At 43.6% G+C, this 144179-nt stretch overlaps 2 protein-coding genes, 1 non-coding gene and 1 pseudogene across 9 annotated transcripts in view; all 4 read left to right on the top strand.

The window, feature by feature from the left end:
- CD58 (CD58 molecule) overlaps positions 1–54383 on the top strand; it is a 77612-nt gene extending 23229 nt beyond the window's left edge. Inside the window, exons 2-8 of one of the 6 annotated variants that reach the window (XM_063695839.1) lie at positions 3159–3452; positions 11529–11792; positions 25445–25522; positions 42326–42484; positions 43043–43093; positions 50494–50638; positions 52494–54383. In XM_063695839.1, coding sequence (XP_063551909.1) covers positions 3159–3452; positions 11529–11792; positions 25445–25522; positions 42326–42484; positions 43043–43093; positions 50494–50638; positions 52494–52620 — 1118 coding nt within the window. In that variant the 3' untranslated portion in view covers positions 52621–54383. Of the gene's footprint in view, positions 1–3158; positions 3453–11528; positions 11793–25444; positions 25523–28148; positions 28186–32594; positions 32880–42325; positions 42485–42953; positions 43094–48391; positions 48515–50493; positions 50639–52493 lie in introns of those variants that run through there. The other 5 variants (XM_055355939.2, XM_063695841.1, XM_055355945.2 and 2 more) reach the window with 5 other exon arrangements.
- On the top strand, positions 11810–25415 carry LOC101124885 (nucleosome assembly protein 1-like 4; annotated as a pseudogene).
- Positions 54384–68553: 14170 nt separating the features above from the next.
- Positions 68554–125558, top strand: LOC109028589 (uncharacterized). 2 transcript variants are annotated; one of them, XM_019034856.4, is made up of 4 exons: positions 68554–68655; positions 69262–69382; positions 120770–120882; positions 125367–125558. In XM_019034856.4, the coding sequence occupies exons 1-4, from the start codon at positions 68563–68565 to the stop codon at positions 125388–125390; spliced, it is 351 nt and encodes a 116-aa protein (XP_018890401.3). In that variant the 5' UTR covers positions 68554–68562; the 3' UTR covers positions 125391–125558. The 2 variants fall into 2 exon arrangements, with proteins under 2 accessions (XP_018890401.3, XP_063551924.1); XM_063695854.1 differs by lacking the exons at positions 69262–69382; positions 120770–120882; positions 125367–125558 and adding exons at positions 73113–73217; positions 92219–92365; positions 94261–94395.
- A 9826-nt stretch (positions 125559–135384) lies between these two features.
- Positions 135385–135488, top strand: LOC115932213 (U6 spliceosomal RNA). Its single transcript, XR_004068532.1, has one exon. It is a non-coding gene; the product is annotated as a U6 spliceosomal RNA (small nuclear RNA).
- Positions 135489–144179: the final 8691 nt, after the last annotated feature.

The raw sequence follows: 144179 nt of genomic DNA, 5'->3' as shown, positions 1-144179 counted from the left end.
ATTTGATCCAGCAATCCCATTACTGGGTATCTACCCAGAGGAAAACAAGTCATTTTATGAAAAAGACAACACACAACATGTTGCACACAACATTCATATATATATATATATATATATGAATATGCCATAAAAAGAAACATAATAGGCCAGGCGCAGTGGCTCGTGCCTGTAATCCCAGCACTTTGGGAGGCCGAGGCGGGCAGATCACGAGGTCAGGAGATCGAGACCATCCTGGCTAACATGGTGAAACCCCGTCTCTACTAAAAATACAAAAAAAAATTAGCCGGGCATGGTGGTGGGCGCCTATAGTCCCAGCTACTCAGGAGGCTGAGGCAGGAGAATGGCGTGAGCCTGGGAGGTGGAACTTTTAGTGAGCCGAGATCACGCCACTGCACCCCAGCCTGGGGACAGAGCGAGACTGTCTCAAAAGAAAAAAAAAAAAAAAGAACAAAATAATGGCATTCACAGCAACCTGGATGGAACTGGAGACCATTATTCTAAGTGAAGTAACTCAGGAATGGAAAACCAAACATATGTTCTAACTTACAAGTGGAAGCTAAGCTATGTAAGAATGATACAATGAACTTTGGGGACTTGTGGAGAAGGGTGGGATGGGGATGAGGGATAAAATACTACACACTGGGTACAGTGTACACCAGAATCTCAGAAATCACACCCAAATAACTTATCCAAAAAAAAAAAACTTATCCATGTAACCAAACATCACCTGTTCCCCCAAAACTATTGAGATAATAGTAATAAAAAAATTTAAAAAAGAAAAAAAGCATAAGGAAGAAAATATACTTACTAAGTGAAAGTGGATCATCAAAGGTCTTCATCCTCATTATCTTCACGTTAAAGCAGGCTAAGGGGGAGGAGGGGTTGGTCTTGCTATCTCAGGGATGGCAGAGGCGAGAGAAAATCCACATGTAAGTGGACCCACACAGCTCAAACCCATGTTGTTCAAGGGTCAACTGTACTTTGATTTCTTCTGAGCTGCAGTCTCCCCTTTCTCTACCCTCACTTCCCTCCACCACTAGCTCCATTCCTGACTACTTCCTTCTACTGTTCTCAAGCCCAGGATACATCAGCTCTCCCTGGGAAAGACAAAAGACATCTTCATGCCGCCAGGGTATGGCAGTTTATCTCATACCTACTCTTTCACCACCACCCTGCCCTCTATCACTCATTGTTTCATTTACATTTATAAGACATTTTTGAGTTTCCACTATTGTGTGTGGTAGACTCTCACCCCTTGAATTCTGTACTTTTTCTTGTGCCCTCCCACATACTCTGTTGAGTGGAAGAAATAATGCGTAATCGGCAAAGCAATGGAAAGATGCTGGTGTGTTTTTGAGGGCAGTTCCCCTTAATTAAGGGAGATGGGTTCTAAAAAGTCCTTGTAGATAAACAAATGGGTGATATTTGCTTCTTATCTGAAATTACTAACACAGTTGTCTACAACTGGTCATTCAGTGTTCTTGATTTCCCCTGTATTATTTCAATTACCCTAATTGCTACTAGGCAAAAACTTCAGTCAAATTTTAATTGCTCTTTAATGTTAACTTAAAATAGCTGCAGTTTTTTGTTTGTTTGTTGAGACAGGTCTCGCTCTGTCACCCAGGCTGGAGTGCAGTGGCACAATCATGGCTGACTGCAATCTCTGCCTCATGGCTTCAAGTAATCCTCTTCAGCCTCCCAAGTAGCTGGGGACCACAGGTGTGTGCCATGCCCAGCTAATTTTTTGTACTTTATGTAAAGATGGGGTTTCGCCATTTTACTCAGGTTGGTCTTGAACTCCTGAACTCAAGCAATCCAACCACCTTGGCCTCCCAAAATGCTGGAATTACAGGCATGAACCACAGGACCCAGCTGCTGTTCTCTCTTAACAAGGGACAAGTCCTAGAGCAAGATGCATTTAAACCCACTTTGGGGTATCAAAAATATCCCAATCTTGTGGTTCTAATAAATGTTTAACAACTAGATTGGTATGGAGGTTCTGATGTGAAGCATTAGTCAGTTTCTGTGCTGTTACTAGATGTCCCCTAATAGGGCTAGGCAGAGATGCTAACAATTGGCTCATGAGGGCAGGTGGACCTGGCTCCAACCCACCACTGCACCCAATCCCTGAGTTCTTAATCTTCATCACACCCTCGACTTGCTTCCCAGCCATTGTTTCTGATCTCAGTTAATGATGCCTCTCAGTCAGCCAAGGAGACCTGACAGTCCCATCCACTTCCCCCACCCTCATCACTGAATCCTGTTGACTTCTCTCTCCAGCATCTCCTGAGTCTGTCCGCTTGTCCGTCCCCACTACAAACACCCTGCTCTGGTCTGTCCTGTCCATGGACTTCATTGCTACAGCATTGACTTTCATTATAATTTCCCTGCCTCTGTGCTGGCCCCTGTCAGCCGCTCTCTACTCTAAAGACAGTCAGCCTGCTGACACTTAAATTATGTTAGGCCAGTCTTGTTAAAAACCTTTCTGTGGTTTCCTCTCCATTAGGATCAGTCCAAATCCTTAGCGTTCCTTACTTTAGCACACATAGGCTGTGGGCTGGCCTTTGTCTGTCTTGTTCCCCACCAGCCACCCCTTGCCCTCCTCATTCTAGCTGTTAGGAATCACGTGTGTATCCTCCAGCACACCATGCTCTTTCTCCATTCAGGGCCTTCCTTTGGGGGTGCTGCTTCCTATATATCTGTATGATCATCTCTTCTTCCACTCCCCACCCACTCACCTACCCAGCCCTGCGGCCTAACTGCCTTTTATCCTTCAGTGATTTGCACGTTATGTCAGCATGACTTCCTTGGGGAGGCCCTAGACCAGGCAGCTCCCCTCATGCAGCCCCTGATGTAGAGCCTGCTCCCTGTCTTCTCCACACGTGAGGCTCCTGGAGGGCCTGGAACAACCCCATATTCCCAGCACAGCCCGTACTACCTGGCAGATGGTTGGTGCTCCATGAATGTAGGGTCCATTTCTTGGATTTATGCAGGTCCCAGTTTTCTATTAAAGAGTAAGCTCTACATGGTCAAACATGTTCTTACTTCCTGTATTTTGTATCAGCAGTTTGTCAGCTTAGCACAAAAAGTACCTGATGAATAATTTCTGCCACTAAAGTCATGTTGTTTTTTCTAACCAATTTTTTTTTCTCTCCTAGGTTTCATCAGCTGTTTTTCCCAACAGATATATGGCGTTGTGTATGGGAGTGTAACTTTCCATGTACCAAGCAATGTGCCTTTAAAAGAGGTCCTATGGAAAAAACAAAAGGATAAAGTTGCAGAACTGGAAAATTCTGAATTTAGAGCTTTCTCATCTTTTAAAAATAGGGTTTATTTAGACAGTGTGTCAGGTAGCCTCACTATCTACAACTTAACATCATCAGATGAAGATGAGTATGAAATGGAATCGCCAAATATTACTGAAACCGTGAAGTTCTTTCTTTATGTGCTTGGTGAGTATTCCATAAGTTGATTTGTTTAAAATGGCAAATTTCCATTTTTTTTAGTCTGTTTTCAGGGACTAACACAAATTAATGGTCTATGAGAAAAGAATTAGATGTTACCTGTTGTCAGGGTTTTCTCCTTTTCTGGTATAGAGGAGCTAGCTACTTTCAATTCCTTTGTCATTCCTCTGGGTGAGGAGAGAATCTAACCAAGGTGGGGAGAACAGTATCAGTTGTCTTACTAGGGATGTTTTGGAAAGAGATGTAGTGACAGCAGTTAGCTTAGAACTCTTTGGGCTCCACTGATAGATGTTACTCTATAAAGTTCCTGCTTCCCCACACAGCGGGGAGATTGTTTTTCCTCCTGTACCATTTTATTTAATTAATTTATTTATTTTGAGAAGGAGTCTCACTGTGTTACCAAGGCCAGAGTGCAGTGGCACGATCTTGGCTGACTGCAACCTCCGCCTCCCAGGTTCAAAGTGATTTTACTGTCTCAGCCTCCCAAGTAGCTGGGACTACAGGCCCGCATCACCACGCCCAGCTAATTTTTGTATTTTAGTAGAGACGGTGTTTCACTGTGTTGGCCAGGCTGGTCTCAAACTCCTGAGCTCAGGTGATCCACCCGCCTCAGCCTCCCAAAGTGCTGGGATTACAGGCATGAGCCACCACACCCAGCTCCTGCACCATTTTAAACTGAAACTAGAGAGAGGGGACACATTTCTCCCTGCTTCTCACTGACACTCCTCCCTGGTCTCTAAAGCCCCTTTTGTGTTGCAGTCTTGTATAGGCCCCTGCCTCACATGCCAGTGTTTCTTGGTCATTTTAAGGCCTGCCTCATTTTCATTGTTTCTAACATTCCTGGTGTCTTGGTGGTTGCAATATTTAAATTAAAATTCTTTCAATATTGTCCTTGATCGCCTCTCCTGTAAGGATCTTTTCCTCTACGTTACCCACTACCCACGGATGTAACCGAGAACTTATCATTACCTCAATGTCAGGTGTCTCACTCTGACCACCAAGCCCTGTCCTTGATGATGCTGATGCTGACAGTCCTTCACACACCTGATGTCCCTGCTGCCCTCCCTACTCAGCCTGAGTGCTGTTGTCACTCACTAGACTCAGTCCGTTGCAGACACACTTAGCTTCCTTGCTCCTTTGCTGGCTTGTCATACTCGCATGGCCAGATTACAGCTAGATTAAGTCTGCTGCTTTGCCTGTTCTGTGCTCACACCCATGTGGTTGCAGAAAAATACACCACCCTACAAAGTCCTGCACTTTTAATTTCTAATCACTTACCTCAATTAAGTCTGGTATTTCCTAGCCTGTTCACTTACCCACTCTCCTAGCAGTTACTTTCTCTCTCCTCAAATCTTGAATACCTCCTTCTCTAGACTGACTCTTCAGCTGAAGGCTTTGCTTCTTATTTCACTAAGGAGAAGAAGCAATCAGAGGGCAATTTCCACAAGCTCTCACCACCTGCCTACCTTCCTACCCGTACCTGAGCCTGTAGGCCCTGCTCTCTCTCCTGATATGAATGGACTTTCTGAGTTCTCACCTGAAGTTAAACTTTCCACGTGTGCCCTGGATCCCACCTCCTCTCGCCATCCTCGGGAATATCACCCTAGTGCTTCTACCTACTCTCTCCTGATGAGAATTTCCCCCATAAGTTGATGGTTCATTTTAAGTGGCATACATATATACTGTCATTAAAACTTTCTCATGATCCCTGTACCCCTCCAGCCACCACCACCTGCTGTCTTCACTTTATAGAAAATCTCCTTGAAGAAGTTGTCCATATTCACTTATTCTGATCCATTATATTCACTTTTAACCCACTCCAAATAGGCTTTCATCTGCACTGCTATGCCAAAACTCCTCTAGACCTCCTTGTTAATAAATCCAGTGGTTCATTCTCAGTCCATGTCATTCTTGACTTCTCAGCAGCTTTTGACATAGCTGATCACTCCCTCCTCCAAGTACTGTCTTCACTTGATGTCCAGGATACCACCCTATTCATGTTTCTTTCTCTTTTTTTCTTGAGAGGGGGTTTTGCCCTTGTTGCCCAGGCTGGAGTGCAATGGCGCGATCTCAGCTCACTGCAACCTATGCCTCCCGGGTTCAAGCGAATCTTCTGCCTCAGCCTCCTGAACAGTTGAGATTACAGGCATGCACCACCATGCCTGGCTAATTTTGTATTTTTAGTAGAGATGGGGTTTCACCATGTTGGTCAGGCTGGTCTCGAACTCCTGACCTCAGGTGATCCACCTGCCTTGGCCTCCCAAAGTGTTGGGATTACAGGTGTGAGCCACTGTGCCTGGCTTCACATTTCTTTCTAACACACTGACTATTCCTTTTCAGCTTCTTTTGCTAGTTTCCTTGTTTCCCCAACCTCTTAACACTGGAAACATCAAGGCTTAAGCCTTGGGTCTCTTTCCTTTTCTGTCTGCATTCATAGCCAGTGGGTGAGCTCATCCCATGTCAGGGCTTTAAATATCATCTCAATGCTAATAATGTACAGATCTAGAGCTCTAGCCCAGAGTACCCCGCCAAGCTCCTTATGTGTATACCTGACTGCCCAGTGTACCTCTCCAGTCAGATATCTAATTGGCCTTTCAAATATCACAAGTCCAAAAGTAAGCTCATTATCTTCCCCTTAAAACCTGCTGCTCCTCCCCAAATCTTTTCCCTTTTGGTTAATGGCAGCCCCATCCTTTCAGCTGGTCAGTCTGAAACCTGGATGTCATCCTTGATACCTCTCTTTTTCTTGAATACCACATTCACTCTACCAGGAAGTTGTATTGGTTCTACCAGAATGATCTTTTTAAAACAGAAGTCAGATCATGTCACTCATCTGTGTGCAACTTTCTAATGGCCCCATCTAACTCTGTTAAAGCTAAAATGTGTAAAGTGACTTGCAAGGCTATGTGAGGTCTGACCCCTGTGGACTCTATTTAGACAAATACAGCTTGCTAAGATGTCAAAGTATCCTCTTACAAGATTTCCTTGAAAAAGTAGAATCTTTGAAACATGGACATTGGGGATCTGATAATTGATAGATAGGGCCAACAAACAAGAGGATTGAGTCAGAATTTAGATCACACATTTTAAGAGCCCTTTTTATAGAGTTTGTAAAACTAATTCAAAACATTTGAATAAATTTCTCCTCTTAAACTTGATGAACTGTTTTAAAATAATTTAATTTAAAATATTCTAGGCTGGGCATTGTGGCTCAGTCTATAATCTCAGCACTTTGTGAGGCTGAGGAGGGAGGGTTGCTTAAGCCCAGTAGTTCAAGACCAGCCTAGGCAACATAGCAAGACTCCATCTCTACAAAAATAAAATAATTAACCAGGCATGGTGGTGCATGCCTGTAGTCCCAGCTACTCAAGAGGCTGAGGTGGGAGGATCCCTTGAGCCCAGGAGGCTGAGGCTGCAGTGAGCCATGATTGCACCTCTGCACTCCAGTCTGGGTGACAGACCAAGACCCTGCCTCAAAATAACTAGCTAAATAAATTAATTAAATAAAATATTCTATGGCACCTCAGCAAAGGTATGGTTTTGTTAGTCAGACCAACTGGATAGACCTTAGGAAGCCTGCAGAGGAGTAAAGTACAGGGGAGGTGAGTTTTGATCAGAAGGCAGTGATATTGATAGTATTGAGTGTGGGACTTAAAGTCCTGGTTTGAGAGTCTGGACATCAGCTTGTAGCAGTGGGGAGCCATTGTGTCCTATACTGGAGCAAGGAAGTGACTTGATAAAATACATTTTTGGAAGATTAATGTGATGGTGCACAGTTATGATGGATTAAAGAGAGGAGATGTCAAGTTAGAAGCTACTACCATCCAGGTAGATAGAGGGTCCAAGAAAGAGTCTGCAAGATGTAGGTGTTGGTTGTAAAAAGACATAAGATGACTCTAGGTTTCACATCTGCATGATAAAATGATTGGTCATACTATTTTTTTTTTTTTAAGAAATGAGGAAGTCATACTTCCTTGAGGTAATGTTAACACTTGTTTTAGTAACCTGGTAATCTTCTAGAGACACCAGACCTAATAGGAGACTTCCAGCGAGCATATTTTGGACAGGGGGATTTCCTGGCACTTCCTAAATTCAGGGCATCCACTTCCTTGTGTGTGTACATTGAGATCTGGCTTTCCTCTATACCCAAAAGTCTCCTTAAAATTTCTACTTCTGAGGTTTATTAGTCCTTTCCCATCTTTTTATGGACCTTCATCACATCTCAGATGATGATTTTTATGTAAGTAGAATTAACTGCCCTGTCCTTAACTGGGCTGGATTGATCCTTGACCTTTACTAAAATTCATGAAAATATACACATATTTCTATAAAATGTCATCAGATATGTGTAAGAAATTCTCATTTTTTACACAGCAGTGAACTCAATTCATTAATTATAAATTGACTAATTGTCTTAGGGAGGAAGTAGGCACATTTCTTGCCAGTTTAATGCTGCTTAAAGTAGAGGTATAACGAATATTTGTTAGATACAGCTGTGGTAAGTCCCACGGGCAGCAAGAAAATATGAAAGATTTATAGAAGGAAAAGATCTGAGGTGTAGAAACTGTGATCTAGGTGCTGCAGAAAGGCTTGCACACTTTTAGATGAGTTGGATAGGCACTTCTACGTTTGCCATCTGGCAACTGTTGTGTAATGAGATAGCCAGAAAGAGCTTCTATATAGTCAAGGGAGTTCTAGCAACTTAGAAGATAATACTAACACTTCTTCATGTTTCCCCTCAAATTACTTTCATATTCTGTTTTTTTTTCTTTTCTTTTCTTTTTTACAAACCCTGCATGTGGCACTCAGTCATATTCTGTTTGACCTTTACAATGACCTGATGCAGCATTCCCTTTCACAGATGAAAATAAGACAGTTTAGGAGTCCGTTTCTCTGTATGTAGAACAAGAGACCTGGATGGATGCTTTCTTAAAACTCTTCCAGCTCCTAAAAGGACTGTGGCCCCAGGTCACACAGCAGGCCAAGGCTAAGGCTTGATCAAACCTCCCAACTCCTACTCAGTGACTCTTCTCATCATATCACATACCCTCTGGGGAGCCTTGGCTTCCTGGAGTTGGAAACTCACAGCCAATGGCCATGTGCTCTATTACAGCTAGCATTTGTTAAGTACTTACTCTGTGCAGGCACTACATGTTAATTCATATATTGATTATTATCTGTGTTAACTCATTTAATCTCATTACAGTCTGATAGAGTAAGTACTATTTGTGTCCTTATTGTAGAGAGGAGGAAACCTAGACACAAGGTGATTTAAGTAACTTGCCCAATGTCAAATGGCTCTTAGTCATGAAGCTGGGATATGCACTCAGGCAGCTGGGCTTCTGAGTCCATGCTAAACACCATACTGTACCTCTTTGGAGATAGCTGGTAGAAGAATTTACATTTTATTTGAAGACTGTCTCTCTGAATCTATCCTTCTATCCATCTGTCTCCCCATCTGTCCAGTACTGCTTGTGAGGAGTCATCTGTGTGCCTTGCATTATGTCATGTGCTGTGGTTGAAAGATGAGTCATACCTAGTCTTTGCCCTCCAAAGATACACAGTCTCTGGGGCTGATGATGCACCTCTGTTCAGTTCAGAAAGTGCTGGATGAAAGACTAGACATTGGCAGAGCTAGATCAATACATTAGAATCTGCAACAGAACAAACAGGCCACACACATCAGAAGCACCTGGGATGGTGGGGCTCAGGAATCTGTATTTTTAACAAGCACCCTTGGTGATTCTTAGGCACCTTAAAATTTGAGAAATGCTTCAAAGGACCATTTCTAAGGAGGTAGAAAGCTTGGTTTTCTGCCCCTGAGAAATGCCCAGCCTAATTACAGAGGCAGGCATAAGTATATGAAATACCGAGAACAGGCATTTTTGAACTATTCTGGGGATGCATGTTCCTTGGAAGTCCCCTGAGGGCTGCTATGGGGTGGGGTGGGCAAAAGGGACCAGAGGAAGTTAGGGGAGCAGGGCTCTAGGCTTTCAATTTTGAGTCAACTAGAGCAACTTCTTATCCATTGGATTGGATTGCCACTGAAGATTTAATTCTGAGAAATTCCACTGCCTAAAAGATGATTAAAAGTATTTTTAATTAAAGAAAATCTTAAGGAAGTATGTAAGGACTTGTGTGAGCTAGATTAAACTTAAAAACTAGGAAGCCCCAAGTAGAAAGGGAAGTCAGTGTGTGACTCTGGTTTCTACCAAGGCAGGCTGGGTACTTTATTTAACTGAGCGAGAAGGAATTCAGGAGGAGGAGAAGATGGGGGAACCATTAAATGCTTTTATTTTTCAGATTATAATTGGAGCATAAGCATTAACTTGTCTTAGAAAACATCATTTTAAATGACAACATAGTATTCCATTATCTTGGTGAACCTAAATTTACTTAAATGCTCTTTTTAGTAGACGTTTATAATGTATCAATACTTTATTATCCCAGTGCTACCATGACCATTGTTGTATATTACATATGTTTTTGCATGTTTCCTCAAGCCTCTTATGATTAATTGCTGGAGGGTAGCTGAGACGCAAGAAGGCATATGAATTAACAAATAAATGACTCATAGGCCAAAGTAATTAGCCTTGAGGCTTTTAAAGGGCAACAATGGCAGAATGTGACATGTTAGTGTCTTAACTCATCCTTGTAGGTCCATGCTGCCTTAGCCAATAGGAGGCACTTCCTAGAAGAAGGGTGGGAGCGAGGCCTCTGGACAGGCAGGTCTGTGACACATGCTGCGCCCTGCACTGCCTATTAACAGGTCCAGCCCAACCAATAGGCAGGGCCCGACAAGGCTCTGTGTAGCTCCACCTTTCACAAAATGTGTTGAGTCAGATGTATTATGGACTTTCCTTTCACAAAATGCTTTGAGTCAGATGTGTTATGGAATTAAAATTTTTTTTTACATTTTGGAAAGGTAATACAAAGTATTTCCTCTGCATATTAAGCACCCCACTTAATTATGGGGAGCACCCTATGGGTCAAGCATAGGAACAAGTATTTACTTCATTCCTATATATTTAAAGACAAGGTCTCAGTCTGATGCAATCATAGCCCACTGTGTGTGGTGAGCTAGAGTGCACTGGCACAATCATAACTCACTGTAGCTTCAGATTCCTTGGTTCAAGCAGTTCCAAGTAGCTGAGACTACAGGCAGGAGCCATCATGGCTGGCTAATCTTTAAACTTTTTATAAAGACAGGGTCTTGCTATGTTGCCCAGGCTGGTCTTGAACTCCTGGCCTCAAGCCATCCTCCTGCCTCAGCCTCCCAAAGTGCTGGGAGTATAGCCATGAGCCACTGTGTCCTGCCAAGCACAGGAATATTTTTGTGGTGAAATGATAATGAATATTTGAAGTGAGTGAGAAAGACTCAAATCCTTGTGTTAATTCAGGTCAGGTCAGGATTTGCAGCTAAACGATTTTGCTACCAACTTGTGAAGACTCTTTTGGCTTCAGAGATTTTTTGATTTAAGAATTGAGGATAAGGGATTTGGGGGCCTGTATTGGTCTGTTTTCACACTGCTATAAAGAACTACCTGAAACTGGGTAATTTATAAAGAAAAGAGGTTTAATGGACTCACAGTTCCACATGGCTGGGGAGGCCTCGGGAAACTTACAATCATGGCAGAAGGCGAACGAGAAGCAAACACTTTTTTCACAAGGCAGCAGGAGAGAGAGAGAACTGCCACACACTTTTAAACCAACAGATGTCATGAGAACTCACTCTCTATCACGAGAATAGCATGGGGAAACCATCCCCCATGGTACAATCACCTCCCACCAGGTCCCTCTCTCAACACATGGGAATTACAATTCAAGATGAGATTTGGGTGAGGACCCAGAACCAAACCATATCAGGGTCTGAATTTATTCTGTTAAATTTGAACAGGTAGATCTGACCTAGCAAAAGAAAGAATTCTCGCTCCTTGATGCTCAAGGAGTTTGTCTGCTCATCCTTTCAAGCTCGTAAGGAGGTTGCGAGCTCTTCATAAATTTGCAGATGATAAGTCTAAATATTACTATTTTCTGTACTAAATATTACACTTTTTTTTCCAGAGTCTCTTCCGTCTCCTACACTAACTTGTGCATTGACTAATGGAAGCATTGAAGTCCAATGCATGATACCGGAGCATTACAACAGCCATCGAGGACTTATAATGTACTCATGGGATTGTCCTATGGAGCAATGTAAACGTAACTCAACCAATATATATTTTAAGATGGAAAATGATCTTTCACAAAAAATACAGTGTACTGTTAGCAATCCATTATTTAATACAACATCATCAATCATTTTGGCAACCTGTATCCCAAGCAGCGGTGAGTAAATAACTAAATGTGTCATGGAGGCTTTCAGACCACAGATGTGGTGACTAACACAAGGTTCACAATTTTGAAATGTAAAACAAGTTACAATTTTTAACAGAAACCCCATTATAGATACAAAGCTAACATTATTTAGCACTTTCTGTGTTGAGCACCATTCTAATACATATGTTAATTAATTCAATCTTCACGTAAATCCTCATACAACCTATACATTGTGTACTAGTACTTATCCCTGTTTCCTGGTGAGAAACCAACAGAGAGAGAGTTTAAGTTGTTTGCTCAAGGTAACAGCTAATAAGTGGCAGAACCTGGCTTTGAGTAGAGGCTATCTGGCTCTAGAGCCCATGGTTTTAACTATTCACAATGCTGCTTTATAATATTGTTATAATATCATTATGTTCTGAAAGGTTACATATCTACTACAGGAACATGCATTTGATATGTTTCCTTAGGCCTAACACTAAGTTAATATCATGACAATCTGTCTTGGCTATGATTTTCTAATGTTGTTTTAGTATTATTTACATTTGTAATTTTTATTATCTGTTTTTTACATTATATCCCCAGTTTAACAAACAAAAAGGTCAGTGACTTGAAAGTGGTTTATTAAAATATAAAAGAAGAGACGAAAATAGTAAATACTATTATTCAGAATAATATAATTGTAAATAGTGAACAGGATTCCAGGGCAAATAGAGAATATGAGTCTCTAGGGCTGGGATAAGGTGAGTCTATGAATGAAATTTTTCTGAACAAGCAGCTGAAACAGATAAGGGAAATTAGCAAATACAAGAAATATAAGAAACTTGGATTTTAACTGGTGAGTTATTCTAAGTCTCCCATTTATTGTCTTTTCTGAACCCTTTCAAACAATAACTTAAAGCCATTAAAGTTATATTATTTTCAGACAAAGCAGTCACTTTTGGGAAAGGAAAGACATTTTTCAAGAAAAAGTAGACGTCCTCGTCAGGGTGGGCAGCGCCGCCGCGGCGGGCCTGGGGCTTGGGGCCTGGAGCGGCCCCTCCCAGCACCCGGTGCGCCCCTGCCCTGCCGCCCACTGCCCTGAAGGTCAAGTCGCTTTGTTCTGTGCTGCGGGCGGCTTCCTCGGCGGCGGCCCAGCGGAGGAGGCGTAGAGGGCGGCGAGTGGGGGCCGGCAGCTCAAATCTCCCGCTAGCCCAGCCAGCCCCGCGTACCCGGAGGGCCGCGGCGCACCCGGAGGAGCGTTCAGGCTTCCCGTTTTTAAGGTGGAGACGTCCAGGACCTCTTTATTAGATGTTTAGGAATTTGAGTTTTTCCGTAGGGCGATGGTCATCGTGAGCATCTGTGGGGTCAGGCTGGGCTAACTGGGGTTTTGATTGTAAGTTTCGTGTGGACGAGGGCATGTCTGATGGGGAAGAAAGTCCTTGGCATTGCATCTTAGCTGTTGGGAGCTGTGCGGTGCGAGCCAGATGGGCGGCGTGTGCTCCCCGAGGACTGGCCTGAGTGCCTTAGCCTAGTTACTCACGGGACTTGGTTTACCAGACAAGGGGATAAAAACATTCAGATGGCAGATAACAGTTTTTCAGATGGGGTTCCTTCAGATTTCGTGGAAGCTGCTAAAAGTGCAAGTAAGACGGAAAAGCTCACGGATCAGGTGATGCAGAATCCTGGAGTTTTGGCAGCTTTACAGGAGCGACTTGACAATGCTCCTCACACCCCTTCCAGCTACATTGAAACTTTACCTAAAGCAGTAAAAAGAAGAATTAATGCATTGAAACAAATTCAGGTGAGATGCGCTCATATAGAAGCCAAGTTCCATGAAGAAGTTCATGACTTGGAAAGAAAATATGCAGCATTGTACCAGCCTCTCTTTGACGAGAGAAGAGAATTTATCACCGGTAATGTTGAACCAACATCTGATATGGAATCAGAATGGCACAGTGAAAATGAAGAGGAGGAGAAATTGGCTGCAGACAGGAAAAATAAAGTAGTCATAACAGAAAAAGCAGCAGCAACAGCTGAAGAGCCAAATCCCAAAGGAATTCCAGAGTTCTGGTTTACCATCTTTAGAAATGTAGATATGCTAAGTGAATTAGTCCAGGAATATGATGAGCCAATCTTGAAACACCTGCAGGATATTAAAGTGAAGTTTTCTGACCCTGGACAGCCTATGTCTTTCATATTAAGAGTTCCACTTTCAACCCAACGACTGCTTTGCCAACTCAGTCCTGACAAAAACCTGCAAGATGAAATCAGAACCAGGTAAGGCTGATCCCTTTTCATTTGCAGGTCCTGAGATCATGGACTGCGACGGGTGTACTATTGACTGGAAGAAAGGAAAGAATGTTACTGTCAAAACCATCAAGAAAAAGCAGAAGCGTAAGGGTCCAGGCACTGCTAGAACAATTACCAAACAAGTATCCAATGAGTCATTTTTCAACTTCTTCAATCCACTGAAAGCATCTGGGGACAGAGAATCACTGGATAAAGATTCTGAATTCGTATTAGCCTCTGATTTTGAAATTGGACACTTTTTCCGTGAGCGGATAGTCCCACAGGCTGTGCTGTACTTCGCTGGGGAGGCCTTAGAGGATGATGACAATTTTGACGAAGGTGAAGAAGAAGAGGACGAATTAGAAGGTGACAAGGAGGGAGAAGATGAGGATGAGGTGGAAATTAATCCCAACAAGGAACCCAGCCAGCCGGCGGAATGCAAGCAGCAGTAGGAAGTGGAGATGGGCGCCTGGCAGACCGGCTGTCGCGACTCCGGGCCTGTAGGGAGAGGCCTCAGTCTTTGCCGCATGCGGCACAATCCCGTCGACAGCGCTTACTCCATCTAATCGTTTTCAAGTGCATGATTTTCACTTTCACTTTTCCTTTTTCCTTATTATTTTGCTTAATGTGTACAGTGGCAACTGAAATGCATTTCAGAAATAGGAGGTTTTGTCCAATACCCTCTGCAGCCTTGGTGCCTGTAGCTCTGGACTTGCCTGGGCCCTTCCCTGTGGGAAGGCCCCATAGACCCCATTGGGGTGGGGTGGGATGGGGTGGGGATCACTTGGCTAAAAGGGCCGAGGTCTGGTGGTAGGTCCTACCACTCCTGCAGTTGGACTGAATTCTTTCCTTTCATTTGAAGAAACCCACTCGCTGTTTTCAGCTGCTTAATCTGCTGAGTGTGCAGCCTGCATCACCTGCTGTATGCTAATCATCTCAGAAGGGCTGTGTAGAGTAGGGCCGTATTCTCCTTAGGATGTTGCTTTTTGATCTTCCTTTTTAAGGGTTGGGTCAGGGTTGTGGCACACCAGCTCAGGCGAGAGCTGCCACGGGTCACCTCATATTTATTTATCCCTTCTTGCCTGTGAGGACTGCGGCCTTTTGCTGTCGCTCGTCCTTGCCATTTCTGAACCACCCTGGTGACCTGAGCAGGAAGATGTGCCACTTCCTAGCAGGAGCAAGGGCTGTGCGGAAGAAACACTGCTTCCTGCCACCAGGGCTGAAGACGCGAGCCTGTCCTCGTGACACAGGCACCGCCCTGCTGCCGGAGTTGGGATTCGGCAGTGTTCTCCAGTGAGGGGCTGGGCTGGGAAGTCCTGCGTTTCATTTGAGCATATGAGCGTCAAGTCCTGCTTTCTCAGTAGTCCCATTGCTGGGCCCCACCATTCATACTGTCTGAAGGTCCTGGTTGGTGTGACCGGTTGGTGGCTGGTGAGTGGGGTTTCCAAGTGGGTGACAGCGCTCTGTGGCAGCCGGGGTTGGCCTTGTCCGCGCTGACCAGGCCTGTAGAGAGTGCTCAGCCTAACCTTAGAACACATTTATAACTGAATACAGTGTTTTCAATTTGTACATAATAGTTAGAATATTCTATTAAAGTTATGAAACACGGAGAAAAAAAAAGAAAAAGTGCAAATGAGTCCCAATTTATAACTGATAGATTTGATTTTTGAAGACAGAGAAAAGATCAAGCCCACAGAGGTGTCACTCAAAGGAGCACTGTTTGTACAAGTCACACAATTGCAAGAAGTTTTTAAAACGAGCTGCAAAGTTAAAATAGTTAAGCTTGGAGCAAACATTCCTTTATTAATTCCACCTTTTGAGTGTTACATAATACCCAAGGCATACGATATGGAAATGCAATTTGTTGTAAAAGCAGATAGCTGCTTTATAATGGGAACAACAAAAAATAAAACCAGTGTGCTTTTGCCTTTTGGTATATGTGTGCTGCATCTAACTGACAAGGAGGAAGAAGATGACCACATATAGACAGAGCAAGCAAGTTGAAATCTTGAAAAGTTTTAAGTGTTCCAGGAGACAAAATACTTGAAGGAAATAATTTCTGAGTAAGATCCCTCTATAGAATTACATGGAATATTTTAGGGGATTTTTAAAGGTTTTGCCCTTGCAAAACTTTATGTTTAACTTTATGTTTGCCATTAGAATTTGAAGACACAAAGTAAAATTACTCTTACTGAAAGTAAGATTACTTTCCCTGTAGATAGTCTGGTAAAAGATCATAAGAGGAATGATATTCCTCTTATTGATTTGAAATAAGTACTATTAATTTGAAAAAATTCTTTTAATTATTAAATAATGGTGATTTATCCTTCTTTTACATTTTCTTCCAAATTGATAGTTCACATATATACAATAGATTTTGAAAGTTTGAGGAATGTTGCTTGATAGGTCTTAGGTTTAAATCCTGGAGTAGTGTTGACATCTGAGACATATGTCTGGGCTTCTGACCATGGTTTCTGTTAACCAAATATTGGAGGACCTTCTCCTTTTAAAATGCAAACCAGGAGCTGAACTTAATGATCTTAATGGTTCTTTTGAACAGTAACAGTCTAGGATCTTTTTTTTTTTTTCTGAGATGATTTTTGAATGCTTTTGTGTGGAACCACATGCATCATAATAGATACAAATCCATGAAAGTATAACAGTTAAATACTAGATCTTACTTTTTCAGGTTTTGATTTCTTATCTAAACTTTCCAATGCTTTATCAGTGAAGCAAACTAACTCACATTGACTAGCCTGCTCTCCCTTAGCAAACCCTTCAAATAAATGCCTCATTTGCTCCTCACCACTATCATTTTAGATTTGCCAGACAGTTGTTACTTACCTTTTAAGAATGAGGAGACAGGTAGCTGAGTGCGGTGGCTCACACCTGTAATCCCAACACTTTGGGAGGCTGAGGCGGGCGGATCACGAGGTCAGGAGATCAAGACCATCCTGGCTAACACGGTGAAACCCCGTCTGTACTAAAAATACAAAAAATTAGTCAGGCGTGTTGGTGGGCACCTGTAGTCCCAGCTACTCGGGAGGCTGAGGCAGGAGAATGGCGTGAACCTGGGAGGCGGAGCTGGCAGTGAGCTCAGACCGCGCCACTGCACTCCAGCCTGGGTGACAGAGTGAGATTCCGTCTCAAAAAAAAAAAAAAAAGAATGAGGAGACAGGGTCAACGAGGTGGGGTGACTTGCCCAGGGTCACTTAAGTATTGGAGATAGAATTAAAATTTAGGTCTTTGAATTCCAGAGTGTTTTTGTATGATACCATCCTGACTCTCTATACGTTTCAAAATAAATCAAATTTTAAAGTTTTCTTTGATTTGTTCATACGAATGAGCTAGAGAAACCCATACCATATAGATATACATAGTAGATATTGGTCAAATGTAACTTAATTTTTTACCTCATTATCTCATGTTTCTTGTAACATTTTGTCTAGTAGGACCTTTTTGTGGTTTGTCGTCATTTTAGTCATGACATCTACTGTCATACCGTCACTGCAACCCAGAAATGGGGCGATGGGGTTACTAACTAGTTAAACACAATCTAAAGGAGAATTTTAGAGACAGTTAAGATTGAGGACAGAGTTCTTGTCCACCTCGTATTGTACTGGGGGAATGAACTAATACTGAAGGCCTGCTCCACAACAAACTCCTGTAAATGATTTACATAAATGTGTCACATTTAATCCACACAACAACCCAGTGGTGTGGGTATTTATAAAGGAGGAATCTGAGGCACAGTGAGGTTAAATAACTTGACCAAATATACACATTTATTAAGAGCAAAGCCAGGATTTGACATCCAATTCCATCTGAACTCAAAGCACTGTGTCTTCCCCACTGTACTGGGAAGTAAAAGTAAGAAGATGACTCAGAGATGGAGAATTATAACCTGGAATTTGGAATTTAATTCCATTGGTTAACCATTTGAAAATTGCAGCTCCAAGGCATTGGGAGATGGAAAGAAAGCTAGTGAGCAATTATTTCTTGCCTTTGTGTCATGCTCCTACATTTTGCTCCTCCTTATCTCCTTATCTGTGGTCAGAGTAGATAGCATGGAGGTTTTATGCTCATGCTACAGATGTTCAGAGACCTCAAGGTCAGAAAGCTGGTTTATGGCAGCACATGAATATAGACAGACTTATACAGATTAGAAAATTGAGAAGTTGAGGGCAGGAGAAAATTCTGGATAGAAGAGAACATGGGATTGGGAGCGAGAAAACCTAGGTCCTAGACCTGATTTCATTGCTTACTGGCAGTGTGAATGTGGGGGATAATAATACTTACTTTACAAGGGCTGAGGAAATTAAGTAAAATAGCATGTGGGAAAGAGTATTGATGGTTAGTCAGTCACTATAAAACTGCTAGTTGTTATTCAGGATACAGGAAGAGTTTCAAGAGAGGACATTTGGTATAACATTATATACAACCAATGGTTTAAGGAGGACAATGTAGAAGAGGTTGTGGATTTGGCACTTAGGAGGTCATTGTTGACAGACCTTGTGAATAGATGAGGGTAGGAACCAGATTCCTGGGCTTTAAGTAAGAAGAGGGGTAGTCCAATAGGCCAGTTATATATTTGGCTATGAAAGAGGAAAATAAAATCTGAGTACCTTTGAGAGTCAAAGGCTATTTCCAGGTAAAGAAACCCAGTGGACTTCATCATTCTCTTTTAGATAACTGCTGGGAAGAAGTAGGATGATTGTAACACCCTCCACATTGACACAGAACTCTAAATGGGAGCCTAGGGAAAGAGCACAATTTTTGAAGGGGTAGGCAAGAGGATATTCTCTAGAGTACCAGTTTCCAACTGTTGTCCACATTTATAGACCAAGAACGTAAAAGAAACATTGTTCAGTTCCGACCTGAAGTTATGTAGAACAAACATTGTTCTGAGTTCAACTAGATGATCTTTCTTTCATAGCTGTGTGGACATTATGTTACCTGCAGGGAGTAAGTCACTGAAGGTAGAGCCTCAAAAAAACACCCTTTGATCTTACTCCTAAGAAAAAAGGGAGAAATTGGAAAAATTCATCATAGAAACACAAAAATATGCGGAAGTAGGAAAAAGGAGAAGAAGGAAAGAAATGCAACATAGGAAATAATATTATGTAGACTGAGATAAAGAATGTTAAGAATATTTGAACAAAGTTTGAACCAGATGAAATGTAACAGGCAGAAACAGAAGTAGGAGGATTTTTGGACTGATTTAAGTTGGTCTCTTATGACTTTTATGACTTTCCACTGGGAAGAATAGTGATTAAGAATGTGCACTCTGCTTTTAAAAATTGAGAAAGAACGCTGCGTGCAGTGGCTTATGCCTATAGTCCCAACACTTTGTGAGGCCAAGACAGGAGGATTGCTTGAGGCTGAGAGTTCGAGACCAGCCTGGGCAACATAGGGAGACCCTATCTCTACTAAAAATTAAAAAGTTACTGAGGTGTTGTGGCATGTGTCTGTAGTCCTAACTACTTGGGAGACTGAGGTGGGAGGATCACTTCAGCCTGGCAGTTTAAATAAATCAGATCAGTAATGAATAATCTTCCAAAACAGAAAGCACCAGGTTCAGATGGGTTCATTGGTGAATTCTACCAGATATTTAAGGAAGAAATACTAATTCTCTATAATCTCTTTTAGAAGATAGAAGCGGAGGGCATACTTTCCAATTCATTTTATGAGGCCAGCATTATTCTTGTGCTAAAACCAAAGAACAATACAAGAAAAGAAAATTAAGACAAATATTTCTCATGAACATACATGTAGAAACCTTAAACAAAATATTAGCAAATTGGATCCAACAGCATATAGAAAGAATTATACATCATGACTAAGTGGTATTTATCTCAGGTGTGCAAGGCAGGTTCAACATATGAAAATCAATTAATGTAATCCATCACATTGACAGACTATGAAAGAAAAATCACATGATCATACCAATAGATACAGAAAAAGCATTTGACAAAATCCAGCATCAATTTATGATAAAAACTCTCAGTAAACTAGGAATAGAGGGGAAACTTTTTCAACTTGTTAACAAATGCCTACAAAAAACCCTGCAGCTAACATCATCTGTAATGGTGAGAAACTTGAAGCTTTCCAACTAAGACCAAGAACAAGGAAATAATGTTCTTCTCACCACTCCTTTTCAATATTGTACTATAAGCACTAACTAATGTCATAAGACAAGAAAAGGAAATAAAAGTTATACAGATGAGAAGAAAGAAAGAAAATTGTTTTAGTTCTCAGATGACATGAATATCTATGTATACAATCCAAACGAATTGACCAAAAACCTCCTGGAACTAATAAAAAACTATAGCACATTTGTAGGATACAAAGTTAATATACAAAAGTCAATCACTTTTCTATAACAGCAATGAACAAGTGGAATTTGAAGTTTAAAACACAACACCATTTATCTTAGCACCCCAAAAATGCAATACTTAGGTACAATAACAAAATATGTACCAGATTTATATGAGAAAATCAACAAAACTGATGAACAAAATCAAAGAAGAACTAAATAAATGGAGAGATATTCTATGTTCATAGATAGGAAGATTCCTTATTGTGAAGATGTCAGTTATTTCCAATTTACTCTATAAATTCAGTGCAATCCCAAGCAAAATATCAGAAGTCATTTGTGGATATCAACAAACTGATTTTAAGGTTAAATGGGCAGGCAAAAGACCAGAATAGCCAGCAAAATATTGAAGGAGAGCAAAATTGTAGGACTGATACTACTCAACTTCAAGACTTACTATAAAGCTACAGTAGTCAACATAGTGTGGTACTGGTGGAAAAATAAAAGACAAATAGATAGTGAATCGGAATAGAGAGCCCAGAAATAAACCAACATAAATATGGTCAACTGATCTTTGACAAAGGAGCAAAGGCAATACAATGGAGCAAAGATGATCTTTTCAACAAATAGTGCTGTAACAACTGGACATCCACATGCAAAAAAATGAATCTAAACACAGACCTTATGCCCTTCACAAAATTTTACTCAAAATGGACCATAGATCTAAATGTAAAATGCAAAACCATAAGACTCCTAAAACATAAGAGAAAACCTAGATAACTTTGGATATGATGACTTTTTAGATACAACACCAAAGACATGATTCATGAAAGAAAGAATTGGTAAGCTGTACTTCATTAAAATTAAAAACATTGCTCTATGAAAGACAATTTCAAGAGAATGAGAAGCCAAGCCACAGACTGGGAGAAAATATTTGCAAAAGACACATCTGATAAAAGACTGTTATCCAAAATATACAAAAAACTCTTAAAACTCAACAAGAAAAACACAAACAACCCAATTAAAAAATGAGTCAAAGACCTCATCACACACCTCTCCAAAGAAGGTATACAGATGGCAAATAGGGATATAAAAAGATACTCCTGGGCCGGGTGCGGTGGCTCACACCTGTAATCCCAGCCAGCACTTTGGGAGGCCGAGGCAGGCGGATCACCTGAGGTCAGGAGTTCAAGACCAGCCTGGCCAACATGGGGAAACCCCATTTCTACTATTTTCTAGTTTGTAAAAATACAAAAATTAGCTAGGCATGTCCTATGTCAACAGGCAACAGGGAAATGGAAACTAAGACAACAATGAAATACCACTTCACGCCTATCACACTGGCCAAAATCTAGAACACTGACAGCACCAAATGCCAGTGAGGATGTGGAGCAACTCTCATTCATTGCAGGTGGGAATGCAAAATGGTACAGCCACTTTGGAAGACAGTTTGGCAGTTTCTTACAAAACTATGTTCTGTTACCATTCAACACAACTGTCATGCTTCTTGCTATTTACCCGAAGGCATTAAAAACTTATGTTGACATAAAAACCTTCACATGGATGGTTATAGCATCTTTATTAATAATTGTCAAAACTTGGAAGCAACCAAGATGTCCTTCAGTAAGTGAATGGACAAATAAACTGTGGTACATACAGACAATAGAATATTATTCAGCACTGAAAAGAACTATCAAGCCATGAAAAGACATGGAGGAAACTTAAATGCATATTATAAGTCAAAGAATCCAATCTGAACAGGCTACATGCTATGTAAATTTTACCTATGTGACATTCTGGAAAAGGCAAAACTGTGGAGACTGTAAAAAGATTAGTAGTTGGCAGGGGATATGAATAGGTGGAACACAGAGGAGTTTGGGGGCAGTGAAAATACTCTGTATGATACTGTAACGATGTTATTATACATTTGTCCAAACCCACAGAATGTACAACTGAATGCTAATGTAAAGTGTGGATTTTTTAATGATAATGATGTATCAGAATGGTTTCATTAATTCTAAAAAATGTACCACTCTGGTGAGGGATATTGATAATGGGGAGGCTATGCATGTGTAGGGGCAGGATGTATGTGCAAACTTTCTGTAACTTCTGCTTAGTTTTGTTGTGAACCTGAAACTCAAAATATTTAAAGCCAAGTGAAGCTAACGTACTAAGCCATGAATCAAGTTTGTGGAATAACCCCAAATAGAGGAACCATTCCAAGTGTTTTCAAAACATAGTAATTTGGGTGCATATTTCAAGGGGCTGCATTCTAAGGATAAAAAGAACTACAAAGAAAAAAATTGTAATGTTTTAAGTAATTATGTAGTTAGCAGTAACACTGGTATTTGGTTACTGTTGAGTATGTATTGCAGGAAAATGCAAATGAATATTTATATTGTTGTTATTGAATATTGGGATGTTTGGCATGAAAGAAAGGAGATTCAGCTGTAAATTGATTAGGTTAAGTAGAAATTGTAGCCCTGGATTTATTTAAAGGTATTAATTTGAACCATATGAAATTGCTGTTTCTCTAGTCAAAAACCATTGAATCTTGGCAGCTTAATAGGGTTCAGCATAATGCCAGCATGACCCATTAATGTATTTTGTCTCTTAGAAAATCGTGTATTTCCTGGTTCTGTCCATTGAAATGTTCTAGAAACAAGAGCCAGTCCTGTAGCAATTTGCATGCTTCTTGGTTCTTGGACCCAGATTTGAGTGACCAGTGTTACCTGGTGTGCCCAGACTTCCCAGTTTCAGCACCCGAATTTCACATCCCAGGAAACTCTTCAGTTTCAGGAAAACCAGGATGATTGGCCACCTTCACCCAGATTATGGTACCTAATTATCATTTCCCATGAAAATGAACTAGGGCCTTTGGGACAGTTGGCTGATTCCATACCTGGGGCATGGAATGCATTAAAATAAGCCTTGAGTGTCTTATTTTACCACATAACAAGAAAGCTATCAAAAAGACTTAACATGCTGGTACCAACAGGACTCAGGAACCACTCTGAAGAGGTTCACTCTGGCCAAAAATAAGACAATTGGAATATCAATAAGAATAACAACTTCAGTAGATTGAAACACATCAGTTGTGCTCAGTTCATGAGTTCATAATGTACTAAAAACAAATTTAAAAACTCATTGGTCATCTCTAGAGAATGCTTGGGAGCTAACTCATTATTTTGAAAAACGATAAAGAAAGAGAAGAATCAAATGCTGCTTTTCCTATATAAATTGAACCTCCGAGTAACCACATTGTTGATGAGGGGCAGTTTATCTTTATGTGAAGATTGTAGTTAGTAAAGAAGGAATGATAGACTAAACCACTTTGCAAACCCTTGATGAAATTATGGCTCTAGACAATGATCTTCAGTGGCACTGACATCATGAAAAGAAAAGCAACCAGGCATCGTATGCCACCTGAGGGAAGTATACAAACACTACTTGGGGAGTATTATTGCCAAAGAATATCTGAATTTTGCTACTAAAGAAGGGAAAATGATGTTCGGGGGCACCTAGCAGTTTCTGGCCAGGGTCTTCTCAAATCTGACCAATAGGTGACTGCCTATTTGCTCCAACACACCTGTGTTCCTAATAAAAGGAAAGTGTGATCATATCCTTATTCTCATTTATTCATTCATTTTCTCTCTCTCTTCCTCCTCTCCCTTCCTTTCCCCTCCTTTCCCATATCCATGTCACATTTGTTCTTAGTGACCCCTCCCCATTCCTTTAGCAGTGCATTGTGTACTCTGATTTTGGATTTTCAATAGCTGGATAGAGTTTACCTTGTGAACATACCACAGTTTTTTGTGAAAACAAGGAGCTGCTGTGAAAACAACTTAGGTTGTTTTTGCCTTATGGTATATTAAGTAAGGCTGCAGTAAATATCTTTGTGCCTTTTTGCGGGGAGAAGAAGGGCACATCATTGATAGTTTCCCCAGGATAACATCTTAGAAATGGAATTGCAGAGTCACAAGATATTAATAGAGATACCAATAACATCTACTCAATAGGTTAATGACAGTATATAACAGCTGTTCTTAAATGCAACTACCCTATGAGATAAGTATATTTATTAGTCTCGAGTATAGTTACCCTGTGAGAAAATGGAGGCACTGAGAGGTTAAGGCACTTGCCCAACATTGTAATGACTTAGTGAGACTATAGGCACATGACTTAGTGCAATGTCTAGATGCTTCATGATAAATATTTTTAAGGCTTATTATATACAATTGGCAGAATTGCCCTACCAAACACAATGCCAAGTTGTGCTTCCACTGGCAGTATGAGATGGTCAGAAACAAACCTTCTAGTGGAACATTTGCTTCTTTTATTAAATAACACAGGGTCTGGAATGTATCAAGCTTGTGCATATAAGTTTGTTTAGAAATAGTCGAATCTTGTTATTCATATTAGTTCTACAGAGTCAAGTTAACAGTGAAATAGCAAGTAGTGAAGTAATGTTCCTGGGGGAAATACAGGGGTAGGTTCCTGTGAGCCTCTAGTCATAAAATTTTTGTTAATGATCTGTTTATAACCTTGTTTTATGTGTGTCTCTGTTTAAATAAACCTTAATATATAGTGTTGATTTATTGACCTTGAACTCATAGCCAACAGCACTGTAACTCATGCCTAAGTGAAGCTTATCTAATACACCTATTTTCTCTGCAAGGCACATTGCAGCCTTCTTGCACTTAGGAACTCTTGTCAGCACTTCAACACTATACTTTGGGACCGTTTAAAATAGTGAAATCACCAACAAAAAAGCACAAAAATGCAAAATCATGGCACTAAATAGACTGCAAATAGGACACTTGTTAACAGTGTAAGAACTGAAACAAGAAGGCAGAGCTTTACCTTTTTCCACCTCTGCTGGGAATCTGCTTATTGGGTGACTCAAAGTTTTCATCACTGTTCTTATGTCTGAGAATGACTGCTTTGGGTATTGATTTGTGGATTACAAATAAATTTCAGTAAATAAGCAAACCACAAGGTGGAATCTGCAAATAATGAGGATCCATTTTGATCAGTTCAACTAGTTGAATTTCTTTTCTTTTCTTTTTTATAGGTCATTCAAGACACAGATATGCACTTATACCCGTACCATTAGCAGTAATTACAACATGTATTGTGCTGTATATGAATGGTATGTATGCTTTTTAAAACAAAATAGTTTGAAAACTTGCATTGTTTTCCAAAGGTCAGAAAATAGTTTAAGGATGAAAATAAAGTTTGAAATTTTAGACATTTGAAAAGAAACAAAAACTTTTTTGCTTTACTTGTGTGGGACTGCTGAGCATGCTAGGTTCCTCCAAAGATCCGCATTATCTCAAGGTAGAATGAATCCTTGGGCCACAGAGAGCTTTACAGGCCTGGGAACACAGCCTGGACCTGTTGCATAGCCTCCTTTTACCTGTGATCTGCTTCAAAATATAGTTAAACTTCTGGTCTCCAAGTCAGAGTTTGCTAAAGACCTCTTTAGGCTGCCACCTCTGTAATTTTCATGTCATATACCACGAATGGGGCTCCCAGGTAGGAAGGGAGTTTTGGTTGAGTTAAGTGACTTACGTAATACAAGTAATTGTGCTTGTATTACTTCCTGAGCCTTCTCAGTCCCCTAGCAATCTTGGGCAGTCATACAGCTTGGAGAACTGATGACTTGGAGAATTTGTTCCCAGCCTGTTCATTCCTGGTAATGAGTAATCCCTCTCAAATCCCAAAGGACAGGGAGCAGGCTGTAATTCTGAAGAGTAGATATTCTTGATGCCACAGCAGTTTCCATACCAGCCTTCACCAAAAGGAAATATGCCAGACAGGGAATGCCAAAGAGTAAACTTTCTACAAGTGATAGTATCTAGGATCCATTGTGTCGTGAATCAAGTTTATAAACTGGATTTCAGTTTCCTTAGACCTGCACTGTTTAGTATAGTAGCCAATTAGCCACATATGATTATTTAAATATATAATTTAAAATGAAATACCATTAAATTTAAGATTCATTCCTCAGTTACACTAACCACCTTTCAAGTGCTCAATACCTACATCTGGCTAGTGGCTACCATACTGGATAGCCCAGATAAGGAATAATCCTATCATTGCAGAAAGTTTTCTTGGTCAGTGCAGAACTAGACTATTTTGCGATATCAGTGCTAAATATAATTTCCTGACGATAACATTTTCATATTATAAGTTGTAAATACCATGAAAATCCATCCCTAAGTAATAGATTATCAGTCAGTTGACTCTCCACTAAACAGTATTATAACGATCAGCTGAAGAAAGTTTTCAGCTATTGCCCAATGCATAAAATATTTTGGGAGCTCAAATTTTTTAAAAATCTATTTTAATCCCCAAATAGCAGTATAATAGTTAATCATCTCCTGAACAGGTTGGTTCCCAGAAACCAAAATCATTTTCCACTCAGTGTTGTTGTAGATCTCAATTAAAGAACTAACCCAGGATACCTGAACTAAAGAGAGGTGGCACTGAGTTTCCATAGAACTTCAAAACAATTGGTTGATTTCACTTAAAAAAAAAAAAAAAGGTCATTCAATATACAGAAAATTACTCCCCTGGTCAGTACTGTTAGCCCCAGATAATCTGAAAAAATTTGTTCTTAGAAAAAAACAATCTGGAGGCCAGGCATGGTGCCTCATGCCTGTAATCCCAGCACATTTAGAGGTCGAATTGTGTTGAGCCCAGGAGTTTTGAGACCAGCCTGGACAACATGGTGAAACACTATCTCTACAAAAAAATACAAAAACTAGCCAGGCATGGTGGTGCATGACTGTAGTCCCAGCTACTCAGGAGGCTGAGGCGGGAGGGAGGCAGATGTTGCAGTGAGCTGAGATTGTGCCACTGCACTCCAGCCTGGGTGATGGAGTGAGACCCTGTCTCAAAAAACAAACAAACAAAAAAACTCAGCAAGCATCTCAACCTTTAAGCAACCTTAAAGTCATTAATTGGGAAATAGTGAGATGTTTGGCATGGAATCTTCGGAAGAGGAAAGAGTTGAATGGAAACAGCTCCAGCTGCCTAGTTGTAGTTGACAGACAACTTTATAAGCTCTAGTCAACCCTATTGACTAAGCTTCTGAACCACTAGCATAGTTCTAGGGTCAGGTGGATGCCTACTGTGGGCAGGAAAGTGATGCATGCATGTGTGGGAGCAGTGTCTTAATGTCTGAAATAGTAGCCATGAGCTACATGTGGCTATGGAGCACTTGAAATGTGGGAGTCCAAATTATCATGTGCTGTGAGTGTAAAATAATATGTTTCTAAGACCGTATGTGAAAGAATGTAAAATATCTCATTAAAAAATGTTTATATTGAGTACATGTTGAAATAATTTTATATTTGTGACACATTGTGTTAAATAAAATATTAAAATTTACATTTTTTTTTACTTTGTAATGTGGATACCAAAAATTTTAAATTACTTATGTGGCTTGCATTATATTTCTATTGGACAGCACTGGTCCAAACTATTCTAGCCTTCCCTGCATCTTCAGCCTTATGCACCAGGTAAAATTAGCCATTTTGTCAAGTTTTTGCATTTGGTTTTCTATCATGTTCTGACCAATTTTTGAACAACTCTTTGGACCAGCTCTGTAGCCAATTTGATTTAAAGCATATAGGATAGCAGGAAATCCCAGGGTGATGGGGCTCTGGCTTAGTTTTCCATATTTAGGCCTCTAATAGGCAGTCAGTAACTCCACATTTCAGCTTTTCTTTTCAGTTCTTTAATTGAGAAGACAATTTCTTCATTTTTAGGTATTCTGAAATGTGACAGAAAACCAGACAGAACCAAGTAAGTACACTGCAGGCTGTGCACTCTGTGCCAGAACAACAGCAGCCCTGCTGTAGATGCCCATTACTTGGGAAGCCAGATTGTACTCATCTGTTGGTTGCCTTGTACAGTAATAAGAAGTAACATCAGCAGATATACTAACCATAGTGTATTAAGTACCAACTGTGTGCCATGCACTGCACTAGCCACTCTCTGCATATCGTTTCCTGGAACCCTCTCAATGAGCCTTGCAGGAGGAGTATCATACCCCTTGCTTAGAGACAGCGCATATGAGATTCATAGAAGTCAAGTGAGATATCAAGGTCACATTGCTACTAAGTGATGGGCTGGGATTTAAATCTAGGTCTTTGGACTCCAAGAGTTATACTGTTAACCACTACAATACACTCCCTCCACCTCCCATCCCAGAAAAAGCTGGATCAGGGATAGGGTTCACTTCAGGAGCCAGGGTCAGAGCTGGGCCTGTAGTCACATATAAAAGATAGGACACAAACACAATTAGCAGCAGTGTTGGTTTAATAAACCGCCGTAGGATGCTCCAAGAGGCCCCCTCCTGGCAGATCCCACTGGTGGTCAGGAGGCAGAGGCATGAGCTGGGTGTTGAGGGATGAGGGGAAGAGTTAAGGCCCAGGGTGTGAAGGGCAGGACAAGAAGTAGCAAGCCATCCTCTTTGGAGCAGAGAGTGTTGAGGCATTAGAGAAAGATGGGGCTGGGCTGGCAGGTTGGGCCAGGCTGAGACTTTGAGAGAGGCTTTGGGTCATTCTTTAGGGAGAACCGCAGAGTTTTCTAGCAGAACTATGCTTTAGTAAGCTCACTCTGCTGGCAAAGCATGGGACTAATTAATAGGAGATGAGATGAGGACACTGCTTAGTGGAGTAATGAAATAATCCAGCCAAGCAGAGAAGAGGGCCTGAGTCGAGGTGATGGTGGCAGAACTGAATATGCAGAGCTAGGTTTGAGAGAGACAGCAGAGGTCCTGTTAGCAAAACTTTCATCTGGCAGTGTAGGCTCTGATGCCAAACTCCCTGGTTCAAATGCCAGCTCCATTTCTCACAGGCCTTGGACAAGTCACTTAAACTCTCTGTGCTTTGGTTGTCTTCTGTGGAAAATGGGCATAATGATAATATAGAAATGACAATGATAGCATAGACAATCACATAGAAATAACTGTGTCAAAATATATTAATATAAGTACAATGTTTACAATAGTGGCTGGCTCATAATAGTTTTCAATAAATGTTAGCCATTATGATTATTGTTACTATTATTTTTCAAGAAAAATAAAAGCGACAGGACCAAGTGTCACAGAGGAGTCGCACAGGAATCTTGGTTGGGAAGGAAAATTATGAATTTTTGCTTTGACAGGTTGATTTTGGGGTGCTGGTGTATTACCTGGCTAGTGATGTCCATGCACAGAATTGGAGTGTGGGCTTCAGGCTAGAGTTACGGATTGGGGCGCCTCTTCATCTGGACAGTAATTGATGTCATGAGCACCTGAAGTCACTAAGAAAGAAAAGCTAGATGCCCTAGGGTGATGGGAAGAGGCAGAGGAGGCGGGACTGGGGAAGCAAAGTCCAGGATCAGAGCCAGGGTAGCCCCGGGTTAGAGACTCGAGGGAGGAGGCTACATGTTAAAGCTGCAAAGACAATGAGGTAGGCGAGGGGTTAAGACCTTTGGTTTTGTTGAGTCAGTTGCTGTGGTCAGTGCAGGGATGAAGTGAGCGTGGCTAAGCAGCAGCAAGGGCCTAGGTGAGGTGGGAGCGATGGATGGGCCACAGGTGTCCTTTCTCCTCAGCTGCCAGGTGGAACAGTGCAGGAGAAACAAACTGTGGCAGGAGGCCTGGGGGCAAGGAAGTCCAAGGGGCAGCTCAGCCGGCCACAGACCCAAGCTGGGAGGACCCAAGGCCATGAGGGGTTGATGGGCCAGGAGGCTGGGCAGAGAGGAGCCAAGTAGCTGGAGATGAGATGAGGTGGGAGAGGTAGGGACCTCCAGGCTTGTGGTCAGAGGAAGGCATTTCAGATCTGAGCAATATGCGTGAGCCCCAGGTGAGTGCGAGAGCCAAGTCAGGTCTCTGCTGAGATCTAGGTGGTTACAGTGGAGGGGAACTCTGAGTGGATGGGGGAGGCATAGCCATCACTACCAATGATGGGGGTAGGGGGGCATCATCCAGGGCCACGGGGAAAGGGGATGGGCATTCCGGAACTCATCCCTTCCTCTGTTCCTTTCATCACAACAAACATTATGGAGATTATGCGATACCAGGCACTGTGCTAGCTGATAGGGTGGGGGTCAGAGTACCCAGCGAGGCTAGACATTGTGTGGGATTCAGAGAAAGCATATAATAGGGCTCCTCCCACAAGAAGCTTGTGGCCACACCAGGGAGAGAGAATGGATGCACATGAGCATACGAAACTCTTAGAAGGACTTAGGCAGGAAGCACAGGTGATAGGCAGAATGTGTGATATGATGGTAAGGGCTGAGCAACCAGCGCAGGGGAATTGGAGAGGCCAGAATAATCAGAAAAGCTTTGGAGGGGGTAGGATGTGACCTACATTTTCAGAACAAGAGTGGAGTAGAAAAGGCATTCCAGGTGGGATAAACAGCGGAGGCAAATACATGAGAGGGAATTAAATCTGTTGTGATTTATTTGATAGTAAGATTGACCTGCCTGGCATCGAGTTGAAGTAGAGGCAAAAGACACTGAATATTTGCAAGGAGGTCCTTGGAATGGAGTGATAATAGTAATAGGCAGCCATTATAGGTTCTTGAGCAGGAACATTTTGCATGAAAAGCACTGCTTTGGAATGATGAGTCTAGAAAGGTAACACTGACCTCTCTAAGGTGGCATTCTAGGGAGAGACCTGAGTATTTGGGGCTGAGATTGAGAGAGGAGCTTACTTTTCTTGCTATATTTTTATTTACTATTCAAATTCTGCATCATGTGTGTTTACTGCCTATTTAATAATTATTTTTAAATTTAAAGAACCCATTGTGGCAGCAGGGGGAATTCTCTAAGCTCAGTTACTAAAGGGTTATGAAGCTGGGTATGGTAGCACACACCTGTAGTCTCAGCTACTTGGGAGGCTGAGGTGCGAGGATCGCTTGAGCTTAGGAGTTAGTGGGAGGATTTCTTGAGCCCAGGAGTTAAGAGACCAGCCTGGGCATCAAAAAAATTAAGTTAAATTAAAATGTTAAAAGGTTCTGTATATGGTGGAGATGGAGGAGATCGGGGGAGGAGATGAGAAAGGGGCAAGCATAACCAGGAACAAATGCAATATTTCCCCAGCTGTGCGAGGGCAGGAGCAGGAAGAACTAAACCCAATTAGGAACAACAGAGGACAGATGAGTAGATAGCAGACATCTGACGGGAAATGGCCATGCCACACTTCTCACCCAGGCAGTTCAACGTAGGCAATTTCTGAGTGCCCTGGTATTTTTTGTGTAAGTGTCTAGAAAACAGATCACAAAGTTAGCCAAATTAAAAAGGAAGCAGGGAGTCCTATTTCTCCGAGAAGAAAGATTTACAGGTGGGATCTCAGGCAGGAGCCAAGCTGGAGAAGCAGGCTTGATTCCTTGTAGTGGGTGAGGAGACTGCTGGGAGAGGGCAGGGGAGCAGAGACCGGCAAAAAGCTGCCCCAACAAGAATCGTGTGCCTGCCAACCTGGTTTACAAACATTTCCCACTTTATCCCCCTCAGAAAGTCACAGCACCCATTTCATGTTCTGTGAGGCTCCCAAGGAGGGAAACTTCTAGTTTGCTGTCCTTTACCTCACCCCTGTGACCACAGCACTAATTTCTCATGAATTCTTGTTGCCAATGAGATACAAATGTTTGGGGAGCTCTGGCCTGGTCTGATTTTGAGCTCTGTGGAAATACACAGACCACGGCGGAGGAGGCCAGGAAATGGACTCAGTTTGAGGGCTTGCTCAAGGATGCGGTTTTGTTTTTTGGCTGATTTACTCCAAGACAGCCAGAGATTGTTCTGTCATTGCCACAGAGGTGACTAAACAGGAAGGTAAGTTTGAGGTAGGAAGAAAACCATCCCCAGGAGTTTCATGTAGCAAAGAAGGAAGTAGCTGTTACAAATGGGTGACAGTTTACATATGGGTCTAACAGTCTCAGCTCTGTTGTTCAATCTTTCAGTTATACTCAGAGAGTCAGCGGGAGGAGCCTTGGGGCTGCTATTGAGTGCAGCATCCTGAAGGCTGTTCTTCAAGTGTTACTCAGACTACTATCCCAAGAGCACTCAAGGCAGTTCTTCCTCCATCCCTGCTCCCTAGCTCCCTTGGCTTTGATGAGTTATTACAAAAGGGCTATTCACATTAGAATAGGAGGGTAATTAAGACTCCTGGTCTGCAGCCCAGATTTACTGCATTTTACAAGTTAATAATATGATTTTTTTTTTGTAGCTCCAATTGATTGGTAACAGAAGATGAAGACAACAGCATAACTAAATTATTTTAAAAACTAAAAAGCCATCTGATTTCTCATTTGAGTGTTACAATTTTTGAACAACTGTTGGAAATGTAACTTGAAGCAGCTGCTTTAAGAAGAAATACCCACTAACAAAGAACAAGCATTAGTTTTGACTGTCATCAACTTATTATATGACTAGGTGCTTGCTTTTTTGTCAGTAAATTGTTTTTACTGATGATGTAGAAAGCTTTTGTAAATAAATGTAAATATGTACACAAGTGACTAGGTGGTTTGGCTACTGTTTTCCTAAGATAGAAAAATAAGGGTCACATACCCTTTTAAAATCTATACTCTTTCTCCCTTGCTTTAGGGGAAAAATAATTCATTGTAGGGTCATTCATGGAGTGAGGGAGAAAAGTACTGTCCCTCACTGGGTTCCACTGCTGTCAGTAGGAAGCAAGTGAACACATGGGTCTTTACTTCTAGCTGCTTTTGAAAAGAGCAGATCACCACCATCCAGTGCAGTTGTATAACACAGGTGGGGCAGGGAGACTTCTCTCGCTTCCATTAATTAGCCTACTTAGTTTGTTGCATTGGTTAGCTGTCACATTGGGAGGTCAACAGCAGACAATAGCTGGAAAACCATAGTCATAACAAATACAGAGTGGCAGCCACTCCTGAGGAGGTGGACGGTGCCAGTTGCCTCCAGCAGCCATGTAAACCCAAGTCAATACATAGACGCTTTAGCTTGTGCCTGCATTGTCCCTGGAATTCCTGTCACATGAGAGTCTCCAGCCTGAAGGAAGAAATCAATATTTCTTGACTCCAAGATGGGCCTGTCAAGGGGGGTGGATCACAAGGTCAGGAGATCGAGACCATCCTGGCTAACACAATGAAACCCCATCTCTACTAAAAATACAAAAAGTTAGCCAGGTGTGGTGGTGGGCTCCTGTAGTCCCAGGTACTCGGGAGGCTGAGGCAGGAGAATGGCGTGAACCCAGGAGGCGGCACTTGCAGTGAGCCAAGATCAGGCCACTGCACTCCAGCCTGGGGGACAGAGCGAGACTCCATCTCAAAAAAAAAACAAAAAACAAAAAAACCCTCGGGCTACATGTGTTCTCTCTAGAACAGCCTGCATCTGAGCTCCCACAGGCTTCAGCAAGAGTGGGAAAGGAGCCCAGAGTGCTTCTGGGAAGACCCACATCTCGCCAGCTCCCCCATCTCCATGTGGCATGGCTTCCTATCCTGTCTCAGACTAATCTTGTCAAACCCTTTATCCCAGGCCCTGTAGGAAGCCCATGACTCCCCTGGAGACTTCTGTCCCATGCAGCTCTGTAATGCCCCACTTTCTGCCCCCATCCATCAGCAGCGACATCCCTGATGTCCTCTTCCGTGAATGCCTCCTTTGCTTCGCTGTTCTAATCGAAACCCAGCTCTCCCTGGGGATGCTGCCTCCCACAGCCTCTCAAGGGGTAGCTGTGTTCTTTCCTGCATCCCTTGTATTCAGGGCCTAGGGGAAAGAAGACGTCCTCCTTGCTCTTCTCTGCCTGCAGACCAGTGCTCCTTCCTCGGCTTTGATGCTCATGCCAGCTAATCATCACCACTTGACATCCCTTGTTCTAGTTATCTTTGTTATTCCCTACCCCTTGGAGGTTTTAGCACTATGTCAAAGTCTTCTCTCCGACATCACTTCTTCCAGATTTTGAATTCTTTCAAAATCTACAAATCTAATACCCTCGCATGGTCTTTTCTTCTCGCTTTTTCAGCTAGCCACCCCATAGCCATACTGCTGACCTATATCTGCAGCATCCCCGCATAGTCACTGTAACAAGCATCTCACTTCGCTAGTCCCTACTTCGCATCTTCCGCATCACTCCCTTGAGGGCTCCAGCACCAAACATTCTTCAACCCCACTAGAACCTACAAGCCAGTGACCTTGCTACCTGTTCCCTGGCCCTGAACCACTTCAAGTTCTCACTCTTCCTCTTACCTGGCTTAGATTCCCATTGTTCATCATTACAATTACTCCTTTTTCTTTTCTTCTCTTTTTTTTTTTTTTTTTTTTTGAGATGGAGTTTCACTCTTGTTGCCCAGGCTGGAGTGCAGTGGCACGATCTCGCCTCACTGCAACCTCCACCTCCCGGGTTCAGCCTTCCAAGTAGCTGGGATTGCAGGTGTGCGCCACCACACCTGGCTAATTTTTTTTTTTTTTTTTGAGTTGGAGTCCCGCTCTGTCGCCCAGGCTGGAGTGCAGTGGTGTGATCTCGGCTCACTGCAAGCTCCACCTCCCGCATTCACACCATTCTCCTGCCTCAGCCTCCCAAGTAGCTGGGACTACAGGCAGCCGCCACCATACCCAGCTAATTTTTTGTATTTTTCGGTAGAGACGGGGTTTCACCACGTTAGCCAGGATGGTCTCGATCTCCTGACCTCGTGATTTGCCTGCTTCGGCCTCCCAAAGTGCTGGGATTACAAGCATGAGCCACTGCGCCCGGCCTATGCCTGGCTAATTTTTTTTTTGTATTTTTAGTAGAGATGGGGGTTTCACCATTTTGGCCAGGCTAGTCTTAAACTCCTGACCTCAGGTGATTTGCCCACCTTGGCCTCCCAAAGTGCTGGGATTACAGGCATGAGCCACTGTGCCTGGCCTACAATTACTCCTTTACCATCACTCCTTTCCTCTCTCGCTTTGCCATTCTCATTTTGCCAAGTCCCAACCATGGTTATAGTTACCTCCACCAGTTTCCTCTCTGCATCCAAACCGCTGGACATGCCTGGAGAAAAATATAACACCAAGCTGATTAGTTTCTCTTTAATTACTTCAAATATTTGGCAGATTTGTAGTGTTTCTCAAATGTCCTCATTACATTGCTTTGTCACTGTCTCCTCACTTCTCTTCCTAGATCTTCAATCCTATGTCCTCACTCTCAACTGATCACTTTGCTTCTCAACTCTCTGAAAAAAATAGCATTCAGAAGAGACCTCCCTCACACTTCCATCACACCTACACACCCAGCTCTCTCAGCACCACTACACTTTGCCTCTCCTCCTGTTAATCCAGGGTACACTCTCCTTGCTCCTCCTAAAACCAGTCTCTTCATTTGTATTAGTCTGTTTGGATGGTGCTGGCTGTCTTAAACAGATGTTTACTTCTCATAGTTCTAGAGGCTGGAAAGTCCAAGAACAATGTGCTGGCCAATTCAGTTCCTGGTGAGGGCTTTCTTCTTGGCTTGCAGACAGCCACCTTATCACGCTATTCTCAGTTCTTTGTTTTGCAAATGAAGAAATGGACAGAGACTTGCCTCAGGTCAGTTATAAGTGGCAGAGCCAGGATTCATCCCCAGGCAGTGTAGCCCCAGAAGCCTCTTAACCATCAAGCTATAATGTAAGAAGATAAATGTGTGCAGTCAATCTTCCACATATAGTAGGGAGCCCTCTGAAAGTCTTCTCCAAGTTTTGTTTTGTGTTTGCTCCAAGAAAGAGTCTATCTTTAATTTAGGTATTCTCTAAAGAGGTCATTCGCTTTTAACCACTTACGTTGAGCATGTAGCAAATACATCAAATACTAAGCTGAACTCTGCCTCTAGACTCTTAAAGCTAGATGGGTCCTCAGAGGCCTCGTCAGACAGACAAGAAAACTTGGACTGTGATAGGGAAGGTAATTGGACCAAGGTCTTATAGCTAGTTCGTGGCAGGAGCCCCAGTACCCTGGTCTCCACTCCAGTGCTTTTCCACAACACCAGGGTGCCTCCCAACAACCACTCCTAGTGTGGAGTGGCACCAGCCTGGGGAAGATGGCACTGGCTTCTGGGCTATGCAGCTGGAGCCTAGCTGCAGCCCAGCACCTGGTGAGGGCTTGTGGTGCTGGACGTTTTGGGAGGCACCTGTGGGTCAGAGCGGGAGTGGTGGATAACGGCAGAAGTAAATTCAATGTGAACAAATGTGTGGATTGCCCAAACCACCTGTGTTGACATCTGATACCTAGAAAATGAGGTACAGTCCTTCCTGTCTCCCCAAGCCTTTCCTCTTCTTGATCTCAACAATTCTTTTTCTTTTTCAAGATCCTTCCATGCAAAGGAAAAACTAGTCCTCATTGGAGTAGGCCCACATGGCTTGATTTGGGGATGACTGAGAAGCACCACCAAAGAGGCAGTCTCCCTCAACAGGCTCCTGAAATCCCACACCTCTCACTGCTGTAGATGAAAGCAATTCAGGCTGTGAACATTACAGCGGTCTGCTTGGGAGGGATGGCTCATGATACTGCTTCATCAGCATGCATTTGCTGAGAACCATTGCCCCGGCAACCCACATGTAGCCTGGAGCAAAAGAAAAATGTGGGCCTCTGTGGTACAGGTCTTGATGCATTTCTCTTTTTAAATTTTTTTTTTAACTTTAAAAAAATATAGAAACAGGTTCTTGTTATGTTGCCCAGGCTAGCCTTGAATCCTGGGCTCAAGAGATACTCCCGCCTCGGCCTCCCAAAGTGCCTTGGATTACAGGTGTGAACCATACACCTGGCCTTGATGTATTTTAATCGGTTAATTTTTTCCAGAACATTGAGGTAGCATAAAAAAAGTTGGAAAGTTGAAAAGTAGGTACATTAAAACTTTATATTAAGTTTAAATTATTTTACTTATACCAAACAAACAAACAAAGCCCAAGAATTTATTAGAATGTTACTTTCCTGGCTTTGATGGAAGAACACTCATTAGTAAAACTTTCGAAGTCTACTTCTTATTTTGTTTTCAATTGAGAACATTGTCATGTTTGAGAATTTTTTCTCGAACAAGTGATGATTTTAAATATTTTTAAATTAGCTCACTTGCAACTTCTTTTGGAGTGCCTTTATTTAAAAATTTGATAGTTTATCACAGATTTTTTGCACTGTGACTAAAAAAAATTGCATTAAAATATTATTGATGTTGATTACTGAGGTTTTTGATGTTGCCCTTGCAATTTCTACCTAAGGTGAGTGTCTCATTTCACGATGAAGTCATCCATCCATCCACCCATTCATTCAACACATAGTTCTTGACTGCCTACTTGGGGCTTGCATTCTAGCGGATAGAGATAGACATTAACCAGGGTAAATAAGGAAACCACAGCACTAAGAGCCATAGAGAAGAATAAAACAGGGAAGGGGGTGGGGAGTGTAGGAAGGGACAAGGAAAGACCTCACTGAGGGACCCTCCAGCAGAGCTGTCAAGGGGTCACAGATGGGATCCCAGGATGGGGATTCCCAGCAAAGGCCCTGAAGTGAGAGCAGGCCCTGCACATTCACAGACCAGTGAAGAGGCTCATGTGCCCAGTCAGCCCACAGGCATGTTTTGTTTGCCTCTCACAGTATTAAACTTAAAAAAAAAAATGATATGCCTTTAGATGGGCATCTCTCTCCAGTTCACAAGCTCTACTCCTCCCTATTTTCTTGCACTCATTTGTTTCCTGCCTCTGAACTCAAGCTGTGGGGATAATTGTGTGCTTTGAACATGTCCTGGGAGCAAGAGAGACACAGGACAGGAAGACAGGGCAAAGCACATCTGGCCTTAAGCTGTGTAGATTGAAGATCAAGGGCAAATCCCCACCCTACTTCATAATGTGAAGTCATAGTCCACAGTGCCAGGGCAGCGGGCTCCCCAGAAAGGGGTGGGGTTTAAATTCTTCACCAACCAAGAGAAATGGGAACTTAGAATCAGAAATAAATTGAGTCACAGAAACTAGAGGGCATTATTTTTTTTCAGATCTTAGTTTGTGGACTGAGTCATACCTACAAGGATAAAATCAATTCCGCCTCTCCTGTGTTCCAGACACCTTTGATCCCATAACCTCTATTTAATCCTCACCACAATAGCTCAAGCTAGATGGAATTTTCCTACTATTATTCCTGGGTGACACAACTAAAATTCAGTGAGATTAAGTGAGTTGCCCAAGGATGTGCAATGGGCTGCTGGTGAAAGCAGTATCCAGATCTCCTCTGCCTACCTCCAAAGAGTAGGCTCTTCCCCAGGAACGTTGCTGATTGTCATAGAGATGGAGTCCCTCACTCCATCCCATTGCTACAAGTGTACACAGGGTGTGTAGGTATGAAAGCAACTCTGATGGCCCTGTCATTGTGGCAAGTACTTTAAAAAATGTTTATCTTATTTGAGTCTCAAAACATCTTGGTGAATCAGATAGCATCACCCCATTTTGAAGACAAGAGAACAGATGTACTGAGTTGAGATGACATGCCCACAGTCACCTAGCAGTGACTAGGAGATATGAATCTGGGTCATAGTCCTGTCCCAGCACTGCCTTGCTGCTCCCAAGACAGGATTGTAGTATGCTGTCTTCCCTACCCAAGCCATGCCACTCATCACAAACTTTGCCACATTAGCAAAATGCTACACAATGTATTTGAAAAAGGAGGATGTAATCCTCCATGCCACCCAGCCCATACCCACACACAACCCTAGATATTTTAATCATAGAATAACCGTAAAATCAGAGAGCTGGGTATATCCTGACAGGCTAGTTACCCACTCATCAACTCATGGCACATGAGGATTTTCAGTGCTGCTACTAGGAACTGACTCAGCAGGTTACATGACCCGGGGCTCACTGAATGCTCAGGCCAGAAGGATGCCCATGCCTTCCAGGATGACACAGACAATGGTGGCTACCTGCTGACATGAATGTTGCCTACAATGAGATGTGTTTGTTCCCAAGAATCTGTTATATTAGCTATACTTTAACATTGTCACGTAAGCTGGTGAAGTGTGAATGCAAAAGAAAGTTATTGTTTTTATAAGAAACAAGTTGACAGTTTTACAAAGACTTAATAAAGGAGAGATGCTAAAATTAGATTAGTGGATTGAGTACAAGCAAGACAGCTGAAAAGATAGTGGGAAAAGTACCACATCTATAAGGTTTCTGTACTAAAATTGCTTTGCAAGTATCTAAGCTCTCGCTCCACTCCACAGAAACTGAAATTAGAAATTGTAGGCAATGCATTAAGGGCGTGATTTTTGTATGAAAGAATAAGGAAGAACTCTGAAAAATATACTTAGTTTCAATGAAAAGACTTTGACTATGTCAAAACCTTAGTGAAGCAATGTGTATTTCTGTGTTTTAGGTTAACAAAAATATTTAAGATATATATACATAATTTAAAATTTTTCTTACATCTACTCACAATAATATACTTTTACATTAATACATAACACATAAGTGTAAAAGTATGTGTATGAGTAGATGTAAGTAGAAAATATATATTAATATATAATCATTTTTTTAATATATAATATATAATTACTATGTAATTAGTAATTACATACAACCATGCCCAGCTATTTTTTTTTTTGTATTTTTAGTAGAGATGGGGTCTTGCCATGTTTCCCAGACTGGTTTTAAACTCCTGAGCTCAAATGATCCATCTGCCTCAGCCTCTCCAAAGTGCTGGAATTACAGGCATGTTCCACTGCATCCAGCCTCCAATTTATTTTTTAATGGCTGCAGCATATTTCTTGGCAAGTCTAAATATATTCAACCATTCTTCTTTTGAAGAATGTTTGCTTTGCTTCTAGGTTTTGTTTGTTTTCTACCATAAATGGTAATTTATTACACATCCTCGTTTATATAGCCATACATTTAGGTATTCCTATAGGGTAGATTCCCATGAATAGAAATGCTAAGTCAAAAGGTGTATGTATTTTTAATTTAATTTTCTTTTTTCAGAGACAGGGTCTCACTATGTTGCCCATAGGCTGGAGTGTAGTGGCTATTCATAAACGCAATCATACCTCACTGGAGCCTTGAACTCCTGTGCTCAATGATCCCCTTGCCTCAGTCTCCCCAGTAGCTGGGACTAAAGGCACATGGCCACCACTTCCGGAAACTTCAATTTTAATAGATTGTGTTAGGCTATTCTTGCTTTGCTATAAAGAAATACCTGAGGAATAGATTGTGTTAGGCTATTCTTGCTTTGTTATAAAGAAATACCTGAGGCTGGGTAATTTATAAAGAAAACAGGTTTAATTGGCTCATGGTTCTGCGGGCTGTACAAGCAAGGTGCGGGCATCTGCTTGTCCTCAGGGAGCTTTTACTTTTGACGAGGCCTCAGGGAGTTTCACTCATGGCAGAAGGTGAAGCAGTAGCAGACATGTCACCCAGCAAGCACAGGAGCAAGTCGGGGGAGGGTGCCACACACTTTTAAACAACCAGATTTTGGGAGAACTCTCTCACTATCGTGAAGACAGCACTGAGGGGATGGTGCTAAACCATTTATGAGAAATCCACCCCCATGATCCAATCACCTCCCACGAGGCCCCACCTCTAATGCTGAGGATTACATTTCAACATGAGATTTAGAGAGGACACATATCCAAACTATAATAATAGATATTGCCAGATTGCTTTCCAAAAAGGCTATAATACCTGCTATGGTTTAAATGTGTGTCTCCTATGAAACTCATGTTGAAACTTAATCCCCACTGTAACAGTATTAAGAGGTGGAGCCTTTAAGAGGTGATTGGGTCATGACAGCTTTGCTCTCATGAATGGATTAATGGGCTAATGTGTTATCACAGGAGTGGGTTAGTTATCGCAGGAGTGGCTCTGTTATAAAAGCCTGTTTGGCTCTCTCCTGGGCCCCCTCGCTGTGTGATGCTCTGTGCCACCTCAGGACTCTACAGAGTTCCCACCAGCAGGAAAGCCCTCACCAACTGGCCACTTGACCTTGGACTTCCCAGCCTCCAATATATGAGAAATTAATTTTTTTCTTTATAAATTACCCAGTCTCAGGTATTTAGTTATAGCAACAGAAAATGAACTAAGACAACATCCAAGAACAATTATTAAAGTAACTTTTTCCCTACATTCCCATTAGCAATAGATATTCATCTTTCTAAATCTTGATCATTCTGATAGAAGTAAAGAAATATCTCATTGCTACTTAAATTTAAACATTACTCTGATTACTAATCTAAAATCTTTTCATACGTTTTTGATCATATGAACTTGTTCTATGAATTGCCTGTTTGCACCTTTTGCCCATTTTTGTGTTTAAAAAAATAATTCATTGCTTTAATTAATTTTTGCAGCTAGCCTGTCAGCTTCCATTCCCTGTCCTGTTGGGTAAGACAGAAAAATGTTACAAATATTGACATTTTGCTATCATAAATCACTTAACAGAGTAAATGAAAGTTTCAAAGTACAATTAAAAATTGTCCAGAAGCCAGGCGCAGTGGCTCACACCTGTAATCCCAGCACTTTGGGAGGCCAAGGTGGGCAGATCATGAAGTCAGGAGATGGAGACCATCCTGGCTAACAGTGTGAAACCCTGCCTCTACTAAAAATACAAAAAATTAGCCAGGCGTGGTGGCAGGCTCCTGTAGTCCCAGCTACTCAGGAGGCTGAGGCAGGAGAATTGCTTGAACCCTGGAGGCCGAGGTTGCAGTGAGCTGAGATCACACCACTGCACTCCTGCCTGGGTGACAAAGCGAGACTCTGTCTCAAAAAAACAAAAGTCCAGAAAAAAGAAGCTAGAAAGCCAAAAACAAAAGAAAGGATGAAAAGAAACCAGGATGCTTGAGAAGATAGAAATGATGTGAGCCATGTGGTCTGTAATTGGTATATGGTGGAAAAATACAGCAAAGAAAAGTAAAATGCTCAGGAGGAACACACACACACACACACACACACACACACACACTTTCATTGAGCAATTTCTTTTTTTCTTTTATGACAGAGTCTCGCTATGTTGCTCAGGCTGGTCTTGAACTCCTGGACTCAAGTGATCTGACCGCCTCAGCCTCCCAAAGTGCTGGAATTACCACTGAGCATTTACTATGTTCCAGGCACTGTGCTAAGTGCATGCCTGCTGCGTCTCACCCTTCAGTAGGAGTAGGTAAGTAGTATTAGTCCCACTATATAGATGGAAAAACAGAAGCTCATAGAACTGTAGTAGTAACATGGTTAAGGTTACATTGCTAGTCAGTGGTAGAACCAGGATTTCCATCCAGGTCTGCCTGACTCCAGGCACTGGGTTGGTATATGGCTGGGCCTGAGAACTATCCAGGAGTAAACAGTGTGGACAAAGCTGGCATGGAAAGAGCTCTGGCTGAGATACAGATTCTAAACTGGGCCTCAAAAGGGGTTAAAGGGAAGTAAGGCGATGTCAGTAGAGCTGAAGCTGGGGTTGAGAGGCTTCTTGAGGAACTGGTGTGGTCAGGGGAGCCTTTCAGAAAGTCCCAGCCCTGCTAGACTGTTAGGGCCCTGAGGTGGGGCAGGGGAGGGTGGCGGATGCAACAGAACATCGCCCCGGATGTAAGACCCAGCCAGACAAAGTGACTCATCACCCTGATGTCACCCCACAGCCTCAGCTGCTAATCATGATGAAATAAATGTCACTGCAAGTTTAAGGAAGACTATGCACTATTACCACTGAGCATTTACTATGTTCCAGGCCCTGTGCTAAGTGCATTGCCTGCTGCGTCTCACCCTTCAGTAGGAGTAGGTAAGTAGTATTAGTCCCACTATACAGATGGAAAAACAGAAACTCATAGAAGTGTAGTAGTAACATGGTTAAGGTTACATTGCTAGTCAGTGGTGGAACCAGGATTTCCATCCAGGTCTGCCTGTCACTATTACAACTGTCACTATCAGTTGCTGACAGAGAGAGAATGGGTGACCTTGTTATCACTGAATTCCCAAGAGCTTTCTCACTTCCACCCCACCCCCCTGTTCTTCATCAGCCTTTGGGTGACACAAACCCACTGAGGGGCCTGCCGGAGCCACACTGTTGAGACCCAGTGGCTGGTGAAGGGCGTCTTCTGCAGTGGCAGGCGCCATGAGTGCAGAGTCCTGGGCTGCCCACATGGGCCGTGCTGTGGGGCCTCCATCAAGTGATGGAAGCTCCCTGAGCCTGCTCTGAGCCTGCTCCCAACCTCAACATGAGGAAAATAATGCTGTCTCCACTCACCTAACAGGGGTGAGTGAAATCATTGTGAAACACTGAGGCACAAAATAAGCATGAACGCTTTGATGAATTGGAGTGGTCATGATATAAAAGACTTGACAAACCACAGGAGGAAGTTGAGAGATCCCCTTGCATAGGGAGACAGTGATGCTGGTTCCATTTCAGCTAGAATGAAGGGTGAGAAGGCCCTGGCACCAGGGCTGCCTAAGAACATGGGGGTGGATCATGTCTGATTGCATAAACCAGTAGGGCTTTCTGGAGCAACTCCCAAGCAGAAGCCTCTCCCAGTGGATTCTCCGCCACCGCATCTGCCCCTGATGTGTAGCCTTCAGTCTGTGACAAGAATATTTGGGGTTGGATTCAGTAGACTGGACTGAGTTTCAAATCTCAGTTCTATTTATGAGCTGAAGACAACCCTGACCTTCAGTTTCTTCATCGGTACAACAGAATAGCAATACCTGGTCCATGTGATAGTTGTGAATATTATATATGAAAGAACTGGACAAATCACATTTGAGCACTTACTATATTCTTGAAGAATTTGAACTTGTTTAACTCTATTCTCCAGTTTGGGTGCTCCCCTCCGCAGTAGGAGGAGAAGAGGTTTGAGGGAAGGAGGACAGATGACATTTGCAGGAATTTGGCCAGGCATTGTGCTATGTGTTCTCTGTACAGAGACTCATCTGACCCTTCCACAGCTGCCCTGTGAGCCATGTACTCTTATCCTTACTCTACACTTGCACGCCTGGTGCTCAGAGAGGGGAAGCTATCTACCTCAGTGAACCTAGGCCTGACGCCAAAAATCTATATCTTTTATAGACACCCACAATCTATTTAAAACTACAATTTTTTTTTTCTGGCTGACAATGCAAGAAAATCTCAAGGTGGAAATTCATGCAGATGAGATAAGTTTCAAACACAATCTCCTATTATTCAATTACCCTGTTATCCCCCATTAAACCATCTCTTAGATGACCCCTGGTTACCACTGTCCTTCTTATCTCAGTCTGCCTCCACACCCAGGCTTATGCTGGAGAAGCACAAAAGTACAAGAGACCTTAGAGATCGTCTGATCCAGCTCCTGCTCTAAGAGCAAGGAAACTGAAGCCCAGAATGAGTTCCAAAGCTGCCCAGTAGAGGCCTGCTCCTGAAGGTTGTCCCCTGCCCCCTGCCCCACTCTTGCCCTGGGAAACCCATGCTTCCTCCCCTCTTGCACCTTTCTCAGAAGCAGGCGGCAGAGACACAACACAAAGGACAGAGCGCATCACTACATTTTCCTTTGAACTGTACAGCTGGTTCATTTTACCCACTTTTTTCTTCTAGATCTAGGATATCTGATTTTGAAGAAATGAATGTTTTCATAGAAAGTGGAAATAATAACTCCTTTTGCTAAAAAGAATGCGGAGGGAGGGGATGACCCAAGAATTGATGGTGCATTGCATTTTGTGTAACGTTCTAAACAAGTAAGCGAGGTCCTTTCCTGCCCGGGCCTGAGCTTCTTCTGCACCTGCCTCAGTCAGCTGCGGTGCTGTTCTGGCTGCATCCCTTCTTCCTATGGCTCCAGCCAACCCTTCTTCCTTGGGTCCTGGGCCTTGTTCCCAGGGCCAGCAACCTTCTACTGAACCTCCAGCCACGATCGTTCATTCCAGCTCCCTCTCATTCTTCCTACTTCTTGGGTTATTTCTCACGTTCTATATGAGGTAGTTGAGCATTCTGTTCTATTTTGAGGCTGCGCTCCATCACAGAATAAAAAATTGCTCAAAATCAGACACATCTGCATTTCAAAGCTAATTCCTCCATGACTACTGACAGTTGTGTGACTCTGGGCAACTCGGTCTCCAGACCTCAGTTTCATCATCTGTAAAATGGGGGAAATAGTATCTCTTTAGAAGGTCTTATGTCAGAATCAACCAAATAGTGTCATTAAAGAGTTTTGCATATGCTAAGGGCACAATAGATGGTTGCTTTTCTTCTTCTAGCAGGCTGATTATCCCAAATCTTATACTCCTGCTAAGTCTAGTTGTGGCGCCCCCAGGAATCCACCTGGATAGCGCCAAGTCGAAGTCATCTTTATGTCACCCAGAGATCTGTCAGGGTATGCCTAGCATCATTCTGCCCTACATGTGGCTAAGTGACACCGCTGCAGCTCCATGATATTGCATGCACCACCTTGTCTGGAGCCAGACCGGGCATGCCTCCAACGTCATAATAATCTTCAGGGTGTGATTATCACAGCGCACAGAGGCCTGCCAAGGCCCTAGAAGAAAGTTATGATAGGGTAGAAAAGAAACGTGCCTTGGAAACTTGGGTTCAGTGTCCTGCTGTGTCACTTACTAGCTCTGTGTCCTTGGGAAAGTTCTTTAGATTCTCTCCATTTTAACTGTAGAAAGCAATAGAAATTTCTTCCTCCCTCCTCCTCTACCCTACCCCATTTCCCTTCAACAAATATGAATTAGGCATCTAGGCACTGGGGAAGCAAAAGTGACTAGAAACAGATAAAATCCCTCCACGATGACATCATGGAGCTCATTGTCTGATGAGGTAGAGGTATGTTCATCAAATAAATAAATGCAAGACTGCAGCCCTCAGGACACTTTATCTGATAGGTTCATGGTGCCAGTGCATGTCTCATGGTGCAATTTGAACCTGTCAGTGAGGTCATGGAATGCATTTGGATGAAGTTGTGACTTCACAGCAACCTGAAAGACAAAAAAGCAGTTACCAGCTAAGAGGGGTGAAAGAGCTTTCCAGGCCAAGGACGGGGTTAGTGTAAAGTCTTAGTAGATGGAGACAAGGGATGCTGGAGGAACTAGAAGGCTGGGGGAGTGCTGGGCAGAGACGATGGCTGGAGGGGCCAGCAGACACAGTGTCTCACAAGCCTTTTAAGCCTTATGAAGGATTTTGGTCATTAGTCTCTTAGGAGCAATTGGTAGCCCTCATATGGTTTTAAGAGGAGGGGATAGACATTCAATAAGTAATTTTTAGAAGAATAAATGAGTCTGTTAATCACTTATCTCCCAAATCATTTATCAAATTAAGTAGTTAGTCACTTATCAAGAGCTTGAATGTATGGGACACAGCAAAGGATGTTTTGGTAGAAAAAAGGGATGGGAAAAATCTGGAAGGTGAGGTGCTGTCTTAGAGTTGAGGCCCAGACACTGTGTCACAGTGGGGTCCCTGGGCCCTGCGGGAAGATCTGAGTACTGCGCACCTGGCATGGGTGTGTGGTTCAAGACAGATATGCTGAGGAAGAAAGGGGAGGATATTCCAGTGTCTTTAACATCAAAGATGCTTTGCTTACTTCATGACTGAGATCAGGGTTAGCCATTCTTGAATATGTTGCAGGTGGAAAAAGAGGAAAACCTAGTGATTATTTGAGGCCTTTACTGAGCCAGTCACATCTCCTAAACCAGTTAGAGGAGTTCATTATCTGACATGGTAAAATGCAGATGTCCAAACTGAAATTCAGTTCAACCCTTATAAAGACATTTTCTGATCCTGACATTTACTGACCCTGACTTTCTATGTCTGTAAATTGGGAATAATGATACCTATCTCACTGGGTTAAATGAGAACATGTACATACTGTGCTCAGCATAGTGTCTGGGATCTGTGGCAGCAGCTATTTTCATGGCAATTATTCTGTATGTACGATATAACTTTAAAACTTCTCTAGGGACCAACAAGGCAATGCAATCAAACACCAGCACAGCCAATAAGGGGCAATACGGAGTGGTGGGGACTGTGGCAAACTGGAGAATCCTTGCCTGTCCAAAGAGGGCAACAGCTCCTCTTTAGTTTCAGCTATTAGCTACTGAGCGAGAACTCAAAACAAGTGCTTTCTGACTTTTCCAGAAATGCTGGAAATCCTAATGCATAATTTTGTTATCCAATTCAAATAAAAAACTGTAAACAATAACAACCACCAGAATTAGCAACACTATGGAACACACAAAACAGGTTCTGGAGCAAAGCTAGGCTGAAAGCAGCGAAAACAAAGTTTTACAAAGACCAAGCTGTTCTGGGAAGTCAGATCTGCCTCACAGAAAAGACTCTAAAAGCATGTGAAAGGTCATAATAAAATCAGGTGCAGGCCAAGCGCAGTGGCTCATGCCTGTAATCCCAGCACTTTGGGAGGCCGAGGCGGGCAGATTACCCAAGGTTGGGAGTTCGAGACCAGCCTAAACAACATGGAGAAACCCTGTCTCTAGTGAAAATACAAAATTAGCTGGGCACGGTGGCACATGCCTATAATCCCAGCTACTCAGGAGGCTGAGGCAGGAGAATCGGTTGAACCCGGGAGGCAGAGGTTGTGGTGAGCCGAGATCGTACCATTGCACTCCAGCCTGGGCAACAAGAGCAAAACTCCATCTCACAAAAAAAAAAAAAAGAAAAAGAAAAAGAAAAAGAAAAAAAAATCAGGTTCGAAGGAAGCGTTCCAAATACGTTCTGTGAAATGGCAGCATTGTTAGAACATGCATGCACCAACCTCCCTCGGGAAGGATTTTGAAGAGGACAATGCTCATTGGGTTTTAGGTACTGGGGCAATTACTCAAATGTAATAATCTTGAGCACACCCAGCTTCTGGGAGCCTGGAAGGTGTTTGCCGAGCTGCTTTTAGGGACAGTGATACCAGCAATATCCACTGGGGGTCTCTCTCATACAAATAATGGCATAGCTGTTCCCAGCAGTTAGAGGAAATGGCAGCCCTGGGACCTGGGGGGATCCAAGGGCAGTCCACGTCTCAATGGGAAGATGGCAGCAGCTCAGTGGCTCTTCACAGTGAAGTGACGACCTGTTGTTAAATGTTTAACAGAAGCCAAACTTGGCTTTTAGGGGACAGCTCTCCTGCCAGCCAGCCAGCTTGCCAAAGGAATCTTTCCTGTGCACAGAGAGCACACTGGGCTTGGAGACATTCTCTGCACAGTGGGATTTGGTGAGAATCTTAAGAGTTTCTGTTCAAGGTCAGTTTGTCTCTCTCAGACCGTGGCACCAGGGAACCTGCTGCTACCCTACTTGATGGGGCTGAACGGGAGATATATTCCATGCTTCACAATTGCCACCTTTCGGGAGCGGCTTCACCAACCAGGTGAAGAAGCCCTGGTTTAGAGATGAGATCTGGGTTTGGGTTCTGGTTCTGCCCCTCATTAGCCATGTGACCTTGAGCAAGCCTTATCCTTTCTCGTTCTCAGTTTCTTCATCTGTAAAATTAGGAATACTCATCTCTAATACTAATCTCAAAAATTGTTTTGAGTGTTAAATAGGAACGAATGCATATGAAACTTTAGAGAAGGGCTTGGCAGATGTTTTCTATGAAGGGACAGATAGAAACTATTTTTGGCTTTATTGACCTTACAGGCTCTGTCTCAACTACAGAATTCCACAATTGTAGAAGCGTGGAAGCAGCCATAGGCAATTCATCAAGAGATCAGCAGGGCTGTGTCCACTAAAACTTTATTTTACAAAAACAGGCAGTGGGCTGGGTCTTGCTCATGGGCTGTACTTTGCCTATCCTCACAGCCTGTTTCTGTGAAGCCCGTGAGCTCAGGATGGTTTTGTGTTTCTAAAGGGTTGTAAGGAAAAAACAAAGAAAAGGTGACAGTGCCCAGAGCGAGTATTTACCACCGGCTTCTTGGAGAAGCTGGCTGGCTCCGCTCTAGAGCATTGCAGGAAAGTCAGCCCAGGAGGCAGGCAGCTGTGTCCCTGAGTATCAGGGGGCCTGCCTGGTAAGTCACAATGAAACAGACAGTGGCCAGATGACCCCTGGGCCCTATCCAGCTCGAGGGGCTAGGGTCCACATGCCTCTGATGACCGAGCTCAGGGGCTAGAGGAGGGAAGGGAAATGGCCCCCTAGTTCTCTTTTCAGTTGTCTATTTCAGATGGTCCTTATGAAAGAGGATCAGCAAAGTTTCCATCAGAAAATGAACCAATAATCAAGTGAATGGGGCTTTCGTTTCCTGAATTGTCTCTAGCCTGTGAGGCTGTGCTTCCATATGGAACTTCTGAGTTCTCTACCAACTCGAACAATGAGTCATGGGCGAGCCCAGGACTCCCACCCACTTGGAGTCATGGGGCTCTGACATGGAGACAAGACCACAGGGTTTCTGTCAGGCCAGAGCCCTGACCCCTCAGCTAAGATGTTTCTTCTTTGTTCTAGATTCAGTCATATAAGCAGAGGCAGCAGGTACTAGGCCTCAGAGTAATAGTCCCTGAAGAAAATAAAGAGAAAGTCTATCTGAGAAAAGCCAGTTGTGCCAGTTAAAGAATGACCTATGGCCACAATGCCTTACTGGAGGATGCTTGGGAGCCCATGTCCTCATGTCTGTTGTATCGGGTTAGGGAGATCCTGGTGCATTTCAGTGGGGAGAGGGTTGCTGCTGGTCGTGTTTTCACTCCTTCTCTCTCCTTCCCCAGTGACCCCAAGACAAAATGCTGTTAGGTAATTGGGGTCTGCTTAGCCCCACTAAGTTCCCCCATCCACCATTAGGAATCAGCGGTATTGTTATAGTCTACCAGGACCGACCTGGTGCTGCTCAGAACCAGGGGCTCAAGGCAGGGCCTCCCTTCATCTTCTTAAATTATTCTCTAGCAGCTCTGAGTCTCCCAAAGATTGGTCCTAGAGAAAAGACTATGTCATTTACTGCTTTTTCTGATTGTAAAAACATGCATATTTACTGCAGAAAATTTGAAAAATAGAGAAATGTGTAAAGAAGAAAACGTACAGAATAACTTTAGACTCAAAACCAATCTGATTAAATCAGGAAATGATTATTTATTGAGCACCTACTATGTGCCAGCCACTGTTCTTGGTGCTGGGGACATAGCAGTGAAAAAAAAAAACAAAGTCCTCCCCTTTGTGGAGCCTATATTTCAGTAGGGACAGTCAGTACAGTACAGGAAGGGGCTGGGCTGATGGAACAGGATGCCTTTTTTGATAGGGTGGTCAGGACAAGAGGAAGCAAGGGATGCAGCTATTTGGGGAAGAGTGTTTCCAGCAGAAGGAAGAAGACCTGCCCAGGTGTCGGATAAGAGCCTGCTTGGTGCATTCAGGGATACGAAGGAGGCCAGCGTGGCTGAGATGAGGTAGGGGCAGCCGGGGTGAGAACAGGTGGGACTTGCCGGCCATGAAGAGGACCTTGGATTGCTGTTGAGTGAAATGGAAAGCCAAATGCAGGGTCTTGAACAGAAGAGGGACATGATGAGCCTTATGTTTTGAAATGATCATTCTGGACACCAGATGGAAAATAGACAGGGGCTGGGGGTGGGGTTGGCAAGGGCAGAAGCTGGGAAGCCATTTGGTTATTGCGAAAGTCACACAAAGCTGTGAAAGCAGAGCTGGCCTGGCTGAAGGAAGGGTGGAGGTCGGGGGAGGGCCGGCATTTCCTCCCACTGGGCCTCTGCCCTTCCCTTTTCGTGCTCTCTGAGGTTCCACCATGGGACCCCAGGGTACCTAGGATTACAATTTGAAAGCTATTGGACTAGAGGTTCTCTAAGGGCCCTTCCAGCTTTGCCTCCTGTGCTCTTGTGTTTCAGGACCATGCTGATTCTGTGGGACCAGGCCCGGGCTCTACCAGCCAGGCCTCTGAACATGTCAACTTGAGAACTGAACAGGTTCAGGGTCTAGGAAGGGGAGACATTTCAAAATTTTAATTAAAAAATATTTTTAATTAAAAAATATTTTGGGAGGCCAGGTGATCCTCCCGCCTTGGCCTCCCAAAATATTGGGATTACAGACATGAGCCATGAGATTTGGAAACTTAATTCAGCTCCCACATACTAAACGTGGCCAGCCCTGTGTGGGGATTGTAATGATAAGTAAGAGGAAATGTCTGCTCCAAGAAACTCACTGGCTGGGATGGGAACTAGGGAATCACACAAATGGCCCAGCCCAAAGTCTGAGAGGCCCCCGGCCCCTCCCTGCCTGGCCTTTCTTCCATGTGGCCCCTGAGCCAGTGGTTCCCAAACTGGGCAGGTCATGGGGTCATCGAGGAACTTCAGAATATGCAGATGCCCAGACTGTGCCGTCAAAGATTCAAATTCAGTTAGTCGAGGGTGGGTGGGGCCTGGGAATCCGTTCAGACAAAGGCCTGGCCTGAAGCCTGGGCTGGAGGGTTCAGTCCAGACAGAAGAACAGAGACTGATGAGAGGGCTTCTGCCAGCTTCACCAAGCCCGTGCTGGGCAGGATGTGGAAATCAAGCCTGTCTTCCAGTGGGGCACGGGGGTGGGGGAGCTGGAGGAGGGGGTGGCAGCTCCTTTATCAGCTGTCCCCATCAGAGGCCCTTCTCCCAGGAAGGAATGTTTAAAAAACTCCCAGGAAGGAATTGCTGGGTTTGGAGACTATGAGAATTCCCCATCTCCCTCAATCTCCTCAGCCACCTCAAATCCACCAGCCCGTCTCCCCATGTTTGGGTTAACTCCTTATTGGCTCAGAATGTCTCGCCTGGGTTGACTACTGATCTGTGAGATCACTTAGTGGCCTGAAATATTTCCAGAATACAAGCAACACTGACAAAAATATTCTGGTAGGGCCCCACAAATCTCACTGAGGAAGAACCCCTACAGGTGGAGAGGAGTGTGGGGTATGCAGACTGGAAGGTGGGACCCTGATTCATTCCAGAACTGGAAGGAAATCAGACATTTCCAAACAGGAGAGAGATGGGAAGCCGGAGGAAGGAGCAGGAGGAGGGAAGAGAATGAACCTTATGTGAATGAATGGTAATTTTCTCTCAGTTACTGGGAAGAAAAAAAAAATAACAAAATCAGACCTTGGTCTGGTCCACTAAAAAGAATTCTCTGAGTCAGACTTCTTTCATGGAAGTTGTGAACTTTATCCTCTGGCAGCCATTTATCTAATATTAAACCCCTTAACCTTCCTAATTGTTCTCTTTCAGTATCAGCTGGTTTCATATTAACCTTTCAATCTTTCCCATAATGCAGTTACCTCCAACTCCCGCCAGACCCAATTCAGAGCTGCCATCAGGTCAGACCTTTGCCTGCTCTTGGCAACACGTCCCCGTGTCCTGCTCCTCTGCAACCTGCCCCTCTTTTTCTTCATGTGCTGTGAAGGCATCATGTGGATGGGTGTTCAACTTCTGGATTGGGGATGCACAGAGCCTGAGGGACACACTTTGCAAACCTGCACCTTGCACTTTTGGGTTCTGGCCTGCAAGGTCTCCTTTATGCTTTTGGACCAAGGCTGTCCGTGGGAGAGGGCAGCCGCCGGCCTGTCAGAGCAAATCAGCCTCAGGCGGTTTCTGCGGCTCTGGTATTTGAGCTTTGTTTTCCCTCTCTCCCGGGAAGAACTCATTGAAATAGTTTCTCTGGGAAAGACAAAGCGTCTCGCCCAGATGCTGAAGGATCACTTGGTAACTGCCTGTCTTGGTTTCCCGTTGTGCCCATGAAGGCGCCATCAGCTCTAAAGCTGACCTGTGGTTCCGTCTCCAAACAGCTAACCCAGACGTCACCCCCTTGCAGCCAGCCGCACAGCCTGAGTTGGAGTTCTGGCCTCTCCTAGCAGTGAGTGACAGTGTTGGAGGGGCCTTGGACACCTTGCATAATTGCTAACTAAATATGAGCAGTAGGGGAAGGTCTTCTGGTCCACGGCAGAGCCAACGGGGCACTTCCTCTTCTCTTTTCTAGTCAGGGTAGAAAGCTAGAAAGAATCCTAAAAATCACTATCCAAGTCCCCATTGTGTGGGGACAGAGGCCTGGCCTGAAGCATAGGCTGGAGGGTTCAGTCGGAAGCAGAAGCCGGGAGACTGCATGAGAGGGTTCCTTCCAGCTTCACCAAGCCCGTGCTGCGCGGGATGAAGAAAGTCAAGCCTGTCTTCCAGTGGGGCCCTGAGGTGGGGGAGCTGGAGGATAGGGTGGCAGCTTTTTATCAGCTGTCCCCAAAAGAGGCCCTTCTCCCAGTCGCCACGGACCAAAGCTCCTCCTGGGGGCTCCAGCCTGTCTGTTCAATGTTTGCCTTGCGCCTTTTCCTGGTGAGGCCACCCCCGGCACCATCTCAGGCCTCAGAAGGACCACCTCACTGAAACAGCCCTTAGGTTGGGAAAGAAGCAAGCCCTCGGCACCCCGTCCAAGTCTCTCAACTGGGCACGAGCACACACAGACGCCCAGACCCTGTCCCTGCGCCAGAATGGCCGCTTGCGTTTCCAGGCATGATGCCCCTTTCCGTGAGTGCACAGAGCCCTGGGCTGAGCTGGGGGCCGAGCTCCACGCTCTCTGAGCAGCTCTGAGCGGCACGCCAAAGAAGGTCTTTCAGATGGGCTCTGGGATGTGGAACCATGGCGTCCAGCCCTAGCGTCGACTCCACACTAGAGGCACCCTGACTTCCACCCCCTTCTTACCTGAGTATCAGCTTACTTCCATCTGGGGACTGAATATGGGGCAGATTCCAGAAAAAGGAGGTTGGGGCACCAAAGCCAACACCAACTCTGCCAACGGAGCCAGCACAGCTATTTGTCTTCAACCACAGGCCGCAAGGGAAGTTCACGGGCTCGGCACCCCCAGGCCCCGGATGTAAGGATATTGCCCGTTAGACAAAGGAAAGGCCCCAAGTCCACAACTCATGTTTGTGAGCTTAACCTTGTCCTATAAAGCACTTTGGAACAGGCCCAGGTTCTCCCACCATGTACAGCTGCCATTGACCTGGACAGTCCCGCAAGGTCCTTCAGTGGAAACCCAGAAGGGAGAGTCACTGCATGTGAACCCTAAAGGTTCTGGAGGTCAAAGTTGCTGTGGGTGACAGGCAACCAAGACTAAGGGCAAACTTGAAACATAAATGAGTTAAAACCCACAAAAATAAGACAGTTTTAAATAACTAAACTGTTTTCTCATTCTTCCTTTTTCATCTGAGGACGTTTTAGGCAAATGAAGCTTTAGAGTTTTTCTCCTTTCATTGGGTTGACAGTGTTTAAAATTATATCCAGAGCTGTCTAATTTGCCTATTGCTCTAGGCTTACTGATCCTCAGGAGGTAAGATTCGATGGGTTAAAGTGGACAGGCTCGGGGGCTGAGACTGTCCATCTCTCTGAGAGTCGGGGGCAGCATTTATCAGGGGCCTGTGGTCAGCCAAGCTTGGCTTGGGCTCTGTGGGAAGATAAAACCAACTGGCCCAGATGGACTTCTGTGGGGCCTGGATACTGTTGGGAAGATAAAGCACATAAGCCCGGTAAGAAAAAAAAAAAAAAAAAAAAAGCCCAGGAGAAGGAATGCAAGTGATTCCAATGCAATTGAATTAAGTACAAACCCACTAGGAATGGGGGGGTTTTGATTGGCGAAGGGGTTAGTCAGGGGTGGTTAACCACAGAAGATTGAGGAGGTGAACTCTAAGTTGGACTTGGAGGTAGAAGAGAGAAGTTAGGGGAAGCATTTGTTTTATATTTGGGTGGGGTGCGTGGGAGTGTGGATAAGTGAAGTGTCACACACACACACACACACACACACACACACACAACTTTGAGTAGGAAGAGGGTCAAGATGACCAGGTTGGCCTAGACAAGTCAGTACTAGCTTAAAAAGTCACACTCAGGATTCCTGCAGCACCTCCCCCATACCCACCCCCACCCCAATGGGCACAGCACTCCCTCTTCTCTCCAACGCAGGCCTGCTGTCTGGGGTGCTATGATCATTTCCATAGCAACCAATTGCTCTGTGACAGAGACATAATTCTGACTCCAGGTAGGTTATGAACAGAAGAAACATATGAAACCAGTAAGTGACAGAGATCTAGTTTTCCAGTAAGTGCCCTGCTAATAAAGAAGAGAAAATGCACAAACTAGAAGATAAATGGAACAGGAATGAGCAAATGCTAAATTTTCTATGAGGCATCAGCTGTTTGTTTGCTAAAAACAATAGCAACCTAATAGGTTCAACAAGAATGGTGCTGGCAAGGACAGCTCAGAACAGCCTCTGTCAGTCTGCAGAGTAGGGGCGATGGCAGAGCCCGGGTATGCACAGTGTCAGGGTTGTGAGGCAGAAAGATGCCTTAAACGCATCATCTCAATCCTGCACACATCCCTAGTGCCTTTATTGGAAAAGCTGCACTGCTGCTGCTGTGAATCCAGCATGACCTCGCCTTCATTCATTCATTCACTTACATATACATGCATGCATGCATGCATATATTCAAGAACTCATCAGTGCTAGGTAGGTTACTAATTAGAAATAATTGGGAGAAAAGTCTGAATTACTAGGTATTTTAGAAGCAAAGCTTTCTTACTCTGAAAGCATGGCTGAGATGGTGCCTTCAGCAGGGACTCAGAGAGTCTGATCCAGTCTGGGTCTGCCACTCACACTCTGTATAACCTTGTGCAAGCCACTTACCAGTCTTGGTCTTCATCTTGTAGATGAGGTGATTGGTGATCTATGTGATGCTTCCACATCTGTCTAGTTCAGAGGCCTGCTTTAAGTGTCTAAACGGTTAATGTCAGAGTGAGTTGATGTGTTCGGTATTTTCATAGAGCAGAACCAAGACTGTTTACTCATTTACCATTTATTTCCACCTTCTGTTGATATTGATTGACCACTTACTATGTGACAGTCACAGATCTAGGCATCAGAAATAAAGGTAAGACATGATGGTGGCTTCAGGGCCCTCATGGCCAGGTTGGGGGACAGGCAGGCCCAGGCTCAGACCCATAGGGCACAAGCTGGTCTCCAAGTGTGGACAGAGCTCATCAGGTGTGGGGAAGGGCACCTCCGCCTGTGGTCAAGAGCTCTCTCCACACCCTGGATGGGGCTGGAAGGAAAGGCAGGAGGCAGGCTCAGAGAAGAGGAGCTGCATGGAGAGGGGGTGCTGAGGAAGCCCCACATGACCCAGGAAACTTGCGGGGAGCGGGGAGGAGAGAGATGCAGACAGGCCGTGCCAAGGCCCACGCTCTGACATCATGGTCATCCTTCTCAAAGATCTGGAGATTAACAGACCACATAGAAGAAGGGGCAATAAGTTCAGGAGGAAGAAAATAAGCAGAATCCCAGGAGGGAAGAGCATAAGGTCTGGGCTTTGTGCAGGCATATTTGCCTCCAGGGGAGATACCAGTTGCTGCCTAGTGCTGTCATCACTAAGGCCTGGCGTGAGGCTAAGAGGTGGACACCTGGGGAGGAGCTGGGAGTGAGTGCCCAGACTGGGAAAAGACTAAGGGAACATACTAGGCTGCCAGAAAGCCTGGAGCTTTCTGAACTCACCTGAACCTTCTGAGCTTTGGGCAGGGTGCTTTAGTCTGCCCTAAAACCGGCAGAGGGCTTAACACATGGTTTCAGTGTAGAGCAGTGTCCGTCTTCTCTAAAACACCCAGAAAGATTTGGTGAGTGAATTACAGACTGTGGTGCTAAGGGGAGTCTTAGCCAAAGAGACAACTACTTGCCTTTGAGTTTTCCATGCTTGTCTACTTAACAGAATCATGAGGACTCCCATATCCTCTCCTAAAAATTAACCAGTTAATTATTCAACACGCATTTTGCAGCAGCTAGTTGGTATTATTCGTTATGCTACAAATTCTCAGGGCTCAACAGAGGCATTGTTCTTGTCCTTGAGGAGTTTATAGTACAGCTGGGAGTTTGCGTATGCAAGTGAAAGTTTATATGCACTAAGTTATATCTATTAAGGGCTAAAACAGGAGGGCAAGCAGAGAGGATTACAGAGGTAGAAGAGAGAGAGCGCGTGTGAGACTGTGCATAGTCTCTTGGGACGGGCTGATCAGGAAGTCTTCATGGAGAAGGTGGAATTTGTGTGGGTTTTGAGGACAGCTAGATGGAAAGAGGTCAGAACAAAGATGTGTTTGGGAGAGACAATGCTCTGCAGTAGCATTTAGCAGCTGCTACTTGTCTGAGAGGAAACCTGGGCACTAGCATGGAAAGAGGACATTTTCTGACATTGGAAATACACTTCAGTGTCAACCTCGACCCAAGTTTGAATCCTGGGTCTGCCACTTAGTAGCAGATAGGCCTGGGCAAACTCCTTAACTTGCCTTATCTAAATTGCCCCATTTATACATTGAGAGTGGGGATAATGTTGATCTCAAAAAGCTATTGGGAGGATAGAATTAATGTGACAACAGATAAAACACTTCCAGGAATACTTATCCCTTCTCCCTTTCCTGGCCCATCAGGAAAGCTGCATTTAAGACCAAAAGGAATAATTATTCCAGAAGTCCTCTGAGTGCCCTTGTAGAAGTAGATAAACAGATTGATCAGTGAGAAAAAAAATATGTTCTCATCCAGCCTGTGGGGTGAGTTAACCATGCATGCTTTTCTCCGGATGTTTGACTTCCTGAATCTTTCCTGAACAATGCCATCTCTGTCCTGGCACCCCTGGCAAGCAGTCCCATGTGAGACAGGTTCTTGTCACATGTCCTTTTCCTGAAATGAGTCACTAGAGAGTGGGCTGTAGTCATAACCTTCACCAGTTAAGGGAGGTGAATGTGGATTGGAATGAACACAAACACGGTACAACTTGGTGCTTAACGTTCCTTTCCATCAACACTTTGCCCCAGGCCTTAACCTTGCAACTCAAAAAAGTAGCGTCGCATAATGAATGGGATAAACTGAATGACCGCTTGTAATCCACAAACAAAGGGCCTTTCAACAGCCTATGGTCGGAGGCCTTATCTATTCCAATCAAATCTAGCCAGTTGCAAACTGGAGAAAAAAATGGGTGATCCCAGTGAGAGTTAGTCCCAGAAGAAAATTGAAAAAGACATTTTGTTACCTCCTCAGGAAAAGTGATAATGAGCAGAGAAGGGAAAAATCTAAATAACTGATGCAAAGACAAAGAACTGAAACTGAGAGAATTGGATGCATGTCTTCCCCCTTTAGTTGTATAAGCATAAACTGGTTTTATGACGGCAAGCATAAAATTAAGATCAGCAGTGCACAAATCTCTGTGTAACCTTCAAGACCTTTTATTTCCCCAAATTAGATGTGACCTTAAGAACTGATGATGTCTTCACACTGGGCAGCTACGGTGGTAGAGCAGAAAATAGTAGACTGGGATTGGGACAGGCTAAGTCCCACCCTTCACCCTGGCTGGGTGACCTTGGGCATACTCACCCTTGCTTTTCTGGGACTGAGGGTCTTCATCTGAGAAATGAATCATTTTTCTTGATAATTTACAGTTTTCTTTCGAATCCCTCCACCCCCCCCCCACCCCCACCAAGGTTTTTATTTTTATGGCAACTCAGATCTTGAACCTTAAAAAAAAAAAATAAGGTAGAGAGGACAGCAATCCTTACTGGTGTCACTGTATCACCCTATACAGCTCCTCAAACACAAGTCCAGAAGGGGCTTCATTTTGGTGGAAGTCCTGGGCCTACATTTGTATGTTTAAGTGGAACCCGAATACTTGCTCCCAGAGTGGTGTCAGTGGTCACCCCAACTTTCCAAATTCTGGCAGGCACAGCAGGTCATTCTGTGAGCTGTTCTCATTCACATCCTATTTCCAACTGGTTCTGTTCCATGGAGCCCCAGCTGTACTCTGCAATTCAGTTCTACCAACACTCATTGCATGTTGCTGATATGGCAGGCACTAATGTGAGATGCTGTGAGCAAGCAAGCATAGCCCAGCCCCATGGAAGCTCGCACTCTAGTAGGGAACACAGAAATACTTGTAATGTGAGCCGAATGGAAGCATAATGCCCTGGGACAACACTTAGGAGGGTGACGGTCATTCTAGCTTGGGCAAAGCTTCATGGGGGAGGAGGCCTTTGTCCTGAGCTTTGTGAGATGGGTAGGATTTAGGCAGGCTGAGACAAAGGAAGAGCATGCCAAGCAGAAAGAAGAGCAGGAAGGAAGGCATGGAGGCAGAAGTGTTCAAGTCATATTTAAGGAGTGGCACTTGCTGGATCTCCAAGTGTCTTCAGAGTGATGAGCTTAGGAATTCAGGGAAAGGCCTTGTCATAGAAAGCCTTCAGGATTCTAAGGAATTTAGACTTTAGGGCAGAAAATGGGAAACCATGGACATTCTTGAGCAGGGATGTATCATGGTGGGACTTGTGCCTCAGGAAGAGCAATCCATCCGTAGAAAGGCTTGGAGAGTGAGTAGAGGCAGAAAGAACAATGAGGGCATTATTACAAAAGTCCAGACCAGTGGTCATGGAGGTCTGAAGTTTAGTGATGAGACCAAAATTGGAAAGGAGGGAAACTTTGGACAGGTGCTGTAGCAGCAACAGAATGGAGGCTCTGGGGCTGATGGGGTGTGGGGATTAAATTCACACTGAGGCAGGAGAGTGCTGACAGGGAATCCAGCCATCTTCTCTTCCTGGGCTCACAGGGTGGTTTATCCTGGGGGTTGTTGTACAGCAGTTCTCTGATGTCAAAAATGAGCAGGCTTAGGGAAATTGATCTACTTTGGTAGAGATTGTGGGCTATCCACCAATATCTAGCTGCCTTACTTTATTAAAAATAGAACCCTTAATTTTTAGCTAGGCAAATGCCTCCTACCCCTAGTTGGAATAAAGACATTTTTCAGTTTTCTTGCATCAGAATGGGTTTGCATGAGTACACCTGGGCAGTGATTTGTCAGACTTTGGGAAAATATAATTTTTTTGTTGGCAAGAAAGCAGCCTGGATGGAGCTCCAGTGACCATCTTAAACCACTAGACAAAAACTCATGTTGAAGATAATGGAGCTATAAGATAGTGACTGATGATGACTGTAGAGTTGCCATACCTGTCCCAGGCTGCCAACATCTGGATTTCATTGACATGGGAGAGAAATAAGTTACATTTTATTTATGCTACTGTTTTGTCTGTTTTATGCAACCAAATCTAACCTAATCTTAGTCCATATAACAAAAGTCAAAAGAGTATAAAGCAAACTCATTTATAACTTTTTAACAATGGAAATATGTGTATCTCATCTAAGGACACATCTTCCAAGGATTTTAGCACCCAAGAAGCCAAATTATTCATTCAAAGATTGAGGGGTGAGCAGAGTCTTGGATGGGGCAAGTCCATCGGGTCAGTTCTGGGCTTTAGTCCATCAGACTGTATAGAAACTTCACCAACTCTCTTTACTGCACAACCAAGCCCTCCACTCTCATGAGAGGGGAGCTCATGTCCTCTAAGCCCCATGTCTCTTTCCACTGAAAGAGCACTGCTCTCAGATTCCCATTTTCCCCAATTCTATACAATTTGTGTCTTGTTAACATAATCTTCCTTTAAATCAGATGCAATACAACTGAGGATGACTCAGGTCTTGGAGTTGGAATCAGATCTGAGTCCTGCCCTTTCTATACTTGACATCTTAACTGGCCAGTGACTCATTTACACAAAATATTTTGGGTTGGGTTGGCAAGTGTTCACTGCTTAGATACTTTACATTCAGGATGTACTTTATCATATTAAGAGTATAGGAGATACATTGTCTTACGTACTAACTGTAGGGAACAAGTACAAATGAATAGCCAAAACTGAGGCTGATGTTAAAGGTTAGCTGCCGGGGAGGATCGAAGAACCGGTCTTCATTCCCCAACCCTGTAAAAGACATCTAGAGGTGAAACTGGTTTTACCGGGAAGATGTCAAGATCAGTTTAAGCCTGCTGAAGTGGAGGTTCTAATCAATATCTGGTAATATCTAAGATGTATTGAGCACTTGCTTTCTGCCTGGCAATGTTCTAAGCACTTAGATTCATCAAACGCATCACCTCGCAACTACATGAGGCAACTACTCCCAATACCCCCACTTGCAGACAGGGAAACTGGAAGCTAGAGATGAAGCAATTTGACCAGCATCATTCAGTTAGCAAGTAGAAGAGCTGCTCCTTGAATCGGTGTGTTTCTCATCGCAGAGCCCTTAACTATTACCTTAGTTGTTCTTAGGGAGCTTAACAAAATTTCCTTCCTCACAATCTCCCTCTTATCAGAATGTATTTCTTCTCTATGACGCCAATTCCATACTTGATGCTTTATCTGAGAAACCTTTACAAACCCGCTGGTACTTGCCCCTTCTCAGATGACAATATTTTAAGTTTGATAGAGGTTTCGCAAAGGTGTACTGATAAATCCACTGGAGGAAGAGTTACAGGTGGAGAAAACTCTTAATCTGTAGCCTTTGCCAATTTCCATGGTGTAAATACTCCCACCATGACCAGTGCAGCTGGTAAATTTCCTGAATATTTGATGATTGCCTCCTGCCCAGCAGCTCCAGCACACCACTGGGCCGAGGGTTCTATTATAGCTAAGAGTGCCCACGCTGGCTGGGAATTCTGGGAATCCATGGCCAGCCTGAGAGAGTTCTGGCATGAGAGAGCCTTGCAGTCCCCTTCAAGGCATACCTGTTAGGGGGGTCCCCAGCTTCTTTTCCTCAGCTGTCTGGCCCAGGGCATGCTGGGAGGTGGTGCTGTGGCCCACAGAGAGGCTACAGACCTGGGCTCATGGCCCAGTCTCCCTCCTGAGGCTCCAGCTCCCCTTCTGGAAGCAGCGCTGTGACCAGCAGGTGGCAGCACTCTCACGTTCAAGAGTCTGTGCCTCGGCAAAATGAGGGGCCTTTGTTCTGAGCCAGAGGCTGTGTCACCAAGAGAAAGGCCCTGAGGGGCCAGCTAATCAGCCTGTCCTTAGCTGACCTCCATCAATGTGAGCCAAGTGAACAGTCTCTGGCAGCATGATACCATGAGAACAACCTTAGCAAACAGCAGAGACAGCACAGTCTCAACCCACCCCTGCCCATCCTGAGGGCTTGGCCTGGGGAGGCCTCATAAAAACAGGAGGGGCTCCATTCAGGAAGGGAGGTAAGTGCCAAGAGTGGCGCTTCCAGTGCTAAGGAGGAAAAGACTCCTGCTTGCTCCCACCACCAGCTATGCTGTGGTGCCGCCTTCCTTCTCTGCTGACTCCATGGGTGCTCAGTTCCCACCAGGTGACCAGCTGTTCCAGCTTCCCCAGGACTGTCCTGGTTTTAGTACTGAAAGTCTCAGGTCCTGGGAAACCCCCTGTCCCCAGACAGCAGGCCAGCTGGCCATCTGAACTCCCAGTCCGTGTCCGTGTGCAACGCCTGCCTAGCACACAGTAAGCACTTTCGAAGGCGTTGCTGTTGCAGGAGAAGGCAAAGCGGAAGTCAGGTGGGACTATAAGAGCTGACTGACCCCGATAGACAGGTTGGTTAGTTAGTTAATTGGTATTGATTGATTGATTTAATTTATTTAGAGGCAGGGTCTCACTCTGTCACCCAGGCTAGAGTGCAGTGTCACGATCATGGCTTGCTGTAGCCTTGACCTCCTGGGCTCAAGAGATCCTCAAACCTCAGCCTCCAAGTAGCTAGTACCACAGGCACATGCCACCATGCCTGCCAATTAAAAAAAAATTTTGTAGAGATGGGGTCTCGCTATCTTGCCCAGGCTGGTTTTGAACTCCTGAGCTCAAGGGATCCTCTTACCCTGGCCTCCCCAAAGTGCTAGGATTATGGGTGTAAGCCAACACACCCTGGCCTCATTCCATTGGTAAAAGCTGCTCCCTTTGCTTTCGGTCAGAGGTAAGAGCCAGAATGTGTGAGGGGGAATCCTCAAAACAGTCCGTTTCTTCTCCAGCTCACCTTGTATCTTTGACCTCCCTCCCTCTTCCTTCCCTCTCATGCTCGCCCGCCTGCCTCAACAATCTCACCCTCCCCAGAGTCCAGAGGCAGAGAACTCCATGTTCCAAGGAAGGGTGGAGCCTCTTAGAGTGGGCAGGTGGCAGGGCTGGTAAACAGGACAGGCCAGAGGAGGGGTTGAGGCCAGGAGGCGCTTCAGCCACCTAGACATGGAGCAGCGGGATTTAGGCAGCCCAAAGAATCTGTGCAAGGTTTCCTGGAGCCCTCCCCCTCCTGCCCCCACATCCAAGCAGGGATGTGCACATTCCTCTCTCCTCCTCTAGCTCAATGTGCTGTGGCTTATCTGCTCACATCACTGTTGACCCCTCCAGATGGTTCACTTGGACTCCCAGTGCCTAGCTTGGGGAGTCAGGCACGGCAAACACCACCCTGCGCTATGGCTTGAAGGAGGCCAGCAAGCTTTGCTTAAGCCAAGGCATGTGTGAGAAACTTGCAAATCCTTCTTCCCTGCTCTGGACACGGGGAGAAAAGGCAGACTTCTTGCCATGGCCCTCAGGTTCTGCACAGACCGGCCCTTGTCAATTCTCCAGGCTTATCTTGTGCTGTGTTTCCCAGCACTCAGGGTGGCCATCATCCTGGCCTTCTGCCAGGCCCTGCTAATGCCATGCTCACTCCTGCCTCAGAGTCTTCACTCAGGCTGTTCTCTCTGTCTGGTCAAGAATAGCAGGCAGGGTCTGGTTTAGACATGGTCGTCCAAGAAGCCACTGTGAGCAGGGGAAAGTGAAGCTTTGATCTGGAGGATGTCAAGGGTCATGGTGTCCACCCGGGGAGGAGGTCTGCTCTGACAAGCACACTCCCTGTGGTGGCACCAGCTCTCTGTCACCCTATTAGGAAGGAGTTAATGGGCATTTACAAAGGCAAACTTCTCATGGGCTTTCTGTTTTAAATTTTCTATATAACTGACCACTCCTCCTATCAAACTGTCATACTCAGCGGGTTTGTATTTTCATTCCACTGGTGACAAATTAATGCAGGCATAGCCCTATTCTGGATAAAAATTGACCATCTCGGTGAAATCCTGCTGACTCCTGTCTCCCAGCCAGCACCTGGATTTGGTGGAGCCTGCATTAACCCCAGGGTCTCAATAGAGATTCTTAGGTCTTGGAGATTTCTACTAAAAGGCCCAGTCTTCCACCTTACAGAATATAGGTCAGAAGTTTGGGCTACTTCAGCTGCCAGATCATAGTAAATAAATATTGAGTATATTGAAGAAATACTGAGTTTATGACATAGAGTTTGCCAAGTAAGCCAAATCCTAGATACAATGCACAGCAACTCTGGTTATTAAGATATAGATGGAAACCAAGGCTGGCAACTATAGTCCCAGCTACTCAGGAGGCTGAGGCAGGAAAATTGCTTGAACCCAGGAGTTCAAGACCAGTCTGAGCAACACAGCAAGACACCATCTCTAAAAAACAAAACAGTTCAAAGCTTTGAGGAGGTGGTGAAAGCCTTTATTGGTGTCAAATACTCCATCTCAAGAGCTATAGAAAGATCTTAACTCTTCCAGAGAGGCCATAGCCTCTGTGTAAAGCACTCTGTGTAAGCTCCATGAAGGACACCCAGGAGGCACGCATGCCCGGAGAGGAGCGGCACCTGCTCCTCCCCTACCCTGGAAAGAGCCAGGCCATGATTCCTGTGGAAAGGGCTGCACCTCACCCAGCTGTGAGCAGCCTCTTCCTGGGTCCTTGGGGGTGGGGGAACCAAATCCCTGGGTTTGAATAGCATTTGATCTTTTCCAAGAGCCTGTGTCTACGTCTGCTTGCTTTTTGGGTTAGCTCCAGCCAATCCCTGTTATGTTTCACAGAGGAAGAAGTATCCAGCTGTTGGGGAAAGTCCCAGGATCTGGGGCCCCGGGCCAGTTACAGGGATGATGGGTTATGGCTGCTCTTTTCTTTCACCTATTTGTCTAGAAATGCAAACTATTCAGGTTGCCCATAGCAAAGAGGCCAAGGTTGGGAAGCTAAGGCATGAATGTGGTGAAGGAGAGTTGGAGGAAAAGGCTCAAAGAACCTCTGTTGGTTTTTGGGGGGTGTGACTTCAATCTTGTTCCTTCATTCCTATGTGGCTGAAGAGTCCCCTTGAGCGACCTCACCTTCACCCAACCCCCACCCAACCTGCTTATTCACCTACACTGACACCTGCCCTTCAGTAAGAAGCCCCACCCTCCCCGGAACACAAAGTTCTCCCCAGAGTCTGGGAGGAAGATCTGGGGTGTGAAGGGATGAGGGGAGGGCAGTCAGGGCTGGAAGTGAGAGGAGGAAAGGAATGGTTTTATTGCTCCTCTCTCATACTCTGGCTCCTGCCAGAGCTAAGGTAGCAGGTTTTAAAAATGAAATGAAAGCAGCTCTCGCTTGTTAGAGTTGGTCATCCTCTGCAGGCCCTTTGACTCGCCTCTCTCCTTCAACAACACCAGCTCCTGTGGCAACATTTATTGTGTGCTCACAGGGGCCAGGCATTTTGTGAGGCTCGGGGCTGGGAGTTGATGCTGTATTGGGGTCAACAGTCAAGGGGACAGCTAAATTCCAGCACAGTGAGGTTTGGGCCACAGTGAGTGGTGGAAATATAAAAGCTCCCCTCTGAGAATTGGAAAGCATCATATTTTTAAACAACTGTTGGTGGAGTTTACCTTCCTTCTTAAAGGAACCCCAGCTGCCTGTTCCCATGATGCCACTGCCGGAGTCTCAGCCCTGAGGTTGGGCGGGGAGGGGGGGGGGGGGGGGGTTGAGACTGTACCTTCTCTGTTTACTGAAGGTGTTCCTGTCTATCTTACTGCCTATGCACTGTGGTCCCCACTCCCCACAGCTGAAAGAAGTCAGTAGGCAGAACAGCTGGCCCGGTAGGACCCATTTCTTCAATGAAACAGCCTATGGGTCAGACAAAAGCCCCTGCATGGGTCGGTGGAGGCTAGGATGCTCTGGTGAGCCCCTTGGACACCATTCCTGTAGTGGTCACATTGGAATCAAGTCCATTCACCGATGGTCTTAATGTGGACAGAAAATTGAATTTATTAATGGTAGATGTAAAAATATAATCAAACATTTCCATCCATATCATTGAGTCCTATCCAACAATAAAAAGGAACAAACTATTGATACATGCAACAACTTGGGTGGATCTCAAGGCAGTTATGTGGTGAACAAAGCCTATCTCAAAAGGTTACATACTGTATGACTTCATGTTGTAACATTTTTTAAGTAAAAAAATTCTAGAGATAAGACACAGGTTAGTTGTCAGGAAGGAGCAAGTGTGGCCACAGAGGACAGCACAAAGAGTGGCTTGTGATGAAACAGCGCCACACAGGTGATAAAATTGCATAGAGCTACACACACACACATACACATGCACACACGCATGCACACACACACGAGTACTTGTGAAGTCTGAATGAGTCTGGGTTGTACCAATGTCAGTTCCCTGGTTTTGATAATGTATTATAGTCATGCAAGCTGTTACATTGGATTGGCCTAGTGAAGTGTCTGTGGGACTTTCTTGTCAATTTTTGATTGTGGTAAAATATACATAACATAAAATGTACCATTGTAACTATTTTTACAGGCACAGTTTGTTGGCTTTAAATATATTCACATTATTATGCAACAAACACCACCATCCATCTCCAGAGGACTTTTTATATCTTCCCAAACTGAAAGTTCATACCAATTAAACAACTCCTCATTCCCCTCACCTCCCAGCCCCTGACAGACACCATTCGAATTTTCATCTCTTTGAATTTGACTACTCGTATAAGTGCCTCATCTAAGTGGAATCACAGAGGTTTTATCTTTGTGTGACTGGCTTATTTCTCTTAGCATAGTGTCTTCAGGGTTCATCCATGTCATAGAAACATATCAGAATTTCCTTCCTTTTTAAGGCTGAATCCTATTCCATTATCTGTATGTATAGTAGCCCATCCCTGCTTATCCACAATTTTACTTTCCTTAGTTTCAATTACCCACAGTCAACAGCAATACAAAAATATTAAATGAAAAATTCCAGAAATAAACAATTCATACCTTTTGAACTGTGAGTAGTTCTGAAAGGTATAATAAAATCTTGCTGAATCCTGCTAAGGGCATGAACCCTCCCTTTGCCCATTGTGTCCACTCTGTCTACACTCTCCACCCAGTAGTGACTTAATAGCCATCTTCGTTGCCAGGTTGTCTGCCCCAGTATCGCAGTGCTTGTGTTCAAGTAACCCTTATTTTACTTAATAATGGCCCCAAAGCACAAGTGTAGTGATGCTGGCAACTCAAATATACCAAAGAGAAACAATAAAGTGCTTCCTTTAAGTGAAAAGGTGAAAATTCTTGGCTTCAGGAAAGAAAAAAAATGATATACTGAGGCTGCTAAGATCTATAGTTAGGAATGAATCTTCTATCTGTGAAATTGTGAAGGGAAAAAAGAAATTCGTGCTAGTTTTGCTGTCACACCTCAAACCGCAAGTTACGACCACAATACTGGTAAGTGTTTAGTTAAGCTGGAAAAGGCGTTAAATTGTAGGTGGAATATGTGAACAGAAATGTGTTCCCACTGACAGCAATTGGGTTCGGTACTATCCACAGTTTCAGGTATCCACTGGGAGATCCTGGAATGTATCCCCCCAGGATAAGGGGGGACCACTGTACCACATTTATCCATTTATCCATTGATGGACATTTGAGTTGTTTCCACCTTTTAGCAACCTTCTGTGGATTTATAATTCTTTGAGAATAAAATGTTAAAAAATACAATCAGAAATGAAATCTATGAATTGGCTCACTCTTTCACCTACTGAGTATGTAAACTAGTGTTTGTTGTTGACCTGTTGACTTTTGTACAGTTCCCACCACAGAGACGATTTAAGCTTGGTAGGCCATATAGAACCTGATTTTTTCTTTTCTGCTTTTAAAGAAGCAACACGTATGATTGGTCAGAGGATAGTATGTGATGTTCAGTGAGCTTTAATTAACCTGGCCCATGACACTATATACATGCTTAGATCAAGAAATAAGAAAGGAAATTCAGAGGCCTCTTGCACTGACAGGTGTTTTCAGGAGAGACAATGACATTAACATTGAGCCAGCTCCTGACTATACAGAATATGAAGCCATTCTCTTTTTTTTGAGATGGAGTCTCACTCTGTCGCCAGGCTGCAGTGCAATGGCGCGATCTTGGCTCACTGCAACCTCTGCCTCCTGGGTTCAAGCGATCCTCCTGCCTCAGCCTCCCGAGTAGCTGGCACTACAGGCATGTGCCACTATGCCTGACTAATTTTTGTACTTTTAGAAGAGACGGGGTTTCACCATGTTGGCCAGGATTTCTAATGCAACCAGGTAAAAGTAATTAGCAGGAGAGGGGAATGCTTGGCTTTGGAGGACTCATTTGCATTGCAAAGTATTTCCCATTGGTGGCTTGGCCAGGCATTCCTTTGTCCAGCCGTGTAATGGTCTCAAGACTGCGGAGCATATTCACGCACAGCATGGACACCACTTCATGTAGGGGCACTGGACTACCTAGAGTTGGAGGAAGGGACCCTGTGAGTAAGCATGACCTCATCCTGGGAGCTGCATGGCGGTGGGCCTGCAGGTGGGGAGGAGAGGGTGGGTGCTCACGGCAAGACAGAGGCTCAGCAAACAGAATGTGTATTGTGGCTGACGCCATTGTCACCTTTCCAAACTTGTTTCTGAAAGGCATCACATGGAGAAGGGCTGCTGACGGGGATGACACAGTCCCAGCTTCAGAAACACCGTCAGCTGAACCCAGAGGTTTTTCATTTTTGTGTTTTTTCATGGAGGTTTAGGGGCTTAGTAAACCCCTTTATGTGTATTTTTTTCCTAGGGATAAACCCCATACCTTTTCTCAAATCTTCAAGGTCCATGACCTCCCGACATGTAGAACCTTAGGCTAATAACTGCTCCTGGGAGACCTCTCCTCAGGAACTGACTTGACCCACCTTCCTACCAATGTGGCAGGAGGAAGTCCCTAAATGTGCTCGAGCCTGTTTGATCCAACCCCTGTGGGAGTCCATGTTCCTCTCTCCCCACTTTGCCCTGTCCTTCCCTTGTTCTTCTCTTCCTTCCCTGTCCTTCTTTGGCTTTGCTACCTCTCTTCCCTTCCCATCGTTTTTCCTCCCCACTCCTAGGTTCTCACATCGCTTTCCTGTTTCCCTCTCCTGCAATATGGATTTGACATATTAATCATTAAAGCAACTGCTAAAATTCCACTGTGCTTCATTAATCCGGAGGAAAATACCATGCCAGTTGGTAAGTGCTGTAGGGTATGCTCATATGTTTTTCCTGGGGTCCATGGTAGTGGAAATTTCTCCGTTTCTATGAGTAACAAAACAGGAGGCCATATGGAAGGCCACAGTGAGCACGGGTGGTGGACGGACACAGGGAGGGTGGGAATGTGGGTGGGCACCAGTCCCTGAAGGCATTAAGTCACCCATCATGGACCCTGACAGACCCTGGGCTGTTCAAGGACTCTAGTCAGAGAGGCTGAGTTGTAAAATCCTATTATGGTTGCCAAGACCAGAACAGTGTGACTTTAATAAGGTTAAAGTTTGGCATTTTTACAGCTTTCATTATGATAAGGTTTTCAGTCACGTGACGAGGAAAGAGCTAGAGAGGGCCCATCCAAACACAGCCGGTCAGACCTCAAGGTGTGGCTGGGCATGGCCTCCTGCCAGCTCCCCAGGGGTTCCTCATGCTGTGGGGCCAGCTTTCTAGCTGCAGTTTCTGCCCTGCTTGTGGAGAAAACCTTCTCCTATCTTTGGCCTCTGGGACTAATTGGGGAAATGAATTCAGGCAGCTATTTTCAGACAGAAAGAGCCCTTGGCTGACTTAGAAGCAAATGCCCCATTCTTTGGCCAAAGGTGTCACCCTGACCTTGCTCAGCAATCAAGCCACCAGCTACAGTGAGAGCAGAAGAGACTGTTCTACTCCCAAAGAACTGAGGGGGTTCGATGCTTTGGTTAATCCCTCCAGCCTAGAATACATACTCTATTGTCCATCTGGATTTGTCCATCCTTCAAACATCTGCTCCTCTGGGAGGCCTTTCCTGATTTCATCCTCCCTTCCTGGCCCCAGGAAGAATTCATCCCTTCTCACTCCCATGGAGCTTAGGCCATACTTCTCAAGCAGCAGCTAGTTCAGTGCCGTGAGTTCCTTGAGAAAGTGTCTTCAGCCCCACTAGACCTGTAGCTCTCCATTTACGATTCACCTGTGCCTAGTTTTTCTTTGAATACTCAGCCCATAGTACAGTGCCTAACACACAGTAGATGCCCATAAATGTTGACTGAGAGAAAAATTTAGCTGGCGGCACATCCCTTCCACTGGGAAGAGGGCTTAAATGTCATGTCCTCCATGCTTGGATCATCTTTGCCCATGAAGAACAGGAGAAAGTATAATTTCGAAATAGGTTACTAGTTTCTCAAAGTTGGAATTTGCGTGGGTTCCTGTATCTATAGCATCTACCATCATGTGTCCACTAGTGTAAATTTCAAATGCATTAAAGGTCTCATCTATATACATTGTGTCATAATGTCGACTCATTTAGAAAATTCTTTATTCGAACTGGACAATTCAAATCAACACTATCAATTATATAACTACCCTGTGTCACAGCCAGCACTAGGCCATTCAGAAATACAGAATTAAGAAGTCCCTGTCCAAAGGAGTAGAGTCTAGTCGCCAAAGAGATATAGTCAAGTGTTAAGTGCATATGAGGTCATGGTTTGCATGCTGGCTGTGTGCTGTCATGCAGGCACACAAAGATAAGGGCACAGCATGTTCCCTTGAGAAGTTTATGGTCCAGCTGAGGAGCTAAGCCATTCACTAATAAAAAAACCCCAAACCGCAGCTGAGTATGTACCAGGTATACAGAGATCCCTTAGACCACGGCTCCCAGGATCATGGCGGGTAGCCCCTCTCTGGACCCACAGGTGTGTGAGAACTACCAATGGGAGAAGGGCTTGGCCCTTCCTAATGCTTGGAGTCTGATGGACTCCAAAGGCCACTGTGTTTTGGTGCAGAACTGGAGTTTTTCTCATGGGCCTGGGACTGACCTGAACCATCAGTGCTGCTATGGAGCAGAACTGACTCTTCAGCTAGGCCCTGAGAGACCCCCCCCATCAGGGCTCCTTGGATGAGGGATGCCCAGGCCTGGGCTTGACCTCCCAAGGTTATTTTGGACCATAATGAGCCCTGCTTCTGGCACACCCTCGGCTCAGAACCAGCCCAGAACTTCACTGGATGCTACAGGAGGCAGGAGCATTGGTGGATGACCTTCAGAAGTGGGCAGTGCTGCTTAAGGGGGAGGAATCGCGCCCACTTCACCTCCACAGCACGTAAGCTTTGCAATTAGAGACCAGGGACCAGTAGAACTTGGAGGACGGCAGCGTGACACTGGAACTGGCCTCCCACGCTGCTCTGACTGGCTTTCCCCGAGTACTCGAGATGTGAGAAGACAGTCAAAGCCACCGGCAAGGGGTTGGGGGCTGAGAATTGTCCCCTTTGCTTGACCAAGGGCCAATGGACTAAGTAGCAGGGTCCAAGGAGGCACCTCTCTCACATGGAGGGGAATCAGGCTCTATCACTACAGAATAAGTGTCCTCAGTTGGAGGCCCTCCCTGCCCGGGGGAGGGAGATATCCTTGGCAGTGCCGCTCCTGGCCCCCACAGTTCTCTCAGCTGAGCCGAGAAGCAATTCTCCTTTGCCCCTGGCCACTCCTCACTCGTGAGTGGGGAGCGTGACTCACATCTGTGGGGAGGGCAGGCACAGTTAGGTGAGCCTCATTCAAATGCCAGGCAGACGCAAATAGCACGCTTTCCTATGAATAGCTTCCCCAGCTGTTCTGCGGGAGGCTGAGCGCGTCCTTATCCAAAGTACATTTGCCCTGTTCTTATTTATGAGCCGAATCGGGAACCATGGGCTGCCTACCTTTGGCCCCTCAAGGCCAGCTTTGTGTTCTTTGTTCTCTAAAGTCTCACCCAAGTGAAATATTAACTGGTGGTGGGACAAAAGGGCCTGGTGCCTCTGAAGGCAGGGCTGGTGGAGAAGGATGCCTGGAGGGTGTGTTGTTCCCTGACCTGGAATTTTCCATTCCTCTTGTGCTCACATGACCAGGGCAGTGCTTTCTTCAAGTCACAAAATGAAGATGGCTGCCAGGGTGGCTGGTGCTAAAAAACCAGATAGTGGTGGCCATGGCTGTTAATGGCACCATCATCACTGATGATAATAATCTCAGTGGTACAGCCTGATGGAAGCTGTTAGGCCTGAGTGCCGGGAGGCCAGGGCTGTGGCCATGGCTCTGCCTCCACAGCAGCCTGGAGAACCTTGGGGAAGCCACTAGATGCCTTGGCCCTCTACTCCTCAGCTGTAACACGGGGAGGCTGGGAGCACAGAGGTCCTTTCCTGCTCTGATGATCTCTGCATTTATGAACTGCATTGATAGCTGGTCGCAGTAGCTGTATTGCTTTATCTGTGAGGAGTTATTAGGGTGCATCCTCCACTACCTTTGTACCTCTCTTTCCCTTCTCTCCATCTGCCTCACTGTTTCTTGGCCTCATTCCCATTATCTCACTTCCTTCATCTTTATCTTCAGGCCGAGGACTTCTAAGCTAGACTACACATTGATTGAGTGTCTTTTGAATCAAGAGGGCCCACCTCTGCCACTTTCTAGTTCTGCCACTTCCTAGCTATGTGACCTAAGCCAAATTATTTTGTTTCTCTGCATATCGATTTCTTCATCTATAAAAAGGGAATCGGGTTAGGGCTTTTGTAAATATCGCATATAGTGCCTTGTATGTGAAGGCTCCACGGATAGAAGGCATGACATGTTTAACATGTGAAAATTGGCATACATAAAGAACTCATCTTTCTTCCTGCAGACCTCCTTCTGTCTCTCTTTCTGTTACCAGAGGTACTCTCCTCCGAATTATTGGGGTTTGGGGTTGATGTCAGCTTGCCTTTTTTGTCCCCTTGTTCCCTCCAGTATGTGTCTACAGAAGCCTTCCTTTCCATTCCTGTGGGGTCTGACAGTTGTGGGAAGAAGGCCTGCAGGTCCAGGGCCGAGCAGGGGCCTCCACCGTCTGCTGAGGTGGGGATACTATCTTTGGGAATCACTGGAAGTTTTACTTACACAGGGACTTTGCCTGGGGGTGGTGAAGGGATTGGTTTAAATCATTGTTGACTGGCCAGGATTTCCTGAAGGTGAATGTGGACCTCATTGACTGGGGCCAAACAGACCTGAGTACACTTTCCTGGACTTGCTGCTGACCTCCTTACTGTCCAGAGTCTACCTGGTGCGTTCATGTTCCCTACACACTGCAGGTTGTGCATGAGGATGTCTTTCAGGGTGACACTGGCTTGAAAAGTTAAGGGAGGCAGCCAGGTGCAGTGGCTCATGCCTGTAATCCCAGCACTTTGAGAGGCCAAGGCAGGCAGATCCCTTGAGGCCAGGAGTTCTAGACCAGCCTGGCCAACATGGTGAAATCCCATTTCTATGGGTGTGGGAGCCTGCACTTATAATCCCAGCTACTTGGGAGGCTGAGGCATGAGAATTGCTTGAACTCAGGAAGTGGAGGTTGCAGTGGGCCGAGATTGCGTGACAGCCCTCCAGCCTGGATGACAGAGCGAGACTCGTCTCAAAAAAAAAAAAAAAAAAAAAAGAAAAGAAAAGAAAAAAGAAAGAAAGAAAAGTTAAGGGAGGCAGGTACTTCCAGAATAGCCCATATTACTCTTTGGGAAAAAATTTTTTTAAATTGCTTCCTCTGGAAGATGTCGCTCTGTGGGCACATAGCTTAGTGGAATATAAGCTGGGTTTCAGTACCCACTTGCCCCCTTAGTGCAGAGCCTTTGTGCAAGGTACAACCTGCCCAGTCTTAAGTGAGACCTTAACTCCCATTCCAGACCCTGGCACTCACTCATTAGATTCCAAGTTCCATGAGGACAGGGTCCATGTCTCCTTCATCAGTGAGGTCCCAGGGCCTAGCAAAGGGCCTGGCACAATGCAGATGCTCAAGAAATATTGCTGGATGTTGAATGAATGGATGAATGAATGAACAATGCCTTGTAGCTAGGAATGCCTGGTGTAATTGGTACCAAAGAGCTCTGAGGGCAATAAAGTGGGGCAGTTAAGAGCATGTGCTTTGGAATCAGAAAAGACTGAGTTTGGATTTTACCCTACCTCTTAATAGATGTATGATCTTAACTGAGTCTGACTTCCTTCATCTTTAAAATAGGGGTGTAATAACACCTAACCCATTAGTGTTATAATGAGGCTTCGATGAGATGATATATGTAAAGCACATATATTAGTGTTTGGCCAGTGGTGAAGTTGTAAATGATGCTTCCTGGAGAGCACTAAGTATAGCATTTCCCCGGGGGCCTCCCCATCCGAACTGCTTTAGGGTTCCCATACCAAGTAGCCTTCCCAGTCATTCTCAGTATGCATCTCGGATATGGAGTGAGGCAGCTTGTGGCTGCAGTGATTTGTTTGCTCTTGGCACCCATCCACATAAACTTACTGGGGCTTCAAAACCCATTAGGCACTCAAGCATTCAGTGCTTCATGCATTTCCCAGAGAATGCTTGATTTTTGTTGCTTAGATTACAAATATGTCCTACGATTTACTGCTTCCCATTACTGTACCCTACTTACTCTTTTTCTTGGTCTTGGATACCTGCCACCATCATTTAGCTGATCTCATGCTATCAGCAAAGGCAAGGAAAACAATAGCTTCTCTACAGGACTTTGCCCTCCCACAGCCTCAGGGGCCACAGATCCTACATGCTGGGCTAGAAAACACATGTCCCCAGCTTCTGAAGATGTTCAGTTGAGAAATATAATACAGGCACACACTCACTGCTGCTGCATCTGTTTTTTTGAAGCCCACAGCAGCAGTCCAGCTGAGAGCACATGAGGATGTCTATCCTTCAGCAGTGCTGCAAGTGGGAATTTGTGAAAGGCTCTGCTGAGGAGCTGAAGAAAAGTTGCTAAGTCAATTCAGACTGGAGGGGGAGAAGTGGGAGAGGATTTTTCTATCACTGGTTGCATATGTCCTTGGGGACTTAAAGATGATCTTGACTTTTTTCAGCCTGAAAATTTGCTATTTTAAAACATCAATGTTGGCTCATGCTAATTCACCAAGAGATCAAGTGACTTTGCAGGGGTGGGCAGGTGAGGGGGAAGTAGGGTGTGGTAGAGGGGAATGTTTATGGAATAATGAAATGGACACAGGATGGGGGGTGGTGGGGGGGTCAAAAATATAGGTTTAATCTCTGTTTTGTCCATGAGTGGTTATGTGATCAGTTGATGCGACTTATCAGCCAGGGCCTTTGTTCCTCTATCTGTCCTACGGGAGCAACACAGGGATGTGCAGAAATTATTACAGGCCATAGATTTGAGTGTGTTTGCAGCACACAGGGAGTGTGAAGCCACTGCCCCCACAGTTGGCCAGTGCAGGCAGTATTGGTTCTACAGCCTCTGCGGTGTCCAGGGGATACTTCTGAGGAAGGGAAACAGAAAAGAGAGCTGTAGAAGATTCAGAGCCTTATTCCAGGCAGGTGCTCTCCTCTTGATGATTCAGCCAGGGAGCTTGCCCTTCCTGCCCAGATGACAGGATTTCATGGCAGGCATTAAAACGCTTCTTCCATTATAAAGCAAGTCAGTTGTGGGTAGAAGGGAAGGGAAGGACGGAGCAGGCTATGGAGAACATGCAGCCCTAGTGTGGATGTTGGGTGAGATGGCATTGAAGCACAGGGAGGGGGAGGTGCAGAATGCTCAGACTGCTAGAGGAAGAAAGGAAGGCAAAACTGGAAAGGGAGGTGAATCAGGCAAGCAGAGTGAGCCCTCAGGATACGCAGCTGAGCCCTGGTGATAGCTGACATCCAGCTCCTGCAGAGGGAGTCTGAGTTTCCCCTGTAATCTGTGTATCAGGAAGGCAGAGCTCACGGGGTGGGGGCCCCCAGGGCCGGGAGCTGTGGGGGCAGAGTGAAAAAACTCAGCAATCAAAATAATTGATATTTTAATAAATAAAAATTAATGCAAGTAATCATGATGCACTAAAAAAGTTAAATAAAGACAAAATGTGATCCTGTAACTTGTATGACTCGGTCTCACTCATCTCACCCTAGTCCGAGCCCTGTTGGCTTTTACCTCAGCAACTGAGCAGCTTTTTGATGAAAACTTTTCTATTCAACTCATATTTCTCAGAGACCCTACCCATGGTGTCTTAGTCCATTTTGTGTTGCTAGAACAGAAGAGCACAGAGTGGGTAATTTATTAAAAAAAAAAAAAAAGAAATTTATTTCTCACAATTCTGGAGGCTGGAAAGTCCACTCTCAAGGTGCTGGCATCTTGTGAGGGCCTTCTTGCTGTATCATCCCACGGCAGACAGTGGAAGAGCAAGAGGGTGTGAGAGAGGGAGAGGAAGGGGGCGGAACTCATCCTTTAATGAGGAACCCATTCCTGCAATAACTCATCCACTTCCCCAATAACAGCATTAGTCCATTCATGAGGGCAGAGCCCTAATGACCTAATCATCTCTCAAAAGTTCTACATCTCAACACTGTTGCATTGGAGATTAAATTTCCAACACATGAATTTTGGAGGACACATTCAAACCATAGCATATAGTAACTTCAAAATGATTTACTCTTTACTGGGGTAGTACCATTAGTGACTCCAAGTAATCCTCTGATTCTTTTCTTGTTAAAGAAATTAAGTATACATAACATTTACACCCATTTTATCCCTGTTGGGGGCAGTCCACGGCCCCCAGGAATATGCATGCTGGGTAAAAAAGGTGCACTGTAAATATTGGAAAAAGAATGCTACCTGATTTGATGCATTGAAATATTGACTTGTAGCTAATTGTTTGCAAATGGTTTTATTTGCATATGTTCAGTTTCCTGCCTCCTCATCAACCAGATATTAAAGGTTAGGGTCATTCATTCATTTGTGCATTCAGCAAACATTTATTAAGCCTCTACTAGGTGCCAAGCATTTGCTTGGTGCAGGGAATACAGAGGTAAATGACACAGGCCCTGATCGTCCTGATCTAGGAGTGCCCAAAGACTGATGGGGGAGATACTTGAAGGAAAGTGAGGTTGATGAGGATGATGTTCAAGGATTTTCACAGGATGTCGCAGTACACAGGGGTTGAATATATAACAATACAGAGAGGGCTCCCTAGCCTGTAGGGATGTGTGGGCACTAGAACTTAGCTAAGGGAGGAGAGGAAGAAAATATTTCAGGCAAAGGCAACTAAATGTGTAGGGCAGTGACTTCTTAGTACCCTCAGGGTGCCAAGGGATAAAGTGGCCAGGGGCCATGCCCTCAGCACACCCCCTACAGGCCACTCCCAATAAATCTACATCCATTTAAAAATACTAGGCCTAATATGCTGGCTGGCTGGATGCCCCTTGTTAGTGTATGTGCAGCACCCTGCCTTTCCCACAGCATTTATCCCACTGCCTGTGGCTGCCAGCATCCTTGTCAGTGTCCCCCATTGGACTATTAGCTCATGATGTAGGGATGATTCTGTCTTGCCCACTATTGTAATACCAGTGCCCAGTACAGTGTGCCGTTCCAGTAAGTGCTCAATAAAACATGTGTTCAATGAATGAATGAATGAATAAATAAATAAATAAATAAATGGAGGTAAAACAACAAGTTCAAGGACTCCCAAGTCACTTAGCACCTAGATTCATTTATATTCCTTTTATGTTCTTTTAATATTATCTAATGTGTAGACTCTGGATATAGCCAGTGTCCAATATACAATTTTAATGAATTATGATCCACTGACTGGGAACACCAGACCCATGGCCTAGGCCTATATCTAAGAGCTGGGAGACCTCTCATCTTCCATCTCCTGCCAACAGGGTCCATATGACAATCATTACTTGTGGGATGAACCTATGAGGTTAATAATTATATTCTTCTCAACATGACAAACTGCCATTGTCTTTTATGTTTAGCTTTCAAAATAAAACTTAGAGGAATTAAGAACAATATTATACAATCATGGATAACATCAATGCAGTAATTAAAGGGTAGGTTAAAAATTCTCTACTTCAATATTTTCTACCCATTCCAAGCAGCTAACTAATAGATATTTTAATGAAGTAAATGTATTATTTATTAGTTTGTAACATTCAGACTATAGGGTTGATAATACCACAGTCTAGAGAAGTGCAACCTTAAGGCAGAGATGATGAAAGATTCCATAATTGTTAAATCCTAGGACTTCCATTTACTTTTTGTAAATCCCTGGGCAAGTTACTTATTCTCTCTGAGCATTTCTTCATTCGTAAAATGGAAACAGTAATACCTCACCTACCTACCTTAACCAGAGCTATTCTGGAGATCAGATGACACAATGAAAGTCAAGACATTTTATGAACCACAAAGTGCTATACTAGTATGAAGAATTATTATTAGTTATTTGCTGGATCATATTCTTACAAAAAAGAAATGTGAATAGTAATCATACAGGATTCAAAATTGCTAGATTTCTAGAGACACGGCGTGGTAGATAAAGTGCCCTTCTGCAACCCTTCTTCCACCAACCCAGACCTAAAGACTAAAGAGATGGGAAAATTGATAGCCTTCTAGAAACTTCACTTAGCCATCTGCAGCAGTAAACCAAGACAGTGTAACTATTTCACTGAAGGCTTGGAAACACTCAAAACTCTGTCAAGGTAATTTTGCTATAATCTTAAGCAAACAGGCCTGAATGTGATGCCCCATTAGAAAGCAGTAACCAATGTCTTCTGTTTTGCTTTCCCAAGTCAACTGTGAGGTGGCACTGTGCCTCAAGTGTGTTCTACAGGGAACTCACACCAAAATTACCTGTAAATTGGGTAGAGGATATTGTATGTGGGGGAGAGGGGAAGGAGGGTGCTGTTAAGATGCACATTCCTGGGCCCCACACCCCAGAACCATGAATCAGAATCACTGGTGATGAGGGCTAGAAGTCTGAACTTCTAATGTATACCCCAGGTTTCACAACAACTACTTTTTAGAGTCTGTCTGATAACAATCCACTTGGGGGCATCTCTTCATCTTAAGGCTAAAACAACTTTGGAAAGATTTCAGAGAGGAAATAAATAATTTAGGGGAAAAGGACTTCTTCATAAAAAAATTAAATATGTATAGGATTGGCTGTATGAAGTCATGATTATGGTTTATAAATATTTGAAAGGCAAAAATTCAAATGATAGAATCTAAATGTTTTAATTCAGGTACCAGACGGCATAAGTAGGAGTAATGATGAAATGACATAAGCAAAGAGAACTAGGGCCAGATATCAAGGAAAACATCCTGACAGCGTAAAAAAAAAAAAGTTATAGAATCATTTTAAATGGTCAAGTTAACCAAAATATTAATCCATTTAGTGGAAAAAACCAGCTGGGCAGCAGTTGAAAAAACAACCAATTGAGTGGTTAAATTCTCTCTCTCTCTTTTAAACTGTTGTTTTGATGTTTGAAGCTTTCTCATCCTAAGTCATAGAAATCTAATTTTTACTTAATAAGTAAATAGGTGACTCATGAAAAATGTCTTGGGTAGGAAGTGCCTGCTAGTCCTAGCTAATATCTAGGTTTAGGAGAAGCAGAAAGTAAGCATAAAACTGCCTGGAGCGTCATTACCTCCCCTTCTGGGAAGAGTGTGACATTCATTGAGAACTATGTGCCATGCTCTGTCTCATTTAATTTGCCCAGCCTTGTCAAGTAGATGTCATTTCCATTTCACGGATGAGGAAAGTCAGGCTTAAAGAGTACAAGTTAGTAGGAAATGAAAAGCCTGAAATTTGAACCCTCATCCGTATAACACCAAAATCCCTGCTTTTTCTCCTCAAGCAAGTACTGGGTAAAAAGCACTGTAGTCACCACTGGTATCTTCTTTCTGTATCTAAAGATTGCCAAGGTGAGCTAACAAGTAATGGCTCATACACATGATCAAACTCTCTCCAAGCAATCTTCATACTGGGAAGCTCTGTGAGAAATTACTGTGTTTTTCTCATTTTTGATCCTGCTATTGTCTACAAAAACCTGATGTTTTTGAATGCTAGCAAGGCCAGAGTTAATGGGGTAGCCTATGGAAGGGAATCCACTTTGGGCAATCTTCCAGGCTAAGAGTCGGTCACAGACCTAGGATCATGATAATGGAAATATGTCCCTCCCCATTACCACTCCTCCCTCCTTTTCTCTTCACCATCATCTTCCTCTTCTTCCTCCACTAACAATCTTATCCCCATCATCTCAACACCACCTCTATCATCACAACCACTGTCAATTGTCACCGTCATCACCATTATCATCAGCACTACTATCATTACTGTCATCACCATCACCACCATCATTACCACCATCTTACCATCATGACTGCTACCACTAGTACCACCATCACCATCATTGATTTATGGAGAAAAATTGAGTTTTCTGTATTTGATATTGCTCATGAATACTACTCACCACGACTTCCATCCCAAAGACCCCCAAATAATACTCTGTGCTAGATAGTCTTTTTTAACACCAGCCACACTTTGTGGAGCAGGAACTAGACCAATTATACTAACATAAAAACAAAACTGAGCCATAATTCCTCACCACAATCTTAGCAAACACAACCATGTACCAAATTATTAAGACTTCAAAACTCCTTTAAAAAGAAAGTAGATAATAAACAGATATAAAGGAAACTCAGCTGTCTTCATACACCCCAGGGGCAGCCCCTGAAGCAACGTAGTCATTAGGTTGAAAGAAAGAAGCATCTGATAAACCCCAGACATCCTGGTGCCAATTTGCATCTCTCCCTTTCTGGCCTGTGCAGAGCTCAGAGACAGCGTCTAAGAGGGCGGCTCACAATCTGCCTCAAACACAAACACATGACAAATATAGTTCTGCAGTGAAGACTTTAGCCCCACGGGGAAAGCTGAGACTCAGGAGCCTGATGGCATAAACAAGGCGAAAGGCTTGGTAGCAAATCAGAAGACTTGTTTTTGGAAGCTGAAAACTTACTTGGGCAACAACAGTCCTCCATGGCTCCCTATTTGTGCTCTTGCTGGCCAGGCCTGGGAAGCCCTACTGGGGCCTCTGGGGCTTGTAACCAGCCCTGCTTAGGTAAGTACACTGTGCAAATAAGCCCTCTGGGGCTTACAGACCTGTAAACAGCTCTCCAGCTGACCTTCAGACACAAACTCGGGATTTAAAACACTAATTTCAGACCCATGAGTCCAGAGAGGGTCTGGGCTGGAGGAATGGGGGCGCCCAGAGAAGGGGTCCCAAAATGATTGGTCAGTGGGCCGAAGGGCAAGCCATAGGAAAGAGGGGAGGCAAATGAGCCAACAGGTGTGAAACCAGCTCCCACAGGACCTGGAAAGAAATGGATAATCAATACAAGGGCAGTGATTGTTCCGGGAAACACAAGTGTTGCTGACAAAGTAAAAGGAGAGCGAAAGGGAAAGGGATGATTGAGAGGGAGGGAGAAGGAAGGAATGAACAGGCAAGGTTCAGAAGGGAGCCACATAAGTTAAGTATTTTTCAAGAAACTTGTTGTTATAAGGGGCAAGGGGTGAAATTTCTCTTTTGCCTGCCCTGTCCAAAATCACAATGCAAAATGAAGTAGCGTTGCACAACGTCATCGATGTTAACACTGCTGAACTGTAAATTTAGAAATGGTGAAGATGGTAAATTTCATGTTATGTGTATTTTATCACAATAAAAAAGTAGGAAAAAAAAAACTAAGTAGGATTAGGTGACAATCCCAAAGTACTGGGATATTCTTATCAATAAAAAAAATGGAAGGTAAAGTCTTACTGAGAACATGCATACTGAAAGCACTTGGCTGTGTCTCCCCATTCTGACATTTTAGACAACTATCCAAGGCATTGGGGAGGAAAGCGTTTTCAGTATGGATTGGCAAAATCTCTCTTTTCTATGGATTGTTTTGGCTTTATGTCTTGACCTCCCCTTCCAGGCATGGTTGGCACGACACTGGCTCCTGCGTCTTCCCCAAAAGTCCCCCATGCATTAAATCCTGCAAGAAATGACACTGAGTCATGTTCTCCCCACAACATGGTTTCCTTCAAAGGAGGAATTCTTCCTTCCTGGGTGATGCCCCAACTAAGAGCCTTTTTATTGCTATAAAAAGAGGCATTGACTTTTCAGGGTTGTCCTTCCTCCGAAAGCTCTCTTTTTCCAGCATGGCAGCCTCCCTGCCCACCATTTTATTTCCTGTTCTAACCAGTGAAGCCCACAGGGGAAAGAGCAGCAGGCTTTTGGGGTTCAGTTTAAACAAATGAGGTGGTGCAGTGAGGATGACTGGGACAAGAAAGAAGCTTGTAAATAATCTGTAGTTACCATCTAACTTCCTGCCAGTTTTCCAAAAGGATTACGTATTTTTATTTTAAAATTTTACAATTATCTGTTATTTTATGCAAAATAGGCATATCAGCCAGGTAGACAATAAAATGAGTTTCTAAAATGCAAAATCAATTTCTTCACTGACTTCATCATGAGACTGCAGATGAGTTCCTACAGGAAAAAAAAAATTCTCCAATTATTGGAGATAAAAATTTATCACAAGAAGAGGTTAAGTTGATGTCAGTTCTGTGGCAAACAGTAATCTGTTATTCTAGCAAGATTCTTACCTGCCTGGAGTCAAATGGTGAGGAATAGTGTGATATGGTTAAAGGATCACAGGATTTGGAGTTAAGCAGGTTTGGATCCTAGCTCTGCCTCTCACAGATATAATATTAGGTCAACTAAACTCTGAGCTTTGGTTTCTATTCCCATGAAAAGATAATAATCATATCTATCTTTGTAGGATCTTCAATGAGGCTTAAATGAGACAGTGTTGCTGGGCACAGTGGCTCACACCTGTAATTCCAGCAGTTTGGGAGGCTGAGGCAGGCAGATTGCTTGAGCCCAAGAGTTCAAGACCAGCCTGGGCAATATGGCGAAACCCCATCTCCACAAAAAATACAAAAAAATTAGCCAGGCATGGTGGCATGTACCTGTAGTCACAGCTACTCAGGAGGCTGAGGCGGGAGGATCTCTTGAGTTGGGGAGGTTGAGGTTGCAATAAGCCACGATCATGCCACTGCACTCCAGCCTGGGCAACAAAGTGAGACTCTATCCAAAAAAAAAAAAGACAATGTGGCAAAGTGCTTGATATATATATGATAGGTGCTCATAAATGATGGCCACTCTTACCTAACAGCTCTCTTTCTTTTAGAGATAAGAACCAACTTATATTAAGGGCTTATTGTTTGCTGCTCGTTGGCTATAGGCCCTCTACATACCAATAGTGACTACTATTTCCTGCATACAGGAAATGTGACAGACATTTATGTGATTTATGAGTTCACAGATAATCCTTACAGCAGCAGCTCTGCACAGTATCATTCTCCCCTGTACAAATAAAGAGACGGCGGCTTGAATTCTCAAACGACACCCTTGCAGCACTTGAACCACTCCAGGATTCTCTTCTGCTGGTCACCCAACTATTCTCCTAGGTCACCAGGGTTACTTACAATCTTGGATTTAGGGTTGCCAGATTTAGCAAATAAAAATACAGCATGCCTGGCTAAATTTGAATTTCAGGTAAACAGATAAAATTTTAGTATAAGTATGTCCCATGCAATATTTGGGACATACATTCAAAAGACAATTCACTCTCCTATATTTCATCTGGCAATCCTACTTGAATTCCATTTGTAGAGTTCTCCCTGTTCCATTAGAAATGATCACACTTGGAAACATTGGATGGTTCTATCCCATTTCCTGACAAATGGTGCTCCCCGCACATTCTCTAAATCAGAGGCATCAAGTATTCTCCAGGGTGTGTTTGAAATAGCCCTATGTGCATTCTCCTTAAAAATGAGAATCTATGCATTTATTTCAGCTTAGATCTGTAAATATTTTATTTGCTGCTGCTACTCAGTTAAAACCCTCAGTTTCATCATGTTCTGACTGACTGGCAAGTGTTTGAAGTGTCTGATTTTAAAACAGCTCTAGTTCTCTTTTAATCAGATATTTAATTTAACTGGCTGCTGATCAATAGTTTCAGGATATTTGTTTTCAGCTTGATGGGAATGGCAAAGGACCATTTGTGCATAAAATAGCCCACTAGTTATCCTTGTTTTCAGTGACGCCGTTGCTCTTACTGTTCTTTCTTAATGTCACAACTGTTGGCTCCCCAGCAAGTTAAATATCAGCCCTGGTAGAAGCCGATCTGATGAGTCCCCTTCTATATTGAAAATGCTGGTAGAAACACTGAAGCCAGGAAAGCAGAGGAATAAAGGAGGGCAGGGCATTGAGGAAATGAGGCCAAGGGTAGAGCGGTCATACTTGAACCTGCCAATCGTGAAGCAGGAATCTGTGCTGCCTTGGGAATGGAGAGGCTGCAGAGGAGTCTCGAGCCAGCCCTTTGGCTGTGGCCAGGGATGGGTCATGGGGAGTCTTAGCCCAGCTCACTCCAACACGATACCCTCATGATCCCAGATGCTCCCATTTGCTTTCTTCCCTGAATAAAAAGAGAAAGGGATTTCTATATCCAATCCCCTACCAAGCTGTGTACTTAGGTAGAGCAAATCCATTGCATTCATGAAGCTTCCATCAGACCTGGGGAAATTCTTAAAATGGTAAAGACTTCTATAGCATATCATTTCGGTCAGGTCTCCTCTTCTCTTTACACGTTCTCATACCTCAAGTTCCCATCCTTTCAGATTTCACACAGTTTTCCAGACAAATATCTGTAGAAATTCACAAACCACTTATTCTGAGGTTTTGCATAGAGCTTATGGTAGATGTGATCACGGCACAGATCTGGGTCACTGCCAATCCCATGTTCCACTCTTCTTCAACTTGTTTAAGACTCCCATTTTGAAGAATTAATGACAATTTTTTTATATCTCTTTGCTTCCATCATCAGCACCAGCAGTTATCATTCTTGTGGCATCCATTTTCCATAAAGAAACATGAGTTTCTGTCATTCACAAATTTCTACATGAAAAGCAGCAAACAGAGGGTAATAAAGCTGTGACATGATGCAGATGTGTCGCAGGTGGCTCGGCCCATTCACTGACAACAAGATCAGTGCTCAGAAACCAGATTCTGAATCCAATACATGACTCAGATTTATGCCTCTGGAAATTTAGAAATCTTGATCAGTTATAGGTCTTTAGACAAACCAACTAATATTAAATGCAGGAGTGCAAAAGATCATGTATGTGGAATCACTTTGTATCATCCTGTATCCCTGACTTGACTAGAACCGGCCATTTACCAAAGAAGCTTGTTCCCAGGCATTTTTCCAGTGTTACACAGTGAAAAGGTAGGTGAGTTGAAGCTGTGGTAAAATAATAATGCTAATCCTACTATCATTGCCCAGTACCTGTTGCATACCAAGTGCTTTACATCAGATTTTGCATCGCGGTTAGGGCTGAGCATCCTGGGTTTGAATCCTGGCTCTGCCACTCCCTAGCTGAATGACCTCGGAAAATTTACTTCATCTCTCTGTGACTCAATGTCCTCATCTGTAAAATAAGGACATGAATATTGTCTACCTCACAGGGTCATTACGAGGATTAAAGGAGCTAGTATTTGTGAAGTGTGTAAATCAGAGCCTGGTATGTAGTAAGCACTAAGTGTCTGGATTTCATATATATATAAATCTCATATATATAATAAATATATATACCCACACTTATACATTCAAATATACACCCATACTTATATTTATTTATATTGCTATGTATGTGTATTTGAATGTATATATGGGTGTATATAGTCACATACATGTATGTGAAAATTTATGTGTTTGGTTTCTGGTTCACAGCCAGTTCAGTTGTCAAGGGTGAGACTCTTTGGGTGGGTTGCCTATAGAGAAAAGGCAGGAGAGACTTAACAAGACATCTCTCTTGCAGGGGCTCTTAGGAACTCTGCATTACTTTCTCCTCTTTCCCCAAGCAGATGGTAATCATAGGGACCCACAAGCCAATTAGATCTTCAGTGGAGTAAGTGATCTTTAGCAACTGTATCAGACTTGGCTAAAGTTTATTATTCACTGAGGGCAATCAGCAGAACCTGGGCCAGGGCAGTCACACGGAAGTTCATAGGTCAGATTCCCTAGGTCTGTTTGAGGCTAGATGTCTCTGAATCTCTGAAATGCAACCAGTTTTAATGTGGAACACAGAGAGAGACACAAGCAGGGTGGGAAGGTGAATGCTGAGGAACTAGGAGGCCAAAGGGAGCCCCTTGCCCTGAAAGTGATCTGGCAGGTGTGATGACAGAGGCAGGGAGCCGCTGCCATCACTGACACCCACGTGTTTCACTGCAGAGATGATTCCAGATTGGCCCCTGATCTTAAAGCCTCTGGGTCTGAAGGTCCAGGACTCTGCTCTGTGCAGAGGTCAGGAAGCCCATCTCTCCAGGCTTGGCTTCTGCAGCGGCCAGTGCTCTCCCTCTACCTTGTAGGGTGGGGACCTAGCATTCAACATCTCAGTGCACGGGTATCTTCTCAAAAAGACCTGGAGGGCAGGCTCTTTCTGCCTCTTCTGGGAGGAGCATAAGGGGGAGTAGCACTGTAGGAGTGGAGATGCTGTCCTTCACCGCTAGAGAATAAAGCAAGGAGTTTTGTGGGTTGAGCTAAGATCATTTAAGAAGCCCCAAAGGCTAGAATTTGGGGATCTTCCAAGTCAAAGGAGCCAGATGATAAAGGATCCTGGGCACAGAAGCAAGAATCTGAGAACCGGGAGAGAAAAGCAAACACCATGTGGATTGACAGTCAAAAGAGGGTTTGCTTTTCTAGACTGGGATGGCTCCCAGGTGGGGCAGCTGAGCTCTCCATGAAGAGCTTAAGGACACAGAAAGCCAGCAATCAATCTCCTGAGATCAACACATCAGCTCCCATGCTTCACTCTTCTATCCACATGGCCAAGTCATTGAAAGGAAATGATGTATCTGAGCTTTAGATCTCAACTGTAGCTACTAGAACCCTCAAGACAGGTCTGGATCCCCTAAAGTCACAATAGTGCCTGAAGGAATGAGGATTTTTTTTTTCACTGACTTCTCCAGGCTACTTCAAATGTGGTCATACCTTAGAGTTAACCCTACTTCCCTCGAGTTTCTCCTTACTGTTAGGCCCTGTCCCGAGGCCCTCATCTGTCCTGGTTTCCTTCACTTTTGTCTTATGATCTCTTTGTAGACTCACCCTCTTTTTTGATAAATCACGCACTTATTTTAAACTCATTGTTGTATTAATCCTTAAAGCAAATGTACCTTTTAAATGACTGTTGGCATAAACCTTTTTTAAAAAATTTATTTTTTTAATTTTATTTTTTGTGGCCGGGTGTGGTGGCTCATGCCTGTAATCTCACCCCTTTGGGAGGCCGAGGAGGGTGGATCACTTGAGGTCAGGAGTTCAAGACCAGCCAGGCCAATATGGTGAAACCCCGTCACCAGTAAAAAAATTCAAAAATTAGCCAGGCATGGTGGTGCATGCCAGTAGTCCCGGCTACTCAGGAGCCTAAGGCAGGAGAATCGCTTGAACTCAGGAGGCAGAGGTTGCAGTGAGCCGAGATCACACCACTGCACTGCAGCCTGGGTGACAGAGCCAAACTCCATCTCCAGAAAAAAAAAAAATTATTTTTTAATGGTATAAATATACATAACATAAAATTTACCACTTTAACAATTTTAAGTGACATTAAGTACATTGATATTGTTGTGCAACCATCACCATCATCTATTTCCATAACTTTTTCATCTTCCCAATCCAAAACTCCATACCTGTTAAAAAAAACTCCCAATTTTCTCCTCTCCCAGCCGCAACAACCACCATTCTACTTCTATCTCTTTGAATTTTACTACTCTAGGTACTTCATGTAAGTAGAATCATATAGTTTTTATCTTTTTGTGTCTAGCTTATTTCACTCCAGTTTCATCTATGTTGTAACATGTATCAGAAGTTCCTTCGTTTTTAAGGCTGAATAATATGCCACTGTATGCATAGACCATATTTTCTTTATCCATTCCTCTGTTGATGGACACAGGTTGCTTTCATCTTTTGGCTATTGTGAATAATGCTGCTATGAATGTGGGTGTACAGATGAGGAGTGGGAGATTTAAAAGCACCCTCTTCTTCCTAGGCTGTAGCCACAGTCACATTTGGTAGAGGCTCTATCATTGTTAGGCCATGTTCAGATGCAGGGATGGTTTCTTTAAATCCTTTCCTGTCCAGGACAAGCTGAAGTCCTCCCTAATTATTTCTCCTTAAGCTTCAAGCAAAGCAACCCAAGCAACGCTGCAATGAATCTGGAGTCAGGACTAGGAGCAGCCAGAGACGAGGGCCCCTTGGCTTTTCTTTCGAGCCGCAGACAGATTGCAAATGCTCGAGTGCAGGGAGAGACGGCTGGCTGCTAAGTTAAGAAGGGCAGAGAAGAACAAAGCCCCTGATGGCCTGGAACAATTACAAAGAAATGAGTGTGTGGGGTATGGGGAGTGGGGAGGGATAGCCTTAGGAGATATACCTAATGTAAATGACGAGCTAATGGGTGCAGCACACCAACATGGCACATGTACACATAGGTAACAAACCTGCACGTTGTGCACATGTACCCTAGAACTTAAAGTAAAAGAAAAAAAAAAGAAAAAAGAAAAAAGAAATGAGTGTGATCCTAATCATTTAAAAACAATAATGTTGACCCGGAAATAATAGAATCAGTGACAAAATGTGGACATAAAATTTGTCCTCCAAGTTTTCCAAGTGGAGAGGCAAATTTGAAATGTACTTGCTCTCAGTTTCTGATGGGTCTATTTCACATGCCTCTGTGCTGGAGTGGGAATTTGTTGCTCCCAGCTGTACTGTGTGGTCTAAAAGCTTTAAAAAGAGCCTATGTTGCTGCAGACTCTGGAAGGACCGAGGTACCTGCTGGGGATGCCCAGCGTTGCCTGCACTGCCTCATGGTACAGTCTCTTTGGTCATGGAATGGTTCTTTATTCTCTCAGGAGCATTTGGGGTGACCTCTGAGTGCTGTCCTGTTGCCAAGCTATTCCTGAGAAGGGATGAGGTTTCCTTCCTAACAGAGGGTTGGGATTCCACTGGCCCTGCCCCAGCTGCACCCTGAATGCCGTCAGCTCAAGTACACCAGCGCGCTGACGGAGCTGGCAGGTGACGTGCAGCTGTGAAGCATTTGTTGTAGGAACAGAGTCACAGATGGCAACATGGCCCGTCCTGCTGCATTGTTCTCTTTACACCATTTTCACAAGGGAGGGGTGGGCTGGGGAGGGGGGCATATTTATAGTTTGTGCTATAAATAAGTTAAGTCCTGGGCAGCTGCTGTCCAACTTACTGACCTTATAGTTTTGAGTGTGAACACACACTGAGAGGGTGGACAGGATCTCTCCCTGAAGAGCTGAGGCCCTTTTCTTCTGGCCCTGGGGTCTGGAGGCCCCAGTGGGCGTGAGGCACATCGAGCACAGCTACCTGCCTTTCCAGTCGTCCTCTGTTCCATCTGATCTTTCAGATTATTATTAAGCTGATAATAATTATCTTTCAGATCATTATTGATGTTACATTGTTACTAATCATCTCCCAACTCAGAGATAGATCCTCAAAGCCTGTTGACTCCAGGCAGCCTTGGATGGCAGTAGTTTAGCAATGCCCCTGTAATCTAGGCGTCTCCACCTCAGGGCCCTTCCCAACCCGCCACTGTGTGATTCTGTGATTCTCCCTCTTCTCAGAGTGTTCCCTAGATACTGGCCACTCTGGAGGTGGTTGTGGGCCACACTTTATGGGCAGTGCATGAAGCAGCAGCAGGTGGCGGGAGAGGCTGGTATTAAGAGAGGCCTCAGCTACAACCCCCATGGAAGGGAATTTGGCAATATCTAACAAAATTACATATGTATTGACCCTTTGGCAATCCCACAGCTAGTAATCCATCCAAAAGATTTGATGGCACAAATATTAAGAAGATGACACTCCAAGTCATTCACTGGATTATTGTTTAGCAGTAAAAGATTAGAAAGTAATGAAATGTTCATCAACAGGGAAATAGTTGAATAAACAATGGTATATCCACATAATGGAATATTATGCAGCTATAAAAAGAAATGAGGAATAATTATATATACTGCTATAAGCTATCTAGAGGCTATATTAACTCAAGTTGGAAAACAAGTATAGTATTTTATTTTTATTTAAGAAAAGGGATATAAATACATATAGTTGCTTGTTTTTGATGAAAGCATAAATCACAAAATTTAAGGATTACTGATGAGGGAGGAAGTGCACAGGGTAGAGGCGAACTGACTGTGAAAGTGATAGTCTAAGCTTCAGGGCCCCCTACTCACATAGATCTTTTTCAAGGCCCTAAGAAAAGCCCCTAGTAAATTTTGTGTAATTTTTCTTAGAGGCATCGCAATTTAGAAAAGATTTCTTCTTTAGACTCCTTCAATTGTGCCTCACTTGCAGGAGGTGTCCCCCAAAAATCTGTTGAATGAATGCATGAAATCAAATATGTTCATGATAGATCAGCCCCACCACATTTTCACTTTTTGATCCTACTCCTTTTTTTATTTTTTAAAATAATTTTTTAAAAATAGAGTCAGGGTCTTACTCACTATGTTGCCCAGGCTGATCTTGAACTGCTGTGCTCAAGGGATCCTCCAGCCTCAGCTTCCCAAAGTGTTGGGATTACAGATGTGAGCTACCCCGCCCGGCCTGATCCTAGTTCTCATGGAGAGAACAGGAATTAGAACCTCTTCCTCTTCCACACACCCTTACCCAGCTTTCAAATATTTGGACACAGAATGTTCTGTTCTCTAACAGTACCAACAATAATTCTTCCTGATATATCAATGTGGGCTCCTTTTAATGCTGATATTTTCCTCTGAACAGGCTTCAGTTTGTTGTTTTTTGGTTTATTTTTATTTTTTAAGAGACAAGATCTTGCTCTGTTGCCCAGGCTGGTGTGCAGTGGCATGATCACTGCTCACTGCAACCTCAACCTCCTGGGCTCAAGTGATCCTCCCACCTCAGCCTCTCAAGTAGCTGGGACTAAAGGCGCATACCATCATGCCTGGTTAATTAAAAAAATTTTTTTTGTAGAGGTGGAATCTCACTATATTGCCCAGGCTATTCTCGAACTCCTAGGCTCTAGCAATCCTCCCAGCTTGGCCTCCCAAAGTGCTGGGATTACAGGCATGAGCCACTGTACTCAGCCCAAGCCCACTTTTTAAGAACTGGTAAGGAAGACACAAACTAAAATAGGACCATTGCTTCAGAATTGTCCTTAGCATACAAATACATAAGGATGTTATCTGAGAAGACTAACATCTTCATTTATCATCATCAAGGTTCATTTCAACATATGCATTGTCTCTTATTCATTCATTTATTCATCTATTCATTAATTCAACATTGAGGTTCTACCTCTTACCTACTGAGCAGTAGGCCAGCTCTAGGGCATACAAAATTGAATAAAGTCCATCCCCATCTAACTTAGTTTAGACTTCAGAAAAATGTTAAAAATTGGACTAGCTGAGTGAAAAAAGAATACTTTGAGATATTGGCACTGGTGCTTTTTGCTGTGTGATCTTGGGTGCAGTATTTAACCTCTCTGAGCTTTAGGTTCCTCCTGACACAACTCCCCAAAGAGCTGCTGTAAGGACTGAAGATAGAACACTTGTAAAGCTATTCCAATGGCTGGAGTCTAGTGGGAGCTCAGCTAGTTAATATTATTTCCCCTCTGGAAACTCCCAGTTGGGCTCGGGGAAGCTTGGGTTAATTTTGGTGGGGACGGTTAGGGGCTTGAAAAGGCTGGCGCACATGGGAGGCAGTGTGGGGTGGAGGGATCTCAGGCAGCCAGGTCAGCATGTGGGTTTCGGACCCACGCCAGCATGCCAGCACACCAGCACGGAGGTGGAGAGGGAGGGTGTATCTGTATGCTGAGGATGGGCGGGAGGGAAGGAGGCCTGCTCAAGACCAGGCCTTGTCCTGTGGGCAGTAAACAAGGATTGTTTGTTTTGATGAAAATAACTAGCTCCTGGAGCTCTGAGTGCTGTTCTGTACGTGTTCCCATCACTTCAGGAACTTACTGTGTCTCTGATTGAGCCTGGGCATGAGATAAAACACGAGGTCATCTGCAATGGCACTGGTGCTGTGGCTGTATCAGCATGGCGCTGATGTCCCTTCGGGGCAGGCAACAGTTCAGGGAGGACTTACAAGCAAGCTCTGGTAAGTGGTAAGTGGGGCTGCGCCCAGGAAGGCGCCTCTGCATGCATTCCTGCAGAATGGATAAGGAGGGCTAAAGCATCCTTCTCATTCAGCACAGGGAGGAAGGAATCAGGTGCCCACTTGTGACTCTGCTTTTGAGCTGGCCCAGGTGGACTGCTCTGAGGAGGGAAGGGGGCAGGAACAGGAAGGCACAGTGAGACAACCTGCTCCGTCCCACTCAGGACACAGGCCTGTCCAGCCCCAGGTTCCACTGGAGGAGTCTCTCAGGGAAAGTTTCTGTCTCAACCTTCTTCTGCCTCTCCACCCTCCCCTCACCCAGGCTCCTGCATGTCAACCCCCTACCCACTGCCTTGAATCTTGGCTTGAGCCTCGTGTCCTTCCCTGTCTACACCTGGTGCTTTGGTCCAGGCCTTCTAGTTTCAGTTCTGACTGTGTTAACATCTCACCCCTCTGGAACTGCGTGAGTTTCCACCCCAAGACCAGGCCTATGTGTTCTCATGTCCAGCTTGGGCCTCAGAGATACATGGCGGGGGCCTGTTCTCTTGCCCTGTCTGGGCAGGGAGACTGGACATCAACATGTGGCTTCTGTTTTTTCTGCCTGACCTCCCTTCCCTTCTGCACCCCTTCCAAAGTCCTCCCCTTCCCTCCTTCCCTTTCTTCTTCTTCCCCTTCCTTCCGCTTCTTCTTTCTCCGTCCCTCACCCTCCATATCTACTACACTGTTTGACCACACTGAGGCTTTAGCCCTAGCAAGCAGCCAAGCAGAGTGAGCTCAGAGGCCTTGACTGAGACAGGGCTCCTTCTGGGAGTGGTGGGTGGTTGCCCCTGGGCAGCCTGGGCTGAGAGGTCAGCACGATAAGGCCTCACCATAGAGCCATGTGGAATCTCAGGAATCTGCTGCGGAGTGAGTCTGTCCTGAGGGAAGAGAGCCTGCTCTGGCCTGAAAGCACTGCGTGGGGCTCCTCAGTCTGCACTGCTGTGGTGCACCCCACTCCTAGGTGGGAGGAAACTGTTCAGCCTTCCTTCTCTTCCATTCCGATCTCCCACTACCATAACCACACCAGGGGGAGGGGTCTGAATTCAGCTCATCTCAAAGCAATTTGGAAAGACAGATGCAGGCTGCCTGTGGTGAGTTTCCAGAAACCAGCTTTCTTCCACTGGCTGTTAGCGTTGGCATCGAGTGGGCTGCATAAGCAACATTTACAGAATTAATGGGCTCTGAGTCTCAACTGAATACAGCAGAAACAAGAGGGGCCATGTCACTTTACATTATAAGACTCAGAACATGGAATTTCAATCTCTCTTGATCTGATCTGTTTACTCATTTGAAAAGTAGGGGAAGTTCTAGAGCAGGACAAACAGGTTAAATGAGATGAGGGTTGAATGCTGAGCATAGCTAGCAACTGCTCAATAAATGTGGCTCCTGGAATGACAATTACTATTATTGCCTGCTGCCAGGGTAGCAGCGGGCAATGGCATCAGTGAAGGGCTGGAACCTGTAAGCTTCAAGCTTTGGTTTTTCTCTGTTCTTACTCTGGTAAAAGTCCCAGGAAGAGCGTAAGGAAATGAGAGACTTCAGGACTCTATTTTTTATGGCCTAGGAAAGTGACACTGGTTCAGAATGGGCCATCTTCTTGCCTCTGTTTTTAAAATCAAAACTAGCCCAGAAGAAGATTTAGCTCTGGGTCCAAATCTGGCCTCTGCCTCTAATTGTGCAACTTTGGGAAAATTACTTACCTCTCCAACTCTTTATTTATCTGTGAAATTCCTATCTCATAGGAATGTTGTGAGGATTACATGAGTTAATACCTATGGAGAAGTTAACACAGGGCTTGTGGGGCACAGAGCATGCACTCAATAAATGGTCATTATAATTATACCTAATTGCCATTTTAGGAACTTGAAGTCTCAAGAGATGACAAATAGTCAATTCTCAAAAAATGAAGAAAAGAAAAACTTGTTTCTTCATGTTTGCTAACCCTATCTAGATCTATGGTTTTGGCCAATAAATTCACTCTGTTTTAATCCTCATTGCGCTGATTTCTGTCTTTTGGAAAACGACTTCACAGTGTTTACATCTCTGAACCATCCTGTCAGAGATCTTATTACTCCTATTTTTTTTTTTCTTTTAAGATGGAGTCTCGCTCTGTCGCCCAGGCTGGAGTGCAGTGGTGTGATCTCGGCTCACTGAACCTCCCCCTCCCCAGTTCAAGCGATTCTCTTGCCTCAGCCTCCCTAGTAGCTGGGATTACAGGCCCCCACCACCACGCCTGGCTAATTTTAAAATATTTTTAGTGGAGACGGGGTTTCACCATGTTGGCCAGGCTGGTCTTGAGCTCCTGACCTCAAGGGATCCACCCGCCTCAGCCTCCCGAAGTGCTGGGATTACAGGTATGAGCCACCGCGTCTGGCCTACTCCCACTTTGTTTCCAAGGATAGTCAAGTGAAGGAGTGGGAGTGGAGAAGGAACAAATACATCTGTAACTGCTTGTGATCAATTAGTTGTAAATATCAATACCACTGCACTGAGAAGGCTGAGGTTCACAAAGGTGAAGTGATTTATCTAAGGTTTTATGTCTGGTTTGTAGAGAGCCAGGACCCAAATCCAGACCTTCCCTTACAGACCCTGACCCTTCCTCTGCCCTGTGCCGATGCCTTGAGGGGACCCTTCCCAAGGTCCCCTGGGCCACACCCTGCTCCCCTGACCCACAGGGCTGCTGAGATCACCTCTTTCAAAGGGTCTGCTTTGGTTCCACTTTGCCATTAGAATAAAGCTTTGCAAATCTCAAAACTGCAAGTCCCAGACATGATTATGAAACATCACAGAGTGCCCCTGGGATTTTATTGTATTAAATCAACAGGCTGCTTCTATTTGTACAACAGAGAAACTGTCAACTGCTGGGCACTTCTATGTCTCTTGACAAAATTCCCGATGCTGCTATGTATTTCACTCCTTCCCCTTTTTGCTGTCTTGTACTTCTCTCTATTCAATTTCCTACGCAGAGCAGAAGAAGCCCCCAGATTGATAAGATCCTCATTTAATAGAAGGTAGAAAATATTAGTCACAACAGGGCTCAGAACTGAACCAATTTTTCTGCAACCTGAGCCTCCTGCCTAAGATCCCTTGGGGGTTATTAGCTTAGCCTGTAAGATGCAGGTTTTGCAAAGTGATGTGGCATGTTGATGATGCTGGAAGATCAATGCTTGGCCTGCATTCAATAGAGAGAGGAAGAGCTCAGAATGCTGCAAGGAATCAGGCCAGCTCTGCTAAGGGCAGAGCCCATCACAGGGCCTCAGGTGGGGGTCTGTGGTGGGCAGAGGTGGTGCAGAAGTGGAGTGGGCCAAGATGAGGCTGCTTTGCAGAGCATGTCTGGGAGCCAGTATTTCACCAGTAGCCAAACGCTCACCAGCTCCATCAGCCTTCATTTACCAGCATCTTATTGAGTGTTTTCTCTATGCCGGGAAACTGCTCCTCCCGCTGAGCTTTCACAGCAATTCACTTGCAGCTCATCTGGAGTATGTATTTTGTTCTTCCCAATATTATTGTCAGCTTTTTTATACTCTTCCATTAGATTTTGAGTTTCTTTAGATCAGGGACTCTCTCTTAATCATCTCTGGCCTTTGAGCCTTGCAGAAGTAAGTGCCCAGTATGCATTTGTTGAATAACTAAATTTATGAATCAATGAATCAGTCAATTGCTCAATAAACACTTCTGAACTATATGCTCTAGTAGGGTCTTGGCAGGATGACTGCTTTTCTAAGACAGAAGCTCCATAATGGAGGCCTTCTTATAAAGAAACTCTCCTTCTTTTTTACTTGACTGTCCCCTAAAGTAATTGAAACTTACAGGCCACAAGTATGGAAACGGCTGATGCAAAATGATTATAATTTGGTAGGTGGGATTAGGTGCCTATGCTGTGGTTGAAATATAAGAGTTCAGCTCTCTTTTAGAGAGATGATTTTAGAAGTTTGGGGGGTTACCTATGCATGGGGAGCCCAGTCCCTGAATGACTGGTCATTCTCATTAAGAATCAAGATGATACCAGGTGGCCCCATAAGAGATAGCCAATGTGGCTATTTCTTAGGATTGGCTGCAACTTTAGAACGTCTCTTTACTTGGTGTGGGTGGCTTAGACTGGGACCATCTTTGGAAGTTCTGTTCTTCCCCCACTTGGGAGGACCTGATTTGCTTAGGTGAGAATGACAGGCTATCAGAATGCACCCCTATAGATACTTTTCATCTTCAGCTTGTACCATGACCTAAATGAAGTGATAAGAAATGACATTCTTTAATACATGTTTTGCCTAGATGTCCCCGCTTCCTTTGCTAACAGATATTTGGAGGATGAAAATGGAATTTAACTTATGCTTATGTTCATTTGGGTCCTTATGTAAAGGGCCACTTGCTAGAAAGTTAGTTCTGAAGCACAATATTAAAACAGCTACCATTTAGTGAGTTTTTACCTGCCAGTCACTGGTAAGCACTCTGCATGCATCATCTTTCTTTCATTCACGAAGTACCACTATGAGGTGGGCATTTTAATTACTATTGTATAATTGAGGAAACTGAGTTGGTGGCACCTGACTCTAACTTTTCCAAGGCTCACCAGGTCCCACGCTGAATAAATGACAGAGCCAGGATTCCATCCCAAGCCCATCAAACAGCAATGCCATTCTCATTGCCACCATGTTTCTAGGTGCTTTGTCAGTGGCTGTGAGCATCTGAGGATGAATATCTTCTGCTTCCCCTTTAGACGCTCTGGGAACAAACTTGCTAACATCACAGGAATGTGTCTCAGCCCTCACTCCATCAGATATTCCTATGCAATTGCACTACAGTTTCACCTGGGATTCCTTGGGCGTATACACCCTTAAAGGTTAACTCAAAGGGAAGCTCAAAATATCCTGTGTTAAGACTTAGATTAGATACTAGGAATTTTTGTTTTTTCCCTTTGATGAGCTGAAGGCCCTTAGCTGTCAATGGCCTCCCCAAACTCACTTTTACCATTTGAATCCAATGACATGGCATGTTGACAGACGAAGGTGTGTTTTCCTACCCATCTGGTTTGGCTTCTGCACCTGTGAGACAGGTGTGTGCAGGGAATTTTAGCAGTCCTTTAGAGGAGCAGCAGGCAGGTGTGGGCCATCAGTGTTGGCCACTGAATGAGGCTGGAGCTTCAACTATGTCTTGGAGAATAGCCACTACATAGTGAAGGGCTCCTCTGACCTTAGGGACAGGCTTGTTGAAAACCAGTGAGACAGGATGCTCAGGATGTGGAAATACAGCTCCCTAAAGGAGGTGAATGACCTTCCACATACTTCTATTTCCTTTTGTCTTGGAGTGCTCTTATCAGAAAGTCATCTGACCCACAATTTCTCCCCACCTCAGTCAATGATGTTGGAAATTCCTTCAGGATGTGAGGTTTAAAGTGCAACTGCCCCTTGAAAAGGTGCCCTTCCATCCATGTGACCTGTAATACTATTCATATTTGCATGGAAGTTTACAGCAGTATGGAAGTATTTGCGCTTCCTCATCTCACTGTGAATGCTCCTAGCAATCCATAGGCGATATACCCTGTTTATGTCTTGGTTTATATAAAAGGAGAGCAAGGTCAAGAGAGTTGGAGTGACTTGCTCCCAGGCAGTAGGTGACAGTGATAGAACTGAGACCTGGAGTTTATGGTTCCAAGCCCAGAGCTCTTTTCACCACACCAGAGCTACTTCAGACTTAGTCATATTCGTGTACACTGAGTTATAGGTGGCCATTGTCCCAGCAGCTTGTCTTGCTAGTAGAAAGAGAGGGAAAAAGCCTGGGGTACCTGCAGGAAGTGGGACCTGAGGTGACACAGGGAGGACTGAAGGTAGAGGAGGATGCAGGTAGGGAGTGGCATTCCAGTTGCCAAGTGGTGAGTCTGCTTTTAGCTCTGAAGTGGCCACAGGAACCCCTCCTAGTCCTACAAGCCCTTAAAAAATTTTTTTTGTTATTGTTATGACTTGCCTGGAGCAGTGAAATGTTTTCTCCAGCTAAGCAATAATAGAAGACAGTGAGCAGATGCCAACTCGGTGATCCCATGGGAAGCCTTCTGGACTGTGGCGTTTACACAAGAGATGAGATCAGAGGAGCGGCTACCGGCTTGGTGGACTGAGAGCCCAGCTGAGCACCCCAGGAGCTGCAGAGGCCAGATCCCCAGCTGTGGGGGCACAGGCAATCCTTCTCAGGCACAAGAGGGACAGTGAGGGAGACTGTTTACATTTCTTGCCCTGGTTGGTTAAAAACAGCTCAGTAGCACCATATCGTGTATTCTTGATAAGAAGAAAGATAAAGGGAGCAAGTACCATTGCACCCAAGCTCATGCTTTCTTCCTCTCTTTGCTCCTTCATTCAGTCCTTCTCATCTATTGAGCATGTGGGAGAATGCTGGCAGGTGCTGGGGATTCTCAGATCATGTACTCAAGTAGCTCCCAGTTTAGATGGAGAGGCAGACATGTCAATAAAGGAACTGTAATTCAGAGTGTTAAATACCCGAAAAGAAGATAGAACTAGTCAGAGCAGCAACAGGAAAGGGGCAGAATTAACTCTAAGGGAGGTATCCACAAAGGCTTCCTGGAGGAAGTGTCATCTGAACTGGTTGTACAAAAACTGCACATGCCATGAGTGCACAGTTGATCAATTTTCACAAACTGGAGTAAAACCGTGTAACTAGCACCCAGATCAAGAAGCATGACTAGCACCTGCCACCCTCATCAAGGGGTAACCACTCTCCTGACTACTAAAGCATAGGTTAGTTTTGCCTGTTTTGAACTTTATATAAGTGGAATAATTCTGCAAAAACTCTTTGGTGTCTGAGCTGGAGCTGAAAGGACAAATGGGAATTTTTCAGGGGATAAGTTAGAAGAGGCCATTGTGGGAAGAAGGGGAAGTACAGTTACATGTTGCTTAATGATGGGACACATTCTGAGAAATACGTCATTAGGCGATTTTATCATTGTGTGAACATTATAGAATATACTTAGACAAACTTCGACGGTATAGCCTTCTACACAACTAGGCTACCCACAAATACTTAACCACTGTGCTACAATTGCCTACAGTATTTGGTATCATAACACAACAGTATTCTGAAAGGTACAACTTGAGTCTGTGAGCATTACCATGCTGAATACTGTAGGCAATTGTAATGCAATGGGATTTGTGTAGCTAAACATACCTAAACATAGAAAATATACAGTAAGAATATGGTATAAAAGATAAAAAATGGTGCCCTTACATAGAGCACTTCCCATGAATGGAGCTTGCAGGACTGGAAGTTGCCATGGGCAGGTCAGTGAGTGTGTGGTGTGTGAATGTGAAGACCTAGGACATTACAGTACTGTAGACTTTATAAACACTGTACACTTAGGCTCCACTACATTTATTTAAGAAATATTTTTTCTTCAATAATAAATTAACCTTAGCTTACTGTTATGTTTTACTTTATAAACTTTTACATTTTTAAAAAACCTTGACTCTTTTGTAGTAACACTTAGCCTTAAAACACGAATACATTGTACAGCTATATAGAAATATTTTCTTTCTTTATATCCTTATTGCATAAGTTTTTCTATTAATTTTTTTAACTTTTTAAACCCTTTTATCAAAAGTATAGACGCAGCACACATGTTAGCCTAGGCCTAGACAGGGTCAGGATCATCAATATCACTCTCTCCCACCTCCACATCTTGTCCCACTGGAAGGTATTCAGGGGCAATAACAGGCCTGGAGCCGTCATCTCCTATAAGGCAATGCCTTCTTCTGCAATCCCTCCTGAAGGACCTGCCTGGGGCTGTTTTACAGTTAACCTTCTTTTTTTTTTTTTTTTTTTAAATAAATAGAAGGAATACACTCTAACAATAAAACATACAGTATTGTAAATACATAAACTAGTAACATAATCATTTTTATCATTATCAAGTATTATGCACTATATGTAGTTATATGGGCTATTCTTCTATACAACTGGCAATGTGGTATGCTTGTTTATACCCTATAAAGGTTAACTCAAAGGGAAGCTCAAAATATCCTGTGTTAAGACTTAGATACTAGGAATTTTTGTTTTTTCCCTTTGATGAGCTGAAGGCCCTTAGCTGTCAATGGCCTCCCCAAACTCACTTTTACCATTTGAATCCAATGACATGCATGGCATGTTGTGTCATGCATCATGCATCACCACAAACATATGAGTAATGCATTGAACTTAGCACGGCTATGACATCGCTAGGGGATAGGAATTTTTCTATCTATTATAATCTTATGGGACCCCCATCCTATATATGTTCCATCATTGACCCAAACATCATTATGTGATGCATGACTGTATCTTAAAACAGAGAGGTGAAATAACATCATGTGTGTGAACACTGTTGGCTTTCAGCACTGTTGGGCCACAAAATTCCATAAACTGTTAGGAAAGAGGCATGAAATGAAATAGGATTGGAAGGCAGGGGGAGCAGGATCACGGAGAGCCTCCTATGCCAGGTAAAGGAGTTGGGCTGTGAGCCTGGAAACCTGTGATTTCCAAACCTGGCCGGCCATTGAAGTCACCTGGGCATCTGTTAAGGCCTACAGGTCCCAGGACCTACTGTCCGCAATTTGAGATTTCCAAAGTTCCTCCAAGTTTATGCCCAAGAACCCAAAAGCAAATGCAACAAAAACAAAAATAAATAGATGGGACCCAATTAAACTAAAAAGCTTCTTCACAGCAAAAGAAATAACCAGCAGAGTAAACAGACAACCCACAGAGTGGGAGAAATTATTTGTAAACTATGCATCCAACAAAGGACTAATATCCAGAATCTATAAGGAACTCAAACAAATCAGCAAGAAAAAAACAGATAATCCCATCAAAAAGTGGGCAAAAGATGTGAATAGACAGTTCTCAAAAGATGTACAAATGGCCAAAAAGCATATGAAAAATGCTCAACATCACTAATTATCAGGGAAATGCAAATTAAAACCACAATGAGAGGGCAATCTTAAGGATAAATAAAAAGTAAAAATCAGGCACACAACTAATTAATAAGATTCAAACTGGATCATGTGTCTCACTGCAAACCAAAATTTAGAGAGATAAGTTTCCTCATCTTCATATGAAGAAACTGAGGCTATGAGTAATTTGGACCCAAGATTGAATAGCAATCAAATGTCAAAATTCAGATGGATAGAAATTGGCCTTTTTCTGCAGCTCTGTTCTGTGACTATGCACAGCCAGCCACTGAAGGAAGCCCAGCATGTTTTGACTATGACCTGTGGCTCCATATGTACTTGTTGGGATTGGGCTGGAGGTCACGCCCAGGGTCAGGTGCAGCTAGGGGTATTGCTTTGCTGAAGAGTCTTCTACAGGTCACAACAGGGCAGGGGAGGACTGTCTATTCTTTCTAGAACTTTTGCCCACATACACATCAGGCTGTTAGGGGTGCAGCCTTGAGCTTGGATAATGGCTTAATCTTCTCATGTGTTGAGTTGGTCTGGGGAAAAAAAATCTAGAAGTGGAGTAAGAAAAAACTAGCACAGATTCCTTTAGCAATGTGTGGCCAGCAAGTTAAGCAGATGTGCTTTGAGACAGAAGAGATGTCAAAGAAAAAACTAGATCCGCCTGACACTCAGAGGAATCTTTAGCCTGCCCCTCTCTCAGTTTGCTTGTTTTATGGCCCTCAGAACACTGAAAGAATTACTTGGGCATCTGGAACACAAGGTTTCCCAAAGGAACTTATTACAGGGTTTTTGGAACAGGTACTAAAGATGAGACAAGTGACTGGATTAACCAAAGCAAGGGGATTGAGGTCAGGTAAGATGGCAGGCACACAGGGCAACTTTTAATAACCATAGTGCCAACATCCCGCTTCCAAAAGGGCCAGGTCTCCTAGTCCAAACTCAAAGGCTGAGGCCACCTTGTAGAGGAAAAGGAGGGCATGATGGCCCCACATGCCCCTTCCCAGGGTGCCCTTTCTTGCCTCTGCCTGCTTCTGGGTAAGGCCTTCTCTTGGTCACATTACAGCAGGTCACAGAGGACACACTGAACCCTCTTGCTCTCCAACCCTCATCTCAACTGACTCCTGAAAAAATGATTTCTCTCGGCACACTCTGAGCAGTTAGGATGTGTAAAGGGAGTGTAAGTCCTGAAGAAAAGCCCAATTGAATGACTTGAAGCCAAAAGGATGGCAGTCCAAATGTCTACATCATCTGAACTGGACAAGTCTGACATCAAGCCCAGAGTTGGGACTGCTGTAGCTTCTGCTTTGAAGTGGTTATTGCTGAGCAGTGACTCAGGGAGGCAACGGAGAGTGGAGGGAGAAAGAGGCAAGGCAGCCAGGATCTGGTCTCCCTTGTCCTCACAAAGCCAGCACCAAAGTGACATCAGTGGGGTTGGGGCTGGGCTGGGCCTAAGACTGTGGCTGACTGCACACCCCTACGCACTAGGGATGAGCTTCCACTCACATTCTCCGGCTGTGCGTTGGCCAAATGGGTCTCATCCACATGAGTTGCATCCTCTGGCTCCATCACTTCCCTCCCAGTACTTTCTGGTAGAAGCCCCAGGTTCTTCTGAGCAAGGCTGCCCTGTTCTATCTGGACTGAGGTGTGAGGAGGCGGTAGGGGAACCCAGTTTGAGTCTCATCTTGGACTTCCACATCCCCTGGTCCTTCCGGGGGACCTACGTCAAACTACGTCCCCAACTTCATCACATGGAGGTGAGTGGCAGGGGAAGGTCTTCATGTGTTTCCTAGTTCATCAACATCATTGTTACTATAAGCACAAGGCATCTTTTTATACTCTCCATCCATCTTGTTATAGGACAAATAGGACCAGTGGATGAAGCTCCTGTGGGAGCTTTCACTCTGAGATGCACAAAGCTGATGTGCATCTCAAGAAAGAAATGACAAAATAAACATTGAACTCTACATGTATCTCATAAATAAAAATAATTCACTGACATTCTACACATTTTTAAAAGCAAAGGGCTACCCTGAGGACACACATGACCTGCACTGTCGGGTTGCTCCTGTGTGCACTGAGTGGCCTTCCGCAGAGAAAAGCAGAGGGCCCTTGTGTGTGGGCTTCTAGCGGCATGTGACAAACTGTCCAGAATTCACAGAGAAGAAAGAGAATGGGCAGCGGGATACATCAATAATATAATGGCTGAGAATTGTTCAGTACTGAACAAAAATAAGTAAGGTAATTGAGAAAAAGAATAGTTGTTTTTGTCTATTTCTCCTTGCAATTAAATAGAGAAAATAATAATAATAATAATAATAATAATAATAATAATAATAAAAGGATGGGTGGACTGAGGTATAAAGGACAATTATGAGTGCTAAATGGCTCAGGGCTTCCTTGCTTGGAAGAAAATGGGCAGAGAATGGTGTGCCTGCTGTAGTAAGTAACCTCCGAGATGTGGCTGGCAACAGGACATCCACTTCCAGGAGTCTCATAAGCAGAGCTCCAGCTGGAACACAAGTACAACAGAAGGTACCTTTGGAGACAGGGAAATATGAATGCCATTGAAACAGAATCAAGCCCATGAGCATGGGTGACATTCCTGTGTCCCTGGGAGTCCAGTGGCACTGGGTTTGCCTCAGAACTAGCAGGAGACATTTTTCTCCCCAGGAGCCAGGAGTAGAAAAAGCTGGTGCTAAAAGGAATACTACCAAGCATGTGAATTTTCTTGGGGCACTTTTTTATTCATCAGTTGTTCCCTCTCTTGACCCTCATCCCCTGGTTCTTCTACACATCTGATGGAGGCCAAATTCATGCTGGACTTCATTCCTCCTGGTTACCTGTCAGATTATACATCAATCTGACAAATGAAAACCTCCAGGAGTCAGCTGATCATGGTCCTTGAGCACACTGCAGTAGAGGGAGAGAGACAGAACTGGTTCTAAGTGCAGAGAAGTGGAAGAAATGGATACAATACAGCAAACAGGGCCAGGTGTGGTGGCTCATGCCTATAATCTCCGGACTTTGGGAGACTGAAGAGGGCAGATCCCTTGAGGATCAAGAATCAGAAAGTTGGCTGGGCGTGGTAGCTCACGCCTGTAATCCCAGCACTTTGGGAGGCCAAGGTGGGCAGATCACTTGAGGTCAGGAGTTTGAGAAAAGCCTGGTCGACATGGTGAAACCCTGTCTGTACTAAAAATACAAAAATTAACCGGGTGTGGTAATGCGCGCCTGTAATCCCAGCTACTGGGGAGGCTGAGGCAGAAGAATCCCTTGAACCTAGGAGGCAGAGGTTACAGTGAGATCCCTCCACTGCACTCCAGCCTGGGCAACAGAGTGAGAACTCTGTCTCCAAAAAAAAAAGAAAAAAGAAAGAAAAGAAAAAAAGGGCAAAAGACTCAAATGGACACTTCCCCAAAGAGGACATATAGATGGCAATTAAGCACATGAAAAGGTGTTAAATAGAATTAGCTATTAGGGAAATGCAAATTAAACCACAACGAAATACTATTACACATTTGTTAATATGGATAAAATAAAAATAAAATGAAAATACGAAATGTGAGCAAGGATGTGGAGTAACAGAAAATGTCATATGCTGCTGGGGGAATGAAAAATGATGTAGCCATTCTGGAAAACAGTTTAGCAGTTTCTTATAAAGTTTAAGCATAAATTTATTGTACAAGTCAGTAATTCTGCTGCTGGGTATTTACTTTAGAGAAATGAAAATTTGTGTTCCTGCAAAAACCTGTACAAAAATATTTATAGCAGTTCTATTCATAGTCTCCCAAACTGGAAACAACCAAAATTTCCTTCAACAGATGCACATATAAACAAACTGGAATATACAGTGGACTACTCAGCAGTAAAAAAGAACAAACTATTAATACATGCAACAACATAGATGAATCTCAAATGCATTATGCTGAGTGCAAGAAACCAGTCTCAAAGGCTGCATAGTGACTCTGTTTCCAGGAAGAAAAAGATATGCTTTTCTCCGCTCCTCAAGATAAGTAGCCTAGAAATCATATATAGAACAAGCATAACAAAACTGAGGGGTTCAAAGAGCTAAAAGCAGAACTACCATTCAACCCAGCAATCCCATTACTGGGTATATACCCAGAGAAATATAAAGCATTCTACCATAAAAACTCATGCTCGCAAATGTTCATTGCAGTAATATTCATAATAGCAGAGACATGGAATCAACCTAAATGCCCATCAATGACAGATTGGATAAAGCAAATGTGATACATATCCACCATGGAATACTGTGCAGCCATAAAAAAGAACAAGATGATGTCTTTTGTGGGAACATGGATGGAGTTGGAGGCCATTATCCTTAGTAAACTAATGCAGGAACAGAAAAACAGAAAACCAAATGCCACATGTTCTCATTTATAAGTGAAAGCTAAATGATTAGAACTCATGAACGCAAACAAGGGAACAACAAACACTGGGGTCTATTTGAGGGTAGAAGGTGGGAGGAGCAGAAATGATAACTATTGGGTATTGGGCTTAATACCTCAATGATAAAGTAATCTGTACAACAAACCCCTGTGATACTAGTTCACCTATGTAATAAACCTTCGCATGTAACCCCAAACCTAAAACAAAAGTTAAGAAAAAAGAAAGAAAAGAAAATCGAGGGTTGAGAGAAGAAGGCAGACCAGCTAGCGACCTTAGGATTTGCGGAACAACAAGGGGTTGAACTTCCTGTGGTATTTTTTTGTTTTATGTTGTTGTTGTTGTTTGCCTTATATACCCAAAAATGGGTGCTCAAGAAACTGGCAATCTGGAAATGCTGATGAATGCAGACAAAAAAAAGCTCCAACAAATGTCTTTTCTCTCTAGCCAGACAACTAAGGAAAGGGCATCTTGACCAAATAGAAACATTTTAGAAATTAACTGCTTTACTGTTGACAACCATTGTGAAAAAAAAAAAAAAAAAAAAGCAAAAAACTTGTAACCACCATACCAGCAATGATCAAATGTGGAACCTAAACATTTAACAGGCTGTAAGAAGTTGCCTGTCCTGCTCCCCACTGGGGTAGCGTCAGGACTCGCAGAGAGTCAGGGCTTTTCATCATCACACAGAGTAAAGAGCCATTCACCCCCATGGTGCCTGTGGTGGCCATGTGGAGATCAGTAAGAAGCAACCCTACCTCACCGAGCCAGGAGGTTGTCAGTGGAGGCACAGTGGAGACTTAGAACTCCCATCCCGCCCCAGCAGTGATAAGGAGCCCCAATCTCAGGTGTCAGTGGAGGCCAAGTGAAGAGCCTGGTCTTCCATCTCCACCTCACTGTAATAAAATAGTGTCTCTCTCCCATTTTCCTGCCCCAGCAGTGTCAGAGAAAGTCCGTTAAAATAGAAGACTTAAGTAAGATCCTGAATCTCATAACTTATACCCCAAATGTCCAGGTTTCAATAGAAAATTATTTATCATACCAAGAACCATGAAGATCTCAAACTGAATAAAAAGAAAATGATCATCGGATGCCAACACCAAGATGACAGAAATGTTAGAATTATCTAACCAGGATTTTAAAGGAGCCATCATTAAAAAGCAATTATGAACATTCTTAAAACAAATGAAAACTGAAAGTAGTAAAGAAATAGAAAGTATAAAGAAGAACCAAATGAAAATTTTAGAATGAAAAAATACAATAATGAAAGTAACAAGCTCAATAGGCTCAATAAGAAAATGAAGGAAAAAGAGGAAAAAATCATCAAATCTGAAGATAGAGCAATTATCCAAATTACCATCAATGTGAACAACAGAGAGAAAAAAAACTGAGAAAAAAATGAATAGTCTCTGCACTTGTGGGGCCATAACAAAAAAAAACACATTTTGTCATTGGAGTGAAGAGGAGATAAAGGGCAGAGCTGAAAAAGCACTGAAAAAACAATAGTTGAAAATTTCCCAAATTTGGCAAAATACCAAAAAAAAACCCTATAGATTTTTAAAGCAGATTCTAAAAGTTTTATCCAAATAGGATAAAACCAGAGAAACTTATGTCAAGACATATGTTGAACAAACTTCAGAAAATTAAAAACAAAGAAAAAAGTCTTCAATGCAAAGAGAAAAATAATTCAAATAACAGTGGATTTCTTATCAGAAACCACGGAGGCAAAACCAAGTGGCACAACATTTTTCAAGTGTTGAAACATGTTAACTCAGAATCCTATATCCAAGGAAAACATCCTCAGGAATGAAGGGGAAATGAAAACATGCTCAGTGAACATAAAGTCAAACTAAGAAAACTTATCACTAGCAGACCTACTGTAACAGAATGGCTAGACAAAGTTTTCTAACAGAAGGAAATGATAAAAGACAGAATCTTGGAATGGCAGGAAGAACAAAAAAAACATGGTAATCAAAAATATGGGTAAAGATTCCTCTTGAGTATTTTAGATTTTGTTTGATAATTGAAGTAAAAATTATAATACTGTCTTAGGTGGCTCTAAATGTGAAAAGGAAATATTTAAGAAAATTATAATAAGGAGAGGATAAAAAGGCATAAAGGGAGGCTAAGGTTTCTACACCTCATGTGTACAGATAAAATGATGGTGTGTCACAGGAGTAGAATTTTTAAAAAGTGATGGCAGCAGTAGACTATGATGTGGACATATAACACAATACCAAAAGAAACTATTGAAAAAGCTATATAAGGAGATACAGACTGGGCACGGTGCCTCATGCCTATAATCCCAGCACTTTGGGAGGCCGAGGCGGGTGGATCACTTGAGGTCAGGAGTTTGAGACCAGCGTGGCCAACATGACGAAACCCTGCCTCTACTAAAAGTACAAAAATTAGCCAGGTGTGGTGGACTCCTGTAATCCCAGCTACTCAGGAGCCTAAGACAGGAGAATCACTTGAACCCAAGAGGTGGAGGCTGCAGTGAGCCAAGATCATGCTACTGTACTCCAGCCTGGGTGACAAAGCAACACTCCATCTAAAAAACAAACACACGAACAAACAAAACAAAACAAAAACACAAAGATCTAATCAGCATTTATAGAATACTGTGCCTAACAACAGCAGAATATACATACGTTTTTTCAATTGTCAGTGTAACATATCCCAAAATAGATCAGATCCAGGGCCATAAAATAAACTTCAACAAACTTAAAGGAAATCATACAGAGTGTGTTCTCCTGACCACAATAAACTCAAGTTAGTGATCAATAACAGAAAGAAAATGGAAAAAATGACCAAACACTTAGAAACTAAATAACACACTTCTAAATAATACATAAATCAAAGAGAAAGTCTCAGAGAAATTAAAAATTACATTGAACTAAATGTAAATGAAAATGCAACAAAATTTTTGTGGGACACAGCTAAAGCAGTGCTGAGAGTAAAATGTATAGCACTAAATGCATACTCTAGAAAAAGGAGGAAAGTATCAAACCAATAATCTAAACTCCCGTCTCAGGAACATAGAGAAGAAGAAAAAAATAAGCCCAAAGCAAGCAGAAGGAAGAAAATCATAAAATTAACCACAGAAATAAGGAAATTTAAAACAGAAAAACAGTAGAGGAAATCAATGAAACAAAAAATTGATCCTTTGAAAGATCAATAAAATCAACAAACCTCTCTAGCAAGACTGACAAAAAAGGAGTGAAGACACAAATTATTAATATCAGGTATGAAACAGGGCATATCACTACAGACCATGGAGGCATCAAATGGTTAATAAAAAAAGATAGTATGAACAACTCTACACACACAAATTTGACAAGTTACATGAAATGGACAAATCTATTCAAAAATACAAACTACTACAACTCACCCAATATGAAATTGATCATTTGCATAGCCCAAAGCTACTAAATAAATGGAATTAATCGGTAGTGAAAAAACGCCTAACAAAGAAATCTTCAGGCCTAAATGGTGTCTTTGGAGAATAAAAAAGAACAAAGAAGAATTTACTTCAATTCTACAAAATATTTTCCAGAAAATAAAATAGGAAGGAACCCACCCCAATTTATTTCATCAAGCTGGTATTACCTGCATACCAAAACTAGACAAAGACAGTACAAAAAAAGAATATTACAGAACAATATCTTTCATGAATACAGATGCAAAAGTTTCTAAGAAAATAGGAAATAGAACTTAGCAATATATAAAAAGAAGTATTCTATTGCTAAATAGAATTTAGCAATATATAAAAAGTCACCAATTAGAGTTCATTCCCGAAATACAAGGCTGGCGCAATCAATGTAATTCACTATGTTAACAGACTAAAAAAGAAGGAGAAAAATTAGATGATCATATCAACTGATGTGAAAGAAAAAGCATTCAACAAAATTAAATGCCTATCATGATAAAAAGTTTTTTTGAAAAACAATAATAGAAAGAAACTTCAACTTGATAAAAAGCATCTACGAAAAACTTGCAGCTAACATTATACCTAATTGTAAAGACTGAATACTTTGTTCCTAATATCAGCAACAAAACAAGGATGTGTGCTCTCACCACTCTTATTCAACATAGTGCTGGAAGTTCTGGCCAGTTTAATCAGGCAAGAAAAGAGAATAAAAGGCATATAGATCAGAAAGGAATAAATAAAACTGTTTCTATTTCAGATGAAATGCTTATTTGCATAGAAATTTCATGGCATCCACAAAAAAAATCCAAAACTAATCAGTTAATTCAGCAATGTAACAGGGTACGAGACAAACATACAAAAATCAGTCATACATCTATATACTAGCAGTGAAGACTTGAACACTACAATTTAAAATACAATATCATGTACAATAGCCTTAAAAAAAGAAATGCTTAGGTAAGTCTAACAAAATGTACAAAACTTAAATTCAGAAAATCACATGACGTTGATGAAAGAAATCATCTAAATAAACGCAGAGACATGACATGTTCATGAATTGGAAATTTTGTGTATATATATATGTATGTATGTATTTCCTATATATCTTTCTAATATATATATTTCCTATATATATCTTTCTAATATACATATATCACCTATATGTATCTTTCTAATATATATATAACCCCTATATGTATCTTTCTAATATATATATATCCCCTATATGTATCTTTCTAATGTATACATATCCCCTACATGTATATTTCTAATGTATACATATCCCCTACATGTATAGTTCTAATACATACATATCCCCTACATGTATAGTTCTAATACATACATATCCCCTACATGTATAGTTCTAATACATACATATCCCCTACATGTATAGTTCTAATACATACATATCCCCTACATGTATAGTTCTAATACATACATATCCCCTACATGTATGGTTCTAATACATACATATCCCCTACATGTATGGTTCTAATACATACATATCCCCTACATGTATGGTTCTAATACATACATATCCCCTACATGTATGGTTCTAATACATACATATCCCCTACATGTATGGTTCTAATACATACATATCCCCTACATGTATGGTTCTAATACATACATATCCCCTACATGTATGGTTCTAATACATACATATCCCCTACATGTATGGTTCTAATACATACATATCCCCTACATGTATGGTTCTAATACATACATATCCCCTACATGTATGGTTCTAATACATACATATCCCCTACATGTATGGTTCTAATACATACATATCCCCTACATGTATGGTTCTAATACATACATATCCCCTACATGTATGGTTCTAATACATACATATCCCCTACATGTATGGTTCTAATACATACATATCCCCTACATGTATGGTTCTAATACATACATATCCCCTACATGTATGGTTCTAATACATACATATCCCCTACATGTATGGTTCTAATACATACATATCCCCTACATGTATAGTTCTAATACATACATATCTCCTATATGTATATTTCTAACATATATATATCTCCTATATGTATATTTCTAATATATATATATCTCCTATATGTATATTTCTAATATATATATTTTCCTATGTATATTTCTAATATATATTTCCTATATATATATTTCTAATATACGTATGTTTCCTATATATATATTTCTAATATACATATGTTTCCTATATATATATTTCTAATATACGTATGTTTCCTATATATATATTTCTAATATACGTATGTTTCCTATATATATATTTCTAATATACGTATGTTTCCTATATATATATTTCTAATATACGTATGTTTCCTATATATATATTTCTAATATACGTATGTTTCCTATATATATATTTCTAATATACGTATGTTTCCTATATATATATTTCTAATATACGTATGTTTCCTATATATATATTTCTAATATACGTATGTTTCCTATATATATATTTCTAATATACGTATGTTTCCTATATATATATTTCTAATATACGTATGTTTCCTATATATATATTTCTAATATACGTATGTTTCCTATATATATATTTCTAATATACGTATGTTTCCTATATATATATTTCTAATATACGTATGTTTCCTATATATATATTTCTAATATGTGTATGTTTCCTATATATATATTTCTAATATGTGTATGTTTCCTATATATATATTTCTAATATGTGTATGTTTCCTATATATATATTTCTAATATGTGTATGTTTCCTATATATATATTTCTAATATGTGTATGTTTCCTATGTATATATTTCTAATATGTGCATGTTTCCTATATATATTTCTAATATGTGCATGTTTCCTCTATATATATTTCTAATATGTGCATGTTTCCTATATATATATTTCTAATATGTGCATGTTTCCTATATATATATTTCTAATATGTGCATGTTTCCTATATATATATTTCTAATATGTGCATGTTTCCTATATATATATTTCTAATATGTGTATGTTTCCTATATATATATTTCTAATATGTGTATGTTTCCTATATATGTATTTCTAATATGTGTATGTTTCCTATATATGTATTTCTAATATGTGTATGTTTCCTATATATGTATTTCTAATATGTGTATGTTTCCTATATATATATTTCTAATATGTGTATGTTTCCTATATATGTATTTCTAATATGTGTATGTTTCCTATATATGTATTTCTAATATGTGTATGTTTCCTATATATGTATTTCTAATATGTGTATGTTTCCTATATATATATTTCTAATATGTGTATGTTTCCTATATATATTTCTAATATGTGTATGTTTCCTATATATATATTCAGAAAACCCATCTCCTGCACAACATGAATTGGAAAATTTAACAAAGATGTCAATTTCTCCCAAATTAATATACACTTATTGTGATACAATCATCTCTCGATATTTTCAGGGAATTGGCTCCAGGACACCCTCCTCCATACCAAAATCCTTGGATGCTCAAGTCCCTCAATAAAAACCATGGTATTTGCATAAAACCTAAGCACAGCCTCCCATATACTTTAAATCATCTTTAGATTACTTATAATACCTAATACAATTAAATGTGTGCAAATAGTTGATATGTTGTATTGTTATTTGTATTTTTTATTGTTGCATTGTTATTTTTTATTTAAAAAAATATTTTGATCCTTGGTTGGTTGAATCTACAGATGTGAAACCAATTGATACAGAGGATCGGCAGTACCTATCCAAACCCTGAAAAGATTTTTGCAGACATGGATAGAATCATTCTAAGATCTATGTAAAAAGGCAAAGGAACTAGACTAGCTAAAATATTTTGGAAAAAATAAATAAAGTGAAAGGAAACCATCTGCCACATTTTAAGACTTACTGTACTGCTACAGTGATCAAGTCTTTGTGGTATTGGCAAAGTAATAGACACATAGACCGATTGAACGGAATACAGAAACCAGAAATAGACCCACACAAATATGCCAAACTGATTTCTTTTGGTCACAGCTTTACTGGGATATAGTTCACACACCATACAACTCACCTACTTAAAATGTAAAACCCAGTGGTTTTTAATATATTCAGAGTCATACTACCATCACCACAATCAATATTAGACCAAGGAAAGCCTTTTAACAAATGATGCTGGCACCAATGGACACCTATAGGCACCTATAATCAATCAATCAACCAACCAACCAACCAACTAAATAACCAATATTGGCCTAAGTCTCACACCCTTAAGCAAAAGTTAACTCAAATAGATCATGGACTTAAATGTAAAACACAAAAATATAAAACTTTTACCCCAAAACTAGGAGAAAATCTTTGAGGTCTACAGCTAGGCAAAGAGTTTTCAGACTTAATACCAAAAACATAATCATGAAAGAAAAAATGATAAATTGGACTTAATGAAAATTTAAAATTTTTGTTCTATCAAAGCTCCTGTTAAAACGATGAAAAGACAAGCTACAGAATGGAGGAAAATATTTGCAAATCACATATGCAGCAAAGGATTACTATCTAGAATATATAAAGAACTCTCAAAACTCAACAGTAAAAAAGCAAATAATCCAATTAGATCACGGGCAAAAGACATAAACAGACATTTCACTGAAGAAGATATACAAATGGTAAATAGCACATCTAAAGTTGTTCAACATCATCAGCCATTAGGGAAAAGAAAATTAAGATGACAATTTTATCACCACACACCTACCAGAATGGCTAAAAACAAATCGTGGTAACATTAAATGCTGATGATGATGTAGAGAAACTGGACTACTCACATATTGCTGGCAGGAAAGTAAAAAATGTTACAGCCAATCTGAAAATGATTTGTCAGTTTCTTTAAAAACTAAACATGTAACTACCGTATGACCCAGCAATTACACTCCTGGGCAATTATCCCAGAGAAATGAAGACAAATGTTCATACAAAATCCTGTAGACTAATGTTTACAATAGCTTTATTCATAGTAGCCAAAACCTGGAAACAGCCCAGATATCCTTCAATGGGTGAATGGTTAAACAAACTCTGGTACATCCACACTGTAGAATAATACTCAGCAGGAAAAAGGAATGACCGATAATACAGACAATAATCTAGATGCATTTCCAGAGAATTATGCTGAGTGAAAAAATCCTACCACAAAAGGTTACATACAGTATGATTCCTTAAATATGGCATTCTTGAAATGACAAAACTTTAGAAATGCAGACTAGATTAGTGATTGCCAGGGATTAAGGAGTCGGTGGGGGTGGAAAGGAAGTGAGTGTGGGAATAAAAGGACAATGAGGAATCCTTGTGCTGTTGGAAATATTCAATATCTCAACCTTATAGTTTTGCAATATCATCAAGGGAAATTGGGTAAAGTGCATATAGAATCTCTGTATTATTCTTTACCACTGCATAACCTACATTTAATTTAAAATTAAAAGTTGAAGGTAAAAAAAGATTACATACTGAATTATTCCATTTATAGGACATTCTTGAAAAAAATAAAACTATGGAGATGGAGAACAGATCAATGGTTATTAGGGGTTAGGAGAGCTTCTTTTCTATGATTTTGCAGTCTGAAGTTGCCGTACCTGGAAGCAGAACCCAAGTCTTCTAATTTCTGAGAGCATGATCTCAAAAAGCCAGGGAAGATGGCCGTTTTAGTATCCAAGGGACATTTTTGTCCATCTAGAGAAAGAAGCATTTCACAAGGTAACTGATCATTCAGGGGTCCCACAGTGTGGTTAAGCAGTACAGCAATAAACATCCTTGGGTGTTTCCTGTCTCCTGCATTTGGCTTGGGCAAGGAAAGCCATTTGCTTTGGAAACCAGTCAGAATCAAGCCTAGTGAGAATTAAGTCTACCTTCATCAAGAACCCATCTCCCTCAGGCTTCTCCAGGAGGTGATCTAGGTCCTTTGGTGGGGGCTGATGTAACTGCAAGACTCTGGGGCAGCTTAACACTCCTACCAGATGACACTGCTGTCAGGGGCAGGAGCCCTGGGTCCCAGTGATGGCCCTATCGCTTACTCCATCACCTCTCCAGTAAAAAGCGGGGGACAGACTTGCTCTTGGGCCCTTTCAGCTCCTGTGTTCTGAGATTCTGACAGCTGAGATCTCTGAGGCCTACAGCTACCTGGGGCCCACTGTAAGCACCCCAAGGGCAGGGCTGGGGCTGGTCCCCCACTCTGTGCTCAGAGACAAGTGAAGGCACAGCTACGGCAAAGAGTGGGTAACAGAGGGAATGCCGTGTCATCTGATCCTTAGCTGATTAATCCTTTGAAAACGCACTCTGAGGACATGTTCATGAAGGACGTCACTGAGGTGGGGGAAGAATGCAGCCTGTTGTCTGGGCCCAGGACACAAAAGCCTGTCTGTTTGCACGTGGGCACTCCTGATCCAGGCCGGATCAGCTGCTCTTGTTTCCTCCTTCACCATCACAATACAACTACAGAGTTACAGTCTGCCCTTCAACCCCCGCCCCAGGAGAACTGGGCAATGGGATTTCTGCCCACTGGGTGCCCGCTGAGCACAGCCAGTAATACCAGCCTCCCGGCCCACTTGGCTCCTAGTGAGTGTAGAATTTCAATAGCCTGCTGCTCCCTGCCCTCATTTACTGCCCTCTCTTATCTTCCCTTTCTCTCACTCTCCCAGACACACGTGTGAGTGGCAGATCCAGGGTGATCTGGACCCTGCTGATCATCAGTGAGCCAAGCCTGGAAGCCTGAGCCATCACCAGCTGGGTGGTAGCCAGCTGTGGCTCAGGGCCACTCTAGAAACACTTGCCTTGGGCTGCAGCTGCCCTGGGCTACCACCCTGATCCCTAGGAAACAGGGCATGGGGCATTCTCCTGAACAGAGCCCTTGCCAATGCCCAGCAAGAAACCAGTGTGGCATTGGGATTGGAAAGCCTGGAGTGTGAATATGGACTCTGATGTGCCAACTTACAGAAGAAGCATAGGCAAGATTCTTAGTCTCTGTGAGTCTTGGTTTCCTTGTTTATGTAAGATGAAGATAATCATTATTGCCCCATAGGATTGTTAAGAGGTTTCCATGGGCATTCAAGCAGTGCTTAGCATGGGGTAGACATAGAGTAAGCACTGAAATCACACACACACACACACACACACACACCTCACACACACATCAGCCACTCAAGACCATTCATTTTTCCATCAGTTGAGTGCCTTTTACGTGTCAAATACTGTGCAAGACACTTGAGAGGAATCAGTGATCAAAACAGACAAAAATTCCTGGCATCATGTCATGCAACTTCCGATGCAGGGAGACAGACAAGAAACAATAAACATGATAAACAAGGAGAGTATAATAGTATAGTATGTCAGAGGGGCTGGGGCTGTCAGGAAAAAGAACAGAGCAGGGTAAGAGGAACCAGAAGGTGGGAGTAGGGGAAGGTCCAATGTTTAACAAAGTGGTCAAGAAAAGCCTTATTAAGAAGGTGACATTGATGTAAAGATCTGAAGGAGGTGTAGGAGGGAGTCAGGCAGGTTTGGGGAGAAGGAAGTTCCAGGCAGAGGGAACAGCCCTGAAAAGTGCCCAAAGTGGAGGTGTGCCTAGTGTCTCCATACACTAGGAGGAGGTCGGCTGTGCTAGGAGAGTGAATGAGGGGCGATACTGAGAGCTGAGGAGAGGGATGAAGGCAGGCTAGATCCAGGAGGACCTTTGCATTGTCTGCTGGGGCCGCCTACCAAAGTTCCACAAACTGAGTGGCTTAAACAACAGAAAAGTACCAAGTTCTGGTGACCAGCAGTCCTTATAAGGTATCGTGTCCCTGGATTTCCCAACAGGTTTCTTCTTCTTATTCCTCTGCAGAAAGGTGTAATTTGGGGACCCTTCCTTTTATCACCTCTCCTGCCAGGCAACACGGGCTGGGCTTCTGTGAGCTTTTCTTGCCTGCCACTGGTCCTTTCTTTCTTCCTTGAACAAACTATTCAGGCCTCAGAAGTCTCTCATTCTTATCTGGGTTTATCTGCAGCATTCCTGATGGGGGGTCAGTGTGCATCTTATGGCTCCACTCCTTCCTGCTGTGAGCACCTGAGAATGGTCATATCCTTGCTAGTTTTCTTATCAGTCTTCCCTGACCTGAGAGGCCCTTTCCTGCCTTCAGTTCCATTCTAGTTGGGTTGGTTGGCCCTACCCTGTATCCAGCTAAACCCAGCCCACTGCTTCTCTGGATAGGTATTTGTAGAAGGATCAACCCTAAAAATCAATCCAATTATTATAAATAAAAATCAATAATAATATCCAGTGTGGCCAGGCATGATGGCTCATGCCTGTAATCCTAGCACTTTGGGAGGCTGAGTTGGGTGGATCACCTGAGGCCAGGAGTTCGAGACCAGCCTGGCTAACATGGTGAAACCCTATCTTTACTAAAAATATAAAAATTTGCTGGGCGTGGTGGCATGCACCTGTAATCCCAGCTACTCGGGGCGCTGAGGCAGGAGAATCGCCTGAACCCGGAGGTGAAGGGTTGCAGTCATTGCACTCCAGCCTGGGTGACAGAGCAAGACTCTATCTCAAAAAAGAAAAAAAAAAAAAAAAGAACCAGTGCTAGTGATGGTTCCCTTGTGGCTGGTCATGGCATATATCATTATAATGATTTAGGAAAGTAATTTGATAATATGTGTGAACTATCATGAGATCTAAGGGTGCTTGTACCCTTTCATTCAGGTATCTCACTTTTGCAAATTTAGCTAAAGAAAATAAACCTGAAGAGGAAAATACTTCATGTAAATAAAAATATACATCATAGAAATTTATAACATGGAAGACTTGGAAAAAACAGCAATGACTAATATTTATTAAGTATTTATTATATACCAGGCATCATTAAGTTCTTAATATATTATTTCACCTAATCCTCACTACATCTTCATAAGATGGGAACAACGAGATAGAACCTGCAATGACCATGTAACTCCTGTAATTTCCTCAGGCACCTACCAAGCGCTGTAGTTTGGTCTACTGGCCTTGAGGACTGCCCTACAGCTACATTAATCTTGATCTTGTACCCAATCCTTTCCTGCCCCTGCCCCCTCCCTCTAATAATTAGACTACCACACGGTAAGTGCTGTGACATAGCCAATTAATGACAAGAATCACTACTGATTCTTGCAAGCTCTCCTGCCCCCTCTGTATAAAGTTAGATTAATGACTCTGACAGGACTTTAAGTGAATTGGTTTGATTTTTGTAATTGAAAAAATTGGGGGTAGGGCATTACTTTAATTCCAGCTCCTCCTTCAAACCTTCAAGATCTTCTGGATCCCAACTCTTTTGTTTAATATAGTAACTATCTCTCTCAAATTTTTCACTGTAGATCCCATAGCACATGTGCAGTGCCAAGAGACCCTCTCTAGGTTCAGATAATAGTGCTGAAACTCTTCCTTTCCTACCACCTTTAAAAAAAAAAATTAGGCTGTGTGCAGTGGCTCATGCCTGTAATCCCAGCACTTTGGGAGGCTGAGATGGGAGGATTGCTTGAGCCCAGGAGTTTGAGACCAGGCTGGGCAGCATGGTGAGACCCCCATCTCTACAAAAAAACAAATTAGTTGGGAGTGGTGGTGTACGCCACGCCTATAGTTCTAGCTACTTGGGAGGCTGAGGTGGAAGGACTGCCTGAGCCTGGAAGGTCGAGGCTGCCGTGAGCCATGATCACACCAGTGCACTCCAGCCTGGGTGACAGAGCAAGACTCCATCTCAAAAGAAAGAGGAAGAAGGAAGGAAGGAAGGAAGGGGAAAGAAAGAAGGAAGGAAGGAAGGAAAGAAAGAAAGAAAGAAAGAAAGAAAGAGAGAGAGAGAGAAAAAGAAAGAAAGAGGAAGGAAGGAAAGAAGGAAAGAAGGAAGGAAGGAAGGGAAAGAAAGAGAGATTAAAGTACTTACGAACTCCTCACATAGTAAGCCCAAAATTGAGCTTTTATCAGCTATCTGGTAGGTCCAAACCATGGGTTGAGTACTGGGTTAGTTCTTTGGCAAACTGCCTGAGTTCTCTGACCTTGAATAGGCATGACCATCCACTTCACAGAATTGCTGTGCAGATGATGAAGAAGTAGGTGACAGTGCCTGCTACAGTACTTGGCACATCACACACATCCTCAACACACATCCATTCATTCATTCACTCACTCATTAATTCAAGCTGGCTTCTCCTCCATCGTTCACTCAACATATGTTGCTAGGAATGTAGATGCAGAGCAGAACTGGTCCTGAGCAGGTCCCTACGCCTGACAGCTGCTGGTGAGTGTAAGGTCCTGGCCCGGATGCAGAGCCCAGGTCTGATTCAGCGCTTGTAGCCCCATCATTTCTATTAGGAGGGGCTGGCTTCCTTGCACCCTGTCCCACCGCAGCTGGCTGCCTTTTCTCCAGAGGTGCAGAGAGGAAGAGAGGCATGAAGTGGGAAGTGCTGTCTTGGCAGAAAGACTGCTTTGGCCTGTATGGGGCCATATACACTTGAAGAATTAAGCTTTTCTGGTTTGGAGTCAGTCTATTCATCTTTTTTTTTTTTGAGTGGAAACATTATGTTTATTGAGTATATGTTCTTCAAAAGCAAGGAGTGTTTTTCAATCTAAAATTAACACTCCCTTTTAGGAATGCTTATTGCCCACAGAGATTCCATGCTAAAATCTCAATCCCTTTAGTGACTATATTTTTTGAAAAAAGGAGTGGGTCAAGTTTCCTAAAGGAAGTTGCTGTTGAGTTCATGCAAGTTAATTATTTTTCCAGTGGCATCCCCTCCTTGCCCATCCTCTTGTCACCCACCGACAACCCTAACTTGTCACCCTTATTCCAGACATCAAGCTGAGTCCTTGAAGTGGTTGGAGGGACAAAACAGAATTCCTGGAGACAGTGTCCTAAGGGAGTGCCAGAGTCACTCATTTGTTTGACAACTAATTTTGGAGGCAGGTGCTCTTCCTTGTCTTAGGATCTTCCAGTCAACAAGGCTGAAAGTCTCCCTGCCTCCTGCAGCTTGCTTCTGTGGAAGAAGGCAGTCAGCAAACACATGAACAAAGACAAGTTCAGGGAGCTGAAGGTGCTGGAAAGAGGAGGAAACAAGGGTTTGTGGGTAAAATAATGTGCCCAATGTCGTGCACTTTGTAGGGGACAGAGGACTCAATACGACTTGGATCTGACACTGGAATTCACCTGACTGTGCTACACAGGCTCTCCTGCATAGCTAGTGCTTCCACCAGCAGGGGTGACAATTAGACCTTACCTTTGCCTAGTATTTTATACACTTCCAAGCGATTTCCAGCACATCACCTCATTTCACCTTGGAACATTATTATTTCCAGCTTTTCCTCTGAGGCCTGCCACGAATGTAAAGGAAAATGGTAGGAGCCGATCCTCTAGCAACGGAGCCAATTAAGCTTCCTGCAAATGTAGAGCAGTTAAATCCCCATGACATGAAGGACCAATAAAAGCCTTGAATTGGCCATGTGTAGAGCAGAACCTTGTGGGCCGGAATTTAAACAGGCAAAGGTCTTTGTTTTCTCCTCCTGTGACTTACAGAAACTAGTTCTTATTCAGCCTCTGCAATGTGGAAAAGAGTCGCTGATAGCAGCTCCTGTATTCTTAGGTGCTGTGGGGATACTGCAGCAGCTCTCTGTCCTTCCAGTGTCTCCAGGGAAGAACATCTTTCTCTCAAGTGAACAGTGCTTATCCCTTCAAGCATCCAGTCTCAGCAATAAGGTCAGCGTTTGACTGTTGACAAAGTATTTTGGCATACTTGATCATGTTTGATGCTCACATAATCCCACTGTGTAGCTTCTCATAATCTTTGTAACTTTTGGATGGGGAAACTGAGGGTCAGGCTGAAGGCACCCGATGGGTATGTTTCTGTGGGAATGGCAGACCAGCTGGGCCTTGAGACTCAGGATTCCTGACACCAAGATTCCTCCTCGCTCTGCCACTGAAAGGACGCTTGCTTTTGTGCTGGCTTTGGAAGGAACACTTTCTAAAATGTGTTATATATTTGCCTGCCTCTTACAGCAGAGGACACTGGGGGTAGGGAGTGTGTGGGACGGTGTAACATTTTCTTGACAAATATAGGTATTTTTATGAACACATGGCTCTCCATTCGCATAGCATTGTGCCTGGGTATTACTTTTTCTTACTCCACCTTTTGATACCACTGGGCCTGCTCAGCCCTTGTCCTCTCTTAATTTTGAGGATTCCAATCAGAAGATGCTTATTACAAATTGTTGTAGGCAAATTCAGTAAGAGCGTAGATCACTATAACTCATCTGAGGGGCAATTAGGCAATGAGTTTAAGAAGCTTTAAAAATATTTGGCCAGGTACAGTGGCTCACGACTATAGTCCTAGAAGTTTGGGAGGCTGAGGTGGGAGGATTGCTTGAGGCCAGGAGATTGAGACCAGCCTGGGTAACATAAAGAGACCCTGTCTCTATTTTAAAGGAAATTAAAAAAAAATTTAAAGAAGTTTATAATTTTTGATCCCATAATATCCTAAAAGAATATTCAGAAGTGTGCAAAATTATTTCTGTATAAGATTATTCATCATGGCATTATTTATAAATTTTGAAATGGAAAACAATCAATATAAGGAACAATTAAACACTGATTAAATAAAACACATGACATCCATGTGATAGAATATTACATAGCCATTAAAATTGCAAAAAATCCAATAAAAGAGAAGTATGATATATTCATAATGTTTGTTGTAAAACAGCACACACATTTGAATCACAATTTTGAAAAAAGTAATAAATAAACACAAATAGAAAAATAACAGGAGCATACACACCAACATTTTATAGGAGGTGCTTCTGCATGTGGGGTGATGGGTAGTGTTTTTTTTTAATGCTTTTGTATTTTCTATGTTGAACATGTGCTCCTTTTGACATTTTAAAAAATGACTGAAATATTATTTAGGCATGAAATATTGGCTACATGCTAAATGAACCATCGAGGCACTGAGTAAGGGCCAGGTCAATGGGTATGACTGTCAGACATGAAAGTGGCTTGATGAGGCTGAGAAAATGTTTTTGCTGATTTCTGAACTGGGGGCTCTGTTCTGAAGGTCTCAAAAAAGCTGTTATGGAAGAAGAACTATTATTTGCCTTAAGGATTTTAGTCTTGCTGGAGAGAAAATAGCCCATCAAACTATGAGAGAGCACAGGAAGGAGGGGGTGTCCATGTGGGCCCCACAATGACAAGAGGCAGGAGCTGTGTGTGGGCAGCTGGGCCTCGAAGGGCAGATGGAAAGTCAATAGGGGGAGGAAAGGGGGCTGTAGAGCCCTGCCTCGGTGGCAGGAGGGGTTTCCTTCTGCTCCTTCCCTAGAAATCCAAGTCGCTTGTTGTAGCTCTGCTTGGACCAATGAATCCCAGAAGCTGTGTGCTGGGTCAGAGCACGTGTTGCCAGAAGGGTCAGAGCACGTGTTGCCAGACCATCTGTGAGGAGCCTGACCCAGCCTGGCATGCCATAGGGATGCCCGTGGAAGGGCATGGCTCTACCCAGCACCAGCTGGGAGGGAACCTGCCTAGCCGCACATTGCCCTGAATAAATCTGGGTTACAGCTGCCAAAGCAGTTTGCCCGGTGCTTGTGCTGTCCTGCCGAGCAGCCCGGTGCCGGCCGGGCAGGAGTGTGGAGGGTGCACAAGGTATGGGCTGAGGCCTCACCGTGGCATCTGCTGTCTGAATAAGAATTCCAAGTCTCCATGTGGCCCTTTATTACTGATAATATGCCTTGGGTTGTGGGTAGCAGCATATTCATAGGAATACTAAGTGTATACAGGTGCATGTGCCCCAGGCCACCACCCCTACCTCCCCACATACACACACACCAGGCCCTGAGCATCTTTAGATTGGTGGGTCGGTGGGAATGCAGCCCCTGTGCCTTCTTGTCCTCATCCCACAGCCCAGCATGGAGGTGCCATCCTTGTGAAGCCCCGTCGCGGCTGACTGGGCTCCTGGCAGCTCCATCTTCTGGAGTGAGTCAGCCAGATTCTGGGGCCTTCGCTGCTCTGAGAACCTGCCAGAGTTGGGACAAGCCTCTGTCTTCCTGGGTGATTTGGGGAGGTCCACGCTCACTCTGCTCACCCACCCCAGCTTCCTCAGCTTCACAAGAAGGATCAGGCAGGTGAGAGGAGTCCCTGGCTTACCTCAACCTAAATAAGCCACAAAGCGAAGTGTGACAAGGCTTAACTGCCAATTGTAGTTGTTAATGCTGGTGTGTTTTGTAGTTAACTGCCAAAACATCTTCTAAGAAGATGAGATGTCTTTTATTCATTCATTCAACACATATTTATTCATTTAATAGATATGCATGTTAAGTGCTAGAAGAAATGGGAATGGAGAAGAAAAGACCCAGCAATTCCACTTTCATATATATGCACCCAAGATAATTAAAAATATATGTCCACACAAAACTTGTACACAACTGGTCATAGCAGAATTATTCATAATGGCCAAAAAGCAAAACAAGCCAAATATCCATCAACTGATGAATGGATTAATAAAATGTGATGTATCCATAGTGAAATATTATTTGGCCATAAAAAAGGAATAAAATACTGATAGATGCTGCAGCATGGATAAACCTTGAAAGCATTCTGTTAAGTGAAACAAAGCAGATGCAAAAGGTGTTATTGCATGATCCCACTTACATGGGATGCTAAGAATAGACAAATCTCTATAGATTTTTATAGACAGAAAGTAGATTAGTGGTTGCCTAGGTTTGAGGAGGTGGTAGATATAACCGAGGGGCTAAGAGGAATAGGATTTCTTTTTGGGGTGTTGAAAATGTTCTAACTGTAGTGTGGGGCTTGCCTCTGTGAATTCAACTCCAGGTTGAGGGGTGGATGAGCATCACTCAGTTGGCTGGGCTCTGCCCTCATTGCTCCCTTTGGCTGGTATCCCTGGGGGTGTCTTGATTCCAAGTGGGCTTGTTGCAGTGGCTGCTAGACTACAATAAAGCCTTGGTTTCTGTAGATGAAGGCTAAGGCATGAGGTCAGACCATGTGCAGGGCAGTGATTCCTGTAACTGCTAGAAAATCAGGCTATCATAGGCATTTACTCCTCCCTCTTCTGAGCCCGTGAAGGGTGGATTGGTGGCAAAGACATATGGTGTGACCTGATAGGATACCCTCCTGATCCACAGCCTCCTGGTTTCCTCAGTCCTGCCAGACAACATTTGGGCAAACCAGCACAATCCAGCCTCTTTTTTATCCACCACTATCACCCCAAGTAACTCACCCTTGCTCTAAACACCCCTGCATTTTCCTGCCATCTCTTCTGTCCATACAGTGTCTTCTGCCCTAAATGAACTTTCTTCATCATTCCCTGTTAAAATTCTACTCTTCTGTTAAGATGTGGACCGAACACCATCTCCATTCCTCCCACTATCCAGCATCAGGATGCATCTCTCCCTCTTCTGTGACTCCCATCACACCCGTTATCCTTTGTGACTGGGAGACAACACTGTTGCTCTGCTCATCTTCCTATTGTGGATATTTCTGTCCCTCCCATGGACGGTGGGCTCCCTGAGGGCAGGTATGCTCTACAAGATCAATATGTATCCTCCATGGTGCCCCATTCAATGCCGTGCACGTGGTATATTTTCAGAAAATGTCTGCTGAATTATGGTGTAGGCATTTTTCTAACCAGATGGGCTATGTTCTGCAGAAACTCAGCATACAGGAATACACCATTAATGAGTTTGAAACAAGGGGAACTGATTTTACAAATGGTACCTGTTTGCAAGATTTTTAGCTCTCTCAGTCCATTTGCTCACTTAGGGCTGCATTCAGTGGTCAACTTCTACATCTCTATATCTCCCTGTACCTTCCCTCAGATCAGCTAGCACATTGCTAAATGCCAGTAGCTTCTGCAAGATAACCTAAGTACAGGGTTTGCACCACTACCGGGAGTGCTTTAAGGGCTGAAGAGGGAGCTGCTAAAATTGAGAGATTTTCAGTTCATTATGTTCTGTTCAGTTAAGCCACCAGTGATGTTTCTTCTTTAGACCTTTATCTTTTCTGCCAAACATAAAAATATTCCAACCATTTGCACCCATATTGGTGAATTGCAGGCAGTGACATGATGAATTTTTTTAGCAGAAAACTGTTGTTTTTCCTCTGTGTGATTTGTAAAGGTCTGTTGTCCTTTTGCAGAGAATTTTATTATATGTTAGTGCCAATTTGTTTTCCAGAGGAGCACATCTCCAAATTTATAATGAAAGACAAGCAAAGTGGGACTTCATGGCCTTGGCTGGACACCAAGTGATAGCTAATTTTTGCAGCAGGGAAGGCGAAATAACAAGTCCCTGGATTGCAATTTTGGTTTCTCCTTCTGTTCTCAAACAAAAAATTGTTTAAATAATAAACTCTTGTCTTCATCATAATTATTAGTTAATGAATGCATGTCTGTATTTCAAAAGTATATTTTATTTTTTAGATCTTAAATGTCATCCTAGGATTGGCAAATACCTTTGGGCTGCTGACCTTTGATTAAGGCAGAAGATGCTGGTGAAATGAATTAATAGTTCATTTAGCCAAATGGACTGGAAGGACAAACAAAAGTCTAGTTGACCAACTGTTACTCGTGAAGGCTCATGTTAGCTACCATCTGATCTTTAGCCAGTACAGAGAAATGATGAGTATGTCCATTTGGTAGAATGAATGAGTTACATTTAAAACTGTATATTTTATATTTACTTGATTAACTTGATTTGCTTGATTATAGACTCTGAAATAAGGAATGTCATTGTAACATAACTCTAGCAACCATTTTGGAATCTCATTTGCTGCCAAGAACAAATGAGGATCTTAATTTATTCAATTTCTTATGTCAGAATATAAACTTTACACAATCCAAAAAACCTTTGCCATGTCTCCAAATGAGGATCTTAATTTATTCAATTTCTATGTCAGAATATAAGCTCCACACAGCCCAAGAAAGCTTTCCCATGTCTCCCTCCCTTCCCTGTCATGCTTGTTCTTGTCTGCTGAGATCCCTGCTAGTGTGGAGACTCTACCTTGCACACATGCACACTCACACATGCACACACACTCCTATCTCCATTTTTTGAGGACTCTGATCTGCTTCAGCCTTCAAAGGTGCTAATAGGTTAATTTATTTCTCATCCACCCAAGTCACATACCATATTTCTTCAAATCTAAAACGACATTGATTGCAAGATGCTACATTTATTTATGTACCATTAAAAAAATATAACTGCAAGAATCTAGAGATTTGTTAGGCCCTGATTTTAAAGATGTTTAGAAATGATACAGTGTGATCCTTGCAATCAATGAAATGTATTTAAATTTTGAAGGGAGGTTTTGTAGGCAATTCCTTAGAGACTCCAATGGTAGAGTGTCAGGCATCTTGGCGGACTGCTGGGGGAGGGGTTTGGAGTCAGATGATGACTGTGTTGTCACACAGTCACATCAGGTAGTAAGCTGTTTATTTCACATCTCTAGTGGGACTGGCTCTAGGTGTGAAGATCCAGTGTATAACAAAGTGAAACATACACAAGAAACATGTAAGAAGAGGTGTAGATCTGTCTATAGGAAATTCACAGATAACCCGTGATGCTGCATAAATCTCATTGACCACAGAAGGCTGTCCTACAAGTGTTCTGTGAACAGCCTATAGTCAATCTTTTTGCCTAGGCACTAGGCTGAGGTAGAGACTTGAGTTCTAACTTTTGTTTTACTGTTCTCCAGTCCAGGGTCCAAGTGTCCTAGGTGGATGGTTTTTGCCCTTCGTCCTCAGTTCCTCAGGGGAGGCGAAAGACCATGGGCCTTGGGCTTCAATCAGGATAGCTCCACTTTTATGTATTGGATATTGTTTGTCTGTGATTCTCTATTTTTAAAAAATGTTCCTCTGCTAAATGAAAGCTTGAAAGCCATTGATACAGATGAACTTTATCCTTTTGTCCACTGCTAAAATTCTCAGATTTATTATTTCACTTTAAAGAGGTAGATTATGGAGAAATATTAGATGCTTTCTTCTTTCATGGTAGCATCAAGACAGGAGGGCCAAGGGTTATTCATGTGAGAGGTTGTTCTGTTCCAACTGCTTCCTCCTCACTGTTTCTGCTGCGGCCTCGCCTATAAGTGAGCCCTTGGGAAGGAAGCAGATTTGCCCAGTGTCTTGGTCTCCTATTGCTGCTGTAACAAATCACTACAAACTAAATGGCTTAAAACAACATAAATGTATTATTTTACAGTTTTTTAGGCTAGAAATCTGACATGGGCTAGAATAAAGGTGTTGGCAGGGCTGCACTTTTTTCTGGAGGCTCTAGGGAAGAATCCATTTTCTTGCCTTTCACACTTTCTGGAGGCCACATTTATTCCTTGGTTTGTGACCCCCTTCTTCCGTCTCCTCCAGCAATGGCGAGTGAGTACTTTTCACATCTCCCTGATTCTCTTCCATAGTCACATCTCACTCTCTTCTGCCTCCCTCTTCCACGTCTAAGGATCCTTGTGATTACCTCGAGCCTGTTAAATTCAGTATAATCTTCCTATTTTAAGATCACTTGATTATCAACCTTAATTCCATCTGCAATCCTGATTTCCCTATGCCATGTAAGTCGTCTTTGGGGCCATTATTCTGTCTTCCACACCTAGAAATAGGAGTTGTAGTGTGACAGAGCTCGTGAGAATCAGAAAAAAAAAGTGACACAAAACAAGCTGCAAAGCTATAAGCTAGTCTATTTTGAGTTGTGACCTTATCCCCATGTTATTGCTAGATAATGTTTATTAAACAACGGACTCATGGAGTAGCACATAAATATTTCATGTGGGATTGGTGTCACAGGTTGAGCTTCCCAGAAGCTGACCCAGAGATGGAAACTTCCATGAGGGACATTTATTAGGAATACTCTTGGGATTAACACCTTTGGAATAGAAGGAAAATGAGAAACAATTTGTGCAGAGAGAGAAGTTAGGCTGCAAAGCAGTCTCAACAAAGGTCTCTGCTGACCCCATAGGGAACTTTGAAGGTGGGGTGAGGGTGCCAGACAAGTATACCTCATTGGATGTGGGCTGCTCCAGGAAGGGGGGTGGGGTGTGACCTTGAGTGAGGATCTCTCTTCAGCTAAGGCACTTCCTGGAGAGGTCTGTCTGCCAGCAAATCCCCAGCAGCTTGAGGGAATAAGTTCACCGGTTCTAAAGAGAAATCTGGGTGGTGCACCCCAATGCCCACTACAAAAGTACTCTAGTATAGGGAGCTTGTCAATGAACTGGGGGCAACTCTCCAAGGCTTAGGTCCTAGAGCAGAGAAAGTGTGGATAGGAAACGTAGGGGTTTGCCCAGACAGGCAAAGAGTTGATTCAGAAAGGATATTTTTTTTTATCTTCTACCTATACCCCAGTCCCTGCAGAACTCTGAGGCTCCCTACCCATAGGGAGACAGTCTGCCTGCTGGTCACCTCCTACTCATCACTGGGAATCACAGACAGAACAAGTGGTGGCAACACTGGCCTGAAGATTCTGGACAGTGAGTAGATTTACACAGAGTAAACAAGAAGCTGGACTGAGTTTGGTTTAATCTGTCACTCCAGAAACCCACAAGCTGACAGCAGAGTCAATTCCACAGTATTTATGTGCCTTGGTGGCTGCTGCTCATGGTGGCTATTTCCCATGATCACATCTCATTATTCTTTATTACCTTGTCATCTGGAGGAGGAAGGATATCATCATCAATATTCTGTGAATTCCTAAATTATTTCACTTCTTCCAAATGAACTCTGTCTCACTAGCCTTGTGACCCTGGTGTCCCTCAGAACTCTATGCAGGGCTGGGAGTCTAGTTTAGCCTTAAGTGAAGGCAGAATAAGTGGCTCCCCCACTCAGGGTCACCAGAAAAATCCTAACCCGTGAGAATCTTCCTACCCTGTTTTCTGATGTCTGAAGTCCCAGGGCACAAAATTTTCAACTTCAAGCTCTGATCCCAATTAAATGCAGACACTCTCAGAAAGGGTCACTCTCTCTTAATGAAACTGCATTTTAGCCGGGCGCAGTGGCTCACGCCTGTAATCCCAGCACTTTGGGAGGCCGAGGCGGGCGGATCACAAGGTCAGGAGATCCAGACCATCCTGGCTAACACGGTGAAACCCCGTCTCTACTAAAAACACAAAAATTAGCCGGGCGTGGTGGCGGGCGCCTGTAGTCCCAGCTACTCAGGAGGCTGAGGCAGGAGAATGGCGTGAACCTGGGAGGCGGAGCTTGCAGTGAGCGGAGATCGCGCCACTGCACTCCAGCCTGGGCGACAGAGCGAGATACCGTCTCACAAAAGAAAAGAAAAGAAAAGTGCATTTTAGATGTTTTCCTGGGGGCGGGGGGAATGGGATATAAGTAGCAGTGTTCCAAGTACCAAAACCTCCCTGAGTCATCTGTGAAAAGCCATTTGGCAATAATACCGAAAGCTTTTAAATGCTCACATTCTGACCTAGCAGTTTCACTCCTGTGAATATAACCTAAGGAAACTGATCTCAATACTGAAAGGACTTTATACACAAGAATTGGCTGGGCAGCAAAGTGCTGTAATCCCAGCACTTTGGGAGGCCGAGGCCGGGTCGAGGGAGAAGCACCTGAGGTCAGAAGTTCGAGACCAGCCTGGCCAACATGATGAAACCCCGTCTCTACTGAAAGTACACAAATTAGGTGGGCGTGGTGGCAGATGCCTGTGTTCCCAGCTACTCAGGAGGCTGAGGCAGGAGAATCTCTTGAACCTGGAAGGCGGAGGTTGCAGTGAGCTGAGATCGCGCCATTGCACTCCAGCCTGGGCGACAAGAGCGAGACACCGTCTCAAAAAACAAACAAACAAAAAACAAAAAAAGAATGAATAATTTATAATGGTGAAGCTTTGGAAGCCACTTGAATATTGAACATTTGCGAGATGCTCAGAGAAGTGACAGCGTATCAACCCAATTTTTTAAAGTCCTGCCATTAAAAATTATAGGTAGGAAGCGTTTGTACTAACACGGTGAAAATGTTCATGTTACAAAGTGGAAAACAACCCTGGATTCAGTTTAGTATGTGCGTTTTACCACAGCTATGTAGAAACAAATCCATACACATGGAAATCGAATGAAGTGAAACGCATGCAAATGGTAATGATGCTGTGCTTGGAGGCAGAATTGGAAGCAGTGTTAAAGTTATTTATCATCATTCGTGTTTTTAAAATGCCGTGTGATGGCCGCAATACTTCTGTAACGAATGATGTTTAAGCACGGAGCCCTTCACGGGCAGACGCGCGGGTGGGAGATAGGAGCCGCGCCCAAGCTCAGGTGGCGGCTGCGGGCAGGGCCGCCTGGGGCCGCAGCCGGGCGCGCTCCCGGCGGGGACCCTCTGCTCTCCTTGCAGACGGAGGCCGCGCCGGGTTTGGAGGCGTCACACAGCCTCAGGCCGAGGACCCGCCGCGAAGCGCCGCCTCCGCGGGTTGATCCTCTGCAGCCGCCGTAGCGCAGAGACGAATCCGCGCTCCCCCGGGCTGCCGCGCGAGCTCCCCGGAAGCTCCCACCTGAGCGGCGCATCCTCAGGGCCTGGGCCTGGCCTCCTTGCCTGTGAGATGGCACTGTGACAGTGCCCACCTCGTGGGGTGTGTGAGGGCCGAGTGAAATCGTGCATTTGCGGTAAGAAAGTGCTTATCATGGTGCCCAGTCCTAATATGGGCTGCCAGCCTAAGTACAGAGTCACAGTCCAGCCCAAAGGCCAGTTTCCAGGTGAACCCTTGTCGGGGAGACCACCAGACGGAACAGCCCCAGTCTACACTCCTGCACCGAGCAGGGGACAGTGTGGACGGCAGAGAGGTCCGAAGTCCCTTTAGAATAAGGATGGTGCTTCAGGGTTGTTAAAAGGATTAAATGAGATGATATCTAAAGGGATTAGCACAGTGGCTGGTGCTAAAATAAATCATTTTCTCTACTGCCACTGCTCTTACAACCAGACGCCTGGAACAGCCTGCCGGTTCGTCTCCTCATTTGTAAGCTGGAGTTAGTAGGTGTGTTGTGAAGGTTGAGAGAATATGCGTAGGCAGAACCTGGCGTTTAATATTTGGGAAGTGGCAGCAATTCTTTCTTCATTAATCTACAAGCTGCACTGTGGTAGGCACATACCCTTAGCACCGATTCTTGTAAGTGCAGGTAAGAGAGAGAGAAGATATATTGTGTAAGTCGAAGGAGCCAGCCGTGTCCAGGCCACCGCAAAACCTCGACAGTACTGTACCAGGGCCCTCTTCAGTGAATGAATCTCCTCTTTGGCCTGTTTGCTGTCTGTTTGCATTTGCTGCACCCATCAGTTCCCAAACCTGGTCTCTAAAGTCAGGAGCTCAAGGATGCTTGTCCCAATCCTAGAAAACAAGTACAGCACACACCAACAGCAGCATCCCTAAAAGCCAGCCCTACTGGCAATGCGGGCCCTGCAACCCGTAGGTAAGTGGGACACTCTAAGCTTCTTGGAAACAGCTAACTCAGGGCCTGATTAGCTTACTCCCACCTCCTGTCTTCAGGAAATCAGACTGTGTAAAATAAGAGAGAAAAGAAAATTGACATAAGTCTATTCCACTGTCTAATGAAATGTGTTTCACTTGTGTTTAAAGTGAATTGTGGGCTGGCGTGGTGGCTCATTTGCCTATAATCCCAACACTTTAGGAGGCCAAGGCAGGCACATGGCTTGAGCTCAGAAGTTTGAAATCAGCCTGGCAACATGCAAAAACCCCATCTCTACAAAAAAAAAATATAAAAATTAGCAGGATGTGGTGGCGCATGCCTGTAGTCCCAGTTACTCTGGAGGCTGAGGTGGGAGGATGGCTTGAGCCTGGCATATCGAGGCTGCAGTGAGCTGTAATCATGCCAGTGCACTCCAGCCTGGGTGACAGAGTCAGGTCCTGTCTCAAAAAAAAAAAAGTGAATTGTAGTACCAGCTACATTTGTAGAGCCGTTTCTCTTTACAGTCACGGTGCTAAATTCTCTGATCTCATTTAATCCTCACAACCACCCTCACAATGCTGTGTCCATTTTACATATTGGAAAGCTAAGACTCAGGTTAAGAGAGACTTGTTGAAGGTCACAGCTAGTAAGCTGCAGAGAACCAGAAAGTGAATCTGGGTTGATCTTGACTCTAAACAGTTTGCTTTTAACAACTATACTCCTTTGAACATATTTACCCTATTTTCTTCATTAAGTAAAATGCTTTCTGTATCTTAATTTTCAGAACCTCTAATAAAACATTTTGCAGAACGTATTTTCTAAGTATCCCCGATCCCCACAATCCAGGCTGCCTTCTGTAACCTTCTAGTCATTGCAAACACATAATAGATGCATGCTGAATTTGTGAGCTTGGCACCACACATGACAGGCTTTGGTTAGGGAATTCAGCTACAAGCAACCAAACCCTCAGAGCCAAAGCCAGGGGTGCTAGGACCTCTGGCCCTGCAGTGGCCCTGATATGGCCTTTGTGTCCTGCCTCAGAGGCCTTTCCATCCCCACACTTACTGGGACAAAATGTCCTATGCTTTCACCCTTATGTGGATCCAGATGTAGGATTTAATTTTTTAGAAATCTGCAATACTGCAGCAGAAATGTAGTTATGAGTCAGGGATGTGTATGTGTGTGTGTCTCTGTGTGAAAGCCAGTCTCTCAGCACCAGCTAAAAATGTGAAGCAGCAAGTCTGTGCTGGGAATTGAGGACACCATATGCTTGCATTTCTAGGTCTTCCTAAGAGTTATATAACTGCCCCCAAAGCCAGGGGGCAGGAGCAGGGCCAGCCGTGGGAGACGTTTCCAAAGAGGAATGCTGAGGAAGGACTGACCTTGAGGAGACAGGGAGTTTGCCAGGCTGTGGAATGTTCCCAGCCTTGGGGCTTAAACAAAAACTGTATTCAGAGGGTGAGTGCTCTGTTGAGAACAAACCCTATCTGTCTCCTGCTTTGTCTCCGGAGCTTATCAAGGTGAGCCCTTTCTCTGCAGGTTCTGGATATTGAATTTAGAGGTGGGCACAGCTGCCAGAGCAAGGCCCTAGTAATCCTCCCAGCCATCTCTAATTAGCTGACTTCAGGGCCCTCCCCCCGCCCCACCCTTCTGTGTCCTGAGGGTCAGGCAGAGGGGAGATAAGAGCTCTCATCTATTCATAGAATAAGGTTGCAGAAAGGCACCCTGGGAGGAGAGCTGTGGGAGGGAACACAACCAATCAACAAAGGTTTATCAAGGGCTCACTCTGTGGTCACACTTGGGGGAGGGAGGTATCTGATTGGCCTCATCCTGCTGAGGGCCTCTGTACAGTATTCTTTCCTAGAAAACACCCTCCCCACCATCCTCGCTCCCCACTGCAGATCTTACTTGACTAAAGCCCATTATTCTTACAGGCCTCAGTTCAGAGGCCTGAGACCTAGAGCAATGTTTTTCAAACTGTGGGTCATGACCCATTAGTAGCTTGTGTAATTAATTTAGTAGGTTACATCGAGCATTACCATCCCCCACACCCTCCAAAAAAACAAAGACAAAAAGATTAAAGGAAATAGAAAAGAGGCTATCTGAGCACATTAGACACCATGAAGTTAAGTGCTGTTTGTTATGTGGATGTGGGATCATGATATAAAAAGCCAAATTCTTAGTGGTGATTGCGATTAAAAAAAAAAAAAAAGATTCAAAAACCCCTGGCTTAGAGGCTGCATCTGTCCATATCCTTCTCACTGCAAGTGTCAGAAATCCTGGCTCAATCTAAGATGAGGAGGACATTTATTATCTCACTTAAAGGGAAGACTAGAGGCGGTGCAGGCCCCAAGGTGGTTAATACAGTGGCTTAACTCTGCCACCAACAGTACCATGCCTTCATGGTGGGTTTTGTCCTCAAACTGGTAGTAAGATGGTTACAGAAGCTCCATGTCATATCCAGAGAATACTCAGCGGGAGGAGAGACAGAGACTAGATCTTCTTGTGTCTCTGAGGAGTGAAGAAATTTTTCCTGGAAGCCCTCTGGCTGAATTCACTATGTTGTAGAGAATTGGTCACAACTGTATTCCTAAATCCATCACTGGCAAGGGGGTATAGGAGTCTTATGAGTAGATGAGACTGAGCAGGAGATCCCCCTGGAGCTGAAGGTGGGAGAGAAAGGTGGATACAAAAGTGATCAAAAAGTAGGACCAAATGACAGAATGGGAAAAGATGCTTGCAGTGTCTAAAACTGACTAATACCTAGAATACACAAGGAATTCCTACAAATCAGGAAAAAGACAGCAACCCCGTAGAAAAATGAGTAAAAGATATGAACATGCAATTTATGGAAGAATTAACCCTAAAATCTTACAAAATATGATAAAATGCTCAAAATCATTGTTAATCATCAAAAATATGAATTTAAATGAGGCTTTACATAGTTAGACTGAAAACAATTATTAATAGAAACCTGCGAGGTCTGAGAAAATTTTAAAAAAAGAAAAAAAGCCAGCTGGATAATTCCAGTGATTGGCAGGGTGTGCAGACATGGGAACCTCACACTGCTGGTGAGACTGTGGACTGGTGCAGCCATTCTGGAGGGCAGTCTGGTCTTCTTGGTGAAATTATGTAAATGAATATATCATGTGACCCACAGTTCTGTCCCAGGAGAAATTCTCACAAAGGCCAGGAGAAGACCTGTGTGAGGATGCTCCTGCAGTCTTATTAGTGGTGGAAGGGAGTTGCCCACCAATTGAGTGTCAATTATTGTGAAAAAGAATAGGTCACATGTGGGGCGTGCACACAAAAAGCACCGTGCAGCAGTTAGCAACTGGAGTATCATAGGAAGGATCAGGAGTACTCATAGCAAAAAAGAAAAAGAAAAAAAAGAATCTATTTGGTGGTTATGAGTTTTTTGGAAAGGTCATTTTCTGTTGAACATGCATACTGAGATGTATAATGGGTGAAACCGTGTCTGGGATTGTCTTAAAATACTTCTGAAAGAAAAGTAGGGATGGAGACGAGAGACTAGATAAAACACAATTGGCAAAATGTTGGTAAAATTGTTCAAACTGCGTGATGGCTACATGGAAGTTTGTGATATTATCTTCTCTACTTTTGTGTACCTTAGAGAATTGTCATGATAAAAGTTTAAAAGTACATACACACACACAAAACAATACCCATGTTGCAAGAACACATTGAAATAAGAAGATAAACATTAAAATGGTTGGTTACCTTTTAGGAGAAGAAAGGAAGGAGAGCTGAGTGTGGTGAAAAAAGTGAAGAGTGCTGGCTTTGGAAGCATGTATGCTAAAATTGGAACCACACAGAGATGACCATGACCCCTGTGCAAGGATGCTGTGCAAATTCATGAAGCATTCCATATTTTTATAAGTAAATAAATGGAAAAAAGTGTAAAGAAAAAAAGATCCAGAAAAATTGGGGTACCCCAGTGGAGCATGGGATGGGTAAAGACCAAGGGGAGGGCATGTACATTTGGCAGGCAACCAGCAGGGCCTCCTCCCAACCCCTGAGGCTTTTCCCCAGGAGCCTCCTCCCAACCCCTGAGGCTTGGTTAGGCTCCACCTGTGGTTTTCAGTGGTACCAGGGGATATTCCTCTTCTGGCACTTACCACACATCCTCTTAAGACCTGCTCATTGCACTGTCTTCCCCACCAGACTGTAACAGGGAGTGGGCATATGTGTTTGTTTTGCTCAAGTCCATTCCCCCAGCATGTGGCACAGGGTCCACCATTCTGGGTGCACTCTAAAATCCGTTTAGTGAAAAACAGTAGCCAGTGTTTGTTGAGTATTATCACACTTTATTCTCAGAACTCTATGAAGTAGGAAATAGTATTTTCACCCGTTTGATTAACAAGGAAATGGAGGAGGCTCAGAGAGGTTAAGTGACTTGCCTAAAGTCAGAGCTAAAGTGTGGCAGAGCAAGATCCAGGCAGACCAGCTGCCATTAGAACCAGTGTTCTCAATCCCTGCACCATACTATCTTGAAGAGGGATGGAGGCCAGTGGTGTCGAGGAGAGAAGCTAACACACTTGAAATATTTTTCAGTCAACATCAGACACTCCCAAACCAAGAGCTAATGTGGTACAGGCTCTGGGAACTGTGTGGTAGAGAACGGAGTGGAGTGATCAGAGAGATAGGGAACATTGGAAAAGAGATTAATAGAATGTGATAGAAGGTGATTACAGTTGAATCCAAAAGCATCTTCCCTAAATTGTCATGGGGTTGAGATGGTAGGCTGAGGCCCAGCCCACCCCTATGGGGGTGTCTCTTGCCTTCTAGGTAGTTCTTAATTAGTGGTTCTCAACTGGGGGTGATTTTGCCTCCAGCGGACGGACATTTGATAGTATCTGAAGACACTTTTCCTTGTCACAACTGGAGGGAGAAGGGTGGCTAATGACATCTAGTGGGTAGAGCCCAGGGAGGCTGCTAAACCTGCTAAAATGTACAAGGTACAGGATAGCGTCCCCCAAAAAGATTCATCTGATCAAAAGCTTAACAGTGCCACAGTTGAGAAACCCCACCAGTTCTTAACCTGAATGATAGTTCTGACCATTCACCCACTCTGCTTCCACAGTCTTTCTCTCTCAGCTTCCAGAATCTCTAAATACAAGGACATGGCAAAGACACAGTGTTGTCAAGAGAAGCCTGCGTGTGGGCTGGGCCTAGAGAGCCTCACATGATGGCATTTCCTTTGATGGTTCATTACAGCGCAGGGCCACTGTACCATCATCCCGCCTTTCTACTCTCTGATGCTTAGTTCCAGTGGTGTGCTGGTTAATGTTTAACAACCAGCTCTCTGGGAAAACAAGTCCTGGTTTGTAGCATTTGACAATTTCCATGGTGTAACTATTCCAACCTTGGCCAATTTAATGTTGCCAATGAGAAGTCACCTTGTTTGCAAAATTCCTGAAAATTTAACAAATGAGCTGGTGTGAGCCAGCTCCTGCACACCACTGCTTAGACCCCACCTTCCAGTCTTCCATATTCTCTCATAAGCCACATAAATGCGTACCCACTGAGTCAATGGCTTAACACAATGAAAGTGGGTTTCTCACACAATAGTCTGATATGGGTGTTCCTGATTGAGTGGTTCTCTCACATGGCCCTCCTCCAAGCAGCGACTCAGGGCCAGGCTCCTTCTGTCTTGTGGCTTACTTCCTCTAGAAGTTCTCAAACTTCAGTATGCATCAGAGTCATCTGGAGAGCTTAAAATGCAATTCCCCAGAATTTCTGACTCAGTAGGTCTGGGATGGGGCTTGTGGATGTGCATTTTATAAACAGTTCCCAGGCATTGCTGGTCTTGCTGGTTGGGGGACACATTTTGAGAATCATTGCTCTGAGGCAATGATTTGATTTTTTTTTTCTTTTTTCTCTTTTTTTTTTTTTTGAGACGGAGTCTCGCTCTTTTTGCCCAGGCTGGAATGCAATGATGCGATCTCGGCTCACTGCACTGCAACCTCTGCCTCCTGGGTTCAAGCAATTCTCCTGCCTCAGCCTCCTGAGTAGGTAGGATTACAGGTGCCCGCCACCACGCCCAGCTAATTTTTTGTATTTTTAGTAGAGATGGGGTTTCACTATGTTGGCTAGGCTGGTCTTGAGCTCCTGACCTCAGGCGATCCATCTGCCTTGGCCTCCCAAAGTGCCCAGCCTGAGGCAATGATTTTCTACCTTGGCAGCACACTGGAATCACCTGGGAAGCTTTGTTAAATCCTGGTGCCTGGTTCCACTTCCAGAGTGTCTGTTTTAATTGGTCTAGGATGCAGCCTGACAATGGCGATATTTAAAGCTCTCATGTGATTTCAATCAACAGCTAACGATGAGAACCACTGCTTGAGGGCCTTCCTATTTCTTCCACCATGCATCTGGTAGGTATAGAAAGAGAATGCTTTTTTGTGGAAGGGCTTATGGGCCAGGCCTGCAAGTGATATGTACATCAGTTGAACTCCTGTTCCGTTGCCTAGAACAGTCACATGGCTGTACCTCCACAAGGTGGGGTGAGAAATGTGTTCAAAGTGGGTGCTTAGGAAGAAGAAGGGGTATGGTTTGTTGAACAACTAATAAGTTTCTGCCATGCCTACCTACTAGCTACTTCTTTGGAATAAGTATACCTAGCTAGCTGCTCAAGTATATGGACCCACAAGAATCTGATGAGTCCACCTTAGTATATGGGAGTCTCTGGCTTTAGGGTATGTTGAGGTAAAAACCACCAGTGGCAACACAGGGTTCTTTTATGTCCCTAATGGGAAGCAGCTTGATCTAATGGAAAGATTAAGGCTTATAGATATGTGTTCAAACACATTCTTAACCACTTCTTACAGGCTACTAACCTCTCAATTTCCCCTCTGCAAAGTGGGGATTATATTTACCTCTAGCTACTTCATAGGATGAAATGAAATAAAAAGCCCCCAAAATAGTGCTGTAGGCAGTAGTACATGTTCGATAAATGTTGGTTTCCCTTCCCTTAGAAAACATTGCCTTGTTGGCACCAGTGATAAGGGAGCTGGATTGGGTGACCCGCAAGGACTCTGGGCTTCTCTCCTGGCACATGCACATGGGGTGAAGAGCTGGCTGTGAGCATTTTGCTGTCCCTTCTTTGGGAGAGAACCCATACGCAGAAGACTTTTATAGTAAAGGATGAATGTTTGTTTCTGGGACAATATATAGTTGGCAATAATGTCTTCATATGCCTGTCATTTTAGCAAAACTTTAAAAACTTGCAACCAGGTGGGTGCTGTGCCTCATACCTATAATACCAGCACTTTGGGAGGCCAAGTCAGGAGGATCTCTTGAGCCCAGGAGTTTGAGAGCAGCCTGGGCAACATAGTGAGTGAGACCACATCTCTAAAACAAACAAACAAAAAAACACCACCAACAAAAACTTACAAGCAGTTTTATATAGAGCAATAATTTATACTACAAAGACATTCTCTGCATTTACCGAATAACCTCTTTAAACAGCTCTTCTTTCCTATGCACAGATTAACTGTACTGCGTCAGAGTCCTAAATGGGGAAGGGAAGAGATGAGAAGGGATGAGATCGCTGCTTATATAAGACAGGGCCGGGAGGGACAGTATTAAAACCTCTGTCAGCTGAAGGACAATCATGAATGCAGAGGAGGCCTCTCTACAGCCCACGGGAGGCAAGGGACACATCCCTGTATGCAGACAGCCACAGCCTGGGAAGCAGATCTGCCCATTCACCTAACAGGAGAGGCAGTGCCGAGCTTGCCTGGGATTAGAGCCTCCCACCTTCTTGCTCCTGTTACGCAAGTTGCAGCTTGATCACCCAGCAGCTCCTGGGGGCAAATCCATTTGAGTAACTGTTCAACAGCATGTGCTTAATTTCCAAGAAACTTTCCATGATCTTATGTTTTAACACCAACTCTAACCTTCCCTGTTCTTTGTTTTTCATAAAAACACTGCCCTTCTCCTGTTCTTGGTCCCTGCTAGTGCTTTCTGCCACCAGAGCCAACACTTCCCTAGCATGTTGGGAGCCCAGGATTCGAGCCCGTCTGGGTTCAAGGCAGATTCACCCAACTCTGCCACTTTGTGGCTGTGTGACTTCAGGCAAGTTACTTCACTTCTCTGAGGCTCTGTTGTTTCACTTATGAAATGTTGATAGTTTAGGACATTGCCTGGCATGTAACAACCACTATACAGTAAGTAGCTACTTCCATTAGGTGGGAACAGCAATGCGTTCCCCTGTGTTTATCTTCAGGAGACACCTGGAGCAGTTTGGGGTGGAGATGTGTGTGTGGGCGGGTGTAGGAGGTGAGTGACCTTTTATTGAACTATGATGAAGGGCCAGTCAGTGTACTAAGCCCTTTCCACATTTTCCTTCACTTAGTCTTCACCATAGCCTCATGAGGTAGGAACGGGGGTCACCTCCCATTTTACAGACAGAAGCTTGGAGAGACCACATGACTTGCCCACATTGTCCACCTAAAATGCCCAGGATCCAGGCTTCCCAACCCACTGCTGAGACTTACACTGTCTCCGGGCACATGGGTGAGGTGGTGGGGCTGAAAAGGAAACCCAGCACTTGAAAGTCTGTGGGCACAAATCCCGTGCAGTCCCACCAGCAAGCCTGAGCCCAGCCAGGAGATGCCTCCCACTGTGAGCGCCCGAACATCTGTGCAGTCAGGTTTGCATCTAGGAGGGTGGCACACAGCGTAGCTGGTGGGAAATGTGAGACCCACCCATTCCAGTCTTGTTCCAGCCTTGCCTCCTTTTCTTAAACACAGGACAGCATGGACAAGTCCCTTTGCCTCTATGCCCTCCTCCTTCAGTAGGGAGTGTTGACCCCCTGTGCTAAGTGCTCAGTTTTCTTTGTGAGGCACTGAGCTGAGCACCAGGGATAAAATGGAAAGAACAGATTGGCTTTATGACCTCATAAAGCTTAGCAGGAAAAAAAGGGATATTAAATTAATAATTACATAACTGAGTAATATAGATAATTAATTAGAATTGTGAGTTCTTTGAAGAAATAGAGAGTACTCATCAACTATCTGATGGGAGATTCCAATCTAGTTTGGGGAAGGGAGGGGTTTCTTGTGAGAGCATTAGAGGCCCAGGACAGGGACTAAAAAGCTCTGGAACCAGGCAGGTCCAGGGCTGATGTTCCTCTTGGTGTCTCTGTCTTTGTGGGTCTCTTCTTTACCTAGTACCTTTGCTTGCCATGGGTCCCCACTCAACTTTCTAACACCCTAATTCCATGCATGACTCATTCTTACACTCTAACTTCGAAGTCTTGAGAGAGGAGAGGCCTTAACTCACAGACAGGTGGCAAGCCGGGACATGGATTTCCCTTGGGTAAGGTGTCAGCCCTAAGCCAAGAAGCGGACTCAAAGTGACAGTGAAATGTTAAAATGATGGCTGTTTGGGCAACAGAAAAATGTGCATGCATCCATTCATTCAATAAACATCCATAGCATTAGATGCTGGGGAGGGTATAGCCTGGTCCATGTCATCTAGGAACTCATAATCTATCTGGGAACAGGCAAATCAACAGAAGTGGAAGTGCTACACTAAGGTGTGCAAAAGTGAGGATCCAGACCTAATGGGTATTCACAGGGTGAGTGGATTTGCCAAGTGAATGAAGGTCGGGGGGAAGGTGGGTGGGTTGGGAGAATGCCAAAGGGACTTACAGGATGGCAGAAGAAAGGGTGTATGGCACATTAGGGGACTGCACAGGAGTTTGAATGGCTGAGCAGAGATGGGTTTATGTGTTGGGGTCCAGTGTGAAGATGGATGGTGGAGAGGGGCAGCCATATGGGCTTGGAGGATGGATTAGAGCATTAGTTCTTAGATTTTGCTGTGCGTCAGAATCACCTGGAAAGCTACTTCTAACAGATTGCTGCGTTTCACCTCCAGTTTCTGATTCAATAGGTCTGCATCAGAATTTGCATTTCTAACAAGCTCCCAGGTGATACTGATGCTGCTGGTCCAGAAACACTTTGAGAACTACTGGATTAGAGAAAGGCAAAAATTAGGGATACCACCAAAAAGCTGCTTCCGGCACCCAGATGTAAAGGACACCGGCAGTAGAGAGAATGAACTATTGAACAGCAGCCACTATGAGACTCCCTTTTATGCATAATTTCACTTAATCCTTTTAACAGCTCTGAAATATTCTAGAGTAAAGGAAGCACAAAGAGGCTAAATTATGTGCCCTTCATCATCCAGTGATGGGTCACTGTCTGTCTGTTAAAAGACGCAAAGTCCATGTTCTCTACCACAACATTGGAATCCACAGTAATTGGGTGGGGGGCAGAGCAGGAAAAGAGAGGGCTCACCCACCTGTCCGGTTTCTGGCTTGGGCAGTAGGGTGCCAAATGTCATCACTGCCTAAAGCATATTTATTTGTGGAACCTCAAACTTAGGCTCGCCATTGGTACTAAGACTCAAGTGTGCCATGCTCTTTCTGAACAAATGCAGATGTCCAAGACACACTGGATTTGTACATCTGGGGCTCAGGAGAGGACCAGATCAGAGCTGGAAATCATGCCAGGAAGAGTATGAAGCAGGGAGAGAAGGTGTGGAGGCCTCCCTGAGGAAACGAGGGGTCGAGCAGGTGAAGAGGGGGCTGAGAGCTAAGGAGTGCACAGAGACAATGACAGAAAGACGGGAGGTCTGGTTTCAGGAAGGGTGTGATGGACAGAAGAGATGCAGCAGAGGTCAAGGAAGGACTAAGATGCATCAGGAGGTCAGTATGTCCTCAACCAGACAATTTCGGTGGACTGGTGTTCATGGGAGCTGGAAGAGGCAGAGGGATGACTGGGAGGTGAACAATTAGGAGTGGCAGTGACTCTTCTACAAGTTTGTCCACGAGGGAGGGTGACAGCTAGAGAAAGGGGTAGGGGTCAGGATGTGAGAGGGATAAGACTGCAATTTAAATGCTGAGAAGGACCTTAAGAAGTTGAACATATCAGTGAGGACCCATATATTGAAAAAGGTATGTGGTCAGAAGTGTTTGTTAGGAAGGCATTTAAAAGGGGGGTCAGAGACAGAGATCTGTAGGGAATTGACAGTGCTGAGGGCCATTGTGAGAAGCTGCTTGTGATGGCTCTGGAGTGAGTTTAGCTCCTAGTGACAGGGCCAGCAGGAGAGTTTGAGCATAGAGGTAGAAATGAGAGCCCAAGCACTCCTGCTTTTAGAAAGCTGGGAAAGCTCTAACCCACAGCAGGCCTGACTTTGGTGCCAGCTTTACCCATGAAGAGCAGCTCACTTACCTGCTCTTCCTAAATCAAATGTTTGGCTGTAGAACTTTCTATTCAAAGGATTGTCACACAGAAAATGGCAGAAATGTTCTGGTGGAAAATCAGGTGTGAAGTTCAGAGCCTTCCTTTTGCCTTGCTCCCTCCAGGGTTTCCCAGAAGACCAGGGCTTCTTAGAGCTGTCAGAGAAACACTGGCTTAGCGTTCTCTGGGGTCCCCTTGTCAAAAGCTAAAGTCTCAGAGTGTTTCAAATCTTTTGCATCAGGAAATGCCCATGACCTTCATCGCAGCAGCGTATGTGCGTTGGTCTTCTCCAGGGTTGCCAAAAGTAGACATAAAGGGAGTCGCGCTACGGATACCCCCAGTGCCAGCCTGACCTCACAAGAGACGTCTTGTGTGACTGGCCCTGCTGTCACAGCTGGGCCAGTAAAGTACCTTCCAGGAGGCTCCAGTTGCTACCTGACTCACAACCTTCTAATCCCATGATCTTTTAGTTCTAGTTTCCTTATCTTGGTCTGAGCAAATGGCTCATTTTAAAGATGACTTGCAGACAAATGTAGAGATCATCCCAGGGGAAAGTGCCCCAAGAAAGGAGAGTCCAAGACCACCTGCCCCTCCCAGTTCTGCGGCTGGAGTGGGTGGGTGCAGCAACCACAGCCCCAGTGTACAGGAGTCACCACTGTCTCCTCCCGCATTGGCCCAGCTTGGAAATGCACAGCAACCAAGCATGAGGACTGAGTTAAGCTTTTCGGAGAAAAAAGACACTATGATCATCTGGCAGATCACGATCACTGTTTGGTGCCAGAGGTAAGGAGTTTGCTTGTTGTGTTTGCTTGGAGGCGACACTTGGCAATGACAGCCTGGGAGAAGCACCGGCAGTTAACAGCACTCTGCACCACTCATGGCTGAGACTGAGAGGAGCCTTTTACAGCAGCTCTGAAAGCAGGAGGTGTTCTCAGACTTGACCCTGAAGTAAACACATCTCTTTCACCTTTTTCTTAAGTGCTTGCTGGCACATAACCACTTGCTGAAATTGTGTCATTGATGCTAAATTAGGAACACATTATATGGAAGGAAGGGAACCACTTCTCAGCACACATGCCCAGGCAGACTGTGTGGGATAGATTTCTGCTTCTCAGATAAGCCCTGGGCTAGAGACACTTGAGATGTGGTGGTGATCTCTGGAGGGAAAGCAGGAAGGCTTCAGGTCTCTTTTAGACTGAAAGAGAAGGGCCTCATCTGCAGTTTAGTATACTCTGAGGGTCTGGAAATCCTTTAGGCGAGGTGCTTTTCCATCAAAAAGCCAGATGCTAAGGCAGCAGGTGGAGTTACAGCCCTATC

Source organism: Gorilla gorilla, chromosome 1, assembly GCF_029281585.2.
Source record: "Gorilla gorilla gorilla isolate KB3781 chromosome 1, NHGRI_mGorGor1-v2.1_pri, whole genome shotgun sequence".
Classification (NCBI taxonomy): Eukaryota; Metazoa; Chordata; class Mammalia; order Primates; family Hominidae; genus Gorilla; species Gorilla gorilla.
The sequence above is the reverse complement of the archived record's forward strand: the minus strand, read 5'-3'. Positions and strand labels throughout refer to the sequence as shown.

Excerpts from the sequence above, each read along its gene's own strand:
- LOC109028589 (XM_019034856.4), top strand. The coding sequence starts at position 68,563 with ATGGTCTCAAGACTGCGGAGCATATTCACGCACAGCATGGACACCACT. Across the intron at positions 68,656-69,261 it reads GAGTTGGAGGAAGGGACCCT|GTTCTCACATCGCTTTCCTG; the intron begins GTGAGTAAGCAT and ends CCCCACTCCTAG. Across the intron at positions 120,883-125,366 it reads CATCCAGTCTCAGCAATAAG|AGGAGCACATCTCCAAATTT; the intron begins GTCAGCGTTTGA and ends TTTGTTTTCCAG.